Source organism: Natator depressus, chromosome 2 (genome assembly GCF_965152275.1).
Source record: "Natator depressus isolate rNatDep1 chromosome 2, rNatDep2.hap1, whole genome shotgun sequence".
NCBI classification, from domain to species: domain Eukaryota; kingdom Metazoa; phylum Chordata; order Testudines; family Cheloniidae; genus Natator; species Natator depressus.
In genome coordinates this window covers 203,332,827-203,477,005 of record NC_134235.1, presented here as the reverse complement: position 1 = coordinate 203,477,005, position 144,179 = coordinate 203,332,827, and the positions used below count along the sequence as shown (strand labels likewise).

At 44.1% G+C, this 144,179-nt stretch overlaps 3 protein-coding genes across 3 annotated transcripts; all 3 read right to left on the bottom strand.

The window, feature by feature from the left end:
• Positions 1–14,988: 14,988 nt before the first annotated feature.
• On the bottom strand, positions 14,989–17,696 carry CYCS (cytochrome c, somatic). The gene is made up of 3 exons (XM_074943331.1): positions 17,539–17,696; positions 16,641–16,817; positions 14,989–16,343 (listed from the first exon to the last, which is right to left on the bottom strand). The coding sequence occupies exons 2-3, from the start codon at positions 16,807–16,809 to the stop codon at positions 16,195–16,197; spliced, it is 318 nt and encodes a 105-aa protein (XP_074799432.1). The 5' UTR covers positions 16,810–16,817; positions 17,539–17,696; the 3' UTR covers positions 14,989–16,194.
• A 13,769-nt stretch (positions 17,697–31,465) lies between these two features.
• Positions 31,466–81,189, bottom strand: SPMIP4 (sperm microtubule inner protein 4). The gene is made up of 9 exons (XM_074943330.1): positions 81,056–81,189; positions 73,455–73,631; positions 69,002–69,073; positions 51,948–51,977; positions 45,951–46,135; positions 42,796–42,884; positions 40,885–41,059; positions 40,526–40,617; positions 31,466–32,299 (listed from the first exon to the last, which is right to left on the bottom strand). The coding sequence occupies exons 1-9, from the start codon at positions 81,187–81,189 to the stop codon at positions 31,466–31,468; spliced, it is 1,788 nt and encodes a 595-aa protein (XP_074799431.1).
• Positions 81,190–97,410: 16,221 nt separating this feature from the next.
• NPVF (neuropeptide VF precursor) lies at positions 97,411–101,810 on the bottom strand. The gene is made up of 3 exons (XM_074943329.1): positions 101,638–101,810; positions 99,238–99,620; positions 97,411–98,353 (listed from the first exon to the last, which is right to left on the bottom strand). Exons 1-3 carry the CDS (start codon positions 101,773–101,775, stop codon positions 98,257–98,259), a joined length of 618 nt encoding a protein of 205 aa, XP_074799430.1. The 5' UTR covers positions 101,776–101,810; the 3' UTR covers positions 97,411–98,256.
• Between the last annotated feature and the right edge of the window lie 42,369 nt (positions 101,811–144,179).

Sequence of the window (144,179 nt, the reverse complement as noted above, 5' to 3'; positions counted from 1 at the left end):
GCCTTCACCTGCAGATCCATCTCAGCCCAGGAACTACAATGTCTTTTTCATGACTCAGCCCTCCAGCCATGCCACCATCCATGTTTCCCCCCTGGTGGGGGAAGGGGAGAGGGAGTGTTTCCTGGTTCTATAGTCCAGGCACTTCCCCACTGGCAAGAGGAGGGGACAGCCCACCCGCCACTCTGGGTCCAACCCAGGGACTTTGTAGATAGTAGCCTCCTGCTGCCTCTCCTTAACTTCTCCACCAGTGCTGCTTCAATTCTCTGGGCTACTTCACCGCAGCCCCAGCACCTTCTTTCCCCCCTTCTCAAGGCCTCCAGCCCACAACTCCCAGCAGCCAGCCAGGAGCTCCCTCCTACTCCCCCAGTCCATGCCAGCAACTGCTCTGTCAAAGATGTTACCTTCCTGCAGCCCCCTAGGAACACAGTCCTTGCTCCTTAGACTCCCTGAAGCAACTGCCAGTCTCTGGCCCTGCAGCCTCTTTTATGTAAGCCCACTGGGCCCTGATTGTCTGCCCCTCGCAGCCCTTCCCTGATTGCCTGTGGCTCATGCAGCCTCTCTAGGCTACTTGGAGGACTCACCTCCACTCTGGGGCTAGGTCAGGGTTAATCCCTTCCACACCTGTGTGGGGCAAACATCCTATCACACAACAAAACAAAAAGCAGATGGGATAACTTGGCTTGCCTAGAAGGACATAGAGAAAACAAATGAATAGAAAAGAAATTGGTATTCTCCAACATCCTACTGTGCCAGTCCACCGGGTGAGACCGAAAACAGCCGTGGCTAAGGCCAGAACAGGCGCAGGCTATCTGGAAAAGCCAGACGAGTACAGCATACAGGACCCAGCTTTCAATGGGGGCACCAGCAGAAACTGCCACCACAAGTCTTTAATGGAAATTATACGGAATTATGCTTTATACTACTTTAGGTGGGAAGCACCCCCTTTCTCATCCTGAGAGACAGACTGCTTTCATGGAATTGGCCTTGAAAGAAAGTGATGCATTTGAATCCTGAACAGAATAAAGTTTTGAACCCAGTGAGGCTCAGAAATCTTTGTTGAAGCCCGTATTATCAGATTAATATGCAGACCCCTCTTCACATAAAGATTGTTTCTCATTTCAAGATGACAGACAGTCAGGAAAGAGGCTTTGGGGAGGAAATGAAAACAGGCTCAATTTCAAGTTTGTTCTGACGACAAGACCGATGGCCCTGCAGCCCCTAGTAGCCTATATGGATTCCTCTTCCAAAAGGTTCATTTCCATCATGGTGGACCAGAGAGATCGAAGGACAAATCCTGGTGAATAGTCTCATCGTGTAACCCACAGATTAGAGCAGGCTTCATTTCTAGAGGCAAGGAAAGGTGAGCCAGTGGAGCTTGGTTGAAGAGAAACAATGGCTGAGATGCCAAGGCAGGACTGGTTGCATATACCCAGGGCAGTCGCACCAGAGACATCCCCATGTAGCCCAGCACTTGAAGACCCAGCCAGGCTCTCAGACTCATTGAATCAAGGAGATGACTTCAATCTTCAGTTTCATGATGAGACGCTCTGGAAGGAACCCCTTGTTGACCTGAATATTGGACTTGGCTCCTGAGACAGAGAGAGTTCTTGGCTTGATTTATCACCCTGCTCTAAGATTCCAGAAAAAATGGCACCCTGCTAACTGCCAGGGTTGCCTTTCTTCTTGATTTTAGCTGCCTCAACCAAGCATCCAGGGCTCTCCTGGAGAGCAGTGACCAGTGCCACCTAGTTGATTGTATGGGATATTGTGGCCATGAAGAGAAAGCAGGGTCACAAATGGAGGCTGCTTGCTCACTAGTTGATCTCGGACAGCTGGAAGAGGTGGGACATTTAGGCCAACTGTCTCCATTTAGAAGACATAGCTTCTATTTGCCAGTAAAACACTGACCGTTTTCCTACTCTTCCCCTCCAAGATGCTCATTAGTCCAAATGATTGCGATGGAGGTAAAGAGGTATGTGCCTATTTCCCCCCATACCCAAATGGCCCTATATTTACAGTGTTCAAATGTAAAGAGGCCTTAAACGTCTTAGACTACTCTGAGCAGAAGAAAAAAATAACAACAACCTCTTCACTACAAGAGTAGCCTACTCAAAACCTAAAAATAAAGGAAAGGGTTAGGGAAAATATTTATTAGAGAAAAGGGTAACACCCCACAATCTAACCCTGATTAGCCAAAAGAGCTGCCTTAATTTCCTGGAAATGGAATAACAACTAAGCCGAGTCAATCGGGGAGTGAGCCAGACTCTGCTGTTTTGGGAGTGAATTCACAAGAGTGCTGGTGGTTTTTGTCTTCACTTATCAGTAGGACTTGTATCCAATACCTGGAATTGGCACAGAAGGACATTGAAGGATTGGTATTATAAAAATTGCACTCTGCAATAAAAAGGTATCCTTTATCAAAAACATGGAAAATATTTTTGATAGGAACCAGAGGTTGTTTTTCATATTAATAATAATGTACGACTCCTTTTTTCTGAGTTCTGTTCCCTCTTCTGTCAACTATTTCCTATAAACTAATGACAGCCAATGGTATCACTGTCTGTACCACACAGGTAAAGATCTGATCCAGAAGAGAAATCTAAAGTCATACCATCAGCTGTAATGTAACTCAATCCTGTGGTGTAAATGGGGACATTAGACTCTAGCATTACAGAGGAAGGATCAAAGTCTAAGGCTCTGCAAAACGTCATTTGATACACATAGCAAGTAATCCTCGTACTCTCTCTAAACCAGCTGATTTACTAATGTGGGATATATATCACCAAAAGGTGGGATAAAAGGGAGTAAAATATGGAACATTGAGCCAAGATGGCTGATTTCAGAGGGAAATCTGAACATAACAGGCAACTGATAGAAGGAAGATGTAGGAATAGAACAGACATCCCCAAACTATGGGGCGCGCCCCTGGGTGGGGAGGGAGGTTGGAGGAACATCCATGGGGACAGAACAGGGCCCAGGCCAGCCCCCATGTGGGTGAGGTGAGGAGGGAGTGCCACCCAGCCCCCTCCATCCCCAGCTGTGCTCTGGTCCTGCCCACAGCTGTGTCCCTGGCTCCTGGCCCTGTTCCTAGCCCCATGCCAGCCCCTGCCCACAGCTCTGTCGCCAGCCTGGGGCTGAGGCTGGCGGCGAGGCTGGGACTGACACCACACTTGGCTGCCGGCCTGGCTGCCAGCCCACACTGCAGCCTGGCTGCGGCTCCATTCCTGCCCCCAGCCTCAGCCCCTGGCCATGGCCCCACTCCCAGCCCCAGCCCCACATCCACCTGCAGCCGCGGCCCCAGCCCCAGCCCCAGCCCCTTTACCCTATCCGTTTCCCCCTGACCCCAAAGCTGTGGCCCCAATCTCGGCTCTGGGGGGACAGGGGGGCATGGACAGGGGTAAGGGGGGGCCATGACCAATGTTCCCTCTAATTTTTGACAGGCCGTGTGCGCAAAAATTTCTTCTGTGCAAATTGTTGTGTGTGCAGTGTTTTGCCATGTGCGCGGAGTTTAGGATCTGTGTGCGTGCGCACATGCGCACAGCTTAGAGGGAACAGTGGCGACGGCCCTCAAAAGTTTGGGGATTGCTGGAATAGAAGAACGGGGGGGGGGGGGGCGGGGACAGAATTAAAGAATTCCACCTAACGGGACCTTCATTTAACACATGCTGAGATACCAGAACCCTCAGTGAGAAGAGAGATGTGTGTTACTGCTATGAGTGCTTCCATTGGTTCTCATATTAGGTTGTGATATTTGGCACCTTCCCAATGAGCTAAAGCACAAGCATGGTGCTAATCTTTACAGCAGCAGGGCACGAAATGTGATGGAATATTTCATCCTGCACCAAACTTTATTTTTCATTCTCTTCTGAGCATGGGTTTTACCTTGATTTCAATCTTTTGATCCCATTCATGTGCAGAGAACCCACCTCCTCTTCTTGACTGGCTTTCTGACTTAGCACTACATTTTACTGCAAAACTTTCCTTCTGGATTTTTTCTTTCTTGGGTGGAGGGGAGGAAGGTGGTTTTGTGTGTGTCATAATATTATACTGAGATGTCTTATCACTTTCATGAGGGCTCAGGTTGATGCAAACACGTTAGGGCTTGATCTTTCAAGGTGTGGAGCACATTGGCCCTGATCTAGTAAGGCACTGAAGCACGTGATTAACTTTAAACAAGTGAAAAGTCCCAAAATATGCTGAGTACTCCTTCCCAGATCCATCAAAACGCTCAGAGTGCTCAGAATCTTGTCAGACTGAGTCCTTAAACATTGCAAAAGGTGTCCATAATACAGTTTAACAGAGAACATGCCTCCTACTTAGCATACTTACATTCAGAACCTTATTTCTAGTTTCAATTGTGTATTAACTGATCGAAGGAATGGTGCTATGGTCTTCTAAATACAGCAGAATGTGTTATACTTTGCCTTATGCTAGAATATCCATAAACAGAGTGAGATAATATAGCGGTAAGCAAATTGGACATACCTAAAATAAAAGGCTGACCCACAATTGCAACTATTACATATTCTAACATCTTACTTTGTTCTGTCAGAGTTTAAGGCCAGAAAGGATCGTGAGGTCATCTAGTCTGACATCCTGTATCATAGGTCACCAACACTACCCAGCACCCGCACACTAAACCTAGCAACTGAAACTAGACCAAAGTATTACAGCCCACAGTAGATCAGACTGTCATGTACCACTGAAAGAGAATAGGAAGAATCAAGGTGCCTGAGGCCTCTGCAATGGCAGGGAAATGATTAAGTGAGAGATACCCAGGTAATCCTTGCAACTGACCTGCATCGAAATGCTGCAGAGGAAGGCAACCCCCCATAGGGTTGCCAGGCATCTGGTTTTCGACCGGAACGGCTGGTCGAAAAGGGACCCTGGCGGCTCTGGTCAGCACTGCTGACCAGGTGGTTAAAAGTCTGGTTGGCAGCACAGTGGGGCTAAGGCAGGCTCCCTGCTTGCTCCAGCTCCGCACAGCTCCCCGGAAATGGACGGCATGTCCGGCTCCTAGGTGCAGGGGTGATCAGAGAAGCTCCACATGCTACCCCCGCCCCCAGCGCTGGCTCCACATCTCTCATTGGCCAGAAACCACAGCCAGTGGGAGCTGCGAGACCGGATCCTGCGAGTGTGGGCAGTGCACATCTCACAGAGCCCCCTGGTCTCTCCGCCTAGCGGCCGGACATGCCATCCACTTCTGGGAGCGGCGCAGAGCCAGGGAGCCTGCCTTATCCCCGCTGCACCACCAACTGGGAGCTGCTTGAGGTAAGCGCCGCCCAGCCAGACCCTGCACCTTGAACCCTCTGCCCCAGATCAGAACCCCCTCCCACACCACAACTCCCTCCCAGACCCCACACCCCCTCCTGCACTTCAAACACCTTGGCTCCAGCCCAGAGCCCACACCCTCCTAAACCCCAAACCCCCCATCCCTGGCCACACCCCCAGAGCCCACACCCTCAGCCAGACCCTGCACCCCCTCCCACACCTCAACCCCCTGCCCCAGCCCTGAGCCCACTCCTGCACTCCAAACCCCTTGGCTCCAGCCTGGAGGCAGAGCCCCCTTCTGCACCTCAAACCCCTCATCCCAGTCCCACCCCAGAGCCTGAACCCTGCAGCTGGAGCCCTCACCCCCTCCCCACACCCCAACCCCCTGCCTCAGCCTGGAGCCCGCTCCTGCACCCTGAACCCCTCATTTCTGGCCCCACCCCAGAGCCCACGCCCCCTCCCACATCCCAACCCAGTGAAAGTGAGGGTTGGGGAGAGCAAGCGACAGCAGGAGCAGGGCTTGAGTGAGTGGGGGACGGGGCCTCAGAGAAGGAGCAGGGCCAGGGTGTTCTGTTTTGTGCAATTAGAAAGTTGGCTATCCTAACCCCCCACCCAAGGCCATTGCCAGTCTGACCTGCTGGAAATTCCTTTTTGACCCCACATCTGGCAATCAGTTAGGCCATGAGCATGTGAGCAAAAGAACCAGCCAGCCAAGCAACACACAGAGAAAGAATACTCACTGCAACCTCAGAGAGGGGCAGCGACTTACATGGGCCCATGGTGCCTGGGCTCCAGCAATATTCAGGGCCCGGCTCCACCAATGTTTGGGGTCGGGTCTCTCCCCCGACCCCACCTGCCGCCCACATGTGCCTCTCCTGAGTGTCTCCGAGTCCCCACTTGCTGCCCCCCCGTGCGTCTCCCCTGGAGCATCCCTGCCTCAAGCAGGTGGCTGCCCCCATGCAGCTCCCCCTCTGCTCTGATCTGCTGGCTCCCGGCATCAACCGCCGCCACAGGGTCCTACTACCCCCCATCCACAAGTGCCAGGGCAGGCTGACCCTGACCCTGCCCTTTCGCCTCTGACCCTTCCCTTTTCCAGCGGGACCCTCCACCAGCACAGGGGCCCTCCCGCTTGCAGCCACCGCTCTTGCCCCACGCTGGGCAAGGGGCAGCCCCATCCCCCACCGCCAGTGAGGCTACAGTGATGGGCAGCAGCAGGGGAGGAGGCGGACATGTGATGGCAGCCCCTGCCCATCACCCACCACAGGGGAGGCAAGGGGGCTTCCTGGATCTGAGAGGGGCCCTAGGAGCATGTGCAGTGACAGTGGGGCGAGGTAAGTGTGCAGCCGGGAGGGGCGAGGGGGGCCCAGGGGCTGCCTGCACCCCAAACTCCCCAGCCCCGGCCCTGCCCCAACCCAGAGCCCACACCCCCAGCCAGAGCCCTCACTCCCCTGCACCCTAACCCTCTGCCCTAGCCCTGAGCCCCTCCCACCCCCCAAACCCCTCATCCCCAGCCCCAGAGAGAGCCGTCATCCCCCCACACCATAACCCTCTGCCCCAGCCCTGAACCCCCTCCTGCATCGTGAACCCCTCATCACCAGCGCCACCCCAGAACCCTCACATTTTTACATTATTTTAAAATATATATATCAGCTAACAAGGCAGGGGGGCGGGGCGGAACCTGGACCTGTTCTGGGCACCATCAAAAATTACACAAACCTGCTGCCCCGGACCTCAGAGCACTGGTCCACCTTATGCAGTGTCCCACCTCTAGCCATGGCCACCTCTGTTGCTTCTGAGGAAGGAGATTATTGCTGTTATGTACTGTAATAAAATGCTAGTATATTACCATAAGCCCTAATGCATTTTCCAAAAGAATTGGAGCCTATCATCAAATACTACTCACAAGATATTATTAAAAACCAATATCAAAGTGCATTTTTAGCTAGAAAAGGCAACATTCTTCTATCTAATCTGCAGTTTGGCTAAACTACATTACAATCTCTGCATTGTTCCAGGCACAAAACTTCAACTGACGACATCAATGTAAGTTCTATGAGGGGAACAAAAGTAGAGTGTGCATTAGAGATATGCTGTTTAGATAAGAGACCCACAGTGTAGTTCAGATAGATGAGTGTTGCTTTACGATTAAATTACATTAGCTCCCAATGCTCAAATACTTTTAGGTTTATATTAGATTGTATAAGATGTTTAGTCTTCAAAAGAGAAGAATGAGGGGGGATTTGATAGCTGCTTTCAATCACCTGAAAGGGGGTTCCAAAGAGGATGGCTCTAGACTGTTCTCAGTGGTAGCAGATGACAGAACAAGGAGTAATGGTCTCAAGTTGCAGTGGGGGAGATTTCGGTTGGATATTAGGAAAAACTTTTTCACTAGGAGGGTGGTGAAACACTGGAGTGCGTTACCTAGGGAGGTGGTGGAATCTCCTTCCCTAGAAGTTTTTAAGGTCAGGCTTGACAAAGCCCTGGCTGGGATGACTTAGTCGGGGATCAGTCCTGCTTTGAGCAGGGGGTTGGACTAGATGACCTCCTGAGGTCCCTTCCAACCCTGATATTCTATGATTCTATGTTTCAAATCAGTTTTAACACGATGAAATGTGAAACACTGATCAGTTCAAGGGTCCAGAACATTCCAGACTATCCACACTATATGAATACACTTTTCTATTAGTCTAGTGACGATATAACATTTTTTTTCTTGTGCATTTTGTGAAATTGTCACTTGGTAAAAATCAACTTTGCTCTACTCTACTTTAAACATTCAAAGGTTGATTAAAAATGGTGGCCAAAGACAGTTATAACTGAAAAGAAAAGGAGTACTACAGCTCGCTTCATCGGATGCTGTAGCTCACGAAAGCTTATGCTCAAATAAATTGGTCAGTCACTAAGGTGCCACAAGTCCTCCTTTTCTTTTTGCGAATACAGACTAACACGGCTACTGCTCTGAAACAGTTATAACTGTCACATGTAGCTTTTTTAGTACTTTGGCTCCCCCTTGTGGTCACTATTGTGCAAACAAACTGATCAAATGTAACTTTCGGTCAAATTAGAGAAGCAATTTCTTGACATATTAAACAATTGCATTTTAGAATAGCTAGTTCTAAAGCCCACAAGGAGAGAGGGCTATTCCCAATGTAGTCCTATGCAACATACAACAGTTGGTTCAAGATGTAATTATAATAGGGCCACAAAATAGTAGAGACCACGATATAAGTAACTTCAACACTCCAGCCAAGGGTGTTGATAGTACCAAAACACAGGAACATAAGAATGGTCATCCTGGGTCAGAAAAAAGGTCCATCTAGCCCAGTATCCTGTCTTCCGAAAGTGGCCAATGTCAGGTGCTTCAGAGGGCATGAACAGAACAGGTAATCATCCATCCCCTGTCACCCATTCCCAGCTTCTGCTAAGCTTCAAAAAAGAAGAATTCAAACAATGAGAAAGCTAGTCAAAAAGACAAAACACAATGAAATTAAAATCTTTTGACTCCACATGGAGGCTATTAAAGCATACCAGAACAAATGAAAAAACGGAAGCAAGGGGAAAAAAAGTATAAATAGCAAGTTGTTATTCAAGCCAAACAGCAAATAGAAATCTGTTGCTAGTTAAGCCAAACAGAAAGAAGTGTAAACTATAGCAGATAAAATGGAAATGGAAAATAAAGGGGGATCCCCTGGACTACCAGAGAGTAAAAGGGTCAATGAAGAAGGTTAAGAATGTTGCAGAGAAGATAATTTTTTTCTCTGCATCTGTTTTCATCACAGAGCAATTGGGGGCTCTCTCTACCTTAGACCTACTCTTTTGAGGTAATTAAGATGTGGTACTATCAGAGACTGAAGTGTCAAAGGAGGAGTTCTGTGAAACGGAGTTGATAAATTAAAGAGCAGCAATTCACCAAGACCAGAAGGTATAACATCCAAGAGATCTGAAGGAATTAAAAAATGAAGTGGATGAGCTGCTAGTAAAAATATGTACTCTCAATAAATTCAGTGACTATACTGGAAGACTGAAAAGTAGTAAATGGTGTAACCTTTCTTTAAAAAATTCTGCAAGAGAGGATCTTAGATCTATAGACAGTGCATCTAACTTCAGTCATTGGTAAAATAACTGACAATAATTAGAAATAAAATTATTAAGAACACCTTGATGAGCATAGTACATCAGGGACAGTGCTGCATGGTTTTTGTAAAAGAAAATCCTCCTCCTCTCTTGTTTGAACAAGAAGTAGTGGGTAAAGAAGAACCAGCTGAAATACTTGGACCATCAAAAAAGCCTGTTGACAAAGTCCCTCATAAAGTAACTAAGCAATCAAGGAGTGAACAGTAAAGTTCTGTCATAGATTATAGAGTGCTTAAGAGACAAAAAAAAGTAGCAATAAATGATCAAATTTCAACTAGCAAAAGTTTAACTATTGGGCACCCAAAGTTCTGTAGTAGGACCAGCATTGTTTAATGTATGTATTAATGATCGGGGAAAAGGAATACATAACGAGGTGGCAAATTTTACAAGTTTAGGTTAGTTAATAGCAAGGAAGACTATGAAGAACTCCTAAGGAAACATAGGAAAGCTCAGTGATTAGGCAGCACAATGGCAGATAATATTCAATGTTGACAAATATGAAGTAATGCAGATTGCAAGGAGTAATTTGAACTCATACACATTTCTTGGTTCTCCATTAATTAACTTTGGGGCACCTGGAATTGGCCACTGCCAGAAGATGGATCATTGGTCTGACCTAGTATGGTCATTCTTATGTTCTTAACTATGCAGGAAAAAAATGTGGGTGTTATTATGGATGACTCAGTGAAAACTGCTGTGCATTTGTGGGCAAAAAGCAAACAAAATGACTGAAGGAAGGAAGAACAGAATGCAAATACTAAATATATTGTAATTAAGGTTAAGATTTTGTCACTGTTATTTTTAGTAAAAGTGACAAGTCACCAACCATAAACAAAAATTTACAGAAGCCCATGACCTGTCCCCGACTTTTACTAAAAATTACTATGACAAAATGGGGTTGATGGGGGGGGGGGGAAATGAGAGCTTGAGCCCCGCTGAGGGAGGGGAAGGGAGGGTCCAGCACGCACTGTCACTGCCAGCTCCGGGGGCCATGGTGGCTTGGAGCTGCTGGGTCCCCCTGCCAAATGTGGCAGCTGGGAGCTGCAGGACCGGCGACGGCTCACAGCTCTGGGTCTCGCTGCCCGTGGCAGCTCGGAGCTCTGGGGCCTCCACCAGCTCACTGCTCCAGCCCCACTGCTCCAGGGCTGAAGCGGAAAATGTCATGGAGGTCTCTGGAAGTGACAGAATCCGTGACTTCCATGACCTAATCTTAGCCTTAATTCATTATATATCAATGGTACATTCTCATGTGGAATATTGTGCTCATTTCCAGTCATCCTATGTCAAAAAAGACCTAGCAGAAATACCTGAGGTTCAGAGGCAGCTGAAAAAAAAAAAAAAGATTAGCTGTTGAGAGTCTTCGGTATGAGAAGAAACCGAAAGGACTGGGGCTGTTAAGTTTAGTGAAGAGATGAACAACAGGGGACATGATATTTTTATACAAAACAATGAATGGTACTGAGATGGTAAATCAGGCTCTTCTACTCATCCTCTCTCATAATCCAAAAACAAGTGGACATACAATGAAATTAAAAGACAACAAGCTTCCCACTGATAAAAGGAAATACCCTAGTCCTTCCATGTCTTGCATCTTCCTCTTAAGCATCTGGTACTGTGGCTGCTGTCAGAAAAAGAACAGGAGTGCTTGTGGCACCTTAGAGACTAACACATTTATTTGAGCATAAGCTTTCGTGGGCTACAGCCCACTTCATCAGGTGCATAGAATGGAACATGGAAGAAGAAGATATATATATACAAATACAGAGAACATGAAAAGGTGGAAGTTGCCATACCAACTCTGAGAGTCTAATTAATTAAGATGAGCTATTATCAGCAGGAGAAAAAAAACTTTTGCAGTGATAATCAAGATGGCCCATTTCAGACAGTTGACAAGAAGGTGTGAGGATACTTAACATGGGGAAATAGATTCGTCTCATGACCCAGCCACTCTCAGTCTCTATTTAAGCCCAAGTTAATGGTATCGAGTTTGCAAATTAATTCCAGTTCAGCAGTTTCTCATTGGAGTCTGTTTTTGAAGCTTTTCTGTTGCAAAATTGCCACCTTTAAGTCTGTTACTGTGTGACCACAGAGGTTGAAGTGTTCTCCTACTGTTTTTTGAATGTTATGATTCCTGATGTCAGATTTGTGTCCATTTATTCTTTTGCATAGAAACTGTCGGTCTGGCCAGTGTACATGACAAAGGGGCACTGCTAGCACATGATGGCATATATCACATTGGTAGACGTGCAGGTGAACGAGCCCCTGTTGGCGTGGCTGATGTGATTAGGTGCTGTGATGGTGTCACGTGAATAGATATGTGGACAGAGTTGGTATTGGGCTTTGTTGCAAGGATAGGTTCCCGGGTTAGTGTTTTTGTTGTGTGGTGTCAGCAACCATACACCACACAACAAAAACTAGTCTTTTCTGTCTCTCTTTCCCTGTCTTCATTCAATTTTTTTCCTATTCTATATTCTTAGTTCAATTATTTCTTCTTCCTCACTTCTTCCTCTCCTTTTCCCCCCATTTTTTTTTTTTTTTTTTGGACTGGCTCTCATACTCTCTCCCAACTGTCCATTAGAAGAATCTCCCTGTTTAACAAGGATCAGCACTAGGCCTGATATGATTTAACATTTTCATCAATGATCTGGAAGTAAATCTAAAATTCCTGCTGATAAAATTTGCAGATGATACAAAGATGAGCAGAATGGTAAATAATGATGATAACAGGGTAGTCCTATAGAGCAATCTGAATTGCTTGGTAAACTGGGCTCATTCAAACAAAATTATTTTTAATACAGCCAAATGCAAAGTTATACATCTAGAAACATACCTACAGAACAGGGGACTGTATCCTGGAGAGCAGCAACTTTGAAAAGAATCTAGAGGTCATAGTGGACAAGCAACTTAACAGGAGCTCCCAGTGTGATGCTGTACCAAAAAGGGCTAATGCAATCCTGGGATGTATAAACAGGGGAGTAGAGAGAAGGAGTAAAGGGTTGATTTTACCTCTGTATAAGGGAATGGTGAGATCGATAATGGAATACTACATACAGTTCTCGTGTCCACATTTTTCAAAGAATGCTGACAATTTGGAGAGGGTACAGAAAAAGAACACAAATGATTCAAGGGCTCAAGAAAATGCTTTATAGAGAGAGATTTAAAGAGCTCAACCTGTGGAGCTTATTAAAAAGAAGATTGAGAGGTGATTTGATCCGTGTATAAGTACCTTCACGTGGAGAAAATACCAGGTATTTAAGGCTCTTTACTCTACTGAAGAAACACATAAGAACAAGTAGCTGAAATTCAAAGCCAGACAAATTCAAATTAGAAGAAAGACAATTTAACAATGTAGGTGGTTACCCTTGGAACAAACTACACAGGGAAGTGGTGGATTCTTCCATCTCTTGATGTCTTCAAATCAAGACTGGATGAGTTTTGGAAAATGTGCTTTAGCAAAACGCAAATTAGTCTTTAGTCAAACAAATTATTGGGCTTGAGACAGGGGTAACTGGATGAATTTTAATGGCCTGTGATATGCGAGGTCAGACTAAATGATCTAATGGTCCCGTCTAGCCTTAAACATCACAGGTGGGATGCCCAAAGTGACTTGCAATGCTGAGCGTCATGGCACCTAACTATTAGGCATATAGAAAATCACAAGACGACCCTGTGATCCATAAAGCCAAATTAGATGCCTAGGCTCTCTTTACAATGCACGGGAAGCATTAGGCACCTAAGAATGAGATCAATGAAAGGCAGCATGCTAAGTCGGGAGCTGCCTAAGATAGCCAATGGAAGATGCCAGTCAGAGGGGTGTGTGTGTTAAACCCTGCCTCTCTCACAGAGCCAATTGCCTAAAGCCAGGTCTATATTACAGACATAATCAGTGTAATTACATTGTTCAGGGATGTGAAAAATCCACATCCCCGAGCAACGCAGTTATACCAACCAGTGTAGACAGTGCTATGTCCACAGGAGGGCTTCTCCCATTGACATAGCCACTGCCTTTTGCAGAGGTGGATTAACTACGCTGACAGAAGCTCTCCTGTCGGTATCATAGCATCTTCACTCGAGCGCTACCAGCCGTATAGCTGCTCTGTTTAAAGTGTAGAAGTGCTCTAAGTCTGGGCTACAGGGAGGTGCTTATCTCTGCTTAAGAGTCCACGAATAGGAATCAACTGTCTCCAGGTGGCTTAGGCATGTAAGGCATTTCTTGCACGAATGAGTTAGACCGCTGCCTTGCTACATACCCAATTATCAGAGGAGAAAAAGGTGGTGGCGGTGGCAGATGCTGTTGCCCTGAACTTTTAACCGAGTGGTTAGAGCATTCACCTGGGACACAGGAGACCTGGATTCAATACCCCACAGAGGGGAAGAAAGAATTTAAACGTGGATCTCCCCCCACCTCTCCCATGGGTGCTCTAGTCACTGAGCAATTGCATATTCTGATGTGAGTCTCTCCTGTTGAAACTGTTTTACTGCATCTTAAATAACAAAAGAGGGATTTGAGCATGGGCACTGGACCAGGGCTCTCCATCTCCCAGGTGGGTACTCTAATCACTGGCCTATTGATTTATTCTCACTTGCTCACTCCCTCTTTCCCCCCAGCCCACTACCTGTTTCACTGTGGATAAATAATGAAATAATCAATGGGGCATTTAGAATTCAGCAGGAGTTTTATAGATTGCAGTGGAGCCTAACACTGGGATTTAGGCATCTACCTTTGCAGATTTAGGCTATGTCTCTGTATCTGAGCCACCACCGTGTAAGACAGAAATAAATCACTGTGGGTATTTCTTCTGTGCAGGTATTTTAAACGAAATTTAATGTGCGTTAAAGTTACGTGTTAATGTTGCAGTACCTCTAGATGAAGTTGTTTTATGTCTGACTAAGCACTGCTGCTTTACTGAGCACAAAGTCTTATTTGCATGCTTTAAGATAAAAGCACTAGCTGGTACATGAGTGCATAAAGGGCTAAAGTGATCTTTCCCCTCCTGTTCCCTTAAGTTTTAATAATTCTTTAGCAGTTACGCCAGCATTAAGAGGTAACAACACTTACCTTAGGCCAGCACTGGAAGGCTGTAGCTTCTCCGCTGTTGAGTGCTATTAGCATTTCCTTTACCATTAGGAAGACAAGATTTTTTTTTTTTTTTTAAATTAAGTATTTGTTACTTAAACTGTTTTCCATGAAAACTAAAGAATGGATCACAGTAAGATATAAATAAAGTTAAGGGATACTATAAGGGGAAAATTCAGAAATTGAATATGTACTGTAAGGAATGAAAAGCATCAGAAGATTACATTAAAATATACTGCAAAGTAAACCACCACTTTGTTGTGGAGAAAAAAAAAAAAAAGGGGCAGCTTTCCAATAAAGACATGTTGCCCTGCCTAGGTGATGGGCTGGTAGACTTCCCCTTCCACACCTCCTCCTCCCCACATGGAGTTTTTTCATACCAAACCACTGGGTGGTTTACTTTTTTTCCCCATGCTGATCCCTCTAGCTTCCTGGAAGCCTAGTGCCATAGTGCAGCCATACAGCTTTGAGCTATAACCTCATTACTTCTTAGTTAATAATTTCACAGACATTCAGGAAGTATTATGCTGGGAACGTTTTTTAATTTGTAGTATCAAGCACACTTAACCTCATCATGTGTCTGAATGGTGGTACACAATAAGTACACTTATCCTAACAATTCAGTTTTGTCTATGGAGAAAAAAGTTGAACCTTTTAAAAATTCCATTTTACACTGTGCAAAATCAAGTTTTCAGAAGTGAGCAAACAGAAGCATTTGCAAAAGTGAGGCAGAGAGGAAGACTTAATTTCCCTCTTCAATACTGCAAGTGCAATTCCTGCGCCTGTTGAACAGAAATTTCCTCTGTCCAATTGGGTAGAGATATTAATAAGAAATATTAGCTAAATAAGAGTCCTTGCTCACAGATTCAAGCAGTTGTTTTTACATTGTACCTTGGTAACTCCCAGAACACTTGTTAATAACCTTTTTGCAACAGTGTGGGTCCTTCTTTCAGGAGCCATAATAGATATCTAACATCTAGGACTGTCATTAGGCTCTGAGCAGTTTTAAGTTAACTATCCCTTTAAAAAGTTCCTATGAAGCAGAGCATTTCAATGATTATGAAGAGTACATTTTTGAACACAAGGCATGGGTTGTATCACGCACAATGAAATCAGAATAATCTGCATAAGCCAGGTAAGGCTTTCCGATAGCAGACACTATCGGAGTAGCTGGGACTTTGTCCAGTTTGCCTGTCAGGCTATGAAATCAAAAAAAGCTGCATTGCTAGTTCCCACAAAAACAGATGTCTCCCTACTCAGTGATATAGCTATATTAAATATTGTAGTCAAATTCCCTTGTTAGTTATTCTTTTTGGGGAGAGACATGATGGAGAATGCCAAGAAACTCTCTTCTCTTTTTTGAAGAGCTGACCTATGTCAGAACCGCCACACTATTGACTAGTATCTACATGTATTCTTTAGAATGAAGGAAGCACAAAAACTTTTCTTTTTTTAATTGCATGATCAGGAATGACTACAAACACATAGAACATGATTGTACTCATTCAAGCCCAATCCAATTTACATGTATTCCCATAAGTTACGACTGCCAAACAACAACCATCCATGAGCAACATTCTCTAGCTGATGAGACAGATTTTAAGAGGTTTAATATAGTGCATGTAAAAATAGAAAATTTAAAAACCAATCTCATCACAGAGACACTTTCATTTCCTTCTCTGTTGTGAAATAAATAAGGCAGCAGATAACTATTACTTAGAAGTGGCATCTTTGAGATATGCTATCAAGTCTGCCCTCTCTGTCTTCTTCTTTATGCCAGCAAAAATCATCTTTGTTCCTGGGATGTACTTCTTAGGATTTTCCAAGTATTCCATCAGTGTTTCCTCATTCCAGGTGATTCCTAAAAACAATTTAAGTTGTTAATATATATTTATAAGATGAGCCAATTACATATTTGAACTACTTAACCTTCTCCTCAAAAATCACTTATCTAAAGGCAAACATTTTAAATTAAACCAAATATAATACTGATAGAACTACTACCATTGGCAGCTGGATGTCATCTATTGTCTATTAGATGTCGTCTAAAAGAAAAGGAGGATACAGGCTAACACGGCTGCTACTCTGAAACCTGTCTATTGCTCAGTTACCATTCTACACCTTCCATGTAACTTGGAAGAGTAACACTTTAGTTTACCTTTATTCTTGTTTGCTTCAGTGTAAGAGAAGTTCTCAGCTTGGCCAGTCTTCCGTCCAATTAGGCCATTCAGGTTAGGTCCAGTCTTGTGCTTGCCTCCCTTTTCAACTGTGTGGCACTGCGCACATTTCTGAACAAAGATCTTCTTACCCTTCTCAATGTCTCCCATTTTCAATGCTGAAAATGAAACACCACCAAGGTCAGGTCTTTTTGGATGGACTTTAGAAGAGACAGGAAAGCACATGTATATTTTTAGGCAAGGCCTTTCTGGATAGCACCCAGCCGTCTAAAAATCCTGATATAATTTTGCACACCCAACAAGAAAATGAGCAGGGCTTGACAACACTTCTTTTGGTTGCAGGGCTTAGAAGCGACAAAGCTAGTTCTGACTAGAAAACAGCTGCCCGCAGAGCTCTGTCTGGCCCCGAGGAGCGACAGAGCCTCCAGGGACCTGTGCCACCGGGGCCCTGGCAAGCGCCCCGCGCAGGGAACGCCGAGGGGGCCGTAAAGCGCTGCCATGGAACCGCTCCCAGCCCAGCCCCGCCCCGGGGCCCGCAGCGTGTCCGGCACCACGCGTGGCGCTGAAGGGTCCCGGCCCGCGGCGCCTCAGGCTGACCTTGGCGAGGGCCCCAGCCAGCGGTCGGGCCCAAATGGAAACGGCTCTGCCGCTGAGCCAGTCATCGGGGGGGCAGCCGGTGCAATGCGGGAGGCGGACCCGGGCAGGGGGCGCGGGAAGAGCCAAGGTCGGCGTGATGCCGGGATGGCGCGAAGCGGCCGCTGCGGCCCGGGCCGGACCCGCTCCCCATCCCGCGGGCAGCCCGAGCCCCGCACCGGCCCGACGGAGACTAGGGCACCAGCAATCCCCTTCCCCCACGGGAACCCTCCTCGCGGCACCCACCTGGCGGCCTTCTCCGCCCTCCGACCGCTATCGTCTCTGCCCCACGCTCGCTGTCTGAGCCCAAGGACACGCCGTACCCGACCCTTTGTAGCCGGTGTCACTGCAACCAAACCGCATCGGCACTCGGCCCACCCACTCGAAGCGCTGGCCAATCGGGTGCCGCCGTGGGAAACTTTGATTTGTTTCTCTACAGGTCCATCAGGACAAACGTCACACAGCGTTTTCACCAGGGTAGGTGGCTTCCAAGTAGACCCGGTCTCCGCCTTATTCTCTACGAAATGGCGCATGACGTATGTCAGAATACGTAAGAGGTACGACTAGGAGGGTAAGACCTTTGCGCATGCGTACGATAGTGAGACGCAAAGGTCAACGGAGCAAGGTGAGGCTGCGACCTCAGCCTCTGCCTCGGTAAAGTCACGACCTGCCTCTTCCCGCGGGCCCCGGGGGAGGAGCCTAAGCAGCGCTGAGAGCCGAGAATCCCTCCTCGCGCGGGGGCGAAACGGAGCGCCCCTTGCTGCGAGCCCCCAGCGCCCGCCCGGCTGCGGAGCGGGCTGCCCCGTGCGGCGGCGGTGGGTCAGGGCTGGTCACGTGCACCACGTGCTCCCCGGCCGGGGACCCGAGCCGGAGAGCAGGTGCTGTCCAGGCCGGGGCTTGTCTCCTTGCCAAGGTGCATTGGGTTTGGTGAGCTGGTTGAGCCCAGCCCAGGCAGATCCCTGTGTGGAAAGGCTTCCCTGGGTCTAAAAGGGAGTATGCTGGGTTAGCGTGCGGCCAGACCAGCTGACATCAGTGTCGGTGTCCACACACAAAAGTTGCACTGATTTCACTGTGTTGGGTTAAAGTCACGGCTGTGGTTAAACCAGTGCAACTCTGTGTGTAGACCCAGACTGTGTTTTACATCAGTGCAAAAGACTGCTAAGGGCTTGGCTACTCTGAAAAGTTAGATCAGTGTAGCTGCAGCTCTCACGGTGTGATGACGGGATGCTTCCTATCATTGTAGTCAGCATCAACACTGACACGTTACACTGACGCAGCTCCAGTTTAATGGTTTAAGTGTGGACATAGCCTAAATCAGAACTGCAGTTTTTCACACGTGCTCTGCACAGGTCTGAATGGTCACACATGGTGCAAGACAGAGGAGAATCATGGCATTCATTTTCGCATGCTGATCCCTGGCACATTCATGTGAAACTCTGGTGTTATGCTGAGAGGAATTTTTTTAAGGATTTTAACAAAAATTGCTTCAGTTCTTTTGAGTTAAAGAAAAGCTTTTTAAAAAGAGTTTCTACGATGAAAATAAAAATATTGCCACTCTTCCAAACACAACTCAGAAACAGCTTAACCTTGAAACTCAGTATGTAATGTTCACCAAAGAGCATGTCATACCTATGCTTGGAGGCCAAAACACACTGTATATAAGTGAGGACTGTGCCCTAGGCAGACAAAGAAGAGGGCACGTTTGAATGGATGTCAGTGGGCACCAGGCCACTTCAGAGACTTAGAGCAGCTTAAGACTTTATGCCACTATAAGTTCTTAAAGCAGCTTAGAGGGTCTTTTTAGCCCTTTCCTCTTTCAGGACCTAGGAAATTAAAAGCAAAACCATTGTCAAGACAACATGTAGGTTGAAAAATTAAACTAAAGGTCATAAGCAGTGTTGCCAAGTCTTGGGATTTTATTGCAGTTTTTGTGGTATTTAGTATCAGAGGGGTAGCCGTGTTAGTCTGGATCTGTAAAAGCGGCAAAGAGTCCTGTGGCACCTTATAGACTAACAGACGTATTGGAGCATAAGCTTTATGGGTGAATACGCACTTCGTATTTGGTGTATCTCTTGAGGGAAGCTCTGGAATTGTGAATATGTGAGAATCTCAATTTTAATTTAAAAAAAGTTCTGCAGCTCTAATTGTGACAAAAACCTTGAAAACATGACCCATGTGGATCTTAAATATTCAAAACCAGCCAGAATGCAAATAAAATTGATCTCATTTTTTTAAAATCATGATTTTAAAAACCAACCTAGTCAGGGCCAGCCTTACCCATACACAAAGTATGCAGTTGCATAGGGCACCAGGAAATTCAGGGCAGCTGTGTGCTGCTCCAGCCTCTGCTCCACCTCTTCCCCATGGCTCCCGCTCCTGCTCCCCCACAGCCCCACTCCACTCCTTCCCCAAAGCCCCCACCCTGCTCCGCCCCCACCCCGCCTCTTCCTGCCCCTGCTCCACTCCGCCCCAGCCCAGCCCTGCCCCCACTCCACCCCTTCCCCTGAGGACTGCAGCAGGGGTCAGGCCTGCCCTGCACTCACCGTGCCGCCGGCTTCCAGCTACACCACCAGTGAGTGCTGGGGGGCAGTTCCCCCTGCCCTTCAAGTCCAAGGCTGGGAGCCAGGAGAGAAGAGCAGAGCAGGCTGGGGCCAGGTCACTCTACTTCCCGCCACCCCATGAGTGCGGGGTCGGACCTGCCCTGCACTCACCAGGCAGCAGGAAGTGGAGCGACCCGGCCGCAACCCGCTCCGCTCCGCTGGCTCGTGCTGGGCGGCGGTTTCCCCTCTGCCCCCCAAGTCTGCTCCTGCCTGCCCCTCCCCCCAGCGGAGGCCTGGGGACGCCCCTGAACCTAGTGATATATTGGGTCCTAAGTCATGATTTTTGAATGGTCGTCATCATCATGTTCCCATTACGCTTCTGGTGTTTAGGGCAGTGACGAAGCTCCTTCGCTCCTGTCTGTTTCTGGCAAGTCTTTCAGTGGTTCCCCAGCTGTGCCCCAGGTTTTTCAGCTCAGCTTCCACAGCTCTTTGCCATGTTGTTTTTGGGCAGCCTCATTTTTGCTTGCCTTTGGGTGTTCATCTTATTGCTATTCTGGTGATGGAATCAGTTTTCAGCCAAAGCACGTGGCCAGTCTATCTCCAGTGCTTCCTGTCAATTATGGTGTTCATATCCTCTTGGCTGCACTGTGTCAACAGATCTTGGTTTGAGATTGTTCTGGGCCAAAAGATATGGGGGATTTTTCTGAGGCAGGTTGTATGGAATGAAGACAGTTTGGACATGTCATACTTTCTCATTCCCCAGCATTCTGCACTATAAAGTAATGTTGAAAGTATACAGGCGTGGATGCACAGACCAGATCTTCACTCTATGAAACATAATAGAACAATGCTTAGAATGGCAACGGCAGTTCTACATAAATTTCATAGACTTTGAGAAGGCTTTTGATAGTATTCACAGGACCAGCCTATGGTGCATTCTGCAGGCATATGGAATCCCTCTCCATATAATCAACATCTTCAAAAGCTTTTATTTCAACTTTACATGCAGGATTGATTACAGTGAGCTCAGTTTTGAAGTCAAAACAGGAGTACATCAGGGGTGTGTCATGTCTGCAATCCTCTTCAACATTGCCATTGACTGGCTAATGCAGCGTACAACAGAAGACATGACATGAGGCATTAAATGGACACCCTTCTCATCCCTTGAAGACCTGGACTTCGCACATGATCTCGCTCTCCTATCACATATCCAACACCATATACAAGAAAAAACTCGACTCAACACATTCAGCCAGCAAATTGGACTGAAAATCAATCGTAATAAGACAGATATCATGACCTTTAATATTGCCTCACCATCACCAGCACGGATAGAGGATTCTGTTCTTATCAATGTAGAAACATACTTGGGCAGCACCATCAGCCAGGACAGTGGAACAAGCCAGGACATCTGGAACAAAATCAGTAAAGACAGGAAGACCTTCAGGAGCTTAAATACAGTCTGGAAATCATCAAAGTATAACACCAAAACCAAACTCAAGAATGGTAGAGGTTGGCAATGATGGAGATGCAGAAACTTAAGATTCATATAATTAAACTAACATGGCCATGTTACATGCATGCTATATTTTTGTGATGGGATCCCTGGGGTACAACCTGGAATTGTGGGACCGTTGTGCCCCCTTAACTCTCCAGCCTGGGCTGTCTCTCACAATGCTTTGCCAGTGACAAGCAGCAAACCCTTCCAGGCGCTGTTACCACTCAGTCACCAGCATGCAGAGGCACACCCAGCTAAGTTGCATGAATACCCTCTTAGCCACCCTTGAACTACACAGCAAATTTCCTAAGCCCCCAGCCTTACACCCTAGAAATATACCATCTTACACTGTTCCAGACCTTTTGAACAGTGCAAGCTTATTTATTAGTATGCCACTTTGCCAAAGGAAAGTGGACATGCACCAGCTTTTCTAACTTGAACAGATTCCCCAAGCACTTTAGACAAACTCACTGGTAAGGATAAAACATTAAATTACATTTATTAACTACAGAAAGAGAGATTTTTAAGTGATTATAAATGGTAAACAGAAAAGGTCTTACTTAGTTACCATAAGAAAATAAAAAGTAAACGCATTCTAAATCCTAAACTTTAGACTAAGCAAAAGTTGAATCAAACAGCTTTTCTTACCTCACTGGGTGTTGCAGGTAGGTTGTAGTTCTTAGTACGCAGGCTGAATTTCCTTCTTATCCTGGGACCAGTGTCCTCAATTCAAAGTCTTTATCTCCCCAGCGTTCTTTTCGCCTTCAGCGTAGGCGGGTGACGAGAGAGGTCATCTCATGATATCACTGTCCGTTATTTTATACTCTGAGTCCATGTCCTTGGAAAGAAACTGTCCCAGGCATGTCCTGGAGGGCCTTGCTGAGTCACAAAGTTGAGCAATCCTCATTGTGTGGTGCTGGCACAACTGTCTCTTATTAGCATAAGAGATGACAGCATCTGCCATATGCTGTTCTGAAACAGTCCAATGCAGAGCATTGTTTCTGGGGGTAAGTTGAAGCCTGAAAGTTATTTTATGGGGTTGGTAATGCTGGTTGGTTAGGAAAATAGCATTATCCCAGAATTGTTTCCAATGTGCCTCGAGTTTGAATGAAGATGCTTTAAGAGCATTAGCCTGATCTCAAAAAGAGTGCAGAAGACCTCATAAAATGATAAGTTCAAATTGGCCATGGTTTGGTTATACTCACAAGCTGTGTGTGTTCTTCTATGGATTTTGTTTGGTGGTATGTATGCCAGAGTGGGCAACCACTGAATGGGTGTTGATGTTAATGTTCCAGTTATGATTCTCATTGCTGCATTAGGCTGTGTGTAAGTGGGATGATCGTCCTGCAGTTTGTGGAGAACTGTTTTGGCTTCTGTACTCCCCGGTGGAATCGGATAGTGAAAGGATCTGAGTCCTTGCCCCAAGTCCCTTTACCCAGATGCCTTCCTGACTTTAAGGACTTCTCTTCTATTTTCCCATGTGGCAGAGTCCTCATAATCCCGGTAAGGCTGGCCCAGGATTCCTGGAAGGCTTAACCCTCAATCTTGTCATGGTCACTTAGGACAAGAGCTAGGATGTCCCCACTCTGGGATACTTTCTCCTTACTCGCTACTTCCCTCACCCACTGATCAGTACATTGTTTAAACCAAGTACAGTTTATTAAACAACATCAGTAAGCAAAATAAGGGACAAATGGAAAAGGTTAAAGGAACAAATCTCTGCAATTTAAGAAAAGTTCACAGTCTGTTCTGCACAGGTCCCAGGCCTCCTTCCCAGGACCTGGTTGCACTGCAGTGATACTGCAGGTAAGACACCTGCCCTGGGGGTGGCTACATGCCATCAGGTTCTAGGTGGCAGGACCCTTCTCCCCCAGCATTGGCCCTCCTGTCATGTCGGGGCCCTCTTGTCTGGTGATGTCTCCCTCTGCTGAGCAATTGCTGCCCAGGGTCCCACCTTGCTCTCCCCAGCTGCTCACAGTGCTTGGCCCTGGTATTACTTGTGGCACAGCCAGCATCCGCTATCCTGGCTCTGGCCCCGCAGCTCCTCGTTGAAGCTCCGACTTGGCTCACTGTCAGCATGGCTGGTCTCCAATGCTCCAGCTCCCCAGTTCCAGGCTGCTTCAGCTCCGCTCTGCCTCAATGCTGCTGCTGCTGTTCTGGCTCCAGCCCAGCTCTGTGTTCTCTCGCTTTGGGCTGCTGCTCTCTCCTCAGCGGCTGCTTTGCTTCTAGCTCAGCTCTGGCTGCTGCTCTCTCCTTATCTCTGCCCAACTCTGGCTCAGGCAGCTCCAGCTCAAAGGGAGGACGGGCCCCAGGCTGTTGACTCCTTCATTGGCCTGCCTGCTCTGTCAATCTGGCTGACTTGGAACATTGCTCTTTCCCCACTGGCCCTGGGGACTGTCAGTCTTAGGATCCTGATTTCTTTTGCACCCTTTCTCCTGGTATTGGGTGAAGACCAACCAAAAAAGATCCCCTCAAGTTTCAGTAAGTGGCCAACAGCCCCCTTACATGTGCATCCAGAGATCTAGTATATGAACTGCCTGCTCAGACTGGTGTGCAATATTCAGCAGTTGAGTATACCAGTGCTGGAGTCACTGGTTAAAGGGTGTGTGCATCACATAAAGTGTGTGTGCATGTTGTGCCTACAAGTTTTCGGATTGATTTCAATGGACTACTCTCAGTAATAAAGTTAAGCGTATGCTTTAGGAAATAGGCCTAAAAGACAGGTTTCAGAGTAACAGCCGTGTTAGTCTGTATTCGCAAAAAGAAAAGGAGTACTTGTGGCACCTTAGAGACTAACCAATTTATTTGAGCATAAGCTTTCGTGAGCTACAGCTCAGCATCCGATGAAGTGAGCTGTAGCTCACGAAAGCTTATGCTCAAATAAATTGGTTAGTCTCTAAGGTGCCACAAGTACTCCTTTTCTTTAGGCCTAAAAGAGACAAGCCACTTGTATGTAAGAGAAAAACGGGAGGAGTTAAAAAATCCCAAGGTAAATATAGTAGAAATAGGTATATTTCACTTGCAAACATCAGACCCTAAATATGATTAATGAAAACTATGTAGCCCTTTGTTCGATTCCTGCAAACTTTACAATACTTTTGTTAATGCTGTAAATTTAGTAGAAATATCAAGATAAGAAATTGAAACAGAATATCATTGCTTTCCGACCCTGTATAGTGTGTTTTTAGTAAGAACTTTGGGTAATGCTTCGGTGGTAAATTGTTGGATTAAATATGTGGGAATTGAGAGGACTGATTGCTGGAGAAACATCAGACAGCATTAAATGCAAATCCTGCACATAGTATGTAGCGTGCTTACAAGAATTTAATGTGTACACTATGTATTATTTTCCAGAGCTGAAGAGAATACAGTGGTGGCTTTCCCTGCCAGAATCTGTGTGTCTCTGAGTTGTAGGAGTGAGTTAAAATTAATCCGAGTACATTTACAATGTAGTATTCATTTGTTCCCATTGTCTGAATTTTAGCATCAGTATGGCATTTGTTTATGAAGTTATCATTTTAATTTTTCAATTATTTTCACATTCTAGGTACAACTGAAATACTCCAAAAAAAGGACCCTGACTGTTTTTCTAACACCTCAAACCATTATGCAAGAATGATGTACCTTTTTTTGAAACAAAATTATTTTTATTAAATTCATTTTTTTTAAGGGAAAATAGTGAAATCAAATAAATATGTACAGAAGGTTAGGTCCAGTTACTAATTTAAAAAAGGGAGAAATATATTCACAGTCAGAGTATTTTTAAAACAGAGAACATGTAGCTAAGAGAGGAAGTATAGTTTTGTGGAATTAGGATGGGACTCAGGCAATCTGGATTTAGTTCTCAGCTCTGCTACAGCCTGTGTGTGTGTGACCTTGGGCAAGTCACTTCATCTCTGAGCCTTGGGTCACCATCTGTAAAATGGAGATAAGTATACTTCTCTACCTCTCGGAGATATTCGTTATCAACAGTGAGGTGCTCAGATAGTATGGTGATAAGGGCCGTAGAAGTGCCTAGGTAGGTAACGTATACAGAATGTTATATATATGAAATACAGTATGTATGGAAATTGGGCACTTTGTTTCTGATACTTATTAATGAATGTGACTAAAACGTCAGCCATTTTGAAAGAGGAGGATTGTGACATCTGAAAGTTGGTAGTAAAAAACTCAACCCTGGAAAGTGTTAAATATCAATGTGTTGAATAGTCACCTTTTTTTTTTTTCTAGCTGAGGACCCCCTTCCTAACATAATGGTAATTTTTTTTTATAAATGTCTCCCTACCTCCTGCTAGGGTACTGAGTAGTTCCTAGCTCAGTATGTGATCAATGGGAAAAATAGGTAAGTGTTGCTTCTGCTTAAAAATAACTCATAGGAGTATCACAGATACTTTACTTTAAAAAAAAACAACCCTGCTTCTGTGAAGAGGCCGGCTTATGATTAAATAACACACAGAAAAGTGCATCCATCCTCTGAGCTCTGCAGAGTGCAGCTTTTCAATAGCCAACTCCCATAATTTTATTGTGAGTCTCTTGCTATGTGGTGTCTTTCTTAAATCTCCCAGTTCCTGGAATCTGTTGATTTTTCTGAGAACCTCTGTTTTCATCTAAAAAAAAAAAGAAAGTATGTTTTTCACCCTCATGGCTGTGGAGAAAAGCTTGGAAACATGAACTCTAAAGACTCAAAAACTCAGAGGGCAAATAAAAAGAATCCACATTAATATTTTTAAAATGTCATGATTTCAGTACCAGTCATGATATTTTGGGGTTTTTCCCAAGATTTTTAAAAACTTGGGGTTGGTCTTAGAGTTTTCTGTTTGTACAGCACCTAGCACAATAGGGTCCTGGTACATGACTGGTGCTCCTACAGTAATACAAATATTAAGAAATAATAATCACCAGTGCTCGAGCAGGTCAGATTCCATCCATCAGAGGGCACAATACAATTGCGCTAATTGCAGTTGGCCTACCTTTCTGTATAGCTGGTCAAATCTGCCACTTTTTCAGTCTACTTTTTAATCATTTTTGCTAATGGATAAACTAATTGGGAATAGGCTGTTCAGACTGTCTCCTGCTGTGATTAAGTGCCTCTGCAGCTCTGTTATGGTCAGAGATTATTATCCTGTCACTCTGTTATCATTTGGTAGCATGTTCTAAAGTAAATCTAAGTTATAGCATTGTAAGTAGTTGTAGCAGAAGAGGTTGGCTGTCAGATTATTCTCCAGGGCATCAACCTACCCAAGAAAAGCTTCAAATTAAGTCTACTTTGTAAGATTTATATGGTTCGGTCTCCTTATGTCATGATATTTTAATTTTATGTAATCTATAAAGCCTTTGCAGTTCTTGTATTAAACTGGCCAAGGCATCAGGACATTTCTTAAAATAAGAGCACAAGGATGGTGCTACGACTCACTTTAAGAGTCATTAAAAAAAAAAGAGAAACCTGAAGTTGACCTCAGAATTTTCTGTGAAGCAACCCTGATGACATATGTAGGACAAAGTCTGTCGCCTACCATGGAGGGCCACAACCCAGCAGAAGTAGTGCTGGTCTGCTGCAGAAAGAGGGGTGGTGCAGAATTTGGAGACTTTGTGCTGGTGTCCATACACTCTGTGCCCTGTAGAGCTCCATAGGGACTCCCTGTGTCATGTATACAAAGGGCTTGGAGCTGGAGACTGACCATGTGAGATGGTGGATACAGTCCAGTCACTTGCTGTATGTTAATTCCACGATTTGGGGCTAGATCCATAAAGCATTGCAACATCCAATTCCTTAGGGCCTGCCGCTCAGTGAAATCCTCAGCCCCAAGTTAGGCAGCCAGACTCACCAAGCATCCTACAGGGGAGAATTAGGTGTTTAAGAAAGGGATTTATTGAAGCCAGCAAGCTGAGCAGGGAGATGCCTCCGCCAGCCAGTAGAAAATGCCTAGGCAGTTAGGCACTTCCAGCCACTCAAGATGCACAGCTGTGAGGCCTCTCCTGGAAGTTCATCTGCTTAGATAGCCCACACCCTAGCACTGGAATGAGCAAGAGCAAACCGGCTCACTATAACCAATAGTTAAGTGTTCTCCTGGGACGTGGGAGAGCTGTGTTCAACTCCCTGCTCTAGCCTGCGGATTCAAACATGAATTACTCCTGGGGGAATTCTGTGCGTGTGCAGAATTCATGCCCCACCCTGCAGATTTATTTGCTTCCCTGGAGAAAAATGACTTTCTGACAGGGAAGCAATGGGAAGCTGCAAGAGCAGTCATGCATCACTTCCTAGCAGAGCAGGTACATCGTTTCAGGCACCCGGAGCAGCTGGCAGAGAAGTAAATCACCGCAGGGCTGTGGACACCCCAGCCAGTGGCTTCTTCCCTGAGCTGGGATCAGCTGCTAGTCCTGGTTGGGCTGGAGGCAGGAGAGGATGGGACTTCCTCTTCCCCTGCAAGGAGTGGCTGCGGCTGTGTCAGACCCACCCCCAGAAACTTCCCCCAGCTGCAGGAAGTTCAGCATCCTCCCCGGCTTCCCGCCCCCATCGCTCTTCAGCTGCACAGGGAGGTCACTGTACGGGGAGCTGCACCCACATCCGCCCAAACCCCATGCATCTGGACCTCCCATACCCAGACACCCCTGCCAAGCCTCACCCCATACACCCAGAACCTCCCTAGCCCTCCATACCTGAACCCCACCCAACTGAATCTCAACTCCTGCATCTGGAACCCCCTGCACCCAGACCCCCGCCTCCAGACTGCCACCCTTGCACCCAGACCACTCCCCACTGAGCTCCCTGCACTCAAATCCCCACCCTGATGATTCCCACCCCCCTGCACCACCCTGAGCTCCCACATCCAGACCCCCACACCACTGACCCCCAAAGAGCTGCACCTAGACACCAACCCCACTCCCCCGGCACCCAGACCCCCCACTGAGACCCCTAACCACTTTTACCTGGAAGCCCCGGCAGAGTCCCATTGCCTCTGCACCTGGACCCACCCCACCCCACGAGCATCCAGATCCCCCCACACCTAGACTCCCTGTTGAGCTGCCTGCACCCAGGTTGTCCCACACAGAATCCTCTCACCCCACACCTGAATCCCCCCATGCTGAACTCCTCCACACTTGGATCCTGCTTGGTTGAGCCTGCCTGCCCCACACCTGGTGCACGTGGCACAGAGGGGCAGGCCCAGGCCTTGTACTGTGTCAGGATTGGATGCAGCCTCACCACCGAGTCTGCATCCCCGGGGTGGGGAGGCTGCAGGGTGATCTCCAACCTTCATGCAGCCAGTGGCCTGTGCTCCCCACTGTCATGCTGGAGCCTCTACATTTATTTATTGACAAATAAAACTTGCAGAATTTTAAAATATTGTGCGCAGAATTATAAAATTTTTTGGTGCAGAATGCCCTCAGGAGTAATGAATCCGCTAGATGAATGCCCTAACTATTGGGCATATACATACACACTCTCTCTCTCTCTTACTACCTGACCTGGTCTCCCTCAACTAACTTCAGATGGGTTATATGTGCTCAGAGCACATCTACCAGATGGGGCCCTGCAGGTGAGAGAGTTTGAAAATCCTGTTGGGGTTTAGGTGTGAGGTAGGGCACTGAGCAGCCGGTAGCTTGGTGGCATCAGGACTTTGGCAGCTTTGCGCTTGCCCACCAGTAGAAATTTAAGCACCTCCATGGTTAGGTGGCAGCTTAGGGGGTTGTTTTTGTGGATCTCAGTGGTGCCTAAATGTTGGGTGTAGGCACCTAAAGTGGCAGTTTGTAGATCTAGTCCATAATAAGACATTTGTGATCAAACTACCTGCCTGGCAGATAGTTTGAGAGTCATGTTTCAATATCATGGCTACAAAATTAACTGCTCATTTTGTCTTGTGAGTCTAGTAATGTGGGAACTGCTATATCAGAAGAGATCTATGGTCCAGTCCTGTCTCTTGCAGTGGTCAGTGCTGGATGCTTTAGTGGGCTTTTTAAATCTGCCCATGATCAGCTTATATCCTGAAGCGTAAGGCTGATAGCACTTAGAATGTTTATTCCATCTACTAGAACTGCAGATGCTGTTCTTATGCTCCTAGGATTTGTGTCTAATCCTTTTTTGAATGTTGCTAAGCTCTTTTTGTTAATAGTATCCTGAGCAGTAAGTTAAACAAGTAAATTAGTACACAGTTTACAATGTGCTTCTTTTGATCTGATTAATTTCACTGAGCAAAAGGTCTTGTGGTTTCTCATTATAGGACTGAGAATATATTATAGGAATGGCTGATAGGCCTTTTCTATATGAAATATGTTATGTCCCTTAACAAACTAGTTCTCTTTCCAAATGAATAGTCCTGGTCTTTTTAAATCTCTCCTAGTATGTAAATAACCCTTTCAAGTCTTATATTCCTTGCCCTTCTCTGGACCTTCCTTATTTCTAAGATGTTGCTTATGAACTGTGAACAAAATTGAATGCAGTAGACTGAATATTTTTATGATAACATAACATTCTGTATTTCCGGTGGTTTACCATCTCTTTTGAATGCAGCTTCCCATTGCGTAGAAGTTGCCACTGATTTTGAAATCTTCTCTCTGACAGGTTACAACTAATTTAGAACCCATTAATGTCCAGGAGTTGTTTAAATTGTACCACCTTGCATGACATGTCTCAGTTAAATTTAATCTGCCTTTGTGTTGTCCTGTTAATATTGTGTTATATCCTACAGGAGTTCCTCACACTCATCCTTAGTCTTAACAGCTAATTTAATCACCCCTCGTCTTAATAACCAAGGACCTGATTTTGTCCACATATAGACAGAAGATGCACTGTATGCTGGTCTCCCACCCCCATGGACAAAGGGGGCTCAGCTGCTGGCATTGCATCATTTCCCCTGATGCCTAGAGAGTCAGAGCTCTCTGTGGGTCTGGGGATCTGTGCAGGGAATGGGGCAGGACTGGGAAACACAATCCCTCTTCCAGTCGGCCCCATGGAGTTCCCACACATAGATATTATAAATCCCTGGCTAGATTATCTTTCAGTCCCCACCCAGTGCCTAAGGAAAGTCCCAAGGCAGCTCCTAGCTGCAGGAAGCCCCCCACTGGGGTCATGAAGTCAGGGAGTGGGAAGGGACTGCCAGGGGCATGTATTCAGTGTGGATATGATTCTATATCCCACTAATCTGTGGGGTCTGTCTGTGGGGAGCGAAGAGGCAATTCCTGCTCCTTCTATGGAACAGTTCAGCAGACAAAAGTGAAGAAAGCCTTGTGGCATCTCCCACCTCCTTCATGTCCTCCTGGGGGCCTAATTTAATAATCCCTGGTTTAAATAACTAATTAAAAACCTATATAGGGTTGTGTCATTAGTAAATGTTGGCACTTTACTAATCCCAACCTGCCTCCTAGCTCCTTAATAAATTCACTAAGACCATGCTTAACCCAGGGATCAGCACTGGAATATCCCACTATTAACCTCTCTCGGCAGTCAGAATAGCTGGTTAGTCTTACATTTTGTGTCCTAATTTCATAGCCAGTTCTTAACCTGCAATAGGGCTTCACACTAAGTTTCCTTAATAGTTTCTCATTTTTAACGGGGGCCTCTATCAAAAGGCTTCAGAATGTTTAAGTACATTCTGTCTAGTGGTTTGCAATTAGCCTCTATTTTGTTAACGTTGTCAAGGATTCCTAAACAGGTAGAGAAGCACAATCCAGCCTTCCCACAACAGTGCTGCTCTATTTCTATCATATACTGAAAAGTCCTTTATACTTTTCTCAACTATTTTTCCAACCACTGAGCTAATTCCCATAATCATCCTTAGACCTTACTTTAAAAACAGCTACTCTAGTGGCTCCTTGCAGTCCTTTGGTGGTTGTACTTAATGGCAAATTACACATTTTGCTTAGTGGCTTACCTATTAATTCTAGGGCTCCTTCACAACCATTGGGTGAATGCAGTCCATCCCTGGGGATTCACTACAATTTATTTTTTGTGTTCCATCACCTTTGTTTTTTAAACAAAAGGTTTTGTGTCTCAGACTGTGGATGTTCTTTTCATTACTTTACCAGTAAAACAGAGGAAAAGAGCCCAAAATATAAGCCACAAAACATCAGATCATAAATATAAGGAGAGGGATCGATTGGGCCTTCTTTTTTTTTTAATTTAAAGGGACAATGGCACATGTCAGTTATAGAAATAAAATGAATTGAAGCCATAGAATGTATGCCTCCTCCCTTCATGAATATTATCCCTGAGGTCTTTTGCTTCTCCTTTAATAGAATTATGAAAACGTTTGTGTGCTCCTGTTTTAGAAAAGGAATCCTGAAGCTCGAGTAATGATGTCTGAGGTTGAGGCACCCCAGAATTAGGAATCCATTCAGGCAGTGCCATGTTAGGCGGGTTGCCATCCAAATTCAAAGCATATTGGGTTTCCTCTTGATCATTGCACTCAGGTTGAAAATGTCCACCTTCTCCACCAGTTTGATTCTTTGGTACACCTGGCTTACAAAGACTAACTGGGTTGTGCCATACAATGTATCGGTCTAAATGGCTAGGTTTCAAATCTTCATAGTAAAGGGAATTCCAAGACGGTGTGGGAGGAGGTTCAGATTCAGGTCTGACTGCAAGCTGCCTTCTGTACAAAGTTTCCATTTGCCATGTATCTGTGATTTTCTGAAATTTGTTTACTATACGTCTGTTATCCTGACTCTCATCTCTCTGGTAACATGCTTGAGGCAGATGAAGAGTCTGCAGTGAGTCCTCCTCCCTTTTCTTGGCTTCGTTTTCTGTATGTTTACATTGCTGATCCAGATTTGTCGCTGTTTTCCTATTGCTAAGTATCACGTCTGAGTAACTGGGTATGACAGCATGAACTGTGTACAAAACTGGAGGCACGCGGACATCTGAGGAATCCTGTTCTTGTAAAACTGATTCGTGGGGACGCCGACTTTGGAGGAAACGTGCGATGCGCCCTTCTAGGGGTCTCACTTGTGAGAGACTAGGCAGAAATGTTTCTTTCTGTAGGAGGCAAAAAAAAGGATTAGGGTTGGCATCTAAACCTGTGCATTTCACAAAGGAAAAGTGTTGTGGCTGGTGGTCCTGATCATTGGCTTACTCTGCCAAAAGGGTTCAAGCGTGAGTCTTCATCCACAGCCCCATACTTGGGGTGGTGTGGAGGCGTGCTGCCAGACATGGGCACAGAGTCAGGGGGAATATGGCCACTGCTTCACCCTTTGAAAGTGAGCAGTTACTGCCCTCCCGTAGACACGCCAACTCTGTTGGATTAGGGTAGGAGCCTAGACCATGATACCACCCCTGCCCAGAGCATATTGGAAGGCTAAACTCAGACCTTTTCCTTGGGAGAGGACAATAAACGTATTGTGCCCAGCATCTATGTACAGGACACAAATGGGAGGAGGCTTCTCCCACTTTCTATGGTTACCATCCCTCCTATTTGTGATTTTATGACATCCACGTTGCAATACCAACAAATACTTATGTTAATGTATATTGTTTAGCTTCTTTTAATGTAATTTAGCAGTTGGAAACAATGAGGATCAGTAAAACCATATGGCCAGCCAGCTCTCTGCAGACCATAGTTTGGAGAACCACTGATCTATCTTCATTATTAATTATTTGTATTGCGGTAGCACCAAGAAGCCTCAACTAAGTCAAAGCCCCATTATGCTAGACACTGTACAAACAGAGTAAATGACCATCCCTGCCTGGTACAGCTTGCATCTAAAAATTATTCAAATAACCCAAATGTTTTATTTCTGCTATTTATTTTAAAGTACTAATGTTGTTGGGACAAACAGGTCTGGCCCAGAGTGGACACAAGTTCTGAGGTCAGAGGGCAAGGAAAACTGACCTGTGTTTGAATTAATGAGAGCTGCCATTTTGGATTTTCTCGTCTAGAAGCAAGTTGTTGAAAATACACTTTTCAAGCCTTCTTTATACATCATAAAGAAGCAGAAAAAGGGCACAAACTATTTTTTTTCCAGGTCACCTTTAAGAGAACTCAGCATCTTTTCTGTTTAAGATATGGGGTAAAATTATTATTATTTATTGATTACAACTATTTGCACTGTAAAAAAAGAAAAACAAAAGACAGTGCAATCTACAAGTCGAAGCATGAAGGGGCATACGAATGTTAAGCATATCTGGCATGTGAATACCTTGCAATGCCAGCTACAACAGTGCCATGTGAATGTCTGTTCTCACTTTCAGGTGACAATGTTAATAAGTAGCAGAAAGCATTATTTCCTGTAAATGTAAACAAACTTTTTGTCTTAGCGATTGGCTGAACAAGAGGTAGGACTAAGTGGACTCGTAGACTCTAAAGTTTTACATTGTTTTGTTTTGAGTACAGTTATGCAAAAAAATAGTTATTCTAATTTGTAAGTTGCAGTTTCATGATAACAGGTTTCAGAGTAACAGCTGTGTTAGTCTGTATTCGCAAAAATAAAAGGAGTACTTGTGGCACCTTAGAGACTAACGAAAGCTTATGCTCAAATAAATTGGTTCGTTTCTAAGGTGCCACAAGTACTCGTTTTATTTTCATGATAAAGAGATTGCATTACAGTATCTGTATGAGGTGAACTGAAAAATACTATTTCTTTTGGTTATCTTTTTTAAAGTGCAAATATTTTTGAAATTAAAAAATAATACAAAGTGATCACTGTACACTTTGTATTCTGTGTTGTAATTGAAATCAATATATTTGAAAATGTAGAAAAACATCCAAAATATTTATAATAAATCTAAATTGGTATTCTGTTATTAACAGTGCGATTAAAACTTCAATTAATTGCAATTAATTTTTTAATTGAGTTCATTTGTTTTGAGTTAATTGTTTGAAGTAACTACAATTATCTGACAACCCTAGACATTTTCAAAAGCATCTAAGGATATGTCTTCACTCCTTAAATATTATCCTGTCTGAGCCCTAAGCATTTATGCAGGTGACTAACCTGTTCTGTTTCCTGCACTGCTGCAGTGACACTGTTATTTTTGCCATGCTAGCTCAGTCAAGACTAGTTTGTGTATGTCTGCCTTACCTTGTAATTACACTTCCAGCTGCAGTGTAGACATATGCTTTATCAAAAAGTCCCATTTTTAAAAGTGACATAGCCACTTAGACATTTAAGTCCCATTGACTTTCACTTAGCCCTGGTCTACACTAGGAGTTGGTTGAATTTAGCAGCGTTGAATCGATTTAACCCTGCACTCGTCCACATGACGAAGCCCTTTTTTTCGACTTAAAGGGCTCTTAAAGTCGATTTCCTTACTCCACCCCCAACAAGGGGATTAGCGCTGAAATCGGCCTTGCCGGGTCGAATTTGGGGTACTGTGGATGCCATTAGACGGTATTGCCCTCTGGGAGCTATCCCAGAGTTCTCCATTGTGACCGCTCTGGACAGCACTCTCAACTCAGATGCACTGGCCAGGAAAAGGCCAGCAAACTTTTGAATTTCAATTTCCTGTTTGGCCAGTGTGGCAAGCTGCAGATGAGTGCAGAGCTCATCAGCAGAGGTGACCATGCAGAGCTCATCAGCAGAGATGACCATGATGGAGTCCCAGAATTGCAAAAGAGCTCCAGCATGGACCGAACGGGAGGTACAGGATCTGATCGCTGTATGGGGAGAGGAATCCGTGCTATCAGAACTCCATTCCAGTTTTCGAAATGCCAAAACATTTGTCAGAATCTCCCAGGGCATGAAGGACAGAGGCCATAACAGGGACCTGAAGCAGTGCTGTGTGAAACTTAAGGAGTCTGAGGCAAGCCTACCAGAAAACCAGAGAGGCAAATGGCCGCTCCAGGTCAGAGCCCCAAACATGCTGCTTCTATGATGAGCTGCATGCCATTTTAGGGGGTTCAGCCACCACTACCCCAGCCGTGTTGTTTGACTCCTTCAATGGAGAGGGAGGCAACACGGAAGCAGGTTTTGGGGACGAGGAAGATAGCTCACAGCAAGCAAGCAGAGAAACCGGTTTTCCTGATAGCCAGGAACTGTTTCTCACCCTGGACCTGGAGCCAGTACCCCCCGAACCCACCCAAGGCTGCCTCCCGGACCCGCCAGGTGGAGAAGGGACCTCTGGTGAGTGTACCTTTTAAAATAGTATACGTGGTTTAAAAGAAAGCATGTTTAATGATTAATTTGCCCTGGCATTTGCGGCTCTCCTGGATGTACTCCCAAAACCTTTGCGAAAGGTTTCTGGGGAGGGCAGCCTTATTCCGTCCACCATGGTAGGATACTTTACCACTCCAGACCAGTAGCACATACTCGGGAATCATTGTAGAACAAAGCATTGCAGTGTATGTTTGCTGACATTCAAACAACATCCGTTTTTTATCTCTCTGTGTTATCCTCAGGAGAGTGATATCATTCATGGTCACCTGGTTGAAATAGGGTGGTTTCCTTAAGGGGACATTCAGAGGTGCCTGTTCCTGCTGGGCTGTTTGCCTGTGGCTGAACAGAAATGTTCCCTGCTGTTAGCCACGGGGAGGGGGAAGGGGTGAGGGGCTACCCACATGGTGGGGGGAGGCAAAATGCGACCTTGGAACGAAAGCACATGTGCTTTGAATGTAATGTTAACAGCAAGATTTACCGTGAAAGAGTGTACCCATTGTTCTATAACATGTGTCTTTTTAAATACCACTGTCCCTTTTTTTCCCCCTCCACCAGCTGCATGTGTTTCAAGGATCTTCTCCTTCCCAGAGGCTAGTGAAGATTAGAAGGCGAAAAAAACGCACTCGCGATGAAATGTTCTCTGAGCTCATGCTGTCCTCCCACACTGACAGAGCACAGACGAATGTGTGGAGGCAGACAATGTCAGAGTGCAGGAAAGCACAAAATGACCGGGAGGAGAGGTGGCGGGCTGAAGAGAGTAAGTGGCGGGCTGAAGAGAGGGTTGAAGCTGAAAGGTGGCGGCAGCGTGATGGGAGGACGCAGGATTCAATGCTGAGGCTGCTGGAGGATCAAACTAATATGCTGCAGCATATCGTTGAGCTGCAGGAAAAGCAGCTGGAGCACAGACAGTCACTACAGCCCCTGTGTAACCAACCACCCTCCTCCCCAAGTTCCATAGCCTCCTCACCCAGACGCCCAAGAACGTGGTGGTGGGGGCCTCCGGCCACCCAGCCACTCCACCCCAGAGGATTGCCCTAGCAACAGCATTCAATGGCATTCAGTAAGTTTTAAACTTTTAAAGTGCTGTGTGGCCTTGTCCTTCCCTCCTCCACCACCCCTCCCGGTGCTTCTCTCCTTCACCACCCCTCCCAGGCTACCTTGGCAGTTATCCCACTATTTGTGTGATGAATTAATAAAGAATGCATGAATGTGAAGCAACAATGACTTTATTGTCTCTGCAAGTGATGATCGAAGGGAGAAGGGGAGGGTGGTTAGCTTACAGGGAAGTAGAGTGAACCAAGGGGCAGGGGGTTTCATCAAGGAGAAACAAACAGAACGTTCACACCGTAGCCTGGCCAGTCATGAAACTGGTCTTCAAAGCTTCTCTGATGCGCACTGCGCCCTCCTGTGCTCTTCTAACCACCCTGGTGTCGGGCTGCGCGTAACCAGCAGCCAGGCAATTTGCCTCAACCTCCCACCCCACCATAAACGTCTCCCCCTTACTTTCACAGATATTGTGAAGTACACAGCAAGCAGTAATAACAGTGGGAATATTGGTTTTGCTGAGGTCTAACCGAGTCAGTAAACTGCGCCAGCGCGCTTTTAAACGTCCAAATGCACATTCTACCACCATTCTGCACTTGCTCAGCCTGTAGTTGAACAGCTCCTGACTACTGTCCAGGCTGCCTGTGTATGGCTTCATGAGCCATGGCATTAAGGGGTAGGCTGGGTCCCCAAGGATAACTAGAGGCATTTCAACATCCCCAACGGTTATTTTCTGGTCTAGGAATAAAGTCCCTTCCTGCAGCTTTTGAAACAGACCAGAGTTCCTGAAGATGCGAGCGTCATGTACCTTTCCCGGCCATCCCACGTTGATGTTGGTGAAACGTCCCTTGTGATCCACCAGTGCTTGCAGCACTATTGAAAAGTACCCCTTGCAGTTTATGTACTCACCGGCTTGGTGCTCCGGTGCCAAGATAGGAATATGGGTTTCGTCTATGGCCCAACCACAGTTAGGGAATCCCATTGCAGCAAAGCCATCCACTATGACCTGCATGTTTCCCAGGGTCACTACCCTTGATATCAGCAGATCTTTGATTGCGTTGGCTACTTGCATCACAGCAGCCCCCACAGTAGATTTGCCCACTCCAAATTGATTCCCACCTGACCGGTAGCTGTCTGGCATTGCAAGCTTCCACAGGGCTATTGCCACTCACTTCTCAACTGTGAGGGCTGCTCTCATCTTGGTATTCATGCACTTCAGGGCAGGGGAAAGCAAGTCACAAAGTTCCATGAAAGTGCCCTTACGCATGCGAAAGTTTCGCAGCCACTGGGAATCGTCCCAGACCTGCAATACTATGTGGTCCCACCAGTCTGTGCTTGTTTCCCAGGCCCAGAATCGGCATTCCACCACATGAACCTGCCCCATTAGCACCATGATGCCCACATTGCCAGGGCCCGTGCTTTGAGAGAAGTCTGTGTCCATGTCCTCATCACTCTCGACACCACACTGACATCGCCTACTCGCCCGGTTTCTCTTTGCCAGGTTCTGGTGCTGCATATACTGCTGGATAATGCGCGTGGTGTTTAATGTGCTCCTAATTGCCAAAGTGATCTGAGCGGGCTCCATGCTTGCTGTGGTATGGCATCTGCACAGAAAAAAGGTGCGGAACGATTGTCTGCCGTTGGTCTGACGGAGGGAGGGGCGACTGACGACATGGCTTACAGGGAATTAAAATCAACAAAGGGGGTGGCTTTACATCAAGGAGAAACAAAAACAATTGTCATGCAGAATGGCCCCCTCAAGGATTGAACTCAAAACCCTGGGTTTAGCAGGTCAATGCTCAACCCACTAAGCTATCCCTCCCTCTGGTATTTCAGGCAGGAATGAATCTCCATTAAAGTTTTCAAGGTGCCCCTGACAGACCTCATGAAAACGATTGTCGGCCGTTGATTTCACGGAGGGAGGGAGGGACGGGGGCGGGGGGGGGGAGAGCAAATGAATACAAAACAAATCTGGTCTATTTCTTGTTTTGATCCACTCCATCTATCTTTTACATCTTTGGCTGGCAGCAGACGGTGAAGTAGGACTGCAAGCCATCCACATCTCCTGGCTGCGCAGCAGAAGATGTTGCAATAGGACTGCTAGCCATCCTCATCTCCTGCCTGCTCACCATAAGATGGTACAATAGGACTGCCTGCAGGACTAAAGAGAATGACCTGGTCGAGTCACTCCTAATTTAGTCCCTGCGCCCGTATCTGCCCAGGTGCTCCTGACTGACCTTACCGAGGCGGCCAGGAGCACCTCAGACACGATGAGGATGGTTTTCAGGCCTATTGCACCATCTGCTGCCACAAGGCAATGGGTTGCTGCTGCTGTGTAGCAATGCAGTACCACGTCTGCCAGCACCCAGGAGACATACGGTGACAGTGAGCTGAGCGGGCTCCATGCTTGCCATGGTATGGCGTCTGCACAAGTAACTGAGGAAAAAAGGCGCAAAACAATTGTCTGCCGTTGCTTTCACAGAGGGAGGGAAGGAGGGAGGGCCTGATGACATGTACCCAGAACCACCCGCGACCATGTTTTTTGCCCCATCAGGCATTGGGATCTCAACCCAGAATTCCAATGGGCAATGGAGACTGTGGGAACTGTGGGATAGCTACCCACAGAGCAACACTCCAGAAGTCGACGCTATCCTCGGTACTGTGGACACACTCCGCCGAGTTAATGCACTTAATGCACTTAGAGCATTTTGTGTGGGGACACACACAATCGACTATATAAAAACGATTTCTAAAAAAACGACTTCTATAAATTCGACCTAATTTCGTAGTGTAGACATACCCTTAGTGACTGAGTCACTTTTAAAAATGGGATTTAGGAGCCCAAGTAACTTAAATGCTTTTGAAAATGTTATCTGTTTCTACTCTTAAAACTGACTTTGTAAAAAATGGTACTGTCTCACTCAATAGATCCGCTTCGTGTGTGCATTCAAAATCATCTGAATCTTTTAGTGACAAAAGGAGTTTGAATAACTTCTTTACTCTTGCTAGTACTGCAGAGCCAGCACAGCTGTGGGACAGTGAATTGGAATCGGTTCCTTCTTGTGCATTATCAACAGAATACTTTACATAGTTCCAATCAATTACACCTGTGCAAACTCACTGAAGACAATGGGACTGCATGTGTGTCACTGAGGGCATAAATTGGCCTGCAGAACATTTATTATAGGTAATGATGCATGAGAAGAGAGCAATTCAGCTTGATTTTCATATCCGATGTTTAGTTTGCATGGCTGGCAGTTATGAAAACACATTTTTACTTGTGTCCTGAGCACATTTAATATTAAAATTATTGAGACAATAAACATGGAACCTCCCAAAGCCATTTTACCCTTTGCAGAATAGAACTGCACTTTAAAATAGAATCAGAGAACTTTGAAGGAATTGCACATTCTTGATTCACCTTAAAATAAAAAGGCAAATTACTCACATGAAAGTAGCAGAATGTAAAACTATCTCAAAAACCTCAGCTGGTTCTTCTTGGTAGACAAACAATAACATGTGATGCTACATGGACTTTTACCAAATGGAAGCCAAGTCTACACGTTATCAGGAAAGACCGAGTCTGATAAAGGCCATAGGCCAGATCCTCAGCTGGTGGCTTCAATGGAGCTACGCTGATTTACACTAGCTTAGGATCTGACCCAATGCGTTTCAGCCTCTGCACTGGTGCACCACTCACAAGAGACCTCCCTTCTGATTTTAAGGGTGGCATTACTAATGTTTATAGAGGCCAAAGGTACTGTAAAGTGTTGCCATGTGCTGGTGACAGCTTTGAAAGATGAGAGAGAAAATTCAACTAAGCCAAGAGTCACAATCAAGAAAATTAGTAATTGAACACATCTTTGATACATTATACAACTTCTGTCTACAAAACAGACGACCACTGATTTTAACTTATGAATAATTTATCTCCAGTTTAGAGTGAACCTGATCTTGTAAACACACATTACTGGGGCTACTACTGCAAGTCATATCAGGGTCTACTCCTGTTCGTGAAAGCTATGTCTGGTTGCAGGATGAGGTTCTTAGTGATTGCAGTACTTACCAGTTCCACGTCTTCCCCTAATTCTCCAGTTACTCTGCCAATTAACTTCATGTTGTAATCATCCAGTACAAGGGGGTTCATGGGACCTCTACCTTAATGGAAACATATTTTATTTTATTTTCTAGTCTTCTTTGGTTAGACAAATGAGAAGAAATGTTTAGTCACGTGTGTGGAAAAACTCAAATAACTGTTACCCTGTGTAACATTTATCATATATGCAGCTGCTTTTTAAAAATACCCCAAATCTTGAAATAGGACTCAAAAATGGAAAACTAAATCCATTGGCTAAACCCTTCTGCTGACATCATGTTATCTTTTCTTCTTTATCTCTATTCGTTTCTATTAAAAATAATGCATACCTGTGAAATCATGGTTATATGTTGTTATCCACTGGGCCCTCTCTACATTTCGCAGCATGTTGGTTGTCCTTGAAGAGAGATTAGGTTCCAGTGGGTTGCATGTAGCGTTCGGAGCCACAGTCTTTGGTGGCTTTGGATAGTATATCTGACTGCTTCCCTCAACAAATTTAGGAAACTGGAGGGAAAAAATAAAATAGGTAAAGTATAAAAATCTTGCTGCATCTAGGTGAGGTGTCTTTAAGACATGGGGTATCTGTACGTATTTTAAAGTTCTGATATGAAAAAGATCAGAAAATATGGTCTTTTTAGGAAACATTAAGTGGTAGCATGGGTGAGTTGGACATAAATATATTTCTAGAAAGGGCCTATGCACCCCTTACTCTTGTGAGCAATTTTCCACACTCTTCATCCAGCAATCTTTCTGTTAAGTTTACCTGATGGAATTACTCATGGGCGTAGTTCTGCACCACTGGAATTCAGCCCTGCATTACAGTCTAATTAGAATATTTAACATCTGCATAATTCATCTGAAACAATACACTTAGATTTAAAACCTTCATGTGAGGCTCTTCCTTGCTCTCATATTTTCAAGGACACAGTAGGCTGGACTCTACGTACCATTCATACGCATTCATATTAACAGGGTGCTTCATAGGGATTGTCAAGTCAACAGGCTTGTATCTCTCAATATCCATAGGAAACTGCATCCCCAAAAGCTGTATCTATATCTTCCTTTTGTTTACCACTGGCCTCCCTATACTTTTCATCTTGTCTCATGTATGTCTTTCATCTAACTTAGGCTGAGCAGAGACCTGGTCTTTCTATTCATCTGAAGACAAACAGTAGCAGAAGCCTTAACACAAGTGCTGGAACAGGACAGGTCAGGGGGCCATGACCTCGTCACTTTTAAAAGTGGGAGGGCTAAGCCCCTCCCATTTTTTACCATCTGTAAGCACAAGCAACGAGGTGGAGAGGAGTGAGTGGGGGGCTGGGTCTTGGGGGAAAGAGGTGGCACAAGGGTGTGGCCTAGGGTTGCCAATTTTGGTTGGATGAATTCCTGGAGATTTCATCACATGACATAATCTTTAATTCCTGGGGACTCCAGGACAATCCTGTAGGGTTGGCATCCCTAGTGTGTGCTCAGGGAGAAGGGGCGGTGTGAACGCGGAGGCTTGGGGAGAAGGGGTGGTGTTGGGGCGTAGCTTTGGGGAGAAGGGGTGGGGTGGGGTGGGAGGCAGGGCCATGGTTCGGGCACCTGTGGCCCCTGAGGGAGCCTCTGCTGTTCCTGAGCCTTAACGCTTAGGGGCAAATCCATCCACTCATTCTGTGTTCACGCAGGATCCCCCCGCAATGGAACCAGTGTGCTTCAGCTATGTAAGGCAGAGCTGGATTCAGAGATCTGTGTAGGGGAGGTGCACTTCTTGCACAGCATGGAGACGAGCTCTGCTGGGAGGGGCTCCCTGTATGGCAGCATGAGGACAGGACCAGGGAACAAGGCAAAAGAGTATCTGCTGCTACACAGATCCTCCAGTCATGAGGGGCTGCAGAGGGGCGGCTCATTGGCCACTTTGTTAATCTAGCATGAGAAATTCCTCCTCCTACGTGTCTCTGGGGTACTAGACTGGGCACTGGATTTTTATCCCTTAAATCAAAAAGAGCCTTTAGCCTGACAGCCTCTCTTAGCTTCTGATCTTATTTACATGGTTTTTTGATGAATGAAAGATCTCTCCTAAAATGACGGCTGTTTGTTTTGACTACACTGTGCTCTATTCAGGGCTTGAATGGGTTTGTAACGGCAATTAATTTGAAATGCAGTCAGGCATCTTACTTTCTTCTAAATCAGTTTTACGAGGATTTGGTTTTGTTTGATAAAAAATTTAAATTTTCCTAATCACAGGAACAACTACCTACATGAAAGTATGCATGTTGTCCTGGCCAATGCAAGGCCTCCTTCTGGGAGTCCGATGAAATGTTGATGACTTCATGTCTATATGGATTACCTAAATGGTTGAGAAAAAAATAACAGGCTATAGTGTAATATCCATCAGGCAGAGCCAGGGACAGAAGAAGAGAGAAAAGTTCATTGGTGGCTGAGGTTTGTACACAAATCATCCTCTCTGGGTTGGGTTTTATTGCAAGGGCTCTTGTTTAATGCAAATTGACACCAATTTGGCAAGACTCTCGCTGCATTCTCCCTGTATAGTTTTACAAGTACAAAACACTACAGGATAAATAAGAACTGGTGAATTAGAACGTTGGGCCTCTGCCCATAAAACCTCTTCCAGAGGTGGAACTGAATGCCACTGATCAATGAAGTAGCCTAATTGACTGAGCACAGGCCTGGAGCAACTGAGCCCCGGTCTATGCTACAAATTCATGTCGCTATAATGACATCACTCAGGGGTATGGAGTGATACAGTTATACTGACTGAACTCCCGGTGTGGGAGTGACACTGTGTCGATGGGAGAGCTTTTCCCATCAAAATAACTACTGCCTCTCGGGGAGGGGGAGTATCTACGGTGATGGGAAAAGCTCTCCCGTCAGCATAGGTAGCATCTTCACTAAGCGCTACAGTGGCACAGCTGAAGCGCTGCAAGTGTAGACAAGCCCTTAGTTCTGATCCTGGCTCTGCTGTGTGGCCTTTCTGCACCTAACTCCCCCAGAAATCAAGTCAAGTCAATGGGAGTTTGGTGCCTAATACCTTTGCGAATATCACTGTAGCAAGCCGCCGACTCACCGACACGGCCACGGCGCCTCCTGCTGGTTGCCCGGGAATTAGCTCTTTCCAGCCTCGGAGCGCCTCCTGCTGGCCGGTTTCTCCCTACCGGTATCTGCTTCCTCATCACTCTCCACCACTTATACTTCGGGCACTTCAGGCCCCCTTATCTGGGTCTCTCCTCCCAGGATGCCCACCTTGCCTCAGTGGCTACTGCCAGTTGTCATCTAGCCCCCTTTCTCTGGGGAAAACTGCAGTCTATAATGGCCACTCATCATTGGCAAGGGGGTTGGACCTGCTATCTTTCTAGCCCCCAGGTGTCTCCCTGCAGCCCCAGTACCTCCTTAGGCCTTCCTGCCAGGCCGCAGCCTGGAAGGTAGCCAGGCTTGAACTCCCCAGCTCAGCCTGCCCCTTCCCCAGCACTGCTCTGTTGAAGGTACCCTGTCTCTCCCAGGCAGCTAGGTCCTTCTCACTCCAGGGAGACTCTCACAGCCCTCTTACCAAGGCCAGCTGTGGCCAGCTACCTAGCCAGCCTCCCTCAGCTGTTCTCACTCCTTTTATCCCAGGAGCAGGGTAACCGCCCCGCTACAATCACCCAAAGTATTCTTTATATCGTTAAAATGATAAAAGCCACCCAAGTTCAGTCTAGGTTACCTGAGTTCTCAATCTAGATTTCCATCTCCCCAACTAAAAGCAAACTGCAGTAAATAAGTTTTTGTCCCAGCTTGCCCATATAAGTAAGATCATACAGAGGGAACAACGAATAAAGTCAAAGAATTTTCGAAGAGCAGTCATTTGCTGCTTCTAAAGTAATTCTTAACCCGATAAACTGTGTTGGGAATAGACCACAGCTTCCAATGATCCCCTGTTGAGCGAAAATAGGTTTTGCAAACCCACTTCCACACATCTGATTAGCATTGTTTAGTTTGAATGGAGAACTGTAAAAAGCGGAAGAGAGGTCAAAAAAAGTACTTCCAATGTTATACGCTTTTTGTGAAAAGGTTTTGTTTATGGCTGACCAAAGTAGCCCCATATCATACAACCCTCTTAAACATCACTGTTCAGCACAGTGACAGTGACTAGGGAAGGTGGCTGATTAATGCAAATGGACCTGCTGCTTAATGTCATCAGCTTCTTATCACTCCAGCAAATGCTGCTTCTCTTTTAAACAGAGAGTGCCAAACTGTGCTTGGCTCGCACAGACATGGAGCAGACAAGCTGGCAACTGCACCAAGAGTCCTGCTATTCTGGAGAAGAAATGTCCATCCTGCCCCCACACCTAAATGCCATGGGGTGCTAATGACAACACATGTGCTAGTTAACCCAGACAGGAGAGCTGCAAAAAGCATACACACTTCAACAAAGAGATTGTGATCTGGAGAAACGGGGGCAAAGCCAGAGCACTACATTTTACCAGAGCCCTGGGCCAGATTCTGAGCCCCTTACTCGCATTGAATCCCACTGGGACCATTGTGGAGTAAGATGCTACTCAATGTGAGTAATGAGTAACAGTAATTTACTGCTTCTCTGAGCAGCATTAGTTTGCTGTTAGAAATAATTTCACCTTGGTGGGGTAAAATATAAACAGTTCAGTGACTGTTTAAACATACAGGAGTCATCCGCAAACAGTGAGTGTTGGGATTTCAGCTCAGCCCTGGTCTACACTACAAACTGATGTCGGTATATCTATGTCGCTCATCCACACTCCCGAGCGATGTAGTTATACCAGCTGAACCCCTGGTGGAGACAGCACTGTGTCGATGGGAGGGCTTCTCCTGTCAACATAGCAGCTACTGCCTCTCGGGGAAGTGGAGTACTACGGCAATGGGAGAAGCTCCCCTGTTGGCTTAGGTAGCGTCTTCACTAAGCACTACACTGGCAAAGCTGTGCTGCAAGTGTAGACAAGTCCTCAGACTGCAAGGGGCCTGGAAAAGTTTGCCACATGTTTTTGTACCCTGTGACCTCTCACTGCACATTCTGCCATTTGTAAACATCTGGGTCTCTTCCATAGTGTAACTATCATGGTCAATGGAGCTACTACAGGGATGAATTTATTTGGCCCAGGATTTGCAAACTTTTGATCTCTGCCATAGCTTTTTCTAGCCCCTCTCACTGCCTGTAACTACCAATAATTATTCCCATGACTGGAGAAGATTGTACACTAAATTTTATGCTTCACCTTTGTAGGAAATCGAGAGCCATGATGGCAGCATGCTTGGCACCAGCATGCGATGCTCCAGCTTAAGCCAAGCTGTTTAGCTCTGTTGCTATTATTTTCACACACTGGCTTCATTTCAACCAAATCACAAACATTTGAGAACACCAAACAAATGCCAAGTGCTGTTTTACCTTTGGTCTTTCTCAAAACAATCACACCATAAGCCTTCGTAGGGACGTTGGCATGAAAAGGTCGATGGTTGCTTGCTTGGATGCCAGTGTCTTGATCCTCTGGTGATTTAAAGTTTGGGAATGTGGCATACCTGGAGATGTGTGTCTGGTAGGGGTGTGTGACTGGAAATGGCAGGGATAATTGTCTTGGATTGAATTTAGATGGAAAGAAGAGCAGAAAGAAACAAAGTTACCTTACTTTAAATAAATATAGATTTGTCTTAATAGTAAAACAATATATTGTATATCCAACTGGGCCAAATTCATCCCTGGAATAATTCTGCTGAAGTCATTGGAGTTACACCTGGGAGGAATTTGATCTTCTGTGTTTAAAACAGATATTGGGTCATTGCTTGTCAGACACTTGTAAGGAGATGCAATAATTGCTCAGCTGAGAGGAGGCATGAGAAGCAAAGAGGAGGGGGTCCTTTAGTTTCTTTAACCTCTCCTGCCCTTAACTCACCAAGACTTCCCACTGTTCCCCCCCATACCTCTGAGGCTCTTTGTTCCTTCCCCTTCTTCCTGTGTAAAAAAGATAATTTTTCTTTGTAGTTGCAACACTTGGGGCCAGCATTTGGGCCATGGAGATGCCACTACAGGCAAAGGGGCATCAAATAAGATTGTATAGTTAGCATGTCCTTAGGACCAGCTCTGCAATTGAGGAAGCGTGAAGACCAAGACTAATATCTGATCTCTACTTGCTAATTAGAGATGGACCCAAATCAAGACTTTGGGAGGGGGTGGTGGTGTTTGAAATCAGAGCCCAGATCCAGATCAGAATTTTGTAAGAGGTCCCTACCAACATAATCTTCACGCTACGTACAACTCTAACTGGGCCTACGCTGCCTTCCTTGGGGCGGTCACCCACAGCTTCAGCCTGCACAGTAACACTACCCTTTCAGGCTCATGAACACATAAACTTTACATCTGTCCTCTCTGTTCAAAGGTGCTCCTGTCTCTATAATAGTACATGACAGGAGGCTCTGCAGAGACAGGTACCCACAATAGGGCAAGTAAAAGACTGAAGAACTCATGTGAGAAACTTTCAGGGAAAGTATTTTCCTACAGACTCAAGAACTGGCATGGGGGGGGACAGGGTGGAGGACAGCGGGACAAGACAAAAACCAGACACAAGGAACAGTGACAGAAAAAAGTATGGAGGGAAGGAAAACAAAGAGAGGATAAACCAATCGCAACAGAAATAGCAGGCACCTGCCTCACACATAAGAAGTGCAAGCTTCAGAAAAGCAAATACAGGCCATACGAAGTATGTAAGAAGAGTGAAGGCTCGTGACGGGAGATGCCATCTAACGTAGGAACACTGAAATCAACTGAGGTACTGTCAGACAGCCAAAAGAAGGATGGAAAAGAGGAGAGTAGAAGGGAAGACAAGGCCTGCCTAGTGGCCTACCGTAGTAGTAATGCACTGCTCTGGCATGTGTGAGATCAAGGTTCTTTTTCTAGACTTAGGTCTGTGTGTGGAAAAAAGGGGACTGTAGTTTTGCTGACTGCCTCTTGTTGGGAGAACACTACCGCTTTCCCCCCTTACAGTACCATTGTCTAGGAGGCCCCACTCCAGCAAAGCCCTTAAGACAGGCACTTGAAGTTAAGCATGAGTAGTCCCACTGAAGTCACTTTGCTGGATCAGGGCACTGGTCAATATAGAGGCAACCTCAAAGTGCTTAACTGCTTTGGTGGCTTTACATCTTAACGCTACAATTCAACAATGGTAACTGGCAACTATTTTATCGGTGTAAAATAAAAAGTCAAATACAAACTGAACAGGTCTTCTAATGTTAATTTTAACTCAGTACTGCAGAAAAGATCAGACACATTAGCAAGCAGAAGAAAGCTAGTAAATAACGTGTTCTAAAGACTTGGAGCAACTTACATAAAAAAAAAAATTAAAAAAAAAGCAAGAGGAATGAGGAGGTGCAGCTTCCTTACAGGCTCTAATGATCTTTGGCAATAAACGAACTTATGACTTCTAAACTCAAAGATCAAATATTTTAAGTGCATGGACTTTGTACGTAATGAGTCACATTTACTAATGTTTACTTTTAGGTGAAAAAGAGAGGCAAATTCTAGCCTCAGCTCCTAGCACAGATCCCACTGAAGCTAATGGGTACCAGGCCTGTGCATCTAAACTCAAAATCTGGCCCAAAGAAAACGTTTTTTCTGGGTGGAGGGTGCTAAAAGAGAGTGCCACTCTGGACACCAAGAACTGGGATTTCACTGAGTGTTTCTCATATTGCTGGGGCTGCTATTTTCAGCTTTCAATTATTGAATGGTGAAGAAATCAAAGACCTAGATAAAAAATCCTAAAACATTGTGACAAGACAAATAACAGAGATCCAGGGATCTGTCCTGAGGGAAACAAACACTGGGATTCTATTTCAATATGAGGAAATAGCATGATCTGGGTTCTCTAGAAAACTCTAACATGAAAGTTTACGCACCTTATTGTGAGCAAACACCTTTTCCAAACTGCTTTAAAAAACACAGCCTACACAATATGTATAGGTCAACCTCACCCCTTTTCTGGGGCTGTACTCCACTAACTAAAATATCAACAATAAGCTAACAAACAATAGCTTGGCCACGGGTTCTCACAACAAATTTTTGGTGGCCTCAGAGTGCAGCCACCAACTCTTGCTGATGGCTGCTCCGACAATTTTTCCTAAAATACTTAATTACTTTTAGGAAAAACAAATAAATATGCACCTGCCCTTGTCCAAATCATAATTTATTTATGTAGGGTTTTTTTATTTTCAGACTTAATAATAAAAATAATGTATAGTTGTCTCTATTTTTTAATGGACCTAAACAAATAAGGTGCTTTGTATGTTCTTGTATTTTTTGTTGCTGTTTCTTTTGCTTTTTTGGTTGCTTTTTAAAAAACTTGATAGCTAGTAAGTCTGCTGCTCTGAAAAGTGATACCTGTATGTTAATGCATGGTGCCAAGTATCAGAGGGGTAGCCATGTTAGTCTGTATCCACAAAAACAATGAGGAGTCCCGCGGCACCTTTTATCTTCTATCTGTTAGTCTTTAAGGTGCCACCGGACTCCTCGTTGTTTGTATGTTAATATCACTTTCCAGGGCTTCCCAGCTAGCTACTAAGTCTGTTGTAAAAAGTGATATTAACAAACATACAAATATCACTTTTCACAGCAGATTTACTCAGCCCCGGAAGTCTGGGGATAAATTAAGCCTTGGATGTGGAGGTGGGTCGAGCAGCAACAGAGGCCAGGGGCAATGGCGGGAGGGGGTAAGCCCATGGCTGGAGCCTGGAGCCCAGTGCCTGGGGGTTGGAGCCCGAAGCCCCATGGCCATAGTCTGGGATCCGAGGCCCAAGCTTGAAGCCCTTCGGCCGGGGGATGGAGCCCACCACCACATAGCCAGAGCCCAAAGCCCCGTGGCCGGAGCCTGCAGTCCACCACCCCAGGGCTGAAATTTGACCCCACTGCCTCCAGGAAGATGGGGAACTCACTGGCTGCCTGCTCCTCCAGAGTTTGTCTCTCCAGAGCGGGGCTGGGCCCAACCCCTGCTGGGGACTCTGCGGGAGGGGCTGCTGCTTTCCTCCCCACACCCCATCCAATCACTGCCCAGGAGGCTGTGGCCACAAGAAAAGTCCCTGGTGGCTGCATGTGGCCACAGTGGCTGCATTTGAGAAATGCTGGCTTAGACTTTCTGACCAAGCTTGGCTTTACCTAGTCTGCTATGTCCATACCCTAGATACTTCCTTCACTAAACAGGAGCTTCCCCTCCTCCCTGCCCATATATCTAGGTGGGGTAATGAGGTGTGACCATAAAAGCCTTTCCATGCCCACTGGCAAAGGGTTCAGTGTCATGTAACAGCAACTTCTATCAACCCTGACAAACACATTGCTGTCATATATATCTATAAAGAATGTCGTGTAAGATATTAAATGAAAGCTGGTGACACAGTGGTCATTCATATCATTGTGAAATGTGTGTCTTGACACTATCTAAGGCATTATGGATATTTACTGATATTATGCGTTAACACCTGTAACCAACAAACAGAGAAACAGGTTTTCTTCCAGACAAGAGGGAGGCTAGTTATCTCCCTGTCTCTAATGTAAATTGAGCATGGTGATGTCAGAGACAAGGGGCAGTTCATTTGCATGGGAGGCACGCAGGAGGAGCCAATTAACACGAGGATGTGAAATCAGGACGGGAAGACACTGGAGTCTGAACCCCAGGGGTTCATCCTGACTTTACTGACAAAAACAATAAACTTTGAGGAATTTAAGGGGAAGCTAAAAGACATTTTGGATCCATCCCTGAGGGAATAAAGAGGTCAGTGCCTTTTGCATCTGTGAACGATGGATCCCAGCCATGTGGGCTGGTGACACTGAGAAATGGCTTGTCATAACCATACAGCTAAGGGTAGCCTAGAATTCCTCCTTACCTGTAAGGGGTTAAGAAGCTCAAATAACCTGGTTGGCACCTGACCAAAAGGACCAATGGGGAAAGAAGATACTTTCAAATGGGGGGGGGGGAGGCTTTGTTGTGTTCTTTGTGTGTTCTCTGGGGAAGCAGAGAAGCATCAGGTCAGAAAACTCCTTCTCCTAAAATCATCCTAAAATGAGTCTCAATATTGCAAAAAGAGTAAGTAAATAAGGCAAGGTGTGTTAGATTATCTTTTGATTTTAGTTTGTGAATTTTCCCTTTGCTAGAAGGAGGTTTTTTCCTGTTTTTTGTAACTTTGAACTAAGCCTAGAGGGAGCTCCTCTGTGTTTGTGAATCTTTTGTTACCCTGTAAAGTTATCTTTCATCCTGATTTTACAGAGGTGATTCTTTCACCTTTTCTTTAAATAAAATTCTTCTTTTAAGAACTTGATTGATTTTTCAGTGTCGTATTGACTCAAGGGATGGGTCTGTGCTCACTTTGTAACCAATTGGTTAGGATATTATTCTCAAGCCTCCCCAGGAAAGGGGGTGTAAGGGCTTGGGAGGATATTTTGGGGGAGATAGGGCTCCAAGTGGCCCTCCCTGAATGCTTGTTTAAATCACTTGGTGGTGGCAGCATACTGTCCAAGGACAAAAGGAATTTGTGCCTTGGGGAAGTTTTTAACTTAAGCTAGTAGAAATAAGCTTAGGGGGTCTTTCATGCGAGTCCCCACATCTGTACCCTAGAGTTCAGAGTGGGGAGGGAACCCTGACATGGCTGTAGGTGAGAAAACTGCTTTCAACAACAGCTGGAGCCTGCTAAGATTATATGTAGTCTCTTAGAACTGAGTTAAACTTTTGTTTTATTTGTTACCATTTCTCTTTCTATTATCTTTGCTTAGTGTCACTTAAATCTCTGTTCTTTATTATTAAACTTTTTCTTGTTTTATTATCAATTCATCTCAATGTTGTTATGTTAGAGTAAGGTGCGAATGCTCAGCTGAACCAACAGGCTGGGTATTCTGCCTCTTTGGAGACAGCAGACTTGGTATTTCTGTCAGTGACAGGCTCTTCCAAGGGGCTTGGGGGCTAGGGTGTATCAGGTGTTAGCCGCAAGGCAAAGAGGGCTGGGAAAGGCCTCTTTGGCAGGCTAACAAGCTGTGGTGGCAGGGAGCTGTTACTCAGTTTAACACCAACAAATCTCTTTTGCTAAAACAAAGGCATAACAAGGTCATTCATAACCCAGAGAAAGTATCACATGGCACTAGCAAGAGTGAGTCAGCAAAATGCATTTAGACCTTAGGCATCAGCCAGCAAGATCAACACCTGCTAAGAGGGTGGGGTGCTTTGGACAAGCACTAATAAATTTACCATTGTATGTGTTCATTCTGTAGTGAGATCTCTCTTTTTTTCCTAGTGCTAACTTTTCCCTTATCTATTGCCAGAGTACATAAACTATATCAGTGCGGATATAAAATAGAGGAACTGCCTTTCTTTTAAGGCATAAAGAAAAAGGTACAATATAAATGATATAAACTTACTCGACTGAATTAGCTGGAGGTTCAGGAAGCCTGTATTAGAGAAAAGAAAATATTAGGTGACTAATTTGGAGTGATCCATATTCATTGTGATTCCCTCTCTCCTTTTTATCTAAATCAGTACAACCAACAAACATTAGAGACAAATTAATGTGTAATAAACACAGATAATACTCTCACTGATATCAGTCTCTGGGTGTGAAAGTTCTTTACATGTTTAGGTGCCAAAATATGAAAGCTCAATGGGCGGTGGGGGTGTGTCAGTTTAGAAGAAACAGGAAAAAAAAATCACCTCTAATACATCCTTGTAACGAGCCCTACCTTAGTAAACATCACTCGATAGTACTTTTAAAAAACGGAACCCTTTTTATCAGTAATGCAAAACAGAAGAATCTGAAAATATATCCACTCTATTCACAGGATTAGTAGAGAAATTATATATTCATTTTTCAATGATAAATTTTTTATTCTTCATGGTAGAGACTTATTTTTTTAAAAAAAGCAGTAAGGTGGAGGATGTTTCCCAAACTTGGGATGCCGCTTGTTCAGGGAAAGCCCCTGGCGGGCCGGGCTGGTTTGTTTACCTGTCGTGTCCACAGGTTCGGCCGATCGCGGCTCCCAATGGCCGCTGTTCACCGCTCCAGGCCAATGGGGGCTGCGGGAAGCGGCGGCCGGTACGTCCCTTTGCCCATGCCATTTCCTGCAGCCCCCATTGGCCTGCAGCGGCAAACCGCGGCCAGTGGGAGCCGCGATCGGCCAAACCTGCGGACGTGGCAGGTAAACAAACCAGCCCGGCCCGCCAGGGGCTTTCCCTGAACAAGCGGCGTCCCAAGTTTGGGAAACACTGGTCTACACTATAGAATTAGGCCGACATAAGGCAGCTTATGTCAATCTATGTCAGTGTCTACGCTACAGCCTTGCTCCCGCTGATGTAAATGTCGTGCGACATAGTAACTCCACCTCCAAGAGAGAAATAGGGCTTACGTCCGTGTAGGTAGGGCAATGCAGTGTCTCTATAGAGTGCCATAAAACTGACAAGAAAGCTGGCTCCCAGCTCCCCAGCCCGGCTGCTGCACGGTCTCCGCTCTGAGCTGCGCTGCTACACAGACTTCCAGCCTGGACTGCCACCCGGGCTCCCCAATGTCAGCCCTGCTGCCCCCTGGGGTCCTGGCTCTCCACTCACTGCCAGGAGCACATCAGCTGACCGGACTCCGGGTGCGGATCCGCTGGAGGTGAGAAGCCCCAGGTGTGAAAAACAGTATGGACATCATCCACGGCAGTAATTACTGCGGTGGCTGTAAGTCTACCTAACTGTCCCAGAGCTATGTCATTACTTCACATCAGTCATTATGGGGGCACCCATAGCCAGGTTCTATTCCAGCCTCTGGCCTGCAGGGTGACCTTGGGCAAGTCATGTCACTGCTCTGTGCCTCAGTTTCCCCATCTGTAAAATAGGGATAAGAAACTGACTTCCTTTGTAGAGTGCTTTGAGATCTACTGATAAAAAAGCACTGTATAAGAGCACGATAAAAGGTATTAGTATGAATTATTGTTTATTTAAATGAAGAGCTGTCTGTCAGGCAGTATAGGATCTAAAGTATATGCATTTGACTTTTGCACAGGGCTGCTGATCTCTGAAGAGGAACACTGGAATATTATGGGCATTCCTTGTGGTGCATTCATACACATGGGCATGTGCATCTAGAGGGGCTTCTGGAGGGATTACTTCTCTCTGGGCAAACAAAACTCTTTTTAGGGCTTTCTCCTTGCCCCAGAAGGACAGCCAATCATTAAAACCCTGACTTTCCATATCTTCCCTTTTGAAATAATCTCGGATTCCTGTTAAACCTATGAATTGGAGAAGCCTGTACAATTCATCTCCTTGTTAGTTCTGTTTCATATCTTAAATACCAGGCACAGTCAGTTATGGATCTCTTTAAGGCCATTACACTTTTGATCACTAAACAAAATGTAGGGAGAGGGTCGTGTCACACAGTAGCACTCAGTATAATCACGGTGTGATGTGATAGCTCACAAAATTTCATCACAAGTGTAAGCAGAGTCAGGATGGGCTCCACCCTGACATCTGGTGGTGAGGTGTGGCAAGTAGTGGAAAAGAACTTCAGAGGCTGATCTCAATTTGCATAGGCACACCCACCCCACCTAGAATGAGGCCATAACTGCCCAAATGGTCACTTTGGCTGTTGTGGGATCCCCAGTGTCTTTGTTATTGGGGCGGGAAGAGTAAATTGTTATTACCCTGATTATGGGAACTGTGCTTGGAACTGTACTTGGCCTTTTGTTATGATGGAGGGACTCACCATCAACTGAGTAGCACTCGCTAGGCAAGGGACATGGGTTCCAAAACTCTGTGAAGGGAGAGAGACTTGAGACAGGTATTAGTACCTGGTGGTGTGGGCCCCTTTGTGAGGGCCTGAAGCACCAATTGCACCTCTGTCTCTCTCCACTGTGGAATGTCAGAGCTAATGTTGGGTCTATTAAGAGTCTTGCTACAGGTACTGTGCTGCATTCACTTTGGCCTTATGGTGCACCAGCACTAAGGCCCCCACTACTATGAGCTGAAATCACTGAGAGCTGAAATCACTAAGAGCTGAAATCACTGAGCACTGTGTCAAGTAGTGGGGAGCCGGAAGATCTAGAGTGCAGTGGTGCTGTTCGTGAGACGGCGAGCTGTGCAGAGCGGAGCCGTTCGCGAGACGGCTAGCTGAGCAGAGCTGTTCGTGGGACAGCGGTGTGTTCGCGAGACGGCGAGCTGTGCAGAGCTGTTCGTGAGACGGCGAGCTGTGCAGAGTGGAGCCGGTCGTGGTGGAGCGGAGCCGTTCGTGAGACAGCGTAGCAGAGCCCTGTGGGGCAGTCAGCTTCAGGACACGTAAGGTACCCCTTACCTCTTTCCCCCACACACAGGCACATTTTAGCCAGACTGGGGAGTAACACTCTGCAGATGAACTTTTGAACTCTGGGGCTGGACCTTTTGGATTTTGGGTGATTTGAGGATTGCTGGACTCAAGAGACATTTGGGTTCTGGGACTCAAGAACCCGAGGGAAAGGATGTGGCCCAATTTTCTGGGGTGGGTCTTTGCTCATGGTTTGGTTAATGAACACTAGTTGTGGTGTTTTCCCAATTTAATGCTGATGTCGTTTACCTCATGTTATTAAAGATTCTCTACTACACCGAGACTCCGTGCTTGCGAGAGGGGAAGTATTGCCTCTTCGAGGCGCCCAGGGGGTGTGTAAGATTTTCCCAGGTCACTGGGTGGGGGCTCGAGCCAGTTTTGTATTTGCTTTGATGAGAGGGAACCCCTGTGTACTGAACCCGGCCCTTGCTGCTATCAACTTGGCCTGGCAGAAGGGTTACATTTTTGGGGGCTCGTCCGGGATAAGACTGGGTCAGTACCCCTCGCAAGCACATCTTAGGTGAGTCATTAAATTGGGAAAACCCAGCATCTGGTTGTTGTTGTATTGATCTGTTATATTTGGGAAAGAAATTACAGTTTGTATAATGGCGCTACATTTGCTAGAGGATTGGTGCAGGGGGATGAATATTAACCCTAGGAACTGTGTCCTGGTGACCGGGGTGCCAGAGGCGTTCGATGAAGGCTCGATAGAGCCTACCTTAAGGGCATCCACTGAGTACCTGAGTAAGTGTAAAATGCGTGGGCGCATGTTTGTGAGGGAGGACGGAGATTTTGCGGTACTGTGTGAGCTGCCGTCGGCTGTGGACCCTCTACAGGTTCCAGGCACGATAGCAGTGGAAGATGGTGAGTGGAAGGTAATAACTACTGGGAGCCAGCCCCTGCCTCTGACGTGGAGTTTTTAAAGAAAATGTCAGCCTTTTTGGGGAAAGAGGGGAAGACCCTGGCTGATATGCCGGGTCTGTTGGGCCTTGACCCAGGAGTCCCACCCCGGGAGGCTGCTCCATCACCTGATGAGTGGGTGAAGGCTTTGGGGCAAGCATTAGAGAAGGTTGTGCCACCCCACCCTGAGGCAAACCCCTATCGTAAACTAAGGTTGTTTTCTGGGGGTCCCACCCCAATACCTGGGGAGGAAGCATTTGAACCCTGGCTGGAACACACCACTGAAATGCTGCAGGAGTGGGCAGTACCTGATGCTGAAAAGAGAAGGCGACTAGTAGAGTGCCTCAGGGGGCCAGCCCTAGATGTGATTCGCACCCTGAAGCTCAGTAACCCTGGGGTCAAGGTAAAGGACTGCCTAGAGGCCCTTGATCATGCCTTTGGGAGAACCGAGGGCTCAGAGGATGTTTATTGCAAGTTCCTCAATGCCAGGCAACAAAAGGGAGAGAAAGTTTCTGCCTATATACAGAGGTTGGAGAAATTATTACAGAGAGCCATCATGAGGGGAGCAGTAGCGGTTGAGCAAATGGACCGGACTAGATTGGCTCAGATTGTGAGAGGAATTCAATATCAGAACCCAATCCTTCTCCACCTTCGATTAAGGGAGCGCCAAGACAATCCACCAGGTTACTCTCGACTGATAAAAGAGGTCCGAGAGGAGGAAGAGAGGCAGGCAGCTGGTGAGGTTTGGGAGGTTCAGCCACCCCAGGCAACTGCCACAACATCCATACGAACACCCAAGGCGCTGATGGTGAATCCTCAAGAGGAACTTACCCAACGAGTGCAGGTCCTGACACAGAAAGTGGCTGAACTAGAGAATACTATCGATTCAGCAAAGACTTCAGGGTACAAGGAACCCCCCGTTACCACGGTCCAGAAGACTACATTTAGAACCTCTGCCCCACCCCGGCAACACGGGAAAGGGCAATCCTTCTTCTGCTACCGGTGTGGCCAGGATGGGCACATTGCTGCCAGGTGTCAGAATGCAGAGAATCCCCCGCTAGTATACCAAAAGCTGAGGACCACCTGGGGAAAGTCGGGAAACGGCCCCAGGGCCTGGGAAGGGAGCCGCCTAGGCCTGCAGGGTTTGGAGGCTCCCCTGCGAAGAACCATGCCACCCGAATCCCCCCAGGATTGATAGGACCTCGAGCAGAGGTCACTGTAAAGGTTGAAGGGACAGAATGTAGAGCAGTGCTTGACACGGGATCCCAAGTGACTATCATATTCCAGTCTTTCTACCAGCAGATACTTATGCATCTGCCTATACAGCCCTTGACAGGGCTTGGCCTATGTGGTCTCAGCATGGATGAATACCCATATCAGGGGTATGTCATTGTACACCTGGAATTCCCAGAAGAGATCGCTGGGGTAAGACAGGAGGTGGACACTGCAGCTTTAATATGCCCCGACCCTAAAGGTGTCTCTGATGTGTCCGTGCTAATAGGGACCAACTCCAGCCTCTTTAAGGTACTTGCAGATTACTGCAGACAACGAGCAGGGGACCAATACCTGAATACCTTGGTGATACACACACATTGTGCCGCAGCCTACAGAAAAATTGAGGACGCAAAAAGAGTGATGCCTGATTTGCCGGTGGGAGCACTGAGGTACGCAGGCCCGATCCCCTTAGTGGTGCCTGCAATGACAGAAAAGGAGGTGATTGTCATGAGTACCTGCCTGAAAGGCAGTAAGAGAACATTAGCAGTGGTAGAGCAGCCGACCGAGGGAGGGCTCCCTGAAGGAGTGCTGGTTCTTAGTGGAGTCATAACCCTACCTGCTGAAGCCCAGGAAGAGGTGACTATACTGATTGCTAATGAAACGAGTCGTGATATTTTTGTGAAGCAAGGACAAAAGATAGCAGACCTCTTTGAGCCTGAGTCAATTGTAACCCCCCAGTGGGAAACTCAAGTTCCAACGATAGACCCAGCAAAGTTTGACTTTGGAGATTCACCAGTGTCCGAGGAGTGGAAAGATCGCCTGAGGAAGAAACTTTGTGAAAGATCCAAGGTGTTCTCACTGCATGAGTGGGATGTGGGATGTGCAAAAGGAGTAGAACACAATATCAGACTACATGACTCTCGACCTTTCAGGGAGAGATCTAGGAAGATTGCACTCTCTGAGATGGAAGATGTGCGACATCATCTTCAGGAGCTGGCTGCGAATGGCATCATTACAGAGTCCCGCAGCCCATACGCCTCACCCATTGTGGTAGTCCGTAAAAAGAATGGGAAAATCCGGATGTGTATTGACTACCGCACCCTAAACAGCCGTACTGTGGTCGACCAGTACACTATGCCTCGAGTGCAAGATGCCTTAGACTGTTTGCTGGGAAGCCAGTGGTTCTCTGTGTTGGATCTTCGAAGTGGGTACTACCAGATCCCTCTGGGAGAAGAAGATAAGGAGAAGACAGCCTTCATCTGCCCATTAGGGTTTTATCAGTTCGAACGCATGCCCCAAGGGATTTCTGGAGCACCTGCCACCTTTCAACGTCTCATGGAGAGAGTTGTGGGAGACATGAATTTACTGCAAGTGTTAGTTTATTTGGATGACCTGATTGTGTTTGGAAGAACCTTAGAGGAGCATGAAGAAAGACTTCTTAAAGTGCTTGATAGGTTGGAGGATTATGGTCTGAAGCTTTCAATTGACAAATGCCAGTTCTGCAGAACCTCAGTGAAGTATGTGGGTCACATCGTGTCCCAAGAGGGTGTGAGTACTGATCCTGATAAAATAGAAGCACTCACTACATGGCCACGTCCAAGTAACTACAGAGAACTCAAGACCTTTCTCGGATTTAGTGGCTACTACCGCAGATTTGTGAAAAACTATGCTACAATTGTAAAGCCTCTGAATGATCTTACCAGGGGACATCAGTCCAGCAAGAACAAATCTAAGTCCAAGAATAAGGGGAGGTCCCCAAAGCCCCCCGTGCAGAGACACTATGGCCCATTTGAACCATTTGGGCCACGGTGGGATGAGAGATGTGAAAGGGCTTTTCGAGAAATCATTATTTGTCTAACTCATGCTCCAGTCCTAGTTTTTGCTGACCCAAGCAAACCATTTATCCTGCATACTGATGCCAGTTTGGAGGGTCTGGGAGCAGTCCTGTACCAGGAAGTGGAAGGCAAACGTAAACCTGTAGCTTTTGCCAGCCGAGGATTGTCTGATAGTGAAACTCGCTATCCCACCCACAAGCTGGAATTTTTGGCCCTGAAATGGGCCGTCACTGAGAAATTTCGAGACTACTTGTATGGTGCTCAGTTCCAGGTGTGGACAGACAACAATCCACTGACTTATGTGTTAACAAGTGCTAAGCTGGATGCTACAGGGCAGAGATGGGTGGCCGCCTTGGCTAGCTATGAGTTCAGCATTCAGTACCGATCAGGGAGAAGCAATGTAGATGCAGATGCATTGTCCAGGCGTCCGCAGGCTCCAGAAGTTGCTGTGATACCCACAGATGGAGTGAGAGCTATTTGCAGTGTGAGTCGCCGAGAGCCAGAGGGCCGTGAGAGCCTTCAAGGATGTGTTGCAGAAGCTTTGGGCCTGCCCCCTGAATGCATGCCTTCTGCTTCAGTGAACTATATTGCATTGGACCAATCTCCTTTGCCCATGCTCAATGCGGCTGACTGGCAAGAAGCCCAGCGGCAAGATATTGACATTCGTGATACACTACTTGCCAAAAGGGAGGGGCGAAGCCCAGCTGCGGTTGTCCCACCTAACCCAGAGGGTAAACTACTATTGAGAGAATGGACCAAACTACAACTGATTCAGGGAGTGCTACACCGAATGACCACCGACTCTTTACAAAAACAACGAGCACAACTAGTGCTGCCAAAAAAGTACAGAGCCCTGGCCATGAGGGCCCTGCATGATGACTTTGGGCATTTAGGGATGGAGAGGACCCTGGAACTTATTCGTAGTAGGTTCTATTGGCCCCGAATGGCTGAAGATGTTCGCAGGAAATGTGAGACTTGCGCTCGATGTGTTCAAAGGAAAACTCTGCCCACGAGGGCTGCATATCTCAAGAACATCACCAGCAACAAACCTTTGGAATTGGTATGCATTGATTTCTTGTCTGTAGAGGTAGACAAGAGGAATGTTGGGAACATTCTAGTAGTGACTGACCATTTTACACGGTATGCACAGGCATATCCCACACGTGATCAGAGGGCCACCACCGTCGCTCGAGTATTGTGGGACAAATATTTCTCAGTCTATGGATTCCCGGCTCGGATACACTCTGATCAGGGGCGGGATTTTGAGAGTCACCTTCTGAAGGAGGTGCTGAAGATAGCAGGAATTAAAAAGTCTAGGACAACGCCTTATCACCCCCAAGGTGATCCTCAGCCAGAGAGGTTCAACCGAACCCTATTAGATATGTTGGGAACTTTGCGACCAGAGCAGAAGGCAACCTGGAGCCAGCATGTCGCATTTCTGGTGCATGCCTACAATGCCACAAAGAACGATGCTACGGGAGTCACCCCATATCTGTTGATGTTTGGGCGAGAACCAAGATTACCCATAGACTTGTGCTTTGGTGTATCAGAGGATGGAGATAGCTATGAAACTCACCAGCAATATGTATCCCAACTAAGAGAAAAGCTGCGGGATGCTTATCGCTTAGCTACCGCTGCAGCTCGGAAAAACGCAGACCGCAACAAACATCGATATGATGCTAGAGTGCGTTCGCAGGAGCTCCAGCCGGGGGACAGAGTCCTGCTGCGAAATTTGGGTATTGCTGGCAAACACAAGATAGCTGACAGATGGAAGGCAATACCTTACCTGGTGATGGAAAAGCTGGGAGATCTGCCAGTCTACAAGATCAAACCTGAAGACGGTCCAGGGCAAATAAAGACGGTGCATAGAAACCTTTTGCTCCCTGTGGGGGAATTGGTAAGCATCCCTTATGAGACGGGCCACGACAGGGCAGCCGGGCAGAACAGAGGGGCTAGACCAAAGCCGCCATCCAACACAGACAGCGGGCCCCGTGCAGCTAACTTACCCCTATTCTGCACATCTGAGAGTGAGTCTGAGGAGGAAGACACAACCCTGGTGTATCCTGGGATGGAGACAAGATTTCAGTCTCGATCAGCTGAACCAAACGAGAGTTTTCCCTCTTCCGCCCTAAACCCCATGGCGGAATTATTTAGGCCCATTGCTGACACCCCTGTGCCGCTGATGAGACCCCCGTGTGATGACACACACAGGTTATTGGCCAGTGGAGACACACAGGTAGAGGATGTCCTGGGCACCTTGGACCCTCCCGCGTTAGAACTAGGAGTGCAGGGGCCTACGCCAGTAGCCAAGGGACCCTCAAAGGAAGCCTCTCCATCCGTCAATCAAGAGGATGTTCCCCCTACCTCGGCAACAGAGAGTCTCAATAGACGAGACAGGGTGATAAGACCAGTAAAACGGTTGACTTATGATGCACCTGGGGTGACTAGTGAGGAGCCAATACATTTAGCACACAGGATTGTGGAAGCCAAAGTGGGCTTCCTGAGGCCCTTTAGAGGAAACCAATGAGTTGGTATAAAGGGAGTATGATTTGTCGGGACGCCAAATTCTCGGCTGGGGGGAGGATGTAAGCAGAGTCAGGATGGGCTCCACCCTGACATCTGGTGGTGAGGTGTGGCAAGTAGTGGAAAAGAACTTCAGAGGCTGATCTCAATTTGCATAGGCACACCCACCCCACCTAGAATGAGGCCATAACTGCCCAAATGGTCACTTTGGCTGTTGTGGGATCCCCAGTGTCTTTGTTATTGGGGCGGGAAGAGTAAATTGTTATTACCCTGATTATGGGAACTGTGCTTGGAACTGTACTTGGCCTTTTGTTATGATGGAGGGACTCACCATCAACTGAGTAGCACTCGCTAGGCAAGGGACATGGGTTCCAAAACTCTGTGAAGGGAGAGAGACTTGAGACAGGTATTAGTACCTGGTGGTGTGGGCCCCTTTGTGAGGGCCTGAAGCACCAATTGCACCTCTGTCTCTCTCCACTGTGGAATGTCAGAGCTAATGTTGGGTCTATTAAGAGTCTTGCTACAGGTACTGTGCTGCATTCACTTTGGCCTTATGGTGCACCAGCACTAAGGCCCCCACTACTATGAGCTGAAATCACTGAGAGCTGAAATCACTAAGAGCTGAAATCACTGAGCACTGTGTCAAGTAGTGGGGAGCCGGAAGATCTAGAGTGCAGTGGTGCTGTTCGTGAGACGGCGAGCTGTGCAGAGCGGAGCCGTTCGCGAGACGGCTAGCTGAGCAGAGCTGTTCGTGGGACAGCGGTGTGTTCGCGAGATGGCGAGCTGTGCAGAGGGAGCCGGTCGTGGTGGAGCGGAGCCGTTCGTGAGACAGCGGTGTGTTCGTGAGACGGCGAGCTGAGCCGAGCTGTTCGTGAGACAGCGAGCTGTGCCGAGCGGAGCCGGTCGTGGTGGAGCGGAGCCGTTCGTGAGACGGCAAGCTGAGCAGAGCTGTTCGTGAGACGGCGAGCTGTGCAGAGTGGAGCCGGTCGTGGTGGAGCGGAGCCGTTCGTGAGACAGCGTAGCAGAGCAGAGCCCTGTGGGGCAGTCAGCTTCAGGACACGTAAGGTACCCCTTACCTCTTTCCCCCACACACAGGCACATTTTAGCCAGACTGGGGAGTAACACTCTGCAGATGAACTTTTGAACTCTGGGGCTGGACCTTTTGGATTTTGGGTGATTTGAGGATTGCTGGACTCAAGAGACATTTGGGTTCTGGGACTCAAGAACCCGAGGGAAAGGATGTGGCCCAATTTTCTGGGGTGGGTCTTTGCTCATGGTTTGGTTAATGAACACTAGTTGTGGTGTTTTCCCAATTTAATGCTGATGTCGTTTACCTCATGTTATTAAAGATTCTCTACTACACCGAGACTCCGTGCTTGCGAGAGGGGAAGTATTGCCTCTTCGAGGCGCCCAGGGGGTGTGTAAGATTTTCCCAGGTCACTGGGTGGGGGCTCGAGCCAGTTTTGTATTTGCTTTGATGAGAGGGAACCCCTGTGTACTGAACCCGGCCCTTGCTGCTATCAACTTGGCCTGGCAGAAGGGTTACACAAGCTAACTCGTGCCTCCACTAAAATGAACAAAGATAATTGCTTTTCTTTTTTATGTGTGATATTTACAGAGATCATAGGACTTCAACAAATGTCAAATTCTGACAATCATTTACATACTGTTATTTTTGTAACCACCTGGATTTTCAGGACATGCTTGTTAGTTACAACTCAGAGCCTGACACTGTGCCCGCCTTGGGAAACTAAGCAGTTACAGAAATAACTGCATTTACACAAATGCAATTTTTAAAAGTTTATTCATCCTACTAATACCTATATTTGGTTTTCCACCTTTTCAGTTAGATAAATTAATTTTCTGGCCACAGGCAGATGGAATTGTGTAAATACCAGCATAGGGCTTGATTCTCCTTTCAGGTGCACTGGTTTTACATGAGTGTAACTCCACTGACTTCAATGGAGCTATTTCTGATTTACTCCCATGTAAGCAAGAGGAGATTCAGTCCCATATGTGCTTTGGGGAGGGAGGATTATTTATTTGTAGATGTTTCTATAGCACTCAGCACTGGAATATCTAAATTCTAGGTAGTAAGAAAGTAGCAGTAAACTTGCACTTTCAATACCAGAATGTACTTTATAGAAGCTTTTAGGGCCTGAGAACATAAACAGCCAAAAAAGCCTGAACCCCACATTTTCAGAAGTGTCCACTAATTTGGGGTGCCTTCATTTTTCAAATCTCAAATTGGGGAACCAAACACTGATGGCACTCAAAATTAGTGGATATTTTTGAAAATGTGGGCCTAAGCCTTTAAAAGAGAGGAGAAGGGAATAGTAATTGGGCCAAATTTGGCTGTCACAGTTACATCAATATCTTCACTGGAGTTGGTTTGGGTTTATGCTAAAGTTCACAAGCATTGTAACAGATTTACACAGCTGTAAACAGGAACAGAATTTGGCCTTATATATATGTCACACGTTATAGTCCTTCAAACTAACCAGCTCTATCAGAATATTAAATGCAATCTGTAAAGAAAAGTACAGTGTGCCTATTTACTCACACTTATAATAGAGGAATGATAGTTATGGGGTTGTCAGCTTTTACTTATATTTGTGTGTTCGTGGAGTTTATAGTCAGCCTAAAATTTACTCTGGTCTGAAATTCTGGTGTAAATTATTTCTCCTTTTTTATGTTATAAAAGTGCAGAACAGAAGTTTTGCTTTCAGATCATATTAGATTGTATATGCCTTGGGATACCATATGTTTGTGCAATCCACTGGTCAGTGCGTGTTACAGGTCCCCTCCTACTATGCGCAGGCCACAGCAGCTATGGGTCTGTTACAGCCCCCAGCTACTAGGCCTAACTCAAGCTGTAAAAAGACTTTGCTTTCTAGCTCTGGAAGCCCTCAGTCCAGTCCCTGGTTGGTCAAGATGGTTGCTGTCATATGTGTGCAGCAATGAGCATACGGGGGGGCAATCAGCTAGTAGCAGCCACACCAATTTTTGTACATCAGGGCACAGACATGGTTTCTTTTCAGACACAATTAGTCTATTCAAAGTATTGGCTTTGTGTACTTTTGCAGATTTTGGAAACAATAGTTCCTTCAGCTCCCTTCACTGTATGGTGCACCATGGGCTGGCGGCTTAACAGTTCAGAAATACTGCTGGGGGACACAGCTCGAAGGCAGCTTCTTGGGATGCCTCCCCCCAAACACTCTAGTGCACTTTGAGCACCTCTGTAGAAAATGGGCTGCCTGGAGGCAGTCAGCTGAGTGTGGTAGGAAGGTGTCAGGTTGTGGTGGGGGGGGATGGACCTGAGGAATGGCCGCTCTAAGTGGTACATTCCACCACTCCTGCACACTAAGTCTGTGTGAAAAATCTAAATAGATTAGAAATGGCATTTACTCATCCTATGCACTCAGTGACCCTTTGGGATGGATCACAGGTAACGCCTGGCAGCCAATGGTGCGACAACTACAAGCTTGTGAGGCTGACACTGCTGTGGGGGCAGGACCAGAGAGGAGTGCAGCTGGACTTACCATTTTCTAGTGGGCCCCAGATCACTGGCACGAGAAGGATTTTCTACAAGGCTGTCATAAATATAAAGGGAAGGGTAAACCCCTTTAAAATCCCTCCTGGCCAGAGGAAAAATCCTCTCACCTGTAAAGGGTTAAGAAGCTAAAGGTAACCTCGCTGGCACCTGACCAAAATGACCAATAAGGAGACAAGATACTTTCAAAAGCTGGGGGGGGGGGGAAAAACAAAGGGTCTGTGTCTGTCTGTGTGATGCTTTTGCCGGAGACAGAACAGGAATGGAGTCTTAGAATTTAGTAAGTAATCTAGCTAGGTATGTGTTAGATTATGATTTCTTTACATGGCTGAGAAAACTAGCTGTGTTGAATAGAATGAATATTCCTGTCTGTGTGTCTTTTTTGTAACTTAAGGTTTTGCCTAGAGGGATTCTCTATGTTAGAATCTAATTACCCTGTTTAAGGTATCTACCATCCTGACTTTACAGAGGTGATTTCTTTTTACTTCTATTAAAAGTCTTCTTGTAAGGAAACTGAATGTTTTTTCATTGTTCTAAGATCCAAGGGTTTGGGTCTGTGGTCACCTATGCAAATTGGTGAGGATTTTTACCAAACCTTCCCCAGGAAGTAGGGTGCAAGGATTGGGAGGATTTTGGGGGGAAAGACGTGTCCAAACGCCGTTTTTTTCAGGAACACAGATAAAGTTTGGCGGTGGAAATCCAAGGGCAAAGGGTAAAATTAATTTGTACCTTGGAGAAGTTTTATCCTAAGCTGGTAAAAGTAAGCTTAGGAGGTTTTCATGCAGGTCCCCACATCTGTACCCTAGAGTTCAGAGTGGGGAAGGAACCTTGACAAAGGCCTAGATGGATTTTTGTGGCCCCACCCCTTGCACAGCATCCCTGGTGGCCTCTTGGGTTGGGAGGATAAATGTGGGTCTCTGGTGGCACATCAAAGCTCCTGCGAGGGGCTGATTACCTTGTTCTCCTCTGCATGTTTTTAACTGGGAGGGAAGATATGGCCCACAGTTCATTCATTTTGAAAGGCAGTTCCTGTATATGCAAAGCCGTTCATTGTCATGCAAAACTACATAAGGATTTGTGGTTATGACAAATGCACAGTAATCCCATTATGGTACATGACATCTAGTTATGGCAAATGCACAGTGAATCATTTTCCATGAGAGACTGTAATGGCTCAAAAGAGCCATCACAAGCGATAATGTCAATACACTGAGTATTAAGAGCTCCCTAGTAAGTCTCCAGAGCAGCACTCAGCCAGTGGTTTTCAACACAGATTTCGCAAGGCTATCACTACCTTACAGTTTGATACCGCGGGGAGAGTACTGAAAGTTACATAAATGTCTTCGCTCTGAAAGACCTGTGAGTATAAATGTGACAAATTGTCTAGGCATTTAAAAAAAGATCTGCTCTTTCTTTACAACATAAAAAAAAATCTTTCAAAGATGAAATATGAGTGAATATGATCTTATGGAAACAATGAACAGAGACTGAATATTAAAAAGAGCATAGAAACACTGGAAGCCTTATCTTTCAGGTTACATTTTAATTTTAAAAATAATTAAGAAAATTTATCAAAGCACTCTCAACTAAAACATTCTGGGGCCACGGCAGGATTCTATTCAGTATGCACTGGGCCAGATATTGATCTGTCCCTGTGGCAACATGCCTCCTCCCCTTATGTAGCCTTCCCAGATCATAACAGCAGTCCCTGGAAAGGGATCATGGGCCAACAAGCATGCAGAGTGGGGCTAGTACGTAATGGGAGCAACCTGCACCGCCTGCACTCGGGGTGGGCCAGAGTAGAAATGACTGAATTTGGGATTATGAGGATACAGTGGAAGAGGTGGAAGAAGCTGTTACCTGAGTAGCTGTTCTGTGCCTTGGGTTGGGGATGTATTTCACTCCACAACCCTCCCATACTTCACCTGGTGTCCCAGCCTTTAGACAGGCAGAGTGAATTCTCTCCAATATGAATTACCATTTACAAGGCATTCATCTGGCCATCAAAATACAAGAGGCCAAATCCTTGCCTGGTGTCATTCTCATGAAATCAATGGAGTTACATCAGAAATGGATTAGGCCCATGAAGTGTAAAATAAAACCAAGTCAGCTTGCTAAATATTCCAGGTGAATGAGAGGCGATCTGAAACCCGCCCAAAGAAAAAGACTGAGTTAAAGCTGAAACTCTTATTTATCTTTAATCCACTGGGCCTGATCCTGCATTTCTTGCATACCTGCTGGGGTATAGTGCAAAGATTGGCAGGGCTGAGCTCAATGTACATAGATTCTTGTATTATACCAGTTTCCAAATGCTCCAGCAATTACAAAACCCCACGCTGAGGACAAATCCTTGTCACTTGTGCAAAGCTCAAGCAAATGTGCTTTGTGTGTGTGTGTGTGTGTGGGGGAGGGGGGTAATACGCAGAACTTGTAAGGAAGGATTTTCCCCCACGACCTGCAGTCACAGTTCGCAAGAGCTGCACAGCCAATACCTCTAGGCTGCATTATTGGTCAAGGCCCAGTAAAGGTGGGCTTTGGCCAACACACTCTTTCAGTTTCCCAAACCCACCCTCCCTTGGCCTACTTTCAAATCCCTATTGTGTGGTGCCACGGAGGCAGCCAGCACACAGCCCTACACCCTGGGGCACAGGGCTGCAGATTCACCCTGTGCAGTTTCTTTGTGGCCTGTCTTCACCCTCACACAGCACAGCTGTGTAGTTCTGCTGCCCTTCCGGCCCTCGTGGCTCACACAAAATGCCCAAGAGGATAGCATGCTTTGGAATTTGTCAGGCACTATAGATGGGGAGGGTTGCTTGCCACCTGGCTGGCTTTTAATCAGCCTGGCTGGTTTTTGTACGGCATTGCCAGTTGCCAGTGAAAAGATTTAGTGTGCTCCCCCTGCCCCTTGGGACCAGCATTCCCTGTTCGCTACATATACATGTGGCCATGCAGTGGTTTTGTAATTACTGCACATCACTTGGCTGGGAGCACAGCTGGCCCCTGCCTCTGTGTGCTGGCCCCTCAACCTGCTGAGCCGTAGCAGCTCCTCCTGGCCTTGGGGGCCAGGAAGCAAGACGGACCGAGGCTCGTCATCAGGGAGGAATAAGGAACGGGGTAGAGGAGACAGAGGCTACTGAGAGGGGACAGTAGTGGGGCTCCCTCAAGGACTGAAGCTCCTGTGAGTGGGTGGGTGTAGAAGCTCATGCGGGCAGAGGAATGGGCAGCTGTGTGTCTAGGTGACCAAAGAGAGGGCTGTGGCCACAGGTGTGGGGTAATAATAGTCCTGTTGGCACTAGGACCCTTTTTGTTGGTGGTGGCGGCGTGGCCAGGGGCTAATTTTTCTGAATCTCGGAGATGGCAATCCTGCTGAGGAAGGGGTGAGGGTGAATCACGTACTGTTCCCCCCATTGGCCAGATAACCAGGGGAAGTTAATACAGCCTTAGCCCTAAATAAATAAGCATATAGGATATGCAACATGGCTAAGTTAATGTTGTGAGGACCGTAACTTGTTCATTTCCTGACTTTTGAGTGTTTAAACTCATAATTACTGTTACATTAATCTAAACATTTTGGGTTTTGAGCTGGAAGTTTCAGTGTTTTGTTGGTGCCATCACATGGCAAAATGGTGTACTGCAGGTTTAACTGGCAGCATTCAATCTCAAGTAAGCTAGCTACTCTTTTAAATAGTAGCAGTGAAAAAAGGAAACAATATCTTAGTCAAACCCCCTGTTAAAATACACCTAAAGATACCAGAGAAAACTTTAATATGATGCACACACGATGTTATGGTTAGCTCAGTGCTATTCTCTGCTAATCAGGACTCCGCCCAGTAGGAGAGAGTATTTCTGAGTGTCACAGGTTGACAAATCAATAAAACCAATTCAAATCTCATTGCTTAAGAGATACTAAACTGAGTGGGGCATTGATATCTCATTCTGAACTTCCTTCCAAACTGTGTGTTTTCTGTAGTCACTCACCAACCACATTTTCTACAAAGGTCATATTTCATTATAAACATTAATCCACAAGGTCATTAAGGAGGAATGAATATTTAGCTTGCCATTACATTTGTCACACTAAATACATTATCTGGTCTATGCTGTAAAGAAACTTACAGATCATCATTCATACGGACATCACTTTTTTTCATCTGGGTTACATCATAATACTGTTCAATGGGAAGACCTCTACAAAAAGAGAGAGAGAAAAAAACCCCACAAAATAACATTTTACTTATTGGTTATAAAAATCCCAGGAAACACATATTGATTTTTTTTCTTGTAAGAAATGTAGACGTGGTATGTAATTTTTGCCTGCAGTCCATAGTCTGCCCTTACCACCAAATTCAGAGATACTGGAAATGTGGATACTTACTATCAGACTCAGACCTTAACATTTAAGTTACACAGGGCCTGATTTTCAGAAGTGTCGAGCAGCGTTGCCAATGATTTCAATGGGCACAGGATCAAGCCCTTAGAGCCTGATCCTCTGAGGCGTTGAGCGTTTCATAGAAGATGCCGAGCATCCTCCATTGAAGTCAATGGGCTGGCAGAGTCAGACGCTTAGCGTGCAGAAAAACGGGACCTTTCTCAGTGATCTTTGTTGCTGCTGAAAAGACACATGACCTCTGAGTGAGATGACAGCATTTTAGCTGCCTCTGATGGAACAGATGTGGGTTATCAGCAGCTAGCATGGGGCAGGACAGAGAAAGGGAGAGCAAAGGGGACAGCCAAATTGAAGAACATACAGTCAGAGTAATCAATTTTAACTGATAATATTATCTCTGGAGTTAGAACAGCTTTGGGGCTTCTGACCTCCACCTGCAAAGGCTAAGCTTGTCACAGAGGTATCACTTGGAGTTTTAGAGTCTTTCAGAGTCCTCCACTATTTAAAGTCTGGAAGCTGTGGCTTTAATTGCATAGAAGGAGAGGAGACATGGCCTGGAAGAAGAGAGAGGAAAATGTTGGTTCGGAATGGCAAGGCATGTTTTGCTGTGTTCTGCTTGGCTTAATATGATGTTTGGGGTTGTTGGAAAGTTGACAGTCATCTCTCCATGCAGTGATGTTGTAGCCATGTTGGTCTCAGGATATTAGAGGGACAAGGTGGGTGAGGTAATATCTCTTATTAGAGGTTTGTCCTAAACAAGCTATTACCTCACCCACCTTGCCTCGCCAGTAATCTCTCCATGACATGCGGAGAGTGTTCTGCACTCTCTCTTCTCCAAAACCAATGTGGATTGGATCACTGCCTTCTTTCTTTTCATTTACTAGCTACTGCTGACACCTGACATCCATCTCAGAGACTAGGATGCATACTCCCCTCAGGCAATGCTTTCAACACCATTCAGTGGACCCCGCATGGGGGACTCTTACGGAGTAGTGATGCTTGCATTAGCCATCCCACCCGCCCACCTACCTGTACATTTTCTCTGGTAAATGGCCAAGTTGCACTCAGTGTCCTGGGATATGTTAGACTCGAACACAGATCTCAATGAGAACACTGCACATAGACGATCTCCATGATGTGAATTCCCTTTTCAACTTTAAAATAAAAATGTAAGGATGACCTGGAACTTTTCATTTTTTGTCTTACTTACACTTCAAAAGTATTATGCTGCAAAGATGCATCTTTAGAGTCACACAGCCTTTGTAACTATTCTAGCCGAGTGGAATAACTCAGTTAATGAGATACGGTGTTTGGGATCGGAATAACCTTTGGTTCAATGCATCTGCAGGGAGTCATTAGTTTTGTCTGTAGAGGAAGACATTTTGGCTTCCTATGCATTTTGAGTCAGTTGACAACTGAGCATTTTGCATTGGAAACTGCATCTCCCAGCACTAAGAGGATAAATAATTGTAAATAATGCAATGCTTCTGAAAAATGGTCTTCCCCATATTATTAACGCACACTGACACCTGCTGGTCAAAACTGCACATTACCTCAGTTCTTTTTCCACATAAAACCAGCTCTGCCAATACACAGTTTCTCAAACTTAAATCTTCCTTAAGGTGTGCTCCATTTCATATATCAACCTCATTATAAGGAACCACCCAGAATATTTAAAAGCCAGAGATGTGTTAGACAGGAGTGTGCTGGAAAAATACTTTTTCCACTTTTTATCCTTCATAAACTTTCTACTGAAATTTTATAAATTGGGTTGGGAAAATTAAGCAATGAAGCATTTTGGTTATAACCACAGATTTTGGAATTAAAGTACTTGTACTGTTCACTATACTTCCCTATCAGTGGACCAAACAAATGTATAGGAGATACCAAAGTAGAAGTATACTCATTTACAAAAACAAACAAGTAAACCAACCCCTAAATGTGGAATTTTTAAAAAAAAAAACCCAAGTACTTTTGTATAGGGTTCACAAACAGACAACAGCTCCACTACCAAAATCAACTATCTCAGACTCTAAATAATTTTGTTTGGTATTTTAAATACAAGCTGCATAGTGTGTGTGTGTGCGTGCGCAAATAAATTCAGGCTTCTTATACTTCCAGTGCTGGCATTCACCCCTCTATGGGCACAGTCACAGATTTCTAAAGTACTTCCCTTGCATCTTTACTACTTTCCACTTTCTGATCCAGACTAAATTGTACTGTAACAAGCACTTAATACACTTCTAACCTACAATCCTGGTAAATTTAATTGGAATCAACCTGCTAAGGTAGCTGCTAAGGTAGCTGCAAAGGGATGCTGCTTCAACAGCCAGAAACCAATACTCTCGGCTCCTACAATGTGGAGAAGGATATAGATAAAAGGACATAAATAAAACTTTCCAGGCAATGTAGAATTAACCTTTAGGCTTCATTGCTTCTCTGTTTGGATAGCGATACAAATGTTTAGGGAGAATATTCCAATCTTAGGACCAATCCTCAGATGTATTGTAGCTCTTTTGGGTATTTGGGGACTACTTGGGCTCCTCCTGTAATTCAGAGCAACCAGGGGTGCTCTAATAGCACCTGCAGTTATGGCCCCCAACGGGCCATTGAACTGGCCTACGATTACGAGATCTCCTTCCACCTTGGTACGTTCCTGAAACACCTCTTATGCTGGAGGCTAAAATCAAGTGGCTATGCTGACCAGTTTACTGTTAAAGCTAGTCTTCTGTCCCCTTTTCACCACCAGAGCAGAACAGAATGGGATGAAGCATTGGCCAGGATCTGGCCCAGTGTGTCTATACACTGAATAAGTCTAGGATTTATATATTTAAAAAAAAAAAAACCAAGAGCAATAAAAATTCTTGTTTGGAGTCATTCCAAGGACCTGTCACCATAAAGTCAATTTCTATAAAGAAAATTGATTCCATGATGGGGGGGACAGGACAATGGCCTTGTCTCCTCTTTGTCCTCCCCACCTCATTTAGCAGCGAGTAGCACCGCTGAACATTATTTCATAATTCCTTTACAAAAGGAATGAGATCTCTGAAGTCAAATCTGTTTGCAAGGCTCCTCAGCTGGTGCTGCAGACCCAGAAAGTCAGTGAGATATTCAGAGTGGATAATGCAGTTTATTTATCTTAGGTTTAGTAGAATTTTCAGAGATTTTTCTTTTTTCCTCTGTTTTGGTGTTGGATGAACCTGGTGCTACCTGTGTTGGAGGCACTAAGCTCAATGAACTTCACCACACACTTCTTGGAGGTTATGCAATCTTTGGAGACATCTGTGATCTCTCTCTCTCTCTCCTTTGTATTGTACACAGAAATATACCTGTAGGAAATTACCTTTGAGAATGGTAAGAAGAATAGTCTGGGGCTAGCAGAGCCAAGGGAATGCACCACTACATATTCTGAGCCTTGTTCAATTTGACTAGGCAGGGCTGAATGGCAGTTTTCAGATAATGGGCCACATTCTGGCAAAGCAGCCAGAAAGCAAGCTTCCCCAGCTACCTGGGCACTCATTTTGCATAAAGGGGAATTCCTGTGTGGTGAAGAGTGGTGTAGAATTCTCTGCTCTCTCAGCCCTGGGTGCAGAAGGCATGTCCAAGGAAACGGCTCCCAAAATGGCTCCTGAGGTTGGGAGAAGCTGGGTGTAAGTCAGAGCAGCCTTCAGAAAAATGCCAAGAGCCTACAGTTCCCATTGACTTCAGTGGGATTTGTGGATTCTGAATGCTTCTGAAAAATCAGGCCATGAGTGAGACTTATCTAATGTCACAGAGGAAGTTTAGGACAATAGCTAATAAATACTACACCATTACCAAACGATAGGAAAAAATAAACTACACAAAGAGATCCAAAGTGCCAAGAGTTTCAATAAATACCCTGGTTTCAGAGTAGCAGCCTTGTTAGTCTGTATTCGCAAAAAGAAAAGGAGTACTTGTGGCACCTAAGAGACTAACAAATTTATTTGAAGGTGATAATGGGCAGTACAACTCAGGCACACTACAGGTTAGAGCATTGTCCAAAGTGGGGGTAACTTAAAGTCTATCTCCAGAATGCAAATTATCTACATAGCTCAATCTGCATTGCTGTCCAGACTGTCCAAATAAATTGCATTCCATTAGCTGTTTCTAGGTTACAACACTTTAAAAAATCGGAATGTGTGACGCATGCAACTAACCTACCTTGGCCAGGAATCTCCACCATAACTATAATGTTGATGTCCTTTAGCAAACAAACAAGGAGGCTCATTCTTTGGTCTATGATCTTCTGGCAATGAAACCGGTGCAATTCCTCCATATTCTCTTTCGGTTGCCCAGGGAAGCCTGCACCACTGAAGTGAATCTCTTAACTCCTCATATCTGAAACAAAAAAATAATATTCTTAAACAGCAGCAGAGACAGAGCCTTGAATGCCTTCATGGATGTCTTAACAATGGAAACACTGGATTTATTATTCTCCTGGCTATCAGCTACTCAACTTTTTGATCAAAGCTGTCATAATGAGCCTGCTCCAGTTGAATCAATGGGAGCAGAAGCAAGTCCAATATATTTTGATTGGCTGAAGGAAGAAGATAGGTGAATGCATGTGCCAATATGCTGCATGCATGTCTGACCTCCTGCAATATACATTGAGTGTATGAGCTGCTGAAACATGGTTCACCTGCCTTGTCTTCTAGGTGCTAAATACTACTACACAAACTCATATGCTGATGGATTTTCAAAGAGCCAAATGGTAGCAAGGTATCTAATTCTCACTGACTTTCAAATTAGGTGCCTAAGTACAACTGTGCTTTTGAAAATCTTCCCTTACATCTCTAGAGAGTGGGTGAAAGATGTCACTTTTCAGTACCTGCAGCCCACCAGGGCATACAAGCTCTATCAGACACGTCACAAGTTTCTGTGAATGGATGACTAGTTCTAGCACAATTCAGTGTGTCTATATCACCAACAGTTCTGCAGTACTATGTGTGTCGTTTACTTCATTTGTTTCACGAAGATAAGCACCAAGCAGAGTGAACATTTTACACACTTCCTTTCCCTCTTGTTTTTTTCATCTGGCAGGAATTTCCCAGGTAATAATGCAGGCATAAAGCCCACCCTATCATTCTTACTGATGGGGAGATATGATGGGAAAACGTAGACTCAGTTTCTCCCAGGTATGGTGGTTTCCTCCAACACCTGTCCATTGAACAGACCCGTAAAAATACGTCTAAAATTCCCGCAATAAACAAATGTGTGTACTGGCCCTGGGAGCAGGAGTCCAGGGATCCCTCCCGAACTCAAAAATGACTGGTTATACTGCTGTGCGAAGAACCAGCCATCTTCATCTTTTGAGTTTATGTTATGTCGAGTTGGCAGGGCAAAGGACTAGGAGCCAGGTCTCCTGGGTCCTATTTCCAGCTCTGCCACTAATCCGGTGGACATGATTCTTCTCTCACGAAGGCTATGTCTACACTACAGACTTCTGCTGGCATAGCTATGTTGGTCAGAGGCATGATTTGTGACCAGGGTGGATTGATTCAAATCATGATTAAATCACCAAATGGAAAGCCTGGATTTAAATCAGCTTTTCCATTTGTACTTCAGTTACTTTCTAAAGAATGGTGCATTCTCACTGGTTGATATAACCATTAAAACATGTTGATTTACAACTAAATACACCCTTTACACTAGATTTTGTACATGTTTTTGCTGCCTAGGAGGTTACACGATAACAATATACATTTATTTAAGCAATTATATAGCTTAATATTTTCAGTATGTTAGAAAATGGTGAATGATATATTGCTTATTTACTAGATAATGAACTTTTTGCTCAGGATTTGCGTCAAGCTGCATTAGGGTGGTAACTGGAATTTAATTAAACACAAACAACAGCACAGAAAACTTATTTTTATTAAACAAAACAACCTGAAATATTTTGGATACAGGAACTTCTCTTATCAAAACATGTTTCACATTTACAAATAATTGATTTATTAAACAGAGGGATTAACTGTAGTAAGTGAATAAAATTGATTATATCAGGTCAGCCTGGGAAATTTTCAAATGTGCCTAAGGGAAAGGGACTGGACCTTAAGTTCCTACTTGTCGGCGTGAACGTCCACTGCAATAAAAATCCTGCAGCACCAAGTGTCCGAGCTCAGCCAGCTGACTTGAACGCCTGGTGCTTGGGCTGTTTGGCTAGATGCTGCAGTGTAGATGTTCAGGCTCAGACTGGAGCCCGGGTTCTGAGAGACCTACCCCACGCACAGGGTTTCAGAGCCTGGGCTTCAGCCTGGGCCTGAATGTCTACACTACAATTTTCGGCTGTGCAGCCCAAGCCCCATAAGCCTGAGTCAGCTGACCCAGGCCAGCTGCAGCCATGCCATAGGTCTGTTTATTGCAGTGTAGATGTACCCTAAGTCTCTGGACCATGAGACAGTTTCGCAAGTTGCTTAGGCTGTCCTATTGTGCCATATTAATAAAACTTTATCTCAAAGGTTAGATGTTTTCCCCCTGATTCTTTCTTTACGTAGAAAGGCAGTCTTCAGATCAAAGTTGTGAACAGAGGCGTATAGATTCAGCATATTTATTTTTTATTTAAATGTTTTAAGAGATTAGAATAAGTTTAGGCCTTAACATATTCTGTGTTAAATTCAGATGCCATTTTAAGTAGGTTTATTTTTTCAAAAGAAAAACTTCTTATAATATAAATAAGTAAATAAAAAACCATTTAAATTAAAAATCTGATGTTTAAAATGTTTGTTTTTTTTTCAAGAAAAATAATTGATTTTTATCCACCCTGATTGTGACCGACATCGCCGTGCTGACAAAAGCCCTTAGCATAGATGCAGTAATACTGGCAAAACTGCCCATTTGCCAGGAGAGCTTATTTCACTGGAGGAGGTGTTGGGGGAGGGAGCTGGAATAAACTATGCTGGCATAAACTGAGTCCACCCTAGCAGCACTTTACTGATATAGTATATTGGAACAGTACCCCAGCAAAGCGCTCCTAGTGTGGACCTGGCCGTAAACCGGTATGATTCAGAAATAACTTCACTAAAATCACTGGAGTTACACCAGTGCGAATGACAGGCACCTCACTTAATCTTTATGTGCCTTGGTTTATCCACCTGTAAAACATGTAATAATAATCCTGATTTAACTCAGAGGTTATTTATAAATTATGTTGAAATATTCTGATGAAGACTACTATAGAAGTAGTAAGAACACAGTATTATTATTTGTTGATGGAATAAAATACATAAACACAGGGTGAGTAAAGAGCAAGCAGTGCTTCACAGACATAGGAAATACATGCAAAGAGTTTTTAAACAGCTCAGCATTCCCAAATAGAGAATGGTTTGTACAGAACTTGCTTCAAATTTTATCTGAAATTTAAAGTGCTTTCCAAGGGGAACTGATATTCTTCCCAAAGTACACAGGATCACAGTGAAATCACAGAAAGTTCAGTAGGGTGTATGGTACCTTGTAATATAAGGGCAAAATTGTCCTCTTGCACATTTAAACTGGAAGAAGGCTTTGAGGGAGAAAAATCTCTGTAAGGATTCCTTGCAGAAATTCCCTCAAATCATCCAATTAGGAAAGGCCACGGGATGCTGACTGTAAACCTAGAAAATTCCTAGGCATCCATATAGATCCCGCCGGAGGGGTGGGGAAGGGGGAGACCAGGGCCATCAGTACAGAGAACGTATACTTTGGTCTTCACCCCACATCATTCCCTGGCAACCCAGCTCTGTAGCATCGCTTATTTCCCAGCATTTCTCATCTGTGTCATGCCATAATGGTGTTGCAATACTGAGTCATCCCTTCATGACATCGTGTCACAACATGATGCAACTTCATGAAGCAATGAGTTTGTCTTGCAGGACAAGTTAAAATAACCCTCTGGGCTTATCAGAACCCTGTGGGTTATCAGAACATTTTTCTATATTTAATAGCTGAATGAATGTTAGCATCTAATTTTTGAACAGCTCTGTTTAAGATTTTGTTTTTCCCCTGAAGGTTTGAAGCGAGATATCGAATCATTGTGTATGCTGGCTGTGTCAGTAGGTGGTAAGCTGAACCCAAAGGAAACATTAATGAATCATGAAAATGCTGACTTCTATCTACCTGTTACTAAGATGCGGAACAACCACTTAACCCGAGACAGAAAAGACAAACATCGCACACAATGGTACATGAATCTGTCTGCCCACCGAGACCTAACAGGGCTTTGTTAAGCTTCTAATGTTTACAGTCTTTCACACAAAGGAACAGTTGTAGTCAATATCAATCCAATGGGATTTATGGTTTTCAAGGACACAAACAAAACTGTGTCTCTGCAAGAGAATATCAAACTAAAACTATACTGGACAAACTGTTAAAAAGATGTAGAGTAGGAAACAATCCTGCACCAGCAGAGAAATGAACTAGACAGCTTAAGAGAGATTTTCCCTCCTTAACTTCCATGATTCTAGAATTATATTAAATTCTGATTGTCAAGTTCTGGAAGAATAATACTTAGAACTAAAAACTACTTTCCTTGCTTTTGATCACATGAAGTTGACAAGTCAGCCATCTGTTTACTAGTGCATCCTTTATTTAAACTATATTTTAGCCTGCAAAATTTTCTTGTTTTCTGGCGTTCATGCCAACAGTTTATGAATATTGGGCCATAGGATGTGAGCTCATCAGATCTCATAAACAAAACAGGTTCTGACTTGATCAGAACTTGAAACTGAGATCTCCAAGGGAAACAAAAATGCTGCAGGAAGCTGTATTGGTGGTGAGTCTGTCTGAGGCAGGATTAGGGGCTTGGCCCTGGGTGTCACTCACATTGATTTCTAATTCAGTGGGCATGATTCTCCGGTGCTGTATGCCTTGCATCATCATTTACCCCAGTGTAAATCAGAATGACAGCCTTTTACGTCCAATTTACACTGGTGAAAGGGAATGGAGAATCAGTCCCAGTGGATGTGCAAAACTAGTGTAACTTACACACTGAGTGGCATATGAGGGGCATACGCATCAGGATACAGTTTGTGCTATAATATGAAAATCAAGAGGCGTACATAAGAGCAATCAGAGACCCCACACTTTTATGCCTGCACCAGGTCCAACACGCCCATTGCAAATCCACAGGGCCTGACTTTGGGGGTCAGCGAGCTGTGCTCAGTGCAGGACCCAAGGAGGGTGGAATAAAGTAGTAGGCATCCTGTGGAAGAAATAGTATGTGAACATGTAAGTAAAGACTCCTCATCCCAGCTCCTCGCCCAGGCACCTTGCCCAGCCAATTTCAATCTCTTCATCCAGTTTCAGTCTTTCCCTTGCTCCCAGTCCCACTCTCCTTTTCCCAGTCTCAACACATGGCCCCACCTCCTCATCCAATTTCAGTCTTCCCCACCCCACACTGGTTACCAGTCCCTGTTCCCCCCTCATGGGCTGTCAGTCACTGTTTCCCTTCCCTCAGCCCCATGTCTTCCTCGCCCCATGCAGCTCCCAGCCCATTTCTTCTCCCTCTGCTGTGCTGCCCTTCCACCTCCCCTGGTCTCCTCTGCATCTGAATATGCAGGCTAATATGGTGCCAGAGGGAGGGCAAGAAGGAGGGAGGAGATGCTCTCAGTTCCAATGCCCAACACCTCAGCAGCCTGCATCAGCTGGAAGGAGCAATTGTCAGGAAAGTCCTGCTCTGCCCCCACTGCTCTAGGGTAGAGCATGCCCAGTACAGAGAGAATCTTCCAAGAATTCAGCTGCCATCCTATAATAAGTCTTTACTGAGCATGTGCAAAGTAAAACTTTTCAAAGGCTTATAATTTGGCCAAATTTGGTGTTTTTTCCCCCATAGTAACAGCAAATGGCATATCTCCGGGACCAGGGTGACCCCTCCTACCAAATTTCAAGTTCCTGCTCCAAAACATGGCTGTGATAGAGCTTCTCAATTAAGTAGCTGAAATAATTTTTTTAACATGGGAAAAACATCATATTTTTTCCTTATTTGCGCCCGCCCCGCCTCCCCTCCCCCCCCCCCCCAAAATTCAGCCTAAGGAAGATATGTAAAATTGTCTCGGCATGGAAAATTTTAGACCAAATGGTTAAAGTTTGACAAAGATATAAACAACTGAGAACAGGGTCTTACAATGGCAAGTGTCAGCCAACCTTAACTATAGACAGCACTACCACTCTGCCTATAAAGACCTGCTTTGTGTCCACTTATCCACTGAATTTATACAACAACACTGAATTAACCCTATTGAATGCCCTGTACACCATTACTGAAACTGATTATTTGACGACAAAAGGAAATCTTCAGGCTCTGGTTTCGAGGGTTATATGAATTGTCCATTAGTTACTGTAAACATACAAACACAGCCTTAGAGTATTTAGAGGCAGCTTATTAATCCAAATACTGGTGACAAACATTAACCTTAAATAACAGTACACTAAAACTACTCAGCTGCAATAGACGTATAGTAGATATATTGATATACATGAAGTTCAACACAGTAAAGAGTGCAGATTTCTAATAATGATTAAAGTTCAGATTATTTATTATGTATTGTTTAAAATAGTTGAGGCCAACCATTTTCTAAGATTTTTTTCCTTGTCATAAAATACCTATTTGCATCATTTTAAAAAACCCTGTATTATAACCCTGATTGATATCTAGGCTAAGACCTGGTGCCAACTTCTTTTCTGGTATAATGGGTGTAGCTCTACTGAGTTCAGTGAAGTCTGCACATTTATCTCCACAGAGAATTTGGCTCATGGTCCCTTAGTGAGGACATAACATTAACATTTTTCTATCCACAGAAAAAGACATATTATGACATGGCTGGGGTCACGATCGTGTTTCTTTTCTATGCTTCAGCATTGTAATGTTTTGTACTGCAGAAAGGGCCTAAAAATGGTGCTTATTTTTAACAGTAAATGTTACTTGCTTTTATAGTGTTTTGTGCCCTTAGTTTTTGGCCTTTGTGCCCAGCCAACTCATCCAATTGTGGGGCACTATCCAATCAATGAGGGTCTTTCCTCTGAGTTCAATGGGATTTGGATAAGGCCTATAATTCTCCTAGATTTTAAGTGCATCAGCCATTATAACATTTCATGTGCAGATTCATCTAACCTTCTATAACTTTATATGTTCACAACGCAAGCCACGAGGATAGTGAAACAGCCAGCACCTTGACTAGGGAAGATACCTCAATCAGGTGACTCAGCATACAGTCTGACAGATCCAATTACATCAAATATGCTCCTGCTGAAGACTTAATATGGGATGCTAGCCTTCAAAGGCCAAAATCAATGAAAACTAGTAAAACACAAAGCGCTAAGTGATATGGGAACTATAGTTTAGTTTCCTATTTCTGTAGATAAAATATTATGTAGAGGAACAGTGGAGAACATGAGGACCACTACAGGTCTACTGTATGTGTAAAGGTGAGAAATGTGGATCCAAAAAGGATCACTGTCCTAAATAATGAGCAGCTGAGATGTATGATTTTCCAGAATTATAAACCCAAATTCTGTCTTGTGTGGCACCCCAACTAAGGGTATAATTTGCCCCATAATTTGTCTCTGTAAATTATTGACTGAGGTAAGACAGTTTTGTTATAGAATTTATGGCAAGCCACAAAAATTCAACCTATGCAATCTATTTTATAGATACAGATACTTAAGGCCAAATTTTGTAATTTCATTGAAAGCAATGGGGTTGCACTAGTGTAAGTGGGAGCAGAGTTTGGCGCCAATACGTTAAAATTTTCAGCAAAACACATTTTCCTTTAGTAGCTATATCTTACCTATCCTGGGACACAGTTGGGCGTGAAGGAATTTGCAGCGGAGTCAGTGTCTCATTAGACTCTAAGGATTTCGATAATATGTCTGTTCCCTCCCTTTCTCTATAGTAGTATGGCAGGCCATGTAACAGCTCCATGCTTCATATTTGCACGTTGAGGCCTGCAGGGAAGCTACATGGATAAAAGATTAAATCGTCAAAAGAATCAGACAGTGCATCTGGATACAGTCTGAGCAAGTAACATGGGTAGCTTCTGCTGAACTCTGATACCGTTCAGCAGAGGAAACAGTGGCCACTTTGATACTGCAACTGATCCCTTGTATCAGATTACAATGTAAAACAAGAACAAAAAGATTGTTTAGAGACAGAAGTATAACACTATGGCTTTATTCAACTAATGAACAATAGCTAGAAATACATTTTAACCAAATGGCAGGGAAAAGAAAATCTTCCCATGGAATATGGACTCTGAAAAGATTCACTCGTTATTTTTCAGATTTACCCTTAAAATCCAAAGTCTTGCTTGCTCTGTATAGACATTAATGATCACATGACACATTTCACAACAGAAAGAGTTTGCTCCCTTGCCAAGCTTTTCCTCCTCCCACTTTTGTTCAGTGTGCTGAGTGGAAGGCGTTTTGCACCCTGCATTTCAGTGATGCGGTGCATACTGTATAGACTATAGAGCGTGGAAAGCATTTTGGGATGAAAGGTGATGTAACAGAATTAATACAGGATTCTCCACTGCCTGGAACCATGTGCAGTCATTTACAGAGAGTAAAGCGCTACAGCTCTGATTTCAAAGGAGCGACTCAAGCATGCAGGAGAAGATGGCAGGGAGTAAGCCCCTCTGCTTCCCTTCTCCACCCAATGAAGCTCCTCTGGCTCACAGCACAGGAATCCCCTCTGAAAAGCCACAAGTCCTTCCCCCCTCCTTCTGCATCATAAACTACATGAGTGCCCTCTCCCTACCTGAACTCTACTGCTCCTGGCAGAACCCTCATGCCTCTCAAAAGATCCCCACTCCCCTGATGTTCCCATGCCCTTTACCCCAAGTCCAATGCCAGGGTGGAGGCACTCAGCAGAAGTTCAAAAGGACAAGATGGGGTTAGCTCTAGCATTCCCTCCCTTCTACACCTGATGAGCCCTCCTCTGGTTTACATTAGCAGGACTCCCTCCAACTAACAACAGAAGATTCATTGGGTGCAGAAGGCTGGAAAACTAGTGTTTCCCCTCTTCCACCTTCTGCACACCCTTTCCCCATCTGCACCCTATGCTCTTGGAAACCCCCCAGCCACTGGGTGTACAGTTCACAAGGGAAGAAGGCATCTGAAACGGGACATGGGGAAGAGAGAGGAGATATGCAGCATATGAGAACTTGAAGGAGACCATGTCCGTAGGTAGGGATCAGAGGAGTTGGGGCTGTGGCAGACATGAGGGGAAGTGGGTGTTTCTTGCTATGAGGAATGGGGGAACTCTGGGGAGCAAAGGGATCCAGGCTGGAAAGGAGCAGCTCAGGCAGGGGTGGAGAGGACATGGGGGTTGGAAAGCATTAGAGTTTTTTCACCTTCTCCACCCAACAAATCTCCCATTGTTTGTCAGAGGGAACTTCTGCTGCTGAATACAGCAGGAGCTTTGCATGTTACATAAGCCAACTATGTGCTGCTTCCCCACCTTCTCCAGCAGCACTATGCTGCTCCTCAGCTTGTCAACTCTGCTCTTTCTACCCCATGAATGTTCTCCCCCGGGCTCACGGGACAAGCATAAGACCCCAGGGAGACTTCGTGGGGTTCCTGGAAATGTTAGAAGGCTCAGCAGAGGCACTTATCCAGGCAAAGCCAGACTCTTGAGCACCTCCTAAGCTCCACAGGAGATGGGCTGCTCTCCTAAGGAAGCGTACATTAGTAGGGCTCCCCAACTCAGATATCAGGAATTCACAAAGAAGTGCGAGGGGAAGAGATCCCCTAACCTTTGCTCCCTACTCTGATGTTATGACTACACAGTACACATACAAGATTTTTACAAATTAGGCAAACAGGGTACTGAAGGCAACCATCCATCACCCTTCATTAAGGGCCAATTCTTCTGAGCTGCTGAAGGCACTTGAGTATCTGACAGGATTAGGTTCTGACTCCATATGGTAACCAATTACCCAGGTGTCACTAGACACAGAGCTAGCTGTCTCTGCCCAAACAATCCTATCAGAGAACATACAGGCAAAAGAGTAACAGTTAGTGCTCAAATCATCATGCTTACTGAGACGTGTGTGTGACATGAATTACTAAGCCTGTGTTCTGTGGCCCCCGTTTTTGATACTCTATATGTAACGCAAGGAATATGGTAAACTGGCACTGTTAAGGGGCAGTTTGGATACGTGTTTTGAGAGGTACAATTTTAACTGCATTCTGATTTCTACTCTTTGAGGGGTTTTAACATGAACATTCTTGAAAAGCAATATGCATTCACACCACAGACATATGCCTATAACCTTAACTTCAATTTAACCAGGGTTATTGTGTGGTTTATTTTTATCAACCTGCCCTCTCTCATTTCAGCATTACTGCAAGTTAATGAGAACCAAATATTTCACTCTTCTTTGTGAAAAACATTAGTGCTTCTCTTGTATCTATACAACTGTTACAATATATTATTTTTGTCTGCCTTATGGACTAGGAACATAGTGTAGGAACTGCCAGATCAGATTCATAGTTTGATATCTTTCCTCAGATGGTAGCTGATATGGTAATCTTCAAACAAAAGCAAAAAACTCTCCTGTAATACACATGGGGAGTGCTTGGTGTGCATACTGATTTGGTGTGTGTACTTGTCTGGTATTCATGCATGAGGACCTACTTGACCACTACTGTGACCCCATACTGAAGCATGAGATTCAGTCACTACCACCTTGCAAAGGAACCAATGATCATAGTTGTTGCTAACAACTTGTTGGTTTGAAATTTGCAAAGAAATACAGGCCTGATTCTCCTCCTAGTGATACTGGTGCATCAAGTCTGTAATGATCATGTAAAAGTCCATGAGTCTGGATTCCCACTGGGGGAAAAATCCAGTCCCCACTTACCAGAAATGGACCCTAGCTGAACCACCCAATGTGTCCAACCCTCGTGTCCTTTCTGGGGAACTGTGTGAAGGGTACTTCTGTGCCACGCAGGAGGCTACCACGTGCTCATTTCTCCCCATTGTGAAGACTGGTCACAAGCTCACTATACCCAGGCTCGTGCTTCCATGCCCCACCCCACACTGCACTCAGCCTAGGCTCCACGACGGACAGCCAGTCCCACAGCAACAGCCCATAGCACCCAGCCCGCGGGGGACCTGCCCCCTTCACTGCACAGAAAGCACCCGCCCCTCCACGTGGTGGGCTAAAAACCTCGGCGCCGCCCCCTGTGACGCATCATCCTGGAGCTCCTTCGGCTCACGCGCGTCATGGCCCGCCCAGCCGCCCCACCCACGCAACTCTCGTTTCCTGGGAAACTGGATCCACCTTCCCTAGTGGAAGAATCCAATCGGATTTCAGCTCCGTGAGCCACCACGGCCAATCAGAATCGAAGATTTGTTATTGACGGGCAGGCAAGGAACGCGGAGGCAGGGGGCGAAGCTGGTACTCAGTCCACATGTCACTTGTTCACACCGCCCCGTCCGGGGGCGGGGCCAGTACTCTGGGGAGGCCTCAATAATAGGGCACGATGGAATTAGCATCACGCTCACGCCCACAGAGGGGAATCCCCAGTCCGACCCCTCCAGCTCCCATTGTCCATGGGAAATCCAACCCCAGCAGGGCAGCCAGCACCCCCCAAGGCCTTATTGTCCCCAGGGAAGCCAACAGCACTCACAGTGTCCGTCCAAGCCCCTATTGTGCCTGGGGAACCCAACACTCAGTGTCCCCTCCAAGGCCCTATTTTCCCTGGGAAACCTCCCAACACTCACAGAGTCCCCCAAGGCTCTATTGTCCCTGGGGAACCCCCCAACACTCACAGGATCCCCCCAAGGCCCTATTGTCCCTGGGAACCCCCCAAACACTCAGTGTCCCCCCAAGGCTCTCTTGTCCCTGGGGACCCCCCAACCCCCCCAACACTCACAGGATCCCCCCAAGGTCCTGTTGTCCCGGAGGAACCCTAGGGTGACCACCCGTCCCTAATTAGGCGGGACAGACCTAAAAGGTAAATTTCAAGTCCTGGTTCTGGGCTGAATGACTCTCCGGGACAGCATTTGTCCCGGGTTCCCTGCAGCGCCACTCCACATGTGCTTGAGGCTCAGGAGTGGTGCCAGCCTCTTCCTGGTGGGGGTGGGGAATGAGGTGGGCCTTAGCCCCCCCTTGCTGTGAGGCCCCACCCATGCTCCTTCTCTTCCCTCCAAGACCCCAACCCTAACCCAGCCAGAAACTGGAGCTGAGCAGTAGTGAGAGCCGACCAGGGAGCCAGGGCAACTGTGACGATTCCCATATTCTCCATCTGCCCTGGGTGGTGTGCCCTGGGGGCTGGGGACACGGGCTGGGGGCTGTTCTTGGGCACCCCGGCCTCCCACCCAGGACAGGTGGAGGGTCTGGGACTCCACACAGCAGCCCGGGCTCCCTGAGCAGCTCTTAGCATAGCCTGGCTCCATCTTCCAGCCTGGCCTGTGGACAGGACTTTGGGGGAAGAGGAGGGACAGGGGATGGGGCCACAGAGGGGCTGCTGCATGTATCCTGCTTTTGCCTTTTGGAAAGGTGGTCACCTTAGGGAACCACCCAACACTCACAGGATTTCCCAAGGCCCTATTGTTCCTGGGGAACCCACCAACAGTCACAGGGACCCCCCCCCCCGGTCCTATTGTCTATAAGGAATCCTTTAACACTCACAGGTTTCCCCCAAGGTTCTATTCTCTATGGGGAACCCCCCAACACTCACAGGATTCGCCCAAGGCTCTATTGTTCCTGGGGAACCCCCCAACACTCACAGGGACCCCCAGGACCTATTGTCTATAGAGAGTCCTCTGACACAGGTTCCCCCCAAGGTTCTATTCTCTATGGGGGACCCCCCCCCAATACTCAAAGGGTTTCCCCAAGGTCCTGTTGTCTATGGCAGTGGTTTTCAACCTGTAGCCTGCGGACCCCTGGGGGTCTGTAGACTGTCTAAGATTTCCAAAGGGGTCTGCACAATTTCAAATTTTTTAGGGGTCTGCAAATGAAAAAAGGTTGAAAACCACTGGTCTCTGGTGCCCCCTCACACACAGAGTCCCAAGGCCCTGTTGTCCATGGGGAAATCCCTCTCCACCACACATATACACTGGGTCCCACCAAGGCCCTATTGTCCAACAGGAGCAGCAGGGTCCCCTCCAAATTCCCATTATCCGGGAGGAAATCCCCAGCTGGGGGCAACAGCCCCCACTCCCAAGCCTCTCTAGTCCATGGAGAATTCTCAGCAGAGGAATTGGGCCTCAATCCCAGAGTCTATATAGAAGCCCCAGTAGGGGAAACACAGTCTCTACCCCCTATAGTGGGGACCAAGGACCTTTTACATTCCCTTTTCTCCTCTGCTCCCCCATTCCCTCCCCCAGATTCTCATTCCTGTTGCTGAAGACCTCCCCCATTTACAATATTGCCACCCCAAGGATTCAAAAATCATGTCAGGCTCTCCAAATCATGAGATTGGCCTTTAATTTGGCCTAAAATTTAACGAGATCTTTCAAAAAAGAACGTTGGGTGCTTTATATTTACCTTCTGGCTTTGCACATGAGCTCTTCTCTGCAACCAGGTAGGCTAAAAGGTTACTTTTTTTGTTAAAATGAAGGCTGAGATTCCCACCTAACAACCTTCCTCCTGAAGCTGGGACTTTACAAAACCACCTAACATTGTGAGACTCACGATCAAATCCCGAGTTAACAACAACTGTATTAGCTCAGTGTAAAGTAACTCCCAAACCAACTCCTTTGCCTAATAATAACTCCCACCTTGTCCCCCCATTCGGAGTCACTGAACACCTGTTTCTTGCTCTCCCCCAGTCACTGAAATCCTGGGGAAATCTTGCAGTGTATAACACCCAGTCTACTTAGTGGGGATGAGACTAGCTTTTTCCCCAGGTCCCAGGAGTTTCTAATGACTTTAGAGAGGAGGATAGTAGCTTCTTTCTTTCGTGCATTCACACACTGTCCCCTCCCCTACATTCAAGGCTAGTATTTCCTTTCCTAGGGTGGGATCGGGCTACCTGGTCTGGGAGATTTAGCTGCTGCATCTTGGACCTCCTTATTATAATTATTATTTATAGTTCAGTAGCACCGAGAAGCTCCACTGAATGATGGACTGCACAAACACACAGTAAGAGACGGTCCTTGTCTCAAAGAATTTTCATTCTAAATAGACAAGACAAACACTGGGTAGGAGGGGGCCCCTTAGATAAGATTCTCCCCCCGAGAAAAATTGTATGTGGGAATAAGTTATTATGTGGGAGTAAGTTGTTTAAGGAAATTGATTTGCTGGGGGTAAAAGATGGTTTGGCTTAACTTTTGACCTCCCGTGCCTTTTTTGTTTTTCACAAATATAGTGGACCCAATTCTGATCACACACACAATCTTATTCTGCCTAACCTCACTGACGTCACTGGTATTACTCATGATTTACACCAGCGTGAGAGAAGAGAGTCAGGACCCGCATAACTTACAGTATTACCCTCTACCCTGCCCACCAAATAGACACCAGTCTGTTTTACAATCTGTTTAAAAAAAAAAAGAAAGAAAGTAGCCCAACATCAACAACCTGGCATTTATTTATCAACCCTACTATAATTAACCAGTATCGTCCCCTGATGGAATAGCAAAATAATGGATTTAAAAAAAAAATACAATTGGTTTCAGGCTTCCTTCTAAAGGGTTGTTACAAACAGCACAGAGGGATAGAAATTCTAGTGAACATTCTGATGAATGCTAAACCTGTTGTTTCCTTTGAATAAATACAAAGATCTGTATGAATTTAAAATGTAGTAGGTGTTGCAAACATTGTGATAACCCATTCTCCAGGGAGCTCTCAGTCCAAGGGGCCAGTTTGCAGTGATCCGTCCCCCTTCTCCCCAACTCAGTGTCTGGCAGTCTGCAGAATGAACGGCTAGTGGACAATGGAATGGGGCAAAACCGTAAACTCAAGCCTACCTTCTGGCTCAGTGCAGTATCCTGTGAGTATATTTTGGCCTGCATTCAGGGTAGGCTCTGACATCACAATGACAGATGGTTGCAGCTTTTGGGTATATACTATATAGTACAGCTTGTGATGTAGGCAGCATCACAGTATCAGCCCCTGCTGTTTGAAGAGGCATGTGTTGCAGCAGTCTTTCTGTAGGTGGTTACTGGTATCCTCAAGATCTGGAGAGAAGGATTTAAAGGAAGGGGTAGCTGATGACCTGCCCCACTTCTCCTGAGACAGTAAAGGTTATTTTGTTTGAACAAATTGGGAGCATCAAGTGGGCAGACCTGGTGCTGACTGGGGCCACACCACCTGCCCTCCCGGCACTCGGAGCTGGGGCTGCATTGCCCACCCTCCTGGTGTTCCGGGGCTGGGGCGGGGGAGGCTGGGGCCACGCTCCCCATCCTCCTGGCGCTCCAGGGTTGGTGGGGTTGGGGGCGGTCCTGCATTGGGGGCGCTAGGTCGGGGTTGGCGGCCATGGAGGGGGGGCTCTGGGCTCTGGTGGGGGTCCCAGAAGGGGCAGGGCTTCGGGCGGAAGGGGTGGGGCTGGGGGCTAGCCACCCCAAGCCAGCAGTTCACATGCCACCCATGCCTGCACACGTTTGGAAACGCCAGGTCCACAAGTTTGAGTTTACAATGCAGTGTAGACATGCCCTAAGAAAACAGAAAGTGAACTTACAAGCAAATGATTCAAGTTTTTAAACCACAGGAAAGTTAGAGACAGAAGTGGTGATGAGGCAGCATTTTCAAAGAATATGAAAATTTGAGGATTTCTTCCAGGCTATTCGAAAGTCTCGAGAAATCGTGCCTTCCACGTGATTTTGAAAAAGCAGTGAACAAACTGACAGCTGTACTGCAGGCTACAGCACTTAATGGCCGTAGTCGGATTCCACAGCAATTTTTCTAGCTCTTATTTCCACTTAGGCTCATTCTGGCTCTTTTCAGGGGCTTGCTCATTTGGGGATGCTCCATTCTTGTAGATTACTTAAGGGGATGTTTTCATCCTTCTTCTCAGGGCTTTGCAACTTTTGTCTTCCCACACCCCAAAAACTACTGCCCAATTGCTCCCTATGCCGGGCGCAAGTCAGTGGAAAGGGGAAAAAAGTAGGGCAAAGAAAAGGCAGAACCATGGCTCCAAAACTCCAGCGTGCCAGTCAGCAAAGCTGACTGACTGCTTTGGGCAGGGGAAAGAGGAGCACCATAAGGAGGTGTTGCAGATTGTTCTGCCCACAGCACAAGGAGGCAGTCTACCTCTCTGTGCCATAATGCCTCCTAGTGACTTCTCCAGGTTACTGTAGCTCCACATCACCCCTTCCTATGGGCTCTGGGCTATTAGCATCATCTAGCATGTAGTGCTGAAGTGAAGCAATCAGGAAAAAATAAAAAGTCTTAGCAGATCTGAATGGCAAGTAGAATAGTCATCCGTCTCCGGGTTCAAACTCACCAGTATCTAATGCAGAAAAGATCAAAGATTGCCAAAGAAGGTGAGGTGGCAGACATTAAATTGTCACCCACCCCCACTAAAACTGAACGAGTTTAATGTGGCATAATGTATTTTAATAAATGGGAAGGGAAAGAAGCATGATAATTTCTTATCAAACAAAAGAATGTTTCTGTTACTTAGAGGGAAATGACCTAATGGGAGAAAAAAGTTTGTTAAATTAAATCAAGAGAAAATGTATTTTGCAAACTCAAATTTATCCCCACGTGTGATAAAAGAAACAGGTGGATGTCAGGATTTAGATGGGAAACTATTTAAGTGCCATTATCCTGCCCTGGTGCTGATTTTTTGCTTTCTTTATGTGGAGAGAATCATACACACTTCAGTGTTCAAAAGGAAGCGGCCACAAAATTTTTTTAGAGAGAAAAGTGGTATTATTACCCAAGCTGATATACATTATTATACTTATGCCAACGGCAAAAGATAGAAGATAGACAGCACTGACTCAGTGGTTTTGCAGCCTATATTTGTTCTGTTCCAGGTTTTGGGAAATGGTTTCAAAGTGTAAGAATGTAAACAATAATATAACTAGACTTCATTTATGGCAAAGTCTTAAGATAGCCAGTGTGAAAATAACTTTATATGTGTTTGCATTTTCTTAAGTCTAGGGCCTCCATCAGAAGTCTTCTATCCCAATCTACAGTATGAGGTGAAAATGTTTTAAAACAATACTTCATTCTGTCTGAAATAGTAACTGGATGCTTCAAAAGCATTTCTCATGTTTAAAAATAGTGCGACTTCTGCCCTCCTGTGGCAGTAGACTAGTTTTGCAGATGGCCTGGGATCATGACTGCAAACGTCTGTATTAGATCTTATAATCACAGATTCCTTTATTTTTCTTTGTGGAAGAGATATAAAGAACTGTGTTCACAACCCGCACTGCTTTATAATTATTTGATTTTAGTACAAGCTTCTGGTATTTTGTTACGAAAAAGGGAAATTAAATAATTCGGTATCATTTTTTTAACCTTACTATAAGAACACAGAGTCTGACAGTGTGAAGATTATATAAGAATAAATGATTTGGGATAAATTTTTGTGGTCATTAACATAATTTTAGCTTGAATGTCTATGCCCACATATTGGATAATTTGCACAAAGGATAGGAGAAGCTTCTATGCTATCCTGTTTAATCATTCTATAGTTTATTTAATGTAAACCCCTTTTTCTTTAGAAAAGATGTCCGGTATTAATGTTTGGTATACCAGGGTCTGATTCCTATCTTGTTTTTACACCAAGGCCATGTCATCGATTCCAGTGGAGTTACTTTAACTCTACCCACGTGTACATGAAGAGTCAGTCCCATGCCGTCTATTTACGTTAAAAAAATCATTAGCTGTAGCCCAATAGGCAGTTTTAAATGTACGGATTTATGCATAAGGTGAATCAGCCTTTCAAATAAGACTTGCACATGGCTTGACTTTCAGAGGTGCTGAGAACCTGAAACCTCAACTAACATCAACAGGGGCTGCAGCTGCTCATCACCTCAGCAGATCAGGCCCATTGAATATATTCATGGGAAAGTGGGCGAAAGCAAAATTTTATGGAAGTGGATGGCAGTGGTCAACTGAGAGACCCCAGGAAATACATGCTGACAACTGTTGCCGTTTTTTCCACCCTTTGTTTCCATGAAGCAGCTCTTCTCAAACACAGCACAAACTTCCAGCCAAGTAGCAGATGTTCAGCATCATCCGCATTCACACTTCTCTATTTCAAGACCAAACAGGCCAAATCAAAGCCTGGTTTCACCACACTGAAGTAAAATTTACCCTTCGTGTATCTTTATTTTGGTTTAACTAATTTCTTCACATGCATCTAAATCAAACCACTTTGTAACACTCTCTTGTAACACTACTGACACTGGAAATCAGTGCCAACTTTCAATTGAAATGCCCAACAGGAGAAATACCAGGGTTCCTTCTTGCACTTCTGGTGGCCTCTTATTTCCTAGCAAAATTCCAGCACTCAGAATTTGATTAAAATCCCTAACAGCGACTATGCATATACTTCAGAACACAGCTACATCCAACGTGTAAGTCAATACCAATCATATACTTTTATCTTATTTTTCATTCCCTGAGCCTATTTTTTCTACACCATGGGTCAGGGGAAACCAGTCCCACTTCCCCTTTCAAATCAATATCTACATGTCAGTAATACAGTGTAGCTTAAGCTATGCAATTTTAGGAACCTTTTTAATCATCAGATGAAGGTGACACATTTATTTTTAGCAACCAAAGAAGAGGTATTTGTTATATCAGATGTTTTAAAAACAATTCTCTCCACACTTGCTCATGAACTCCTGCGAATAAATCTCATCACTGGCCCAATTCAGCCCGACTGTGAGTGAGTGCCATTCTAGGGATACATTTGGTCCCATGTCTCTAAATCATTGCCTCCCTGAATTGCTAATACATTGGTCTACTACCAAAGTATTTCTTATTTTAAAACCAAAATCAGCTATTCTACACCAGGGATAAAGGTGATGCACATACATCTGTAATGTGGTCCTCTGTAAGGTGAGATCAGGATGATTATGGAGGAGCTTCTGTAGCTGAATGTCAATCCTGGAACAGGGTTTCTAGGGATTCCCCTGTTTCTGCTGCAGAATGCTGTGGGCTTGATCCAGAACTGTGTTACTTCAGTTCTATGCTGGTGTGAGACCACTGATGTCACCCCTTCTGTGATTAAATTAATCACTATTGCGTTGTAAATGATTTTTCCTGTTCCTATTAGTGGTTTTCTCTTCTGCATTTTTTAAATCTGGGTCGCTGTGGGCCTGCTCTGGGCACCCCTCCAGAAACAGGTGATTCTAGCAAACCTCTTCCTCGACTGCACTGCTGCTTCCCTTTCTGTGAATTTAGAAAAGAATAAAAAGTTGCAGTATGAAAGCATGTGGGTTAAACGTGATCTTTCATCGACTGCACACTTGGATGTAATATGAGCATGCAATATACAAAGTGCAAGATTTTGCTTCTGTCTCTAGTATTGAGCCTTTTAATAATTAATTGGGAGGAATGGGTCTGTGGAGGGCAGAAGAGGAGGAATTTTTAAATAGACAGAATGTGAAGATTGTGGTGGAGAGGATTATAAATATGCTAGATTTCCGTAGGACTCTCCATTGTCTCTCCCCCGCACTATAGGGATCTGAGATCATCTTCCAGTTTTGGCTGAAACTTGGTAGCACTGAGATGAAGCTCAAGGAGGAGGTTTTCCCTTGTCATAGTGTTTTCAGCCCTTCTGTTAGGTGGTTCAGAAACTGGCTTTCACCCTACTGAATTACACTGCTCCTTTTCAGTCTGTTGCAGACAGGAGTGTGGATGGATGCCGTTGTGGAGAAGATGTGAACGGCACTTGCTAAGTAATACACTGGCTGGCTCACTGACTGAGCACATTACCTTTTATTATCCTTAGCACAGAAGCTTCAAAGCCGGGATAAATACTCTGAGCACAGAAGCTTCAAAGATAGGTTGAGTACACACTGTTCTAAGTGTCACAAAAAGTGGATGAACCCGTTGATAACAGTCAGTGAATTCCTGAAGTAGAGAGTAATTAGATTACTTTACCTTCCTACATTAGAACTCTTCCGTTCATTCTATTACTCAGTCTTCTGCTGTAGAGACCAGATTGGCAAGGGCGGGGGGTTGTGGGGGCGGGGTGGGGGGGAGTTTAAGGCCCATAAAACTGTGTCATGACACAGAGATAATGTAACATTCTTGCTTTAATGCCACATTTTCTAAGCATAAGAAAATGAGTAAAATGATTCTTCCTCTTTATGTTTCTCTTGACCTATATCTGTACTCATCATTCTGGTGGCTTTTGGGCTTGGCAGAGAACAGGACCAACTTAACCCATATCTATCTATAGCTATATAAAGATAAATCAGACAACCTGTGGGGCAAAGGTTCAAAAGAAGGGATGGTATGGCAGCTGTGCTGGAGCAGAAATGCCTGTGCTGTGAGCTTGGCGTGAGTCTTAAACGGTTAACAACAAACTCAAGATTTGTCTGTCTGCCCTTCTAAACTAACAAACACACAAGGTAACTACTTAGCTGCAGTGCTTAAGCAAAGGGCCTCGCCTGGCCTTGGGGTTGTGGGCGAATACTGCTCTGCTGTGCTCCTCTTCTGCCTCAATTCCACTCAGCACTGACCTTCAGAAGAAGCAGGTGAACTTTCTTAACTGGCCTGTTGGCGCCTTATTGGTCAGTGTCTCTTCTTAGCCCTTCCACTCCCCTGGGAGACTCAATCCCATTGGTAACCTGGCCTGAGTGGATTTGCCTTAAGCGGAGGGTAATTTCTAGCAGGGGGCAGAGAAGCCCTGATAGATCCCCCCACAGACAGTTTGTTGAGGAGAAATGCCTTCTTACATTTTATGCACTCCCATATGTTTCCCAAAATGTGATTTAAAGCACGGGTGTAATTTAAAGCTGATTTAAAGCTGCCAGAATGGTCTGGGGTGTAACTCTGGCACCTGATATTCAGGATGGAGCAACACTCCAGCACTTCACCTGGCACATGGGGTTACAATGCCATTCAAATTTGGTCTGGCTTCCTGCCCCCAGCATGATACCTGATGGAGAGGCTGCCAGGCCAAATCTGAGTGAGTGGTGTTGCAACCTGACACACGGGGTTGCAATGCTAAACAGGTTTGGCCCAGCTACCGCTCTGTTGTGATGCATGGGTTAGTTGGGCCAAATTTGAGTAATGGCCTGGTGCATTGGGTTGCACTGCTGCTCAGGGCTGGCCTAGCCACCCACCCATCATAAGAGAGGGACTGCTGCCTGGATCAAATCTGAGCAGTGCTGCAACCCTGTGTGCCAGGTTGCAATGCCACTCATCACTCAAATTTGGCCCACGTTGTTTGAGTGTGGGGCAGGTGGTGGGAGCAAGTGGTACCACTGGGTGGCCGTAATCAGAAGGTGCAGCGCTAGCCCAGGACAGGACCAGGGTGCTGAGCTGTGGGGGAGGAGTCAGTGAGTGTCCAGGAAGGTTGTGGGGGTAATGAGCGCGGCGCTGGGGACAAGTTGTTGGTGGGCTACAGGTGAGTGGGGAGTATTGGGGGGTGAGGGGAGGGGAGCTGTGGCTGGTGGGGCTGAGGTGTTGGGGGCTGTGGTGAGTGGGATATATATCAGATCTTTTGGGATGTTGTGGGGGGCCATCAAGATAAGTGGGGGCGGGGGCTGGTCTGATCAGCCAGTTAAATTGGGGTTATGGAGTGCCCCAAAAGTAGCTGGAGCATACAAGTGAATCTTGCTCTTATTTTAAATTTGCAGAGAATATTAATATTGTGAAAACAGTATTTAACATGCACCGCCAATGGACTTTTTGACTAATTACATGTCCGCTTTGGATGTGACTTGCTACTTAGTTTAAAGTTTGACACATAAGAATTGAGTTACAAGTATTTTACCTGGCTATGATATGTGCATTTATTATTAATGTATGAAATCTCATATTTGCAGTTTCACAGATTGTTGATGAGATAACATTTACTGGTAAAGTGTAAGTTAAGTTTTTAATATGTGTACTTTATCTTATGACATCACTCATAAGATAGATTGTGGAAGCATGTGTGACAGAATTACCAACTTCAGATCACTTTTGCAGGGTTTCTGCATTATAAAATTTAGCACTACATCACTTGTTAAAAAGACTATGCTAGGTTAAAAATAACATACCGTAAAAGAACCATGTGTTAGTGTAGTAACCGCTCCAATTAATAAAACTGAAACAAGTTTTAAAATCTTACTTTTTTTTCACTGGTTTATGCTATTTGTGTACTTTTTTTTTTTTTTTTTTGCATTTTTCTCTTGCTGGACAAAGAGAATAGACTAGGCAATTTCATTTTTGTTTTTTGTCATTTTCTAGTCAATTTCAGGTTAAGGTTTTACACAGTAGCACAATGTGATGATATCTGGGTTGCAATGACAGCAGTGTAGTGGAATGATTATTTATTTAATTAAATAGTTTTGGCTGGAATTTTAAAATTCCTGTTGATTTCACATTTTGTGAAAGCTTATTTTTGTGAAACCTAAATGTTAAGCTGTGCCACCCTTTAAAAAAATCGAGGTTGTTGTATGCCAGCTTCTTACAATGGTGTAAATCATTGGGGCTCCAAAGACTAGATGAGAGTGACTGGCCCTCTGCATTTTGGGAAATGTGAGAAACTGGTTTCCTGCCCTGATGAAAGATGCTTGAGAGTCTATGGCTTCTTCTGGGTAAAACTGTTGTCTTTTTACACTCTACTAAATCTCTCCAAACAATACATGGAACTCAACCGCATGCTGAGGCCTCAGACCTTTACATTTGGCAGTAAATTGTCACCTGTCCACTTTATAAGCTCAGGTAGGAATTTCAAGCGAGCATGTTGGTTTTGCCTGGTGAGTTTAATGATAAGCATAAATATTGTTTGTGTAGCAGGAAAGGAGAGGAACTCCTGAACCCTCCTAGAATTAATCCCTGTGAGTTTGGATGGTCTGCTACTTGATTTACTTTAATCTTTCTTGCTTTTTCCCAATTCATGAATAATATCAATATGTGGATAATAAATAATCTGGTGAGTAATAGCTGTAGCTATGTATGTAGCTCCTTCTCATCCTTTTACACTAGTCAGTGATTGTTTTCCTGGCTCACACACTCTCAGACCAAAGCAAAATTTTGCTTAGCATCACATAATTTCTCCTTTATGTACTTTGCTCCTAGCTTTTTATCTGCTGGGAGGAAATAAATCAACATCTCTCCTCTCTTGGATCTGTGCTGCAGAGCCTGTAGTTAGAATGCATCCTATTTATACTTGTAGCAGGGATTGCTTTCAGGCTACTGCTTTTCTCCTATTGCAGTCACCATTAATGCCAATCTGACCTTGTTGCTAGGTGGTATGTCCCTTAAGCGGACAGTTGCTATTGCTGCTTAGGGATTCTTGCAAATGTTGTTTGCTCTTTGTTCACTTGACGTGCTAGAAGTGTTCAAGGATCAGTACACAACTCACAGTTTTGGGAATTTCAGTTCCAATGCTCATTCACTTATAAATCAGTAACACATTCCATGGTTTTACTGACTACAGAAAGGGTGAAATTCTGGCCCTACTGAAGGGAATGGCAAAACTTTCTTGGACTTCAATGGGGCCAGGATTTCTCCTTATGTGTACACTTCGTTGACCAATGTCCTTAAGTATGAACATGGCAGAATAAGTTTCTATGACTACTCTTAAATCTAATACATTTCCGTGCTGTATGTCATGACCAAGTTTTTGGTCTACCAGTAGCTTGTAGACATATTTCATTTTTTTTAAAAACATTACAAAGATGAGAACATTTATTTCCTTTGATCCTACAAGGAGTTCTACACAATGCCAAGGGAAGATCCCCATTGACTTCAGCGGGAATGTGGGGTGTTCAGCATAGCACAGAATGAGAGGTGTTCAGATTGAACACAGAAGCCTGACTTTAGGCTCCTGCTTTTGAAAATCTCAGTCTACAATGTTTTGCTGCTGACAAAAATACCCACACACACTTTGACTTTCACAGTGTTTATTGAATATGGATGAATTTCTATGTAATACCTAAATATTCCCCACTTTTCAGGGGCTCTGTTTATTTAGGATCAGATTCTGCCACCCTTAAGGTGAGTAGAACCATACTCTGCAAGTAGCCCCAATGAATTTAGAGTGGTGCAAGTCAGAATCTGTCCCTAACTGTGAAATTATCAGAGCACAAATAAAAGGGATCCATTCTTTTTCCCGTTCATATAACTAGAATGTTTCAACTGATATTGTTCAAATGTGGCTCGAACTGAAATGTCCGATTAAAGTCTAAGCAAGAACATTTTTATCCCAAAGAATGTTTTTGCGAAAATTACAATGTGAAAAGGTGGGGTTTAGAATGTAAAAGCTCTGTCCAACTGTGCGTCTGGTAGTTCTAATGTCATTCAGTCTGGCAGAGGAAACAGAATGTTTACAGTTCAGATTCCTCAGGATATTTGGGAGGGTATTATTTCAAAATATTGTCAAAATAGTAATTGCATTATGAAGAGACAACAATAGATGCCATTCCTCTGTGATGATCTAAGAAGCTAGCATTTAATTTGTAGCAAAAATGTCAGTGGTCACCTTAACAAAACTTGTATCCAAATATGTCTCAAACAACAACAATGGTTCCGTGTATATGTTTTTTTTCATTCACGTCTTTGGCTACATAAGACACTAAGATGGCAGTGGGCTTTTTTCCTTCCAGAATTGTTTCTGTTTGCTATTCACACAGTAGGCTCCTACTAGTCGTAGTATGCGTCTTTTTATTTGCTTAAAATGCTTCCAGTTATACAATACAACTATTCTTCAAAAATTTACAACAGACAGGACATCAATCAGGCAGCAGTCATTAAAATTTATGATATCCTGCCACTGAAATGAACTAGTACAACAATCACTACCGTTATCATTGCAATATACTGCAATGGTTTGCACAGCACCAGCCACGGTACAATAGTATTAATATTATTATGAAGGTAAGTCTAGATTTCTGTTTGTACCTCTGTTTCCCTTACATCATCTTTTGATTTAAATATAGATCCCAGCTCTTCTGGTTTGAGTCTTCATCATTTGATTCCTTTTCAATATAGTTGTTTGAATACAGATTCCTAAAAGGTCAGAAATACAAAACAAAAAGTGCTATAATCGGGTGAGACAATCACAGAAGAATGAAAAACGGCAGATGCAGATATTACTGGCTGTCTCATTCTGCAGTGAATGCTTCTGAACTGGACTTCTCTTCTGCTTCATGCAGGCAAAATACGTGGTTTAGGAGCAAGACAACTGAAGCAGAATCAGGCGCCCCAAATTAACGAAATGTTTGGATTACTGGTATTTTTAAGGAATTATTATTGTGTATAAAAATAAAATTCACAGTAGAAAATAGTTGGTCCAAATAATAATAAGAGTTGGGTAGGAAATGGCTTTCCTGGAAAAAATTGAAATTTTGAAAATAATATATTTCCTGTCTTAAATCAGGATGAAAAGTTGAAATCTCAAAAATTTTCACAAGTCACCAAACCAATCTTTTTATTTTTTGGTTCAGGTCAATTGAAATGTTTAATTTTGACCTTTCAAAAAATTTTGGTTTTGACCTTTAAAAACAATGTTTATGATAATTAGCTTAAATATCACAACAAAACATTGTTTCAAATGGAAAACAATGGAATTTTTCATTTTGAAGATATTGCCATGGAAAGCTTCAACAGTTTCAAAACATTTTAAAATGAGAAATTCATCAAACCTGACACTTTCCTTTCAGTTTCGATGAACTGGCATTTTCCAACCAAAAAAACCAATGTGTTGAAAAATTCCTGACGGTAATAGTAATGCTTTTTAATCTGATGAACTTTGGGCCTCATTCTGATGTCCTTACTTAGGCAAACCAAACTCACTCAAACACCCAGTTGAGATTGCTTGAGTAAGGCTGGCAGGATTGAATCCTGGCTAATTTATCATTTGGAGGGCGTTCCGCATGCTTTTAAACACTTACCTGTTATTGCCTTGCTCAGCTTCTTGAATGTCTTCTGATAGGTGGGCAGGTAGTGATTTCCCAAATCTTTGTGGCAAGTTGGCAAGTGATTGGATGGAACTTTTAACAAATGGAAATCTCCTGAACCTGTGTAATAAGTTAGGAGCACATCTAGAAATACTGCCTTCAAAAGCTCTCCCAAATCTCAGAGGCAAATTAGCCACTGGCTTAATGCTTCTTTTTTCTTGAACATTTCTTCCAAACCTCAGTGGTAAATTGGCAAGTGAATTAGGCATCTTGTTGACTGTGGGAGTGCTCATTTTAATGATGTTTTTTGATCCCCAGTCTTTCAGTTCTTCAAAATTGAGACTTCTCTGCTTTTCTTCTAAGAAGTCTTCACTGGACTAAAAATAGAAATAATGATACAATCATCTTTTTACATGGATGATAACCTGTCTACATACAAATCACATACAGTAGGTTGTTAATTTTAAGGTTTCTGTAGGCACAGACACGGGGGAGAAGAATATACTTTCCTAATGCTTTTAGAATGCGAATTCCCCAAACATTTTTCAGAGTGTGGACTCTTCCTTGTAGACTGATTGTCTTGTAGACTATTTCCTCCCATTGGCTACCAGAGAACATTCCAGTGGCAACTTCAGCAGTTGTTTACATGGAAAATTAGGAATGCATTTCTGTATCTTTATCTGCTTTAGTGATACCCATTTTTGCCCTAAATGTCAATCACAGTCTCCTTTTGCTCATTTTATCTTCCCCTTCCATCTGTTCTGTTCCTTTCCCGCTCTCCCTGCTCCTTGCACATGCTTTTCTGCTGTCTTGTCCTCTTCTCTACCTCTTCCTGTACAGTTGTTTCCCTTCTTATTGGTCTCCTTTTCCCTTTACATGATTCCTTTTCCCTTGGTTCCCATCTCCACAGCTTCCCATCCATGCTGCCCAGCCATTGGAGAATTCCCCTGGCCTAAGAGAACTTCAAATTAGTGTAAAGCTAACAGAAGTACTCCTCCATTTCTGGCATATGTGGTGTGCCAGGATCACACTCTATTCTGCTACACTGATCCTCCACTGGCATAGGGGCATTTAGGACCTTGAGCTCCTACACTGCTTTATCTCATGCTTGAGCTGACCGGTACAGAACCACTTCTATTGCACCCAATCCCTGTGCTTGGACACAGTGGAGCATTGAGCCCAGGATATTAATTGTTTTATGAAATAATTGGTGCCGTTGTTCTCTGAGAAGTGGCTATATAAAAATTATTTTCTTATGCAAAAGTGTTCTCTGCGCACAGTTAAAGTCATATCTTATTTTTGTGAAGTTGTGTTGTTAAGTTTCTCGATCTTAAAAGCAGATCAGTGCAAATAAGGTATTAGATTTAAATTAAAAACCAAACATTAACATTGTCCATTCCAGCCCATACGTTTTTATGAATGTTTACTTCTCTCAGCACTGCAGAAGCAAGCACAGCTATTGGGAGGGGGAGCTGGAGTCTATTCTAGTTCAGACATCATTAATGGAATTGTTCACTTCTAACTGTGGGACCATATTCTATCTCCTGTTACACCTGTGCAACCCCAGTGAAATGTGTAAACAAGGGGCAAACCTGAAGACTAAGGGGCTGTACAGGCTGGGGTGCTGGAATAATTTTTATAACACGGGTGCTGAAAGAGGAAGCCATATATTTGGTTGTTGTTTCTACTTCAAGCCAGGGGGTGCTGCCGCACCTTCAGCACCCCTAGTTCCAGGACCCCTGTGCACAGGTATAATTAAGGTAAAATTTTTGCTTGCAGAATTTTTATAACTGGCGATGGTGCAGAAGGCAAAAATAATGTAGACTCTGAGGTCCCAGGGACTGCTTCTAGGGCAGAAAGTAGGAAAAAATCACTTTATATATAAACTGTGTAAATGTAAACTGGGTAAATTTGATTTGGCAGCTATTGAGACACAATAAATATGGACCCCACGATGATATTTTATAGTCACTTTTCAGGGTAGAACTTTAAGTCCGTTTACCACATCAGATTTATAGTATTTTCCATTTATCATTATTATTTGAACATCACAAACATTCCTTTATTAATTTTGGATTAGTAATGCATCTTTTATAAGAATAAAAAGCATGACAGTTTCCTACTGCATAAGCAAAAATCCATTCAAAATAAACATCACCCTGAATCCCAAGGTTTTACTGCATGAAAATCAAATCATGAATTGCTTTACACACTACATATAAGCCAGCGGATAGATTTCATGAAAGTTGTCTCAACAAGCCTTCTTTATGCTTGTGATGTTATAGGACCTGATCCTGTGCCACTGAAGTCAATGGGAACTTTGCCACTAACTTCAATGGACACAGGATCAGACCTGCAGTTCTCAAAATAATGTCATACCAAGGCAAATCTTACCTCAGAATATTTATCACCATAATCTCTGCTCTGCAGACTGGACATTGCTGATTCATCTAGGCACGAAGTATTTGATGTTAAAAAGATAAATTTGGCTAAAGTAAATAAAATAAACCTTTTGATTGAGATGATTTTCATTTTCTCTTCAATTAAGTTTATATAGAGAGCTCAGAATCTGTACAGCAAAGGAAATGATCATCTTTTTATATGATTAGAAAACAAAGAGATTCCTTAAACTGTGACATCAACTCCAAATGCTTTATTTCTTAATATTAATTAGGGATGCAGTTTTAAATATCTATTTGAAGAATGTTGGGAATTTGTTTTGTGAACATATTTAATAAACACTGTTTCCTGCTGCAAACACATTACCTTTACAAATATTTTTCTGGCTATGAAAGAGATTTTAATTAGCTAACTTTGAACACCTCACCAATCAGCACTCATAATAACCATGTTTCATTGCTACATTTTAACAAAAGCATCTTGTTCCTGTTTCTCCTATCAACCATCTGTTAAGGATGTAGATACAAGACTTTGCATTCTTCTGATTACACTATACTTGGAGGATGGTATAATGCCTGTTTTGAGATGAGCAAAATTGCAAACATAGAACCCATTGAAATCAATGGTTTGTCTTTCTATTAACTTCAGTGGACATTGGAGGGACCCTGAGAGACACTTAGAACCCGCAAGTCCCACTGAAATCCATGGGTGTTTCTTTCAGGATCTGGCCCATGTATTAAACATATTCATCCATATTAGCGCTAAACAAGGAGCATGCCATTAATTACCAGGCCTATCTGTTGTGTTTTTAAAAAGTTTCAGGAGGACATGCTGGTTGGGTATGGTGTAATGATGTTTTAGGGCCAAATTTTTCAAAGCCTACCTTTAAAACTGCATCCATAGGTTTATGGCACACACCTGTTTGTATACACTCATTGAGGAGACAGCCTACTATCCAATTTGTGCACAGACATGACTGTGCCTGCACTAGCCTGGAGGCTGATTAAAATGCGGCCTGTATCCTTAAGACATGTATGGAATCTTCTAATGGACATTTTGACGAACAAGCATGCACCCTAAAAGGCTGCAAATATTTCAAGAGCTAGAGGCACATGCATGATATGTGCCCAATTCTCGAATATGAGCTTTTATATAGATTGTACAAATCCTATATTTTTGGGGTTTAAATTGACAAATAGACTCATTAACTGAACATTCTGGTGCATAAGTGCTATAAGCACCAATCTGAGGACGCAAATTAGAAACTCACATTGGAAAATTGGACTCTACAGGAATAATTTTTGGAATTCTATGCTGTGGTTGTGAAGATGAAAAGTTTCTTCAATTGTACCATAGTATCTGCAAAATTCTAAGAAGAGAAGTTGTTTTATGTTGTGAACAACCTGGATAATCTGGACTGTTTATATCCACTACACTTGTGTATTCTTCACTGGGAAGTATTTTTGAGTTTGCCAATAAAATCACTCTGATTAGGACTAAACTACTTGTTTTCATGGGTGCAAAGCTCTGTGTGTGACAAATACAGAGTCTCCTCTGATTTTAGTTTTTGTGGGAGCTTTGGATTATGACCTTTCTAAGGCTTCAGTCCACAGGATTTGCATCTGCAAGACAGATGGTCACAATTGTCCCTTCTAGCCTTGGCATTTATGAATTAATGACAGGGAATAACGAATGCACTTCAGGTAGTAATATCTAACATTTAGTGATTGTGCCATCGAATTTTCCTTTTATTTGGCCATTGGATTTTGAACATTTCTTTTTCAAATGGTCTTTCACTTAAATGCTGAGAGATAGTCTGCCTCTTAATTGAACAGACTTGGCAAGAACCAACCGCTTCTGAAATACTTTGAGTGAGGGTCAGGTCCCATTTTCTCTAGTCAGGATAGGGACCGTTGGGCAGCTATTGTCCATGCTGCAACAAGTGTCTGTGAATCTCTCAGTTTCAGTCTCTCTCTCTCTCTCTCTCTCTCTCTCTCTCTCTCATGTCTGAGTTTGTTTCTTAAATCAATTTAGAGGGGAGTTCTTAGGTATATTATGTGCAGGGCAATCAAGGAGTAGTTGACTCCTGAGGGCTTAACTTTCCCCTCCTGGTTTATGTTATGTTCATGGCATACACACAGAGAAGTTAGATGCAAAACAGAACACTTGTGCTGGAAGATTGGAATATAACACTATTTTATTTCTTAGAATTCAGAATGATCACACACAAGTAAAAACAAGCAGGCTGCTCCCTAAAACAGAGCCACACCTCATCCTGCCTTGCTATAGGCTGACTTTCTGCAGACTGACAGCTACTAGGCCCAGATCACACACTTCCCTAGAACAGAGGACACCCCCACCCCCACATCCTGCAAGGAGGAGCTGGAAAACCCTCTGAAATTTAAAGTGACAGCTTACAATTTTAACAGTTTTCAATACACCACAATTTAGTTTTTCCTTTGACACAACCAATTCCTGAGCACATGGGGGCCACTGAGCACTTTTGAAAATGTTGATTGAGTACCCAACCTCTTAACTTCCCAATTAACTCGGGCTCAGTCCCAAGTTTTAGGCAAACCTTCCCACCATCCATGCAGAAAAACTTCTGACCCAGATTTGGAGGTGCTTTAAGCATGGGGGATAAGTTTAAGGGTTGCCATCTGGCTGTTTTTTAACTAGCCTGGTTGGTTTTTGTACTACCTTTCTGGTTAAAAGATTCAATGAGTCAGAGGTTTTTCATTTGGGACACCTTAAAGTACTCTACAATTTCACATCCCCAGATGTTACAATAAAGTAAGAAAAACGATAAAATAACAAAAATACACATAGTGGGGGTTTTGCTGTGTGTGTGTGCATGTGTGTATCCCTGTGTGTGTGTGTGTTAAGAATGGTTCTCCAAAACATTTTAGTAATAATCAGCTATAGTTGGCATTTAGGACCCATTTTGGTGGGAGGGAGGCCAGTGGCCATTCTTCAGCATCTCAGGTGTGGCAGTGAGTTAGAACTCAGGTTCCACTTTGACTTGAGCTGGAACCCACCCACTTTGTAATGAGGCAAAAATAATTTCAGTACCAACAGTCTTTCAATGCCCTTCCCATGGTTTCCACCATGGGACAGACAATTGCTTGGGAAAGAGTCCTAGAGTGTCTCAGGACAGAGTACAATGGATTATGCTCCCAGACACACACAGGTGAGTGCAGGACATAGGAATGTGGGTAGGACTTTGCAGAGGGGATGCTCACACCTGGGCTAGGCTATTCTGGGTGGCTCAGACCCAGTGGCCAACCATCTGGGTTAACTGTGCAGTGAAGACATACTCTGAGAGCATTCAGCACCCAGAGTGTTCAGGGGACTTGGCTAGGACTAAACTCCTGTTCTGAAAATACTTGAAGTACCCAAACATGCATTAAGCTCCCCATCTCAGTGCCCATCCGGCACTTGAGCCAGGACAGGCTTTTGAAAATGTTAACAATCATGTGTGGGCCCATATGCTGGGCTAGTTCCGAGTGCTTTCCTGAATGCTAGAAGTGATCCTTCCTTGCTGCTTGTGCAGTGGGAGTGGGCATGGGAAAGAATTCTCACATACCTGTGCAACAAGGAGTAGGATCTACTCCATGATAATCATCTGCATTGGTCTAGAGAACATCTACTTTGATAACATTTGACATTAAAATGTGATTAGTAGTAATGGCGTAGAGCATCCCACGCTATAAGCAACTCAGTCCACAATAAGTTACAGGATTCCAGTGAAAGAACAAACTTCAATATTGTTCATTCCATTTCATATAATATAATGAAAACTCTTATCCATTATTAACAACCTATTGTGCGAAAATTATGTGTTACAGGACTCATGTCACCAATAAGCATCCAAGCATTTCCATAATGATAAAATCATTCATAGCACATTCATTTTGCCATTGTGTGTTATACGACCTATTTTATGGCTCATTTTGAAATAGCAAGATTTAAAAATATATATTTTTTCCATTGAAACAACAGTCTGGTCATTTTTCAGTCATTCTACATGATATGCAATACACTGTTCTAGTTACACTGTGTTCTATTTATGCTATGGTGCACAACAATTTAACACAGGAGGCACCCAGGTATCTTCAATAAAATCAGAATTTTGGTACTGTTTGATACAATGGGCATGATTTTCCTCTTACACCAATATAAATCAAGAATGACTCCACTGAAGATACTTTGGTATAAAAACCTCTGTAAGTGAGATCAGAATTGGAAGCGTTATTTTGGCCATGATGATCATTTCCATCTTTATTAAGCGCAACATTATCCTGTTCTACCTGCTTGTGCAGGAGAAGAAAGGAGCTTATTCAGCCATGGTGGCTACCTGCATTTTGATCACAGCACAGTGGGGAAAGCAGCCACTTCTTCCTGTTGTGCTGAACCAGGGCCTCCATTTTAAAATAACCCCAGGCTGTACATAGCTGAGATTTCCATTATTCAGATAGTCTTCACCTCAGATAGGTGAAGAATTGATACAAATAACATTATTTTAAACACTGCACCTTATGAATCAGCCTTCAGTTCAAGAGGCTTTTTTCTTGAATAGCCAAATCCAGCAAATGAATGTGTAACGTCACATTTTAATATGCTTTTTCCTGGCTGCTGGGGCAACCGAACAGCACAGGAGACAGAAAATAATGGGGGTGGGCGTGGGTTTGAGTTATTATAGTAGTAAGCTGAAAAGAACTTTATCCTCTTGGTAAATAAGGTGTGAACAATAATTTCAGGTTGGACAGATTCTTCAATTATACATTCACTGTAGTAATAAAATAAATATGTTTCCAATAACATTTGGACTGGATTCCTCTTTTTTACTAACTACTCTGCAGAGTGTAGTGCTGTACTTACTACACACAGCAGTATATTGGTATCTCTAAACTATTCTTGTCTATTAAAAATTAAACCCTTTTACCATAAATTATTAAAAGTACCTTCACTGGCTGCAAATCAACAAAAGCTTCATAAAGTCTTACGAGAGAGAGAGAGAGAGAGAGAGAGGAAACTGATTAAATCTGGATGGGCAGGCAATGATTAAAAGTGTCTGAGGAAAAAATATATTACATTTAAAAACTCTTTCAGGACTTTAAAAAAATCATTAGCAGCTTTTATTCAAATGAACTACTAGGCAAAGGCCTTTCAATATAAGCATTATTCCACAATTTATTAGAATGTAATTCTACACTCCAAAACTGGCATTATTATTAGTATACTTTTTATTTAGATACTTCCACCTTCATTTTTTTTTCCATTTTACTGTGTAATCCTTATAGAAATGGACATTACTGGACCCATCTTATCCCTTTTAAGCATGATTTTGCACTTGAAATATTGTTCTTGTTTAGTTAATATTTTGTCCACATATGTCCAGTGGAGGGAAGTATGTGGAACTGAATGAAGATTGAATTATTTTCACACTGGGCAAATATGAAAGAGTATTTAGGCAAAACAGTTATATTTCCTGGAGTGAGAAAGAAGCTGCATTCATCTTACCACCAGAGCTGAACAAAACATGTCAAGTTTTCATGTGATGAAGTTCATTCAGACTGCTTTTAATGTAGATTTGGAATGAATGGGGAGAGAAATCCTCTTTTTGCCCTGTGCTGTTTTGTGACATATGGGGAAAAGGTTGGAACAGAAAATGGCATTTTACTGAACAGTATGGAAATTGGGGTGTCATAGGTGAAGGAGCTGATTGTCACACTGGCAATCCATCTTGCTTTATCACATAGCCTTGACCTGAATGTTATGTGCATATTCAGCAGCACAATGGGAAAATTACAAGGAGGATGAAGGAGCAAAGATATTACGCTACGGTCCTGATCCATGTCCCATCCACTACAGCAATAAAATACATAACAACAACAAATAATAAAAAGACATTGAAATGGATACCCTCAGGAACTCGGCTGCCTGTGGGCTGGGTTGCGTAGCAACCCAATGTGCTCACTTTGTGACTATGCTCCCTGACTGGCCAGAAGAACCAACAGATCACCATTTAAGCCCTGTAGCACAGTGACTGCTCAATGCGTTACTTGCGTACAGCTGCTCCAGACTTGCTTCCTGTCCAGCCCTTGCTCCACCCCTTGCTTGCTGCGCTCCAGCCCTACTCCCTGCCAGCCTCTAAACTCCTGATTCTTAACTCCTTGTTCTGAGCACTGGCTTGCCTCCTGACCACACCTCTGTTTCTGCTCGCTGATTATGCTCCAACCACTAGGTTGCACTGGCTACACCTCAGTGCACGACAGTTTGAGCAGCCACTAGAAGATAGCAGGGGCTTCACTTCACAGCATGGAGCTAACCTCCAGAATGGCCCCATCAGGAGCCCCCCTCCCTTTTCAGATGTTGATGGGGTCCTGAAAGGCTCAGGTAGCTATGCTATGTCGACCGGATTGCAGCCCTCCAGGCTCAGGTATTGTTACCTGCACAATTTACAGCTCCACCCCTACCCTCCCTCATGAGTACTCAGGGTGCAGGGCTCCCACCCCCTACCGATCCTTGTGGGTACTCAGGGTGTAAGGGACCCAACTTTATCCCTCCGTGGGCTCAGGGCAAACACCCATTCCTCGTGGACTCTACGGGTCTGCTAGGCCTTATCCCAGTGAAAAGAGCCCTCACACAGTGAATATCCTTAAACATGTACAAGTGTTTATTAACAATTAACAACAAATCAACAGAATACACACATCAAGCATCTTATGCTCACCTCTCCCAATAAAACAGACAGATATCTCCCGATGCCCAGTCAGGGTCATGTCGTCTGGGGCTCCAGCTTCTACACAGTCGGGTCGTGCAAGGATTAAAAAGTTCTAGCAGCTCTGGTCTTGAGCTGTATTCTGGAGTTAAGTTCCAAGGAACTTGTTTTCTGACCCTTATTATATAGTTAAAATGAGGATTTCTCTTATCTATGCCGTAACCAATTATTTTACTTACAAAGAAGCTATGCAAAAACACTAACCAATCATTTTCACTATACAGGAGTTCATATGCCTAAGACTGCCTACTCATTAGCTTTTGTATTTTTCAAAATTAGTAAAAACATCTTAAAGTGTGCTTATCTTTATGCTTCGTTAGTGGGATACACTTGCAATAGCAAAACTCATACTTTTCATTATCAGAAAGAAGCTGCAGAAACTCAAGGTTAGCTTGTCCATTCTCATGACTTTGTGAATATCCATCGGTCTCCTGTTAGTAGGGCTGCAGCTGATGTTTTTCTATATGTGTGCCTACATCAAGGCTGAATTCTCCTGACTCTATAATTGTGTTTCCAATTTATGGTGGCTGAACATACAAGATGGCTGAGTGTTATGCTAAGTCCATACACAAAATGGCTGTGAATCATGTCAAGTCCAGGCCTCTTGTTACAAAATAAGCCCAGGTAGTGTCTTCTGTGCCCCCAAGACTCACAACATCCACTGTTGGTGAGCCCAAGCTGCGCCCACCCGATAAATTCATTGGGGATTTAGCCAAGTTTCATGGGTTTGTTAACCAATGTCATCTCCAGTTCATGCTGTGGCCACAGTCATACTATGGATCAGTCCTGAGTAGGATTAGTACCTAGCCTGCTTTGTACAGGCAATGGCGGGCATATTTGAAGAACCTAATCAAGAACATACTGCAGAAGCTGCTCTCCACGCACTCTGGCAGAGTGCCAGGGCCGTCACCAAATATGCAGTGGAATTCATATATCTGGCCACAGAAACTCACTGGAATGAGACCACAGAATGACATCACTTTAGGGAGGCACTCAATGACTATTAAAGATGAACTAGCAAACTTGGAACCGCCGCCTAGCTTGGGATCTTTAATTGATCTTCTCATCTGAACTGATGATTGACTAATGGAGCAAGCCCAAGAAAAGCAGTGTGCTACCAGATCCCTACTAACCAGAACACTCTCGCCTCCCATGCTCTCAGTTGTCCTACCAGACCCCAAACTGATGCAAGTTAACAGAGTCTGGCCCCACCGCTCCTCTGATTAAAAGAACTGTCATTGGGCATTGAAGTAGTGCCTGTAGTGTGGGAGGCCTTGGCACATGGCAGCAGGTTGCCCAGCCAAGGTCTGGTCCATCCAGAGTTTGGGAAATAGCAGATCCCAGCTACAGTAGGGGAGCTAGGGTTGGGTCAGTGCTCCACTCTTTCCTGCAATGAATTGTGCTGCTGCCTATCCACCGGAACTTGGCACCCTTAAGCAGCACACTCTGTGACATTTCACTCCATATTCTTTATGAAAATATGCTTATGATATGAACATGACATAACTGATATGTACTTTATGCACGATGGCTTATGTGAGATCATTAGAAAGGTTATGATTTACTGAATGTGATTATCCAATTTGTATGCCTATATCATTTCTGTATCTAAGTTAGGAATATTAACTATGTGTCTGTATTTCAAATGTGTTACTTTGGGTGTCACCCCCAACCAGCTCTTAAGGTACAACAATGGAAAAGTCAGACAGGGCTAATGGGCCATTAGCAGAGACACTGGACTGTGAAAGAGCTTAGTCTTCCTGTGGACTTCGGAGACAGTTTACAAGCAATGGCTGCCACTGCCATGCAGAGACATGGGTCTGAGTCACCTGGTACTGGAATGCCAATGGTTTTCCACTAGAAGACAAAGGATTCCCACCTTACACAAGAGCTATATAAGGCAGGGGAGTGATATCATTGTGGTATTTCTCTGCTTCCCCACCCAAAGAGACACTGAAAAAACACCTGGCAGCAAAAACCTGGACTGAGGGGAGAAGAGTTGAACCCAAGCTGGAAAGGCATCTAGCTTGTGAGTAATACCTGAGGTCTCAAGAGGGAGACAGTGCAGCTGCCTTTCAAGACTTTCTGTAATCTGCCTGCAACAATATCTAGGGTGAGTATTATATTTGTAACCAATTTCTTTACTGAAAGTAGCTTAGTTTGCATGTTTAGTTTCATTTTCTTAGTAATCTGCTTTGTTCTGTCCGTTATCTCTTATATTCACTTAAAATCCACCTTTGGTAGTTATTAAACTTATTTATTGTTTATAATAAAACCCACTTCATGCAATTTCTAACTGCGGGGGGTGGGGGGGGGAAGAAGTGTGTATATCTCTCTTTACATTGAGGAAGAGGGTGAATTTTTATGAGCTTGTACTGTGCAGATTCTTCTATACAGTGCAAGACAGTATTATTTTGGGTTTATCTCCCAAAAAGGTGTGCACGTGAGTGCTGGGGGAGTCCTCTCACACAGAGCTGATTTCAGTCTGTCTCCGCAGCGGGGTGTGGTCCTACCTGTGTGTGTGTGTGCTGCAAGAGGCCAGCAAAGCAGGGAGAGGGAACCCACGCTGATTGAGCAGGGGAGGCTCAATGAAATCCCAGTACATCAGGTGGCATCCCAGAAGGGGGGGTCCACCCATTACATTCTCCCACTGCATATCCCTTTTCAGCTCCAACATTCTGCTATGCCAGATGTCCACTTAGAAACATTGATCGACTCAGGTGCCTTCAGGAATTTTATTGACCAGAACTTTGTTAATGGGTATTGAATTCCCATCCTCCGCAAGGACTTCCCTGAGTTTTTCAAGGCTATTGACAGGTGCCTCCTCTCTTCAGGCCCCCTCATGCATCATACAGCCCCCATAGTGGTCATTACCATTGGCAGTCATTGAAAGATCTTGCAGTTCAGGGTCATCTGCGCTTTCCATTCACCAGTCGTCCTTGTGTCCCCTGGCTCATCACTCAACCCCTGAATTAGCTGGTACTTGTGATCTACATTCTTCTGTTCCCTGCAATGCTGCCAAACATGCCTTCCCAACTCTAGGCAAGAGCTGGTTACATTCTGTGGCATGATCTAGCCCCTGAAGGATTAAAAGTCACAAACCAATTTGTTCAGCAGTGCCTGGAACCTGCTAAGTACCTAGGATATCCCATGGTATTAGATAAATAGAAGGTGAACAGGCTACCGCCTCTCTGCAGTTATGATTGTCCAATTGACCTTTAAGTGGGAACAGAGGTTCCTTTTGGATGCATTTACACCCTATCCAAACCCCACCTGCAGGGCCTTCAGGAGTACCTTGAAGAAAATCTCCAGAATGGGTTCATCCATCCCTCAGCTTCCCCAGCAAGAGCACTTGCCTTCTTCATGGCCAAGAATGATGGGTTCTCTGACTTCATGTTGATTATCAAGCCCTTAATAAGATCTCCATCTACCTTCCCCTCATAAATGAATTCCTGGAAAGACTCCATTCAGCTCAGGTTTTTACAAAGCTAGACCTGCATGGAGCATACAACCTGGTCAGAATCTGGAAGGGGGATGAATGGAAGAGGACATTTCAAAACAGATACAACTATTTTGAATATTTGGTCATGCCATTTGGTCTATGTAAAACTCCTGCGGTTTTCCATCATTTAATGAATGAAGTCTTCAGAGACATCCTTGACCAATTCAAAATCACTTACTTAGATGATATTCTCATTTTTCAGAGAGTCAAAAATTCCACGTGCACACTGTTCTTGATCAGCTTCACCAAAATGAGTTTTAAGCAAAACCTGAGAAATTTGAATTTGACAAGGATACTGTGGAGTTTCTAGGCTATGTCATCTTCCTGCAGGACTTGCCATAGACCCCAGCAAGGTTACAGCCATCACCAAGTGGAAGGCAACTTCAAATATATTCAGGAGGCAGTGGTTCCTTGGCTTCATTAATTTTTACCAGTGATTCACCCAAGAATTGTCTAACCTGGTAGCTCCTTTAACATCCCTCTGCAGGAAGGGGACGAAGTTCATCTGGTACACCGACATGCAGGCAGCTTTCAACCACTTGAAACAGGCATTTATTTTTGCCCTCAGTTTGACCTATCCAGACTCCCCAAAGGCCTTCATAGTTGAGACCAATGGCTCAGACTTTGTAACAGGCACAGTCCTCTTGCATTTTACCTGCCCTCACCAGTTGCTTCATCTCTGCACCTTTTTCTCTTGGAAACTGACTGCCACTGAGAGAAATTATGACATGTGGGACAAAGAATTCCTGGCCATCAGTGGAGCAGGAAGCTCTCACCACTGTCCTTAAACCCTCTCACTTTGTCTGTGGGACTATAACTAGTCACCTGATGACCACTATCTATTCCCCAGTTTCAAAGTTTCATTTACAACAAGACCTCCTTTATCACAGGGATCATCTCTACATTTCTGAGGGCAGCTCCCAGCTTTATGTGCTAAAGCTGTGCCATGACTTGCCCATGGCAAGATGTTGTGGCCAATTTAAAACCTGGACCATGATTACTAGGTACTTCTGGTGGCCAACCGTATGAACTGATGTTAAAAACTGTTAGGTCATGTGACCTCTGTGCCCATATGAAGAAACCGCAAGTCAAGCCTTTGGGCTTCCTTCAGTCCCTCTCCACATCTCTGCATCCTTGGTCCACCCTTTCAATGGATATTATTGTTGAATTACCACACCCCCCAAGGGCACTCAGTTATCCAGACCATAGTGGACCTCCTGACCAAGTTGGCCTATTCTATTCCCTGCTGCACTGTTCTGTCTGTCCATGAAACTGTGCAAGCCTTCCTGCAGCACATCTTTAAGTACTATAGAATGCCAAAATGCATCATTTTGGATCGAGGCCCTGAATTTGTTTCTTGGTTCTGGCAGAAATTTTTCCACCTTTGTGGCACCAAGCCCTTTACCTCAACAGCTTACCATCCACAGGCAGATGGCCATACTGAAAGTGTCAATCAGACCCCGGAGCAGTACCTCCCAGTTTCCTGAATTTCCTTCAGGATGATTGACTTCCACTTCTGTGTTTAGCTGAGTTTGCATACAACTCCTCTACCCATGCGTCAATTCAATACATTCCATTTTTCCAAATGGGTTTTCATTCTTGATTCCATCCCAGCAGCCATGGACCTGGCCCGCCATTTGCAGAAGATACCAGTAGGTCAAAGAACACTTACTTGCCTCTAAAGAAACGTATAAGCGTTATGCGGATCAAAAGTGACAAGCTGTCCCAAACTTGCAGTATGGGATAAAGTTTGGCTCTCGACTCAAAGCCTGGGAACAGACCATGCTTCAGCTAAGCTTGACCACTAATACCTTGGTTCTTTTTGGATCATGGAACAAATGAACCCTGTGGCCTTTAAGCTTCAACTCCAAGAATCCCTCAAGATTCACGTTTTTCATGTTTTTCTCCTCAAACTGTTCAGCAACAAGCCTTTACCTGACTTGTAGACCCACCTCCACCCCTGGTAATTGTCTATGGACAGGAGGAATATGAAGCCCCGCAGGTCCTCGACTCCTGATGTGTCAGAGGAAAACTCCAGTATCTGACAGACTGGAATGGGTATGGGCCAGAAGAGAAGTCCTGGGAACCAGAAGAAAATGTTCACATACCCAATCTCCTGTGGCAATTTCACCAAAGGTATCTTGGCAAGCTAGGGCTGAGGGCTCCTAGGAGGAGCCCTCAGGAAAGGGGTACTATCAGGAACACAGCTGCCTCAGGGCTTGGTTGCCTAGCTACCCAAGGAGCTCGTCTGGGCCCAATAAACCCTCACTAAGTGGTATGCTCCCTGATTGGTCAATAAAGCCAACAAATCACCGTTGAAGTCTATAGCAACAGCAGCACAGTGGTTGCTCAATGTGTTTCACACCTGCAGCTGTGCCATACCTGCTTCCTGTCCAGCCCTTGCCTGCTCCACACCAGCCCAAGTCCCTGCCAGCCTCTGAACTCCTGATTCCGACCATTGGTTTGCCTCCTGACCATGCGTCCAGTTCTGGTCACTGATTCTGCTCCAAACACTAGGCCTGCTCCGACCACTAGATCACACCACTTTAACCTCAATGTGTGGCAGTTATAATCCTCCATTTGGTTTTTCATTTTGTTCCAACTTTTAAAAGGAGAGGGAAGGGAAAACTTGAGCAGAGATAAAAATCTCTCCATATTCTTTCTATATTTCCCATCTCCATAGCATCTAAGTGTAATTAAAGAGAGAAAGGAGAAGGCAGTGGCTTAGCTAAACGGAGTGGAGGGACTAAAACAGTGAAAGCAATTCCCTTAAGTTTCCTGTTGAAGAGAAATGAACAAGAAGCAAAAGCAGCCATGGTAGTTGCTATGACCAAACTCCTGCTCACAAGGAAGGTAACAAAATGAATTAGAGCAGTTCTTCATCAATTGTCATGCACAGTGTTTGTTTGTGTGGAGAGGTGCGGGGGCCTAGACCCTGGCCCAACTTAATGGAGCATGTGCTAGAGAAGAAGGGCTTATAGTGTACTAGAGAAGTTTAAAACTGTGCTGTCAAGGCTGATTCCCCACTCTGGCACTTCGAGTGCAGAAGGTGGGGGCCTGCAAGGATTTTAAAAATTAATACTGGCCACTCCAGGCTTGTATTAAACTCCCAAGGTTACAGCTTTTCTCTGACCTTGGATGGTTAGATGCTGCCATTTGGGGTTAGCACAGAGGAGTCCACAAGCTATAAAGAAATAAAAATAAACCTAATTGCGTCTTCCTAGACATTTCCTTACATATCTGGGGTTTCAAATGAGTAGTTTCTAGGTATGATTTTCCATACCTGGCCCACGCTCTTACAGCACAGCTGCAGCCCTGTCTGTGCTTCTCCCCGAGAACAACAACAGAACAGACAAAGGGGAAGTTTTTTCACCCAATTTTAAAAAGTTTTAGCCTTCCCATTGGCTCTTTTGATCAGGTGCCCACTCCCTTCCTTTTACCTATGCAGGGAGACTTTTTAACCCTTTACAGGTAAAGGAAGTAGAGAACTACTAAGAGGGATTTTATAGCTAACTGGCTGGCTGGCTGTCCATAAAAGAGAGCGACCCCCTTTCATTTATCACATGTGCTGTCAGAGGATCTTCAGACAATTCTAGTTTTGGGAGCCATTGAATCCTCTATCAGTAGATGGTCAGAAAACCCAGGTTTTACTTACGGAAGGTTTTGCATGCAAAATACTTCTGAAAACTTTCCAAACAGAAAATCTCAGGTTTTCTGCAGGAATTTCATTTGGAAATAAACTGTAAAAAAAAAAAGGAAAAAAAAAGGGAGGGAAAGTGGGAAAAAATCCCCCCAAATCCAAAAACTGAAAATGGAAACCAAAACAGTAAAGAGACTTTGATTTAGAATGATGATTTGAAATTCTGAATTTTAAAAATGTTGCCAGACCTTACACGTTCCCATAGAAAATACTGATTTTGACAATACCACATTTTCTGATGGGAAAATTTTTTGTCTGAAAACTTTCAACTAGATTTTCATTAGAGGGCATGTTGCTATCTGTTATTTTCCCAACACAATGGGGATGGCTGCTATACGTAATGAAGTACAGTAGAACCTCAGAGTTATGGACATCTCAGGAATGGAGGTTGTTCGTATCGCTGAACAAGCCGTTATGGGATGCTCCCACAGGTGCTGACTTTTCAAATTGCCTAGTGGTGCTCGACCCCTGGCTCTGCTCCAGGCCCCACCCCCACCCCACCTCTTTCCCCCCCCCATTCTGCCCCCTCCCCCAAGCACACCACGCCCCTTGCTCCTCCCCCCAGAGCCTCTTGCATGCTACGAAACGGCTGATCATGGAAGGCATGGGGAGGGAGGGGGAGGCACTGATTGGTAGGGCTGCCAGCAGGCACTGGGGGAGGGAAAGAGGAGGGGACTGCTGAGCACCCACCATTTTCCCCCATGGGTGCTCCTATGGAGTCAGCGCCTGTGGATGGTCCTTGAGCAGACTGTTCGGAGCAGGGGCTCACAGCTCTGCAGTGGCTGCCCGGTGAGTGAGGGTGGAGACAGGCAGCTGGTTCTATCCCCCTGGCTTCAAGGGTGAGGAGTGAGGCACCCGGGGGCGCTGCAGCGTCAGTGTGTGCGCGGTGCAGGCTGTGGTCCTTTAAAACTGAGCTGCTCCTCCAGAATGCAGTGTACAGCCAGGAGCTTGGGCTCTGGCTCCAGCAGCTTGCATTTCTAGGCCAAGTTTCAGTAGCACCTTGGGAAGTTTCTTTCCCGGGCTCTGGGCTTGCAAGCTTGTCCCCCTCCCAGCCAGGGGAGTGGGAGAGAGGAAAAACAGCTTTCACCACCCTCCTACCTATAAGTGGCTGCCTCAGGACATGGCAGGTAGGGGGAGAGGGTGGGGACAGGAAGCCCAGATGTGCCTACCTTTAAGATGCAATACAGGCACACTACAGTATTCGCTTTTTATTTTATTTTATTTTTTTTGGTCTCTGCTGCTGCCTGATTGGTTTCCAGTTCCCCATGGTGTCCAGTCGACCGGTCAGTCCGTAACTCTGGTGTTCATATCTTTGAGATTCTACTGTATCCACATTTGATATATGCCCTATGCCTCAGATAATTCCTTTATTAACTGAGAAAAAGTAAATCTCTCTTCTCTAGACCTTATAAAAGGATACTGGAAAATCTCATCAGATGTGGTATTCAAAAAGAAAACAACAGCTAGACATCACAAGACTTGTTCTGATTCAAAGCCAGGCCTTTTGGTCTTCATGGAATCTCAGTGACATTTCATTGGCTGATGGACTCTATCCCTACAGGCTGTATGATAGCCAGAAGGCTCTCTGGATGAGGTCTGCATGCCTGTTTGAACAACATTTTGGCAGTGCCATGAGAATGGACTGAAAGCAGTTAATCTCCAGTTTACATAGAAAAATGATCTAAATATTTTCTTTGAAAAAGTTTGAGGATGCTTTACATTTGAAAAAACAAGTGTTTCTAAACAGCGAGTATTTCTTAGGCTAGACTTCCTCAGACGATTTGGATAAAATAATTTATCTAGACCTACTAAATTTATTTCCTTACAGACTGGTATTCAGATGTATTGACAAATATACCCAACCTCAGCAAAGCAAATACATCCTAGAAGTAAGCTATCAACACACTTAGGTAAGCTATTAAAAATATTGTGCCACAACGATGCTCTAATGTTACAGTATGGCCTAATCCTGCAACCATTTTCTACTTATGTTACCTCAGTGGGTCTGGTCACGTGAGCATAAGGGACATGTTATTCTACTGCTTGAGAAACTAAAGCTGGTTTGTGTGTTAAACATATTAAAAGTTTACACAAAGTTGTTTAACTTGTAACATTATATAACAGTATTTCAATCTGCTAGAATTCAAGGGTCTACACTTCAGAGTGGTTAGTTAATTAGTCTATTATCGTTAATGTTTCTCAGTAGGGTTATAAATATATATCTCTGGGATCAGGACAATGATCTAACTTTACCATACAGGAAATCAGAACTTGAGATTCAAACTACATCCTTTGTTTTTGGGCTCACAGGATCAGTATACTGTGAAAGTGTGACGGCCGCCAGCTTGGAAAGGAGGAAGGTATGCATGTATTCATATATGTACAGAAGTAGGTATATATTTATGTATGCAATACATCCCTCATCAATGTTTTATCAGAATTTAAAAAATAGCATTTAATACAGATTTCCTCTATGTCACAGATAATCTATTTTTATACTTTTTACATGGATTTAAAATGCCAAACCTATCACTCCCTAGTAAGTCTCTTCTCAGTCTTCTGAAATTGGTTGGGTTTTTATTCACTTAGTGCTTTCTCTCTATAAATACACATCATGTTGATTGACAATTGTCCCGGCAGTGCTACGCATTTGTGTTCTACAACTGTAGTGTACCCACTTTCTACATGTGTTTTTCGTTAGAAAAATCTTAAAACTGTATAAAAAACTAAACTTGATATTAATATGTTTTTCTTATTTATTGAAAAGTAGATCTCACCTCACAATTCACAAGAAACTGTGTGTTTGGGGGGAAGAAAATTCAGAAATCCAAAAAAAAAAAAAGTGCATTAAGACTGTGGACTAGAAATGAACCCCCCCAAACATATTCAAAACATTTTTAAAAAGTTGCTTTCCTCCAAGAAAGCCTTCCTGAGCTTAATGTGACTTGATTGCATTTATATGTTGTTATAAATTTGCTGGGTGAGGTTCTTTAGTCCGTGGTACACAGGAGGTCTGAGTAGATGATCATAAATCACAATGGTTACTTCTTAAAATCTAGGCACTTGTTATGGAAATAATCCTTGGTTGGGAGGCAGGAACTTCTGATTCCAGCTCTGCCACTGTGGGCCAACCACTTCACTTTTTGACCTCTAAAGGGGTTGAGTCACTGTTTAGAAGAAATTATCCAGCTGAAATAACTGCACCAGTGGGAGAAGTTAAGGCATCACTTTCTTTCTGGGGGAAAGAACGGAAGGATACAGGTTTTTAAAACATCTTTTAAAAAAGGATGTTAAGGCTGATCCTGTTAACTGTATAAAAGGTGAACATCTGAGACTTACTCCTTAGAAAAACCAACCTGCATGACAGGTGAAGAAATCCAGCCACAGTAAAAACCACTATTGGAGTTTGCACAAAGTTAGGCGTGTAAAAGTGTTCCCACTTGGGCCATTGGTGGTCAAACCTAGTGGTGAAGGGAAGAGTGCAGTCTACTGGTTAGACCCGGACTGAGGGCAGGCAGAGCCCAGGAAATGAGCCTAGGGTCAGTACCCAAGTGGCAGAAGCCAAATACCAGAGGGGGGCAGGGCACGGCACACAGGGGAGAGAGAGACAGAAGAATCATAAGCCAAAGGCAGAGCCAGGAATCTGTACCGGCGAGACAAGCCAAATGCCAGAACCAGACCATCAACCAGAGTCATAAGCCAGTGTCAGGGCTGGGGGTTGAAGCCAGTAGGGGCTGGAGCAGAACAGGAGAAGAGACTTGGAACAGGAACTGGAACAAGGGCTGGAGCAGCTGCTGTGGGGGCCAGGCTCATAAGCAGGACTACTAAACCAGGAGTCCATCAGGAGCTGTGGCCACTCAGCATTCTAAAGCAGTGCAGATGGGCTCAGAAGTTGCCTAGCATCACTGTTAGGGAGCAGGCCAGCAGCTGATCTGGTCACTTACAAAAAGGCACATATCCCAGTGCACCCCCTTGCAGCTGCAACCTGCCTTAATTTTCCCAGTTAGGTGATCAATAAGTCCACTGTGGCTTTTAGGTATCAAACACCACCCTTCCCCCTTTTGAGAGGCTATATTTATCAGCAGGAAGTACAAACACAAGAAAAGAAAAGGAGTACTAGTGGCACCTTAGAGACTAACCAATTTATTTGAGCATAAGCTTTCGTGAGCTACAGCTCACTTCAGCTTATGCTCAAATAAATTGGTTAGTCTCTAAGGTGCCACTAGTACTCCTTTTCTTTTTGCGAATACAGACTAACACGGCTGCTACTCTGAAACAAAAGAAAGACCTTCACCCAGGCTTCTAAACAAAGAGACAGATTCCATCTGAGTTTGTCAGTCTCACTTGCAGGCCCACTAGGCACTCCTGACCTTGATTTCTTCTCTGGAGTCAGGCCCTTCCTGCCAACTGTAGCTCTTCTACCTGGTGTCACACAGCTCCTTACAGGCTGAGTATCCTGCAGTTAATCTGGGTGATCCCTCCCAGAGTTCCTTTCCCTGGGAGATCTGCTCTATTCCCTGGGCACTCCTTCCCACTATGAGCCTCCTCTTTCTAGAACCACCCAACTTCAGCTCGGTGTGGGAGCCTCTTATCAGGTCCAGGTGCTCATTAGCCAATTAACTGCAACCCAGTCACCTAAGCAGTCCATTACTTGCAGGTAGGCTGAGATGGGCTCATTCTCCTTAAAGTAGTCTGTCATGGGTCAATTGGGCCAGCCACCTGTTACATAGTGTTTTTTAAGCCTACAAATAAAAGGCTAGCATTTTAGGAAAATAGAATATTTCCCTAGTTTGCAATGTGTTCGAAGAGCCCCAACATATCAGTAGGTCAATCCCATATGCTCTAGGTGTGAGGTACAAATGTCGAATGTAGTATATGACAGAAGACTATATATGCAGGTTTTTATAAGCAGCCATGTTTTCCTGTAGTCAAATCATGTCAATTGGAGAAAAGGCTTGGATGAACTGAATGGAAAAAGTGACTAAAATTTCTGAGCTACTGGGATCTCACAGAGATACCCCCCCCCCAAACACCTGCTCTTTTAATGAAGTTAAAAATAGGATTCTCACTCACTATAAAACATAAAAGCTCATGTGTTCAAGTTCTGATTTGGGCTAGTTGGGACAATTTTTACTCTTTGCTCATTTCTATCTTTGCTCTGCTTCTAACTGCCTTTCTACTCTTGATAAGCAACAACGAAACAGGCCAACAAAAAGGTCCAAATATGCTTTCTGAGATATGATATTAGCCTGGTTGTCAACAACACAGTAACTCCAAAGACAGGATGAAATAGATTCTCTCTGTAGTCATCTCACTTGGGAAAGAAACTAAGACCTGCAGATAGCCATGACACAGACAACCTAAAAGAAAGGTGGAAGAGACCCATAACTGTCTACTGGAGAGTGGGTCTGATCCAATCTGGCAATTCCTATGTTCCTATCAAAATGAATCAATTTCTTTTTGTTCCTATATATTTCTTTGTGGTTTCCTTGTTGTCTGTGTGTCCCTCTGTAATCTGCAGTACTGTTCTTTGTGAATATATGAAATGTTAGTGAGATAAGACCATGGCACCAGTATGCTCCTAATGGAAAATGTGACCCTCAGAGTCTTATGAATGCAAGTGAATAAAGGAACACTTGAATGATTTTCTGAGGCTGCTCTGTGTTATACCAGGGTAGCTGAATCCTTTCACAGGGAAAGAATCAAACGAAACGTGCAAAAATGCTGAAAAAGAAACCCTCACGTTACATTTATACAGGAAATAATTGAGCATTTCCAGCTAGGCATTGAAATCAGCGAGATTACTCACATGCTTAAAGCCATGCACAGTGAGGGAAGCAGCAGGAGCGTTGTGGGATAACTAGGACAAAAGAGGGAAAAAGAGGCAGAAGTGGAAGCAGCCGGAGAGGCAGCAATAGCAGGAGTGAGGAGCCTGCACAGGGCTTCGATCCAAAGTTCAGATCCATGCATTGTAAAATGTAAGAAATAAGTTAATTTTGAATTATGGGGCTATAATTCCATCTCAGTCTTGTAGTAACTACATAAGGCCACTTGAACTTTGTTTTTATAGTTTATGGTATCACCACAATCCCCTGGTGGATTTATAGCCCTGGCACTGAAAAGTAGGTTGTGTATTTTTATACTTACTAGAGTACATCACAAGAGATATTGATAACAGTCACCTGTTGTACAGCACCATGTTCCCCATGCTGTTGTATTTGGCTCTGGAAAATCAAAGTTATACTTTGAGACTTGGCCACCACAGAGCAGGTATGCGTTCTGCCTGCATCTCTTTGTCCCATTAAGGGTGCTTCTTTAATTTAGCAGTGATCTGCCCGGACAAAGAAAAGCACGTTGATTTCACATCATTACGTGACAAGCAACCTTCTAGTTCCAAATTTTCACATTTCCTTTTCTCTTTTTTTACCCCCTGCAGTATGCTAATTTCTCATCTTAGCCTTATCCCACCGGCTCCCTGATACAATCTATCAACCTAATACAAAGCCCAGTCTCCTAAAGCAAAAGTGAAACAAAAACCGATACATTCATGGACACAGTCACTAGCATATGAAGAGCTATGCAAACAGTTAGCAGTGAACACCTCATTCAGCACATTTAGTCCCTTTTTTATATTCTCAAATTATTTTCAGAAAGATTTTGTTTTTTACAAATTTATTTATTTGAAATGATTGAGCAATTGGGTTATGAGAACATAACTGAGCCGATGGATTGTTTGTGAACTCTCCACCTTGACCAATGCTTTGAGTATTCATTATCTGTAATTTGCTAGTTGCGCTGTGTGATTAGTAAATGAAGTCACGTGATACTGTTTCTGCTCTTGGACTGACTGTCTCTGAAACACAAGAAGCTTCTAAACTAAGGTCATGTGGTTAAAGCATTTGATTGTTAGAGCCATCATCTGCATCTGATCCATGAGCCGCAAAAATGGTCCATGGATATCTGCGGATATAAAGGGGATATCTGTGGATTTGAAGGACTCTATTGATTGGGTTGCAGTTGCATTGGGTTTACTTCCTACTTATGCCAGAGACTTCTAGTGGGGTCTTGGTCAAGTTATTTAATCTCTCTTTCTGTGCCTCAATTCCCTGTTGTAAAGCAACATTTTCCTACTGCACAGAGGTGCTGTGAAGGTAAATCCATTAGTGTATATGAGGTGTTCAGACATTACAATGATGTGTGACATAGAAAATACCTTAAAAACAAAGTCACACAAACACTTCTCGTGGCAAAACTTGTGTGAATATGTATTCACACAATGCTTTCTTTCTGCAAACATTCTTGCAAACAAATATTTGCTCACACAAGCATTTAGAGAAAGCAAACAGAAGGAGTCATGTATATCAGCAAAGTGAAACTGCATTCTGGTTCCAATTAGTTAATGTGTAGAATCCACTCAACTTTAATTCATATCCTGGAAGTTTCAGATCATCAAACAGTGCTTGAAAGGGATACTGTCAGCTTGAAATTTTTGAAACTGTCTCATCTGAAGAAGCATGGCTTCTTGGGTCTGGCTCCCACTCCTGTCCCAACTCCTGTAAGATGGAGGGGTTCCTCCATCTCCTGCTAACCTCTCTCATTCTAGCTCTTTCTGTTGTGAGATGGGATGTTCCTCCAACCACCACTGTCTTCTGGTTCAGATCTTTTCTTCCAACCCTTCATTGATTCCAAGGCCAGAAGGAACCATTGTGATTGTCTAGTCTGACCATCTGTGTAACACAGGCCATAAAACTTCCCCAAAATAATTCCTAGAGCACATCTTTTAGAAAAACATCCAATCTTTACTGAAAAATTCAGTGATGGAGATTCCACTGCAAACTTTGGTAAATTGTTCCAATCGTTAATTACTCTCACTGTTAAAAATTTTCACCTGTGTCTAATAGAGGGCCTTTTGTCTTGAATTCACCTATGGGCCCACAGAGGTACCTGGAGGTAGATGCTTGCCCCCACTGCTGCCGGGTGCTCCTTGGCTCATGCAGGGTTGTGCAGTGTTTCAGATAATGGTGGTTGTTTTGTTCCTGGTGCTGACATGCTGGATTTGAAGAAATATCGACTGGTTTCAAAGCCTGCACTTTTGCAAACCATGGGTACTTCCCCAAGGAATCTACATGAGGTCTAGTCGAAATGTGGCAGAATCAGGGGTGAAAACTGAGTATGCCAGTGAGAAGATTATTGCTCAGTCTCACTCAAGAGCTTTGAGGCCTATGCTGGGCCTCACTAGTAACCCACAGAATTTGTTGTGTGTGTGTGTGTGATCTGCAATGAGGGGAGTGTTATCCCAGAATTTGACATGCCTGCCTGTACCCCAGAACTTGACCGTACTGCAATCAGCCATTTTGTATGTTCAGCCACTGCTGGCTGAAAACCAAACATCCCATAGCTAGGAATAATCTTAGGCCTTTGTGAGACAATGTCAGATAGCTGCATACTTGCAGTTTGTTAATTACAATGGGACGATAGAACAGAAAGTTATGGAAGAGGGTGAGTGAATAGCACCCTTGGTTTTAGGTGCCACTGACATATTGTTGATAGGGCTAGAAATACTAGAAATGTTTGAGATAATGAGTAGTTGAAAATAGGAGAATTGGTGACCCAGTGGAGGTTATTTTGCTGGCCCACTAGGAGTCATCATAGGTTATGTGCTCTGTTAGAGTTAACTATAAAAGATTAAGTAAAAGTAAATACCTCAGAGCAGTCTGAGGGAGATTTTCTTCGGGCAAGGAGCTGACATCTAAACTCCCCATCAGCTGGATGGAAAGACAGCCTCTGGATGTCCAGCTGGTGATCACTCAAAACCATCTCAGACTGTGGATAAAAATATATGGGATGTCCTAAACCTATTGTGTATGTGTGTGTGTGCTTAATGTCTAATAAATAGTAGTTTTATATCAGATCACACTTGCTTGCATCAACATTTTTCAGCCAGAACTGCTGTGTTCCCATTGACTTATTCCTGACACTGTCAAGAGAGCCAGAGCCAGAAGATTACCCAGAAGTTACCTACTACAAGACAGGCCCAAAAAAGAAAATAACAGAATACCACTAGCCATCACCTTCAGCCCCCAACTAAAACCTCTCCAATGCATCATCAAGGATCTACAACCTATCCTGAAGGACGACCCATCACTCTCACAGATCTTGGGAGACAGGCCAGTCCTTGCTTACAGACAGACTCCCAACCTGAAGCAAATAATCACCAGCAACCACACACCACACAACAGAACCACTAACCCAGGAACCTATCCTTGCAACAAAGCCCGTTGCCAACTGTGTCCACATATCTATTCAGGGGACACCATCACAGGGCCTAATCACATCAGCCACACTATCAGAGGCTCGTTCACCTGCACATCTACCAATGTGATATATGCCATCATGTGCCAGCAATGCCCCTCTGCCATGTACATTAGCCAAATTGGACAGTCTCTACGTAAAAGAATAAATGGACACAAATCAGACGTCAAGAATTATAACATTCAAAAACCAGTCGGAGAACATTTCAGTCCCTTTGGTCACTCGATTACAGACCTAAAAGTGACAATTCTTCAACAAAAAAACTTCAGAAACAGACTCCAACGAGAGACTGCTGAATTGGAATTAATTTGCAAACTGGATACAATTAACTTAGGCTTGAATAAAGACTGGGAGTGGATGGGTCATTACACAAAGTAAAACTATTTCCCCATGTTTATTCCCCCCTACTGTTCCTCAGACGTTCTTGTCAACTGCTAGAAATGGCCCACCTTGATTATCACTACAAAAGGTTTTTCCCCCCCGCTCTCCTGCTGGTAATAGCTCACCTTACCTGATCACTCTCATTACAGTGTGTGTGGTAACACCCATTGTTTCATGTTCTGTGTGTATATAAATCCCCTCACTGTATTTTCCACTGAATGCATCTGATGAAGTGAGCTGTAGCTCATGAAAGCTTATGCTCAAATAAATTTGTTAGTCTCTAAGGTGCCACAAGTACTCCTTTTCTTTTTGAGGAGAGACACAGTTAAGTTACCACTTCTTTGGGTTCTGAGAAACCCCAGGTAACACCCATCACCAAACTCTTGGTTTTCCTTGCCCCAATAGGGATCTTCCTTGTCCCTTCCACCAGAATCCTGCTGGTCCTGTGTCTGGGGATTTCCTTGGATACCCCTGAAGCTCCTGTTGCTTCTCAGTCCTATGCTGAGGACCAGGAAAGAAACTACACCTCTCCAACCCCAAACTTAGGCACAGCAGCAGCTCTGCTGTTGTCATCAGTAAACACATTTTCAGAAAGTCTTAAGGAAAGCATGAATATAATTCCCCTTAGAGGAAAGCATGAGAGTGATGTGATCATACTAGTGCATGACACAGGACGTGCAACTGATCATCCACAACCCAGTGACACTGACTATACATAAAGTGCTGTGAAATGCACACAATAAACAAAGAAAAATGTAGAGAAAAATAATAATCTCTAAGTTCTTTCAGTTTTAGTAACGTTAGGTGTTACTTATACCAAAACTACAAAGTGATACAAAGTTATCTGACCGAATTGTGATTATCAGGGAGATGGTGAGTCCTTAAGAAGTTATGGATACTTCCTGTACTTCTGTTGTGTGGATGATATTTGCAAATTATCACAGTGTCATGATGATCATATTCACAACATACAAACAGAGAAGTTAGATAAAGACATAAAATACTCCTTTAGGAAGGCTGTAATGCAACACTACTTTACTTCTTAAAATCCAGAACTTTAACACACAATAACCAAAACCAGAGAGAGAAAAAGCAGGCTGCTCCCTAAGGCAGAGAAGCACAACTCTCCCAACTTAGCTCTTGTCTGGGTCTTTCCAGACTGACTCTGATCATATGCTTTGCTACAGAGCCCCTGAGCCTGCAATCTGGACCAGGAAACGCCAAACAATTTAAAGTGACAACCTACAATTTCAACACAGTTTTGAAATATACCACAGTGACTGCCAGTGAACACTACTGACAGGCCTTTTCTCCTTGTCCACTTAATTTTTACAAAACGAGAACTAAAAAACTTGCATTAGGTGCTCTGCATGTAGATAATAATAACAGTGCACGCAGGCTGGGGAAGGCCCTGCTCAGATTTGACAGCAGCACACGAGACAGTTCGACATCTGGGGAGGTGATGTAGCAGAAGGATGGGGACAATGAAGAATAATACAAGGAGGACCTCATAAAATGTTAACTTAACAGTACAGTGTTCTCTCCTCCTTGCCCTAGTTATACAGGAACTGACTGATAACTATCCTTCGCTGATCTCATGCTGCTGCTTAGTGTTTGGAAGCCATGTCTGTGGCTGGTGCAATTGAGTTAAATTATTCATGAGTGGGGGGAGGGAGAGAATCACAAACTTCAGCTTATGACCAACACTCCTTGCCTATGAGGTGGTGGGGGAGAACATGGAACTACACAAAACTTGGCAGCTGTGTCTGGGACAAGTGCTCAAGCGGCTTCGGGGAGTGTGAATCCATCAAATCAGGTCACTGATGGGTAACAAGGTCATAATGTGATATTTTTATCAAGGATCTTTAAAAATGAAATGTCAAAGTAAAGTACTGGGGGCTATAGAGATGCTGGGCATGCTTATCAATCAACACTTTCCTATGCTATGCTTTAAGTAGTAATTTTATACACATGTTTTATAAGTAAAATATCTAAAACTATCTATTTAAGTCAGTCAGAATGCTTCATTTGTGTGTGAGAGATACTGCAAATATTCTGTGTGCAAATAGAAAGAAAAGGAAAAAACATCTCTTCTGGACTTGCTCAGCAGCCTCTCAATTTAACCACAGGGGGGCATGAGATATTTATTTAAGAGAAATTTTGACTGGAAATTATACAAGGGTAGTAAGCCTTATTGCAAAACAGGGATCTGAATAGCCACCTGTTCTTTAGCCCCTTGCTGTCAAACAAGAATACGTGGCTAAAAAATATTTAAAAATGAGACTTCTCTGAAATAATTCTAAAATTCAAAACACTGTGGTGCTAATACAGTTGGACTGGGAAGAATATCAAAACAGTTTTTTAAAATGTTGATTAATTAACCTAAATCCCAGGTCTACATTTTTCTGACACTATTTTGAAAATACAGTGGTTCTGTAAATAAAATCTTAAATCCTATATATAACCCCAAAAAAGAAAAGGAGTACTTGTGGCACCTTAGAGACTAACAAATTTATTTGAGCATAAGCTTTCATGACCTACAGCTCACTTCATCAGATGCATTCAGTGGAAAATACAGTGGGGAGATTTATATACACAGAGAACATGAAACAATGGGTGTTACCATACACACTGTAATGAGAGTGATCAGGTAAGGTGAGCTATTACCAGCAGGAGAGCGGGGGTGGGGGGGAACCTTTTGTAGTGATAATCAAGGTTCACCTGCACATCTACCAATGTGATATATGCCATCATGTGCCAGCAATGCCCCTCTGCCATGTACATTAGCCAAACTGGACAGTCTCTACGTAAAAGAATAAATGGACACAAATCAGATGTCAAGAATTATAACAGTCAAAAACCAGTCGGAGAACACTTCAATCTCTTTGGTCACTCGAATACAGACCTAAAAGTGGCAATTCTTCAACAAAAAAACTTCAAAAACAGACTCCAATGAGAGACCGCTGAATTGGAATTAATTTGCAAACTGGATACAATTAACTTAGGCTTAAATAAAGACTGGGAGTGGATGGGTCATTACACAAAGTAAAACTATTTCCCCATGTTTATTTCCCCCCGGCCCAATCTGTTCCTCAGACGTTCTTGTCAACTGCTGGAAATGGCCCACCTTGATTATCACTACAAAAGGTCCCCCCCCCCGCTCTTCTGCTGGTAATAGCTCACCTTACCTGCTCACTCTCCTTACAGTGTGTATGGTAACACCCATTGTTTCATGTTCTCTGTGTATATAAATCTCCCCACTGTATTTTCCACTGCATGCATCCGATGAAGTGAGCTGTAGCTCATGAAAACTTATGCCCAAATAAATTTTTTAGTCTCTAAGGTGCCACAAGTCCTCCTTTTCTTTTTGTGGATACAGACTAACACGGCTGCTACTCTGAAACGTATATATAACCCAGTACATCTGACTTTTAGATAACCTGTACATTTTCATATATTTGAATTCAATGGTACAAATTCTTTTTTTTTTTTTTTTTGGATACACCAGTCTAACTCTGAGTAAGTCCATTGAGTTCTTCTGTATTTATTAGTTAATCTGGATTTACTGTGGTGTAACAGCCAATTCTGCCCTCACATGATATGTATTCTATTTGCTATTATCTATTGTTTTCATTGCCATGGAAGGGTTTAAAGGAGAGTTTTTCTTTCACTAGTTGCTTAGGAACTAATTTTATCTCGTTTACTCACAGTAGAATACTGGATTCATTTAGACCCCAGTCCTGCAAAGCATGTACACACACGTTTAATGATGTTAAATATTTGAGCAATTTCGTTGTCATCACTTAAGCATGTGCTTAAAATTAAGTATGTGCTTAAATGGATTGGTACCTCTCAACATGAGGAAGGTGGCAGGATGAAGCTCTTAACATGAAGTGCAATTCTTTGCATTGAAAAAAGTGCATGTGGACAAGTCTCTCTTGACACAGAGTGGACTAAATCTATTTATCTACTTTGGTTTCCAAAGGGGGTGGAAGTGGGGCTGATTGGTTGCTGTTGTTTTTCTCTCCTAAATTTGTGAATTTCATTTATTAACTTAACTGATTTGTTTGAAGCAGGATATTTGTACCAATATGTCAAAGGCTGTTTATTGTCTATGCACTTTTTTACTTAGAAGACAAATCAGTAAATTTTGTTATTAGTAAAGATGAGATATTTTTACTTCTGGTTCATTCAATTTGAAATAAAACCGAATGCTTAAACAACACCAAAGTATCTTAACAGAAAATGGAAGTTTGTGTAATTTTTAAATAACAGGCTGTGTCTGTACTTCAAAATTCTGATCCAGAGCCTAACACCCATAAAGTTCAGAAGAGTTTGAATCCAGGACTGTGGTTTAAACCTTTATTAATGGTCCATTATGGAGTTTCTTGCACCCTGCTTTGAACCATATGGCCAGTATATGGGCCCCCCATTACAGTATATGGGCCCCCCACTACAGAAAGGATGTGGACAAATTGGAGGGCAACAAAAATGATTAGGGGGCTGGGGCACATGACTTATGAGGAAAGGCTGAGGGAACTGGGCTTGTTTAGTCTGCAGAAGAGAAGAGTGAGGGGAGATTTGATAGCAGCCTTCAACTACCTGAAGGGGGGTTCCAAAGTGGATGGAGCTCGGCTGTTCTCGGTGGTAGCAGATGACAGAACAAGTAGCAATGGTCTCAAGTTGCAGTGGGGGAGGTCTAGGTTGGATTTTACGAAACACTATTTCACTAGGAGGGTGGTGAAGCACTGGAATGCGTTACCTAGAGAGGTGGTGGAATCTCCATTCTTAGAGGTTTTTAAGGTCCGGCTTGACAAAGCCCTGGCTGGATGATTTAGTTGGGGATTGGTCCTGCTTTGAGCAGGGGTTGGACTAGATGACCTCCTGAGGTCCCTTCCAACCCTGATATTCTATGATTCTATCCGAGTCAGGTGACTGCACTACATGAACTATAGGTGTGATCCACTATGGCAATTCCTATGTTTCTGAGTGAGAAGGGCCAACTGCGTTCAAGTCTGAATTTCAATCCAAACTTCACCAAAATCCAGAATTGTTTGGTTCCAGAGTTTTGCTTCAGGCTCATCCCTGATGAAAATCTATTCCTGCAGGAAATCAACATGGTAGCAAGAGCGATAGCAGAAAGAGACAGCCACTTGCACAAAATTGTTTTTGAACATGACACAGTCAATACAGTACAACAGAAGCATGACTGGGCTAGTAAACTGCAGCTGTCACATATTTTTTCTATGCTTTGAAACCCTCTTATTTCAATGCCCAGTATTAGAAATCCTTCAAATTGCTCAAACAATGAACTCAGTTAGCTCTAGACATACTGTGCTTTAAACCAGTGACCACTCAGACCTCAGTGGATCAGGAGCCAAATTAGTGATCAACTTTACACAAAAGAGCCACTGTAGTGTAAATTCATTGTTTCATTTACTATATATATGAACCCTACTACTGTTTATTATATATATACTGAATAATATATATTCTTCTCATAGCAAAATAACTGACCAAATATTATTATTTTATCAACCATAATTGGTTAATAATATAGTGAAAGCATCCCAATTGGTTAATAACGTAGACTGGTTAATAATAAAAGCACACAGTGTTTTAATATCATGTGCTGCACAGAGCAGCAGGAGACACATTAAAGAGCCACTTGCAGCTCAGGAGCCTCAGTCTGAGTATCACTGCTTTAAACAGTGTTCTACTGAAAGTTTGAATGAAGGAATAATCTTTCAAAAACAAAAAATCCTATGCAATAAATGCATAAATGCTTGGAGGTTGATGATCAACCTGCAAAACAAAGAAACACAAATCAATTCCCCTCTGCACTCAGTTTGAAAACTGAAATGAAACGACTCTTAAAAAAAGGAATGGCCCAATCCTGCAGTCTTGCTCAGGCAAAATTCCCACCGACAACAGGATTGCAAGATCTGGGTCCAGGTAATTGATTGTGGATAAATCTGGCCACATCTCTTTCATATTCTCGAACATGTCTATCCCTTGTTGGCAATGAAACATTTGTAGGTACTAATTAAAAAAGCTATTATCCCATTTACATTGTCTGTGAAACTGATGGTGCAATGAATACAATGTTGGATACTGTTTGCCTCTAAGCTTTTCTGATCCATTAATGAATCAAATATATTAGAATTTAGGACTCTCATAACTTTTTATGCAACACTATTAAACCAATTTGGTGGATAACCACTGTAACCTTTGTAATATACTGCAGCAACAATGAGATTATCATTTCCGGATGTGGTTTGCTGTACCATGAGCTGTATGCTGATCTCCTGAAGTCCTTGCATGAAGGAAAGTTTAAAAAAAAAAGATTTTTTTAAAAGGTTGCTTGTTCTTAAATGGAGAACTGATTAGTAAGAATGATTTAATATCTCCCTGCCTTAGAAGCAATGGAAATTTGGGACAGGATCAAACATTCCCTCCAAGTTGGCTACAACCTTCCTTGCTTAATATTGTTTTTAAATGAAACATCTGACACATTTTCCAGCAGGGACGTTATTTTGTTCCTCATGCTGAAATGTTTCAAAATTCACTGAAAAACAGGCTGAATGGAAGAATTTTTTCCCCCATAGACATCTGGAGCTTTCTTTCAAAGCTGATGCGATCTTTCATCTGGACAAGAAAGGCTTTGATCCAAACTCTAAGATCCCCTATCTCCCAGTTAATTGGTGTTAGTGAGGTAGGTTTGACAGCCTCTGACACCAGTCTCTGGAATGCCTTACTCTATTAAGACCTGTCGGTTGTGACTCAGTCAACTCAAAGACATCAGCATTCTCTCATTTGACTTCTGCCCCTCTGGGGATGGTTACAGGTTTTACCTGCTTTCATTGTTTTTTCTCTTAAAACCATTCAATGTCAAGAACTAAATACACTTTTGAAACCAAGCACAAGGCACTTAGAGGCAGATGTGATGAGTGATGTTTTTAACAAACTCTCCCAGTTAATACAGCAGGAGAAATAGCATAAGAGAGAGGGAGGTGGAGATAAAATTCAAATGTCCATTTCTTTAGGATCTTACAATTCTCATAGGTGCACATGTATTTTTCTGCAGTATGTTTACTGAAGGATAACCAACAAAAGTCTTTTTGGTGGGGAAATAAGCACTGATGATTTCCCGTATGAGTTATAGTGTAAATCATTCAAAAGCATCATTCACTCTTTGATGTGTTATGCTAAGATAGGGTTAGATAATTTAAGGCAGGATTGTGACCAGTCCTTATGATGCAACACAGGGGAGTAAAGGAAACCTTGCTTACTCCCCTGCATGGGCTATTTGCATTGTGGGCAATCACTTGGCAAGGACAGTATCTCCACAGGATAGCTATTCCTGAGCAGATGGGATGGGAGTGACTGTGCAGGGACAGGGAATGGGTGGAGCTGTGGTTCTGACCCACTCAGTCCGCTGATCAGTAGAGATGGGCAGGCATGGAGGGGGAAGTAATCTGTTCCTGGTATAGGCCTATAACAGATTACTTTCCCGCTGGAGCCCGGGAAGAACCAGGGAATGCATTGTGACAGAATGGTGTGGCAGTGCAGCCACATGCCACCCCTCACTAGGGACAGACTACAATGTCACCATCTAGTCTTTAGATCGCAATGTGTTTGGAAGATGAGTAGCGCAACTCATAGCCTCTCATTTCCAGAGACACAGGGCCTAATTTCCCAAGTGCTTTGCCCTCTTTTCTGGGTGTATGTACAGTTCTCAAGCTCCTGCACCTACATCTGCACAGTGGATAAATTCCAACATCTTCATGCACAGTTTGCAACTCCATCCACTGCATGTGGTTTTAGGGCTGTCTCCTGTGAGATGCCGAGTACCCCCAGACTATATGGGAACCATTTGGAGATGGTTATTTTGTCTCACTGAGATACTGTCCGGAAATCCACATCATTTTCCTGAGGGTCTCTAGGAGAAAACAATTGGAGAATCCTTCCACATAAGTTAGTACCAAAACCAGTGAGATGGTCCCATTTAAATGTCAGGTATCAGGCAATACTGAGCAGTTCCAGTATCAATTCTGTTCCCTATAGTCACATCCCAATACTAAAAGCTCCTGGATGGACTCTAACACTGAAGTGGGCACCGGCTGCATAACATGTTGCCTCAGCATTACAATTTATGGAAAAGATATCAGACCCGTGAGATGTGTTGTGTGCTATGCTGGGGAAAGAGGTTATTGGTTATTATTAGTCCTAATATCTAACTGTGAGTGTACATTTGAACTGCAAGGTTGAAAATATCTTGGATGCAGAGATTCCTGGCCCAACAGAGTTACAGAATGTTCAGTGAAACCATTGTTGGTTTGTACTGCTTAGAAAGTATGCCCAGCTGTACATTGCCCTGCAACTGTGATTGATCTGGAGAGTTAGAGGTTTAATATTGATTAGAAATTGATATACCACTGCCACTTACATGTCAGTCTTTCTCCGAAAGTTCAACCCATCTTTGTACTTCAGAGCAGAGTTCACTGAAGTACTCAATACTGGGTTCTCTGTATCAGTTTCATATACCTGAGTTGTGGCACTTACACCAAAAGCATATTAGAATGCAATGGCTTTGAAAGGCAGCTTCAGTGCGTGTGTGGTTGGGAAGTGTACGTTTTGACAAAGTAAGGATGAATCTTTGGTGATAAACTGTGGAAACAAATTGAAAGCAGGATGAAAAATCCGTTTTACAAGCAGAAAATGTAGCATTAGCAGGTGACCCAGGAAGTAAGTAGATGCACTACCTTACTGACAATTGTTTTTGATGATTAGGACTGAAAAAAAAATGTTTTAAAATGCCAGTCCTCCACTTGGCTAAGAATAGACAGACATTCAGGGCCCAGTCCTGCTCTCCTTGAAGTCAGTAACTCAGTCTCGAGTATCTCAGTTCCGTAGACAGTGGAACTGTGTTGATTCACCATTGTGTTACTGCAGTGTTGCAGCAGTGTGATTCTTTTGAGTTATGCAGCGAATCAGGTCCAGCACTGCTCTAGAAAAAAAATAAATGAACAATAGTTCAGTACCTTATGTAGCCATTTAATGGCTATTATTGGTGCCCAGGCCTCTCTGTTTGTTAGTTTTTTTAACATGAATGAAATACTGATTTTTTTATTTTGGTGCTATGCAATCCCCCGCTCCCCTCCCAGTCAATGTATTCTTTAGGGAAAGGATTTTTTTTAAATATGGAAAATGAAAATACCAGAATCAAATGGAAACCTGTTTTCCACATCATTAGAGGAAACTGAGAAAAACAGGGTAGGGAGGTCAGTTGTTAAGTTATGTACATTAGCTCAAAATGTTCTACATGAGCTCAGGCTATTTCACATGTTTAAGCAGTGAGTGCTGATTCACAGTGACTTTGATGGAATAACCAGGCTTTATGCATTAGACTTGAAAGGCATTTGAATAAATTCCAGGTCAGTGTTTTAGGTCTGGCATTTCCAAGATTTACCCCTTGCTCGCTTCCTTTCAAGAGAATTGCAACTGCTTTCCCCAGCTTCTCAAACATTCCCAGAGAGATACCTCTGGAGAAGAGAAATCTGGTTATAAGAACATAATCACTTCCTAGATTATTCACCATTTCAGCAACAAATGCAGGCAGCGTTTTATTTTTAACCCTAGAAGCACTGCTGGTGTGAGAAAATTCATGACCCCAGCTGACAGGGCTTTCATTTACTCTGCTCTAACAGTATTAGATTTGCATAGATGTAATCTCATTAGGTTATCCACGGAGACCTACCGTCACAGGAAAACAGCATCTATTGTTTACTCACACCATATAGTGGGATAATCTGAGAGGGCCCTAATGGACTTGTAACTATGCACATGCTGATTGGAAGCATAAAGAAGATTCACATACAGCTCTATTAATGGCATCAGGGAATCAGAATAAACAAATAAGGACACACTGAGCAATAAATGTTAGCCTGCAAGTACCGCATGACTTTCCTCATAACTACACTAATTAATTGGTACAAAATGAATAATTTTATGATGCAATTTGGGCATTGGAGGGCATGGCTTAGTGGGCTAAGTATTATGTTTGCAAAGACTCAAATCCTTGGGAGATTGCTCTCATCCTTCTATGGTATAGTAGCTCCATTGAATTCCATGCCGCTAACTTTATGTGGTTTCTTGGGAATAAAGGACAAATCCTTTTCCTACAGAAGTCAGTTGGAGTTTTGCTCTGGATTTCAATGGGAACAGGAACAGGCTTGTGATCTTTGAAACCAAGGGCTTGTTTGCTCTGCGTTAAAGAGCCAAGGCACTTTTTCTTAAGAGTTAGCGTTTACACCAATGTTCCAGGCCAAAATATTCCCTTTTTCCCCACTGATGTGCAGGCTGTCCATCTGGATGATGCCTTCCACCAAAGAGGTGGCTGAATTTCAGCAGTGCCCTATGTATATACAATGAAACCTGCTTTAAGCATAATGGAGTTGGTCACTGAATAACAATGAGACAGAATTGTGTTCTGTGGATTTGGGGACTTTAGAGCAGAATCTTAAGATAGACTAATAAAACTGATCGATTGTATAAGTTCTGTTTGGTAGCCTATCTTCTAGATGAGGATTGCTGGATGAGATTTCACGTAGAGCCTATTATTACTGCTCCTAACTTGGTGAGCAAGGTCACTCCGAGTGAAGTAAGGTAGTTTCTCCCACTGCATGGCTAGCTGCCCTGGAATGAAAAATTGGATTTGAATCAAAACTTGGTCTCTTAAATTGAAGGGTAGAACACTAATCACAGGGTCGTCAGTCATTTCAGTGAAGAAGGATCAAATAACACACTATCCTTGCACTTTTAGGTCCTGGCTAGCCCTGTTAATTGTGTTAGTTTGCCTGGTCTTTCCCCCGGAAAAAAATTAATGTTGTGTCACGAGTGTTTGGTACCCAAATTATTCTGAGTCTAAATATCCTGGGTTTATCTTGACAGGAGAGTTTCCAGTTAATTTCCCATCTTTATTATTTATGTACTTCGATGAAGATTTTTTTAAAAAAATGAATGACTAAAGTTAGGCTTCAATGTCCATATTTAGGCACTAAATAAGTGTCCTGATATTCAAAAGTGCTGAACATTGAGGATTAGTAGCTCACTCTAGACACTCATTTTTTAAAAAAGAATTGGCCTTTATAACTGTTATTTTTCTGATTATTTATCATTTGTATTGCAAGCACATAGGACCTGCAAATCATGGACCCATTGTTCCAGGCGCAGAAGAAAAAGTACTATATGATACAATTCTAATTACCACGTTTCTAAATGGTTATAAACCCAGCAGGATATATTCAGATAACACAGCTACTCCATATTTAGGACATGCCTGTTTTCTGTAAGCTATACAGTCATCAGCACTTCAAAACTAGTTAACAAATAGGCTTTGATTAGACCAAATGACAGTGTTGCCCTTCCCTCCTGGCCCCTCTCACCATTCTTTGATGATTCTCTGGCCCCATGGCTAGTGCTCCTATCTGTTGTTCCCCATCATTTGGTACCTCATATAGTCATTCAGTATGAGTTGAGCATGATTTCTCAGCTCAGCACTAATGGCTGTTTTGGCTAAAATGACAGGCCCACTTATGCTCGAGGGTTTCTTTTTCATTTGCGTTCAAAAGGAAAATGTCTATGAAGGTGCAGCCAAGGGATGGGGCAGAAAAGAAAAGAAATTCAATTTAGTTGGGAAACAATTTAAATGCTTAATTAGTAAGGGGGAAAAAAATCCAAACCCTGAACAGGTGGTGTATTATTCTGCCAGGGATCTTCAATGGGAGTGAGTGCATATTGTTAGCCTGATGCAGAATGAAAAATGCGAAGATCTGCAGTACATGGATACATAATGGCATGTGAGCTGCTGAGATGAGACCATGATGATGTGAAGAAATCCAGTCTGTACAGGAGAAAACACTCCTTTTTGCCCACAGTTCTATTCTGAGATTTACATGGATGTGGCATTAGCAGTATCCTCATTTAGCTGCATGTACCCAAAGGAACAGCAAAAATGATGGCCCAGAAGAAAATTGCCACATTTCAAACACTCCAGCTGTGCCCTGCCACCATCTCTGCCAAATCCAGTAATTTATGATTTTGTCTTTTGTATCTACAAAAAATGTTAATTTTATAGAATGAGAGAAAGACTTGGAAAAGAATAAAACAGTTGGTAAAGGGATGTTTGTGTTTTCTGTTAACCGCATTACAGTTTTTCCCCCAATCTTGTAAATATTACTAAACTTTACATGATCATTACTGTTGTGTACATGATGCTTTAAAATAGAAGAGCAGTGCCAGCAAATAGCAGTCTCTGTTTCAAAGAGATTGTAGTCTTAAAGGCATAGTAATCCAGCTGGCACTAGAGCACAACACAATACTGAATAAATAGATCATGAATTTTGAATCATAATGATTTTCGTTATTGAAGCCCAGGGAGTGTGCTCTAAAAGAATGATGATTGTTGCATTTGCATAACAAGATGATGGCAAGGTCGTTCTTGTTCTGTGGAATAGAGCTCATAGGTGCTGGAACCAGGGGTGCTACCGTACCCCCTGGCTTAAAGTGGTTTCCATTATATACAGGGTTTACAGTGTGGTACACTGGCTCTCAGCACCCGCATTATACAAATTGTTCCAGCACCCAGATAGAACTGTGTGTATATATATATATCTGTATGAGACTGCATGGTGCATATATTGGGGGGGGTGGGAGGTGGATTAGCTGAGTGATGGGAAGTCCCTGTAACCTCACTGCTACCAAAAAGAAAAAAATGTCGCAGTTCTATGCCTGCTTTGTGATGGAGTGTAACTCACTTCAACATTTCACCCCAGGAGAAGGCTCCTTAGGGATCTTTTCTCTGGGCTGTATAAATGATTTTTTTGGCATCCCGTCAAGGTAGCATGTTACCACGCAAGCGCCCAGCCAGCAGTACCTTCCCCTTCACAGTGTCTCTGCAGAGTTTATGGGATGCTGGTTGGGGAACTCAGCCAAGAGTAGCATGTGGCATAGACAAGAAAATAGTATCCGGGCAATGGCAATCGTTTCCATTGCCTCTCGTGCTGCCGCAGCCCTGCTTCCAACAGGGAAAATGTAATGGAGCAGCAAAGGCCGATGAGCTGAGGATCTGTCCTCCTCCTCCTCCTCCAGGCCCTTTAACATGTAAAGGGAAGGGTATGGGGTCCAATGTCTAGTAATATAAAATGTGTGCTGCTGAATACACAAAACTGGGAGCTATGTGGGTGAGTGGCTATTGTATAATCACCACGTATAATTGTTTTTGGATTTAGGATCTCTCTTTGCAAATACCACTCTGCCTAATGGTGGTAAAGTTTCAAGAGACCGGACCATCCGATGACATCCTTTTAAATCATGCTAATATTTCTCCTTGTGCTTTATTCTAGAGGCTACACATGAGCTTGCTACACAGAGAGCTGCTGCCTGATGTAAACTGAAGGAGACGAATATTTCTTGTGGGTCCAGGGCTAACTTCTCAAGTCCTGAAGGCTGCTTGTGACACAGAGGGTTTCCTGGCCTCTCTGCCTGCTACTCATGCTTCATCCATTCATCTTAGAAGACCTGGACCAGACCCTATACACCAAATAGAAGAGCTCTAAAGGCAACAAAGTCCTGCAAAGCTGTCTGCTGTGTCACAGTAGCAATGCCACTGGAAAGGTTGCTGAATCAGATGGTAACAATGAGAGCTGACAGATGACTGTGATACACTGTTTGTTGAACTGAAGTCATAACAGTCCAGCTGTCTGATGATGTTACTGGGTCATAGCACATATCCAACAATTCCTTACATTGTGCAGGCGGACACATCGGCACTTGGCACCCCTCCTGCCACATTTCCATTTACTAACATATCATCCCCATTTTGAAATGCATTTACATGTTTTTACAGGTTTCTAAATGTAAAAGTATGATTACAAAGCCCCTCAAGATTTGGTTACAACTGAAGATTTTCTTGTTGAGGTTCTGCTTTTATTCTCTGCTGAACCACGTCAGTGAGTTACTACCTTGCAAGTGACTCACAGGTATTTATTATCCTGTGTATAAAAGGTCAGGTTTTAATGTTCTGTGTGATATATGTACATGGCTCAAGATCAGGCTGTCTTGAATGATAGATCTTAAACTATGATTCAGGGGAAGGGGCGAGAAATCACAACGTTCGTTAAACAAGCCTGAAAAAACACTAGCACATATGTGAGCTAGAGATGGAAACCTGCCAATTTCAGCTGGCTTGCTGAGCCACATTCTCACCACTTTAGGCCATAGCAGGCTGAGAACTGAACTGAAATTTGAAAAGCTCTAGTGTACCTCTGAGCACTTCCTTCCCCTCCCCCTCCCCCAGAAGTCTTCTGATTGCATAAGATACAACATTGATAGATAAAAATAATAATGCTTAGGCCTAACTCCTCACCCTGGTCCAGCCATTTTGTGACACTGAAGCAGTGCGCAGAGACCAGAAAATGGCCCCCAGTTTAGTAGAGTCCTTAGGTGGCATAAACCTGGGTCCCAGTAGTGCCTGCCTGCTAACCTTAGGCTGTGTGACACAGATTGAGAGAGATGGGATGCGGGACATGGCCTTGGGTGGAAGGGGTAGGACTGGATCACTCCACTCCACCTGATCCTCTGTCACTGGGGGAGCACTGCTGCCAGTGTAATATGCTTATGCTCAAATAAATTGGTTAGTCTCTAAGGTGCCACAAGTCCTCCTTTTCTTTTTGCGAATACAGACTAACACAGCTGCTACTCTGAAACCAGTGTAATATAGAACAGCCCCTGGCATCACAGGCTAGACCTAGCTATGGGGTAGGGGAACCTGGTGGAGTGGGAGGGCTGAGTTCCCCTACCCCATAACCACCAGGTGGGGCTACTGCCAATGCTAGGTGGGGAGGCCCACCTTGCTGACAGTAAAACATTTATGTTCTGACTTAAACCTGTACAAAGTTTGGAAATTCAGTTAAAGTTGTCCGTCCCCGCCCCCCCCCCCCATTCTCCCACCTCCCCCCCGGCAGCTTTAGCCCTGGCCCTGTGGCTTATGCCACAGGTTACACCATGTACAAAATGTGAGAGCCAGGATAATGCCCAAATGACATTCAATGACATCAAGCTGCAGCTCCTACTGATAGGGACTGGAACAACTTGTATAGTGGGGGTGTTCAGAGCCATTGACCCAAACTATAAACCCTGTGTATGATGGTCACCACTTCATGCCAGGGGGTGCTGCACCCCCAGCACCCGTAGTTCCAGAATTTATGCCTACTGATGTCTCTGAGAGTCTTTCCATTGACTTCACTGGGAGCCGAACCGGGTTCTATATGAGGATAATAATTCATTTGATGTTTTCACTTGATTCCCTCACTCTCAAAATATCTGTTATCTCCCCTCTTACAATTTTGCTTCCTTTATTAATTATTGGTATAGACTGAGTCAGAGTCATAAAAACAACCACCAAATCATCTAGTCTGACCTCCTGTACACCAAAGGCCACTAAGCCCCACCCAATAACCTGTGCATTGAGCCCAGTAACCTGGATTAGACTAAAGTATTACAGCCTTCTGGAGACTAAGTTATTGTGTGCCACAGGCAGAGGACAGGAGGGACAAAGGTGCACCAGTGCCCGAGGCCTCTGCAATGACAGGGAATTGATTTGGTGAGAAATTCCCAGATGGTTCTAGCAAGACTTGGTTTTGGACTTAAGTCTCTCCTGCTCCTAAATTCTTCATTGTACAGGAGAGGGGTGACATGGGAGGGAACATCAAGGAGCTGGTTCCAGCTCCCAGATTCCCAGGCTAGCCCCAACCCCAATGTGAATAAGAACAGCTTCTGGGAAGCTCTAATTTATGCCCTGATTGCAGGGTCCTTAATCAACCCTATGCCAGATGAGGACCGCTGTTGCAGAGCTCCACTTTGTCATACCCCTTCCTGACCCTCACATGCCCTCTCTCTGCCCTGTACCTGAGGAGAGGGTGCAGGAACAGAGCTGCAGGGCCTCACTGCAATGCAGATGTACCAGCAGGAAATTCACCTGTACCAGGGGAATTCTCTGCTGACAGTTGGAAGCTAGTTTACAGCCCCTTTACCATAGGTGCTGGAACTAGGGGAGCCAGGGTGCTGCTGCACCCCCTGGCTTGAAGTGGATTCCATTATATACAGGATTTACAGTTTGGTTCAATGGCTCTCAGCACCCCCCACTATACAAATTCTTCCAACACCACTGCCTTTCACACCACTAGAATGGAATAAAGAGGCTCCAACCCAGCTTCAGAATCTTGCCCATTACTTATTATTAGACACCGTGCTCTCAGCCCAGTACAAAACGCAAATTGAAGACAGTCTTGACTCACCAAATAGCTTTTCACATTTGTCATTGTGCCTAAGAAACATTATTGGATCATATTAGGAAGTACTTGCTTGCTGCAATCTGTTATGTAAAAACAAAACCATTTTTGAGTCAGCAGAGTACAAAGATGTCTGGACTCATCAAAAATATCTTTTCCACTCATTCTTATTCAAAGATGGTTGGACCAGGGAAATGGAAAATTGGGTTGCTTTTGTATGATATTTTTTGTTTTGTGTGGCTTAGGCTTTGAGAGGCCCCATCATTCATTAAGGAGATGCAATTCCCAGCATTAGCTGTGCTCTCACTTCATTAGTGGAGTGCATGCATTGACAATCTCAGGAGGACCCTAATGACTCAGTGTAGCAGAAAAAAAATACAGTAGCTAAAAGTTGGATTTGAGACCATTCTAGGGTGGTGCTTTTTTGCAGAGACCCTCCCCCCCAACCCATTTCATACCAGAATGTTTTGTGAATTCTTCTCTCAGCAGGTTCTGAACATGAACTTGCCTCACTGTTCTTAGAAAATAATAAACAGCTTTGGACTATAAAACCTCTCAGATTGTTTTCTAAAGAAGGAATTTGCATGCTGACTCATTCCTGCTATATTTATAACCTAGTGCCAAACTACCGCACCTGCAAGATTTCTAATAAAGCTATGGAAATTACATGCATTGCAATGGGAGTTGAATAAATTTACATTTGTAGTATTCTACCATTTCACAATTTATGGCAGATTACCTTGTTTGTGCATGTCTGGGTTTTAATGGTTATTTTTTATAACGGAAAATGGTAGTTTATGATGGTATTCCTGGTAGAAATTTATGATGAGTCTACCACATGGAGTATTGTGGTTGTTTTATTGTTATGTAAGATGTACTGTACATTATTGAGAATTAGTGATTATAAAAATGTTAGAAAAGTTGAAATTTTATTAAAGTGATATTTTTTCACAGGGATTTTTAGCTCAAGTTAATCATAGACCAAATGCCTCATTCCTTCTCAGGAAAAATCCTCATTGACTTCTAGGTTCCCTGTCCTGAGTATTTAAAACTGATAGCATAGGTAGTATTTAGCACACTACACACCTTCTCTTCAGAGTACCTTGCTTGGATTCATATTTTTCAGGTCAAACTGGACTACCTGGAATCTGACTCAGGAAAGAACTAAGGAGATCTAGAAAGCTTTTAACCTCTTCCACAAAATCTAGCATTGTACATCTGTGCACTCCACACCATAGCTCAGAGCCATCAGTTCTTTTTGTCTGCACTGAAGGTGGAAGATGTTACCAGATGTCATGATATGGTCTCTCTCTCTCTCTCTTTCTCTGCGGGAAAGTTTCAGAGTTCATAACCTGTTGCCTTCTCTTTACTGCTATATGCATGGGATCATAACAAATTACCTTTTCTCAAGCACAAAATTTAATGGTAAAAAATTATATACCTTCTGGCTGTTTCACTGTGACCCTTTTGCACTACTGGAACAGAGTTCAGGAATGAGCTCGTGATCTATTTGAATTGGTAATAACATTTTTCCTTTTTCTTTCATTTGTAAAATCAAACTTCCCCATGCTATCGTTCTCCATTTGTCTGCAAAGTTAATATTAGTCCATTTATGGAATGTTTTAGGAAATGTGTCTCTCTGTGTTACATTCATCTGGTTTCATTCTAGTCTAAACAATGAGCTAAAAGTGAGACCTTGTGTGTGGTAGTTTACTGAGGTCTGAGATCTGAGTCAAGATCTGTGTGCCTCGCTATGAAAAGCATTATTTAAATGTAAACAGCTAGAACTCTACTCAAAACATAGAAGAATTACGTGGGTGATTTGTGATTTTTGTGTGCAGCTGCTATGAGGGAAGTGGACTTTGCCTGGTGTACAAACACCAAAATGGTATGGGCCAAGATATATGCTTACTACATCATCTCTCTGGCCAATCAAATCTGGTGAAGATCACAAATACTAATCTTTCCCTGTAAAAACCCTGTCATTATTCAGATTAAACACAGTGTAAAAATCAAATGTAAACACACACATGAACAAAAAGGTGCTTTATGGGTCTCAGAGCTGATCGTACCTAAATGCCCTCAAATCACACCTGAGCTAATGGAGTTTTGAGAGACACCTAGCACCTATCATTTTTCTCCTGGTGATAATAGCTCATCTTAATTAATTAGCCTCTGACAGTTTGTATGGCAACTTCCACCTTCTCTGTATGTAGATATATATAGCTTCTTACTATATGTTCCATTCTATGCATCCAATGAAGTGGGCTGTAGCCCACGAAAGCTTATGCTCTAATAAATTTGTTAGTCTCTAAGGTGCCACAAGTCCTCCTGTTCTTTTTGCGGATACAGACTAACATGGCTGCTACTCTAATCCTACCACCTGACAAGATCAGCTTGTTAGCAACATTCTCTGGGATGCCAAGTGTGATTTTGTGTCCAGACTTAAAAAAAAGAAGGCAAGGAGAAGAGAAAGAGAGCAAGGTCCAGAGGGAGAAAATGGAC

What these genes read in the sequence shown, in the direction of transcription:
- SPMIP4 (XM_074943330.1), bottom strand. Translation starts at nt 81,189, where the DNA reads ATGGAGCTGTTACATGGCCTGCCATACTACTATAGAGAAAGGGAGGGA. An exon ending in GTCCGTATGAATGATGATCT is followed by an intron (nt 51,978 to 69,001) that starts GTAAGTTTCTTT and finishes TCTCTAATACAG; the next exon opens with GCTTCCTGAACCTCCAGCTA. An exon ending in TAGGGGAAGACGTGGAACTG is followed by an intron (nt 32,300 to 40,525) that starts GTAAGTACTGCA and finishes TGCCTCCTACAG; the next exon opens with AAAGAAACATTTCTGCCTAG.
- CYCS (XM_074943331.1), bottom strand. Translation starts at nt 16,809, where the DNA reads ATGGGAGACATTGAGAAGGGTAAGAAGATCTTTGTTCAGAAATGTGCG. An exon ending in TGAAGCAAACAAGAATAAAG is followed by an intron (nt 16,344 to 16,640) that starts GTAAACTAAAGT and finishes AATTGTTTTTAG; the next exon opens with GAATCACCTGGAATGAGGAA.
- NPVF (XM_074943329.1), bottom strand. Translation starts at nt 101,775, where the DNA reads ATGAAAATCATCTCAATCAAAAGGTTTATTTTATTTACTTTAGCCAAA. An exon ending in ATGGTGATAAATATTCTGAG is followed by an intron (nt 99,621 to 101,637) that starts GTAAGATTTGCC and finishes TTCTATTTTTAG; the next exon opens with TCCAGTGAAGACTTCTTAGA. An exon ending in GCTGAGCAAGGCAATAACAG is followed by an intron (nt 98,354 to 99,237) that starts GTAAGTGTTTAA and finishes CTGACCTTTTAG; the next exon opens with GAATCTGTATTCAAACAACT.